Source organism: Oncorhynchus nerka, linkage group LG7, assembly GCF_034236695.1.
Source record: "Oncorhynchus nerka isolate Pitt River linkage group LG7, Oner_Uvic_2.0, whole genome shotgun sequence".
In the NCBI taxonomy this organism is placed as follows: Eukaryota; Metazoa; Chordata; class Actinopteri; order Salmoniformes; family Salmonidae; genus Oncorhynchus; species Oncorhynchus nerka.
The window spans coordinates 36,259,386-36,402,393 of NC_088402.1; the positions used below are offsets into that span (position 1 = coordinate 36,259,386).

Here is a 143,008-nt window from a genome sequence, read left to right on the forward strand (position 1 = left end):
CATACTCTTTGAAATGTTCAAACACATCCCCCAGTTCAACAAGGTCCCTACACATCAATCATCATGACAACTTCAAAGTAACAGATGAAATACATACAAGAATTAACACTCACTCTAAGGCGTGAGAACAGACGACAGGATGTCCTGACAGGATGCCCATATATGGGCACTTCCTAGAGCACGTGATAACTTCCCGCCAGCATGTCCTGACAGGATACCCATATATGGGCATACACACGTGACCCATGACATAGGGTCATAAATCACACGTTTGACATGTGCCGTCTACTGTATTCTCTCTGGTACCCTACCACAAGCTTTCCACAATAACTTGGGTCAATTTTGGCCCATTCCTCCTGACACCTGTGGTAACTCTGACAGTAATAAACTCCTGTATACTCAGCCTGGACATCACTGATGGTCAGAGTGAAGTCAACACCATTTCCTCTCCCACTTCCACTGAACCTGGTGGAAACTCCTGTAAACCTGTCTGATGTGTAATAGATCAGGAGTTTAGGAGCTTCTCCAGACGTCTGATGGTACCAGGCCAGGTGATACTGTGAGCCAGAGTACTGAGTAACTTTACTACTGGTGCTACAGTCAATAGAGACAGTTTGACCAGGCTGGACTGATTGAGCTGCAGACTGAGTCAGTACATACTGGCCCCAAGACCCTGCAGAGAGATAAAAGGAAAATATCACATATAGGAAGGTAAAATATTTGGAAGATTATATTCGTAATTCCACATTTACAGTGGGGAGAAAAAGTATTTTGTCAGCCACCAATTGGGCAAGTTCTCCCACTTAAAAGATGAGAGAGGCCTGTAATTTTCATCATAGGTACACTTCAACTATGACAGACAAAATGATGGAAAAAATCCAGAAAATCACATTGTAGGATTTTTAATGAATTTATTTGCAAATTATGGTGAAAAATAAGTATTTGGTCACCTACAAACAAGCAAGATTTCTGGCTCTCACAGACCTGTAACTTCTTCTTTAAGAGGCTCCTCTGTCCTCCACTCGTTACCTGTATTAATGGCACCTGTTTGAATTTGTTATCAGTATAAAAGACACCTGTCCACAACCTCAAACAGTCACACTCCAAACTCCACTATGGCCAAGACCAAAGAGCTGTCAAAGGACACCAGAAACAAAATTGTAGACTTGCACCAGGCTGGGAAGACTGAATCTGCAATAGGTAAGCAGCTTGGTTTGAAGAAATCAACTGTGGGAGCAATTATTAGGAAATGGAAGACATACAAGACCATTGATAATCTCCCTCGATCTGGGGCTCCACGCAAGTTCTCACACCCGTGGGGTCAAAATGATCACAAGAACGGTGAGCAAAACTCCCAGAACCACACGGGGGGACCTAGTGAATGACCTGCATAGAGCTGGGACCAAAGTAACAAAGCCTACCATCAGTAACACACTACGCCGCCAGGGACTCAAATCCTGCAGTGCCAAACGTGTCCCCCTACTTAAGCCAGTACATGTCCAGGCCCGTCTGAAGTTTGTTAGAGAGCATTTGGATGATCCAGAAGAAGATTGGGAGAATGTCATATGGTCAGATGAAACCAAAATATAACTTTTTGGTAAAAACTCAACTCGTCGTGTTTGGAGGACAAAGAATGCTGAGTTGCATCCAAAGAACACCATACCTACTGTGAAGCATGGGGGTGGAAACATCATGCTTTGGGGCTGTTTTTCTGCAAAGGGACCAGGACGACTGATCCGTGTAAAGGAAAGAATGAATGGGGCCATGTGTCGTGAGATTTTGAGTGAAAACCTCCTTCCATCAGCAAGGGCATTGAAGATGAAACGTGGCTTGGTCTTTCAGTATGACAATGATCCCAAACTCACCGCCCGGGCAATGAAGGAGTGGCTTCGTAAGAAGCATTTCAAGGTCCTGGAGTGGCCTAGCCAGTCTCCAGATCTCAACCCCATAGAAAATCTTTGGAGGGAGTTGAAAGTCTGTGTTGCCCAGCAACAGCCCCAAAACATCACTGCTCTAGAGGAGATCTGCATGGAGGAATAGGTCAAAATAACAGCAACAGTGTGTGAAAACCTTGTGAAGACTTACAGAAAACGTTTGACCTCTGTCATTGCCAACAAAGGGTATATAACAAAGTATTGAGATAAACTTTTGTTATTGACCAAATACTTATTTTCCACCATAATTTGCAAATAAATTCATAAAAAATTCTACAATGTGATTTTCTGGATTTTTTTCCCTCATTTTGTCTGTCATAGTTGAAGTGTACCTTTACAGGCCTCTCTCATGTTTTTAAGTGGGAGAACTTGCACAATTGGTGGCTGACTAAATACTTTTTTGCCCCACTGTACAACGCGATGCTTGCATTCTGAAATTTTTCAAAATGTCTCTCACCTTGTGCGTGACAGACAAGAGTCCAGATGAAGATGGTGATGAAAGTTATGGTTGCCTTGGGTTCTGTTTAAATGAATTACAGCTCTCACATGAAGTGTTCAACTCACAGGGCTATAAACACTCCCAGAGCACTGAAGCATGTGATGCCAATGCAAAGTGTCTTTCTATAGAAATGTTCCCCCTGGGCAAATCACTGCACTGTCATTAAGAAAAGTTCTGAAATCCTCCTCCATGTGTTGTCTGAAAGTTATTACACAAACATATTTATACTGACACATTCCTTCATTGCTGTATCAAGCTCTTTTCATGATTACTTGTTAAAATATGATTAGATATTATCAACATAGCGCACAGCAGTTTTCATACTGTTGAATGTTTAATGGTGAACAGGGAACGTGAATGTGTCCAATCTCCTGGAGTTCCAGAGTATACCAGTAGGCGGCATCAGTGACAAAATAAGATTCATTGATCAGTTCCATGTTGTGTTAATAACATTCCCCTATGTGTGTGTCTGGAGATTTTTGTACTGCGAGTCAATCAGACTGTCACTGTGGTGGACTTTCGGTGGAGGGACCAAACTGAGTGTAAGTAGTATTCAATTCTCGATCTTGACCTCTGTTATCAAAACACCAATTCAATTTCTTAACACTATTACAACTACCTTAAATAGAAAGTGTTGCATTCATTAACCTTAGAAGTAAATTGAGTTAAATTAAAATGCCTATTCAAGATGGTATATCAAACAAGGTGCTTATAAAGTGTGTATTAATTTCGAACAATGGTGGTATTGTTGAAATTTGAGAGTGGTTTGGATAAATGTAGGTTTACAAAGAGCGAGAGCCATGTCTCTATAGTTTCAAAGGTTTTTGTATGGCCGTTGCATGAGTTTGTATCACTGTGGTACACTTTTGTTGGAGGCACTAGACTGGATGTTGGAAGTAAGTTAATCTACATCTAATTTCTTATTTTCTTAAATCTTAGAAATATAGCAAATAGTCATACTATCTATCTATTTTTGCACTTTTATTTTATATTTGCTTTCTTTTGCAAAGTGCTGCTATCTTACTAATTCTGCTGTTCATAATAATATACTTTTGGTTACACCAGGGCTCACCAACCCTGTTCCTGTAGAGCTTCCCTCCTGTAGGTTTTCACTCCAACCCTGTTCTGTTGTGAACCTACAGAACAGTAGCTCTACAGGAACAGGGTTCGAGTGAAAACCTACAGGACAGTAGCTCTACAGGAACAGGTGTTGGAGTGAAAACCAACAAGACAGTAACTCTACAGGAACAGGGTTGGAGTGAAAACCTACAGGACAGTAGCTCTACAGGAACAGGGTTGGAGTGAAAACCTACTCTAGGAACAGGGTTGGAGTGAAAACCTACAGGACAGTAACTCTACAGGAACAGGGTTGGAGTGAAAACCTACAGGACAGTAACTCTACAGGAACAGGGTTGGAGTGAAAACCTACAGGACAGTAGCTCTACAGGAACAGGGTTGGAGTGAAAACCAACAGGACAGTAGCTCTACAGGAACAGGGTTGGAACAGTTGAAAACCAACAGGACAGTAGCTCTACAGGAACAGGGTTGGAGTGAAAACCTACAGGACAGTACTAGGAACAGGGTTGGAGTTCAACAGGAAGTTGGAACAGGGGAACAGGGTTGGAGTGAAAACCAACAGGACAGTAGTTCAACAGGAACAGGGTTGGAGTGAAAACCTACAGGACAGTAGCTCTACAGGAACAGGGTTGGAGTGAAAACCTACAGGACAGTAGCTCTACAGGAACAGGGTTGGAGTGAAAACCTACAGGACAGTAGCTCTACAGGAACAGGGTTGGAGTGAAAACCTACAGGACAGTAGCTCTACAGGAACAGGGTTGGAGTGAAAACCAACAGGACAGTAGCTCTACAGGAACAGGGTTGGAGTGAAAACCAACAGGACAGTAGCTCTACAGGAACAGGGTTGGAGTGAAAACGTACAGGACAGTAGCTCTACAGGAACAGGGTTGGAGTGAAAACCTACAGGACAGTAGCTCTACAGGAACAGGGTTGGAGTGAAAACCTAACAGGAAGTAAAACCTACACAGGAACAGGGTTGGAAAACGTGAAAACCTACAGGACAGTAAATCTAGCTCTAGGAACAGGGTTGGAGTGAAAACCAACAGGACAGTAACTCTACAGGAACAGGGTTGGAGTGAAAACCAACAGGACCAACAGGACAGTAGCTCTACAGGAACAGGGTTGGAGTGAAAACCTACAGGACAGTAGCTCAACAGGAACAGGGTTGGAGTGAAAACCAACAGGACAGTAACTCTACAGGAACAGGGTTGGAGTGAAAACCAACAGGACAGTAGCTCTACAGGAACAGGGTTGGAGTGAAAACCAACAGGACAGTAACTCTACAGGAACAGGGTTGGAGTGAAAACCTACAGGACAGTAGCTCTACAGGAACAGGGTTGGAGTGAAAACGTACAGGACAGTAGTTCAACAGGAACAGGGTTGGAGTGAAAACCTACAGGACAGTAGCTCTACAAGAACAGGGTTGGAGTGAAAACCTACAGGACAGTAGCTCTACAGGAACAGGGTTGGAGTGAAAACCTACAGGACAGTAGCTCTACAGGAACAGGGTTGGAGTGAAAACGTACAGGACAGTAGTTCAACAGGAACAGGGTTGGAGTGAAAACCAACAGGACAGTAGCTCTACAGGAACAGGGTTGGAGTGAAAACCTACAGGACAGTAAATCTACAGGAACAGGGTTGGAGTGAAAACGTACAGGACAGTAGCTCTACAGGAACAGGGTTGGAGTGAAAACCAACAGGACAGTAACTCTACAGGAACAGGGTTGGAGTGAAAACCTACAGGACAGTAACTCTACAGGAACAGGGTTGGAGTGAAAACCTACAGGACAGTAACTCTACAGGAACAGGGTTGGAGTGAAAACCAACAGGACAGTAACTCTACAGGAACAGGGTTGGAGTGAAAACCAACAGGACAGTAGCTCTACAGGAACAGGGTTGGAGTGAAAACCTACAGGACAGTAGCTCAACAGGAACAGGGTTGGAGTGAAAACCAACAGGACAGTAACTCTACAGGAACAGGGTTGGAGTGAAAACCAACAGGACAGTAGCTCTACAGGAACAGGGTTGGAGTGAAAACCAACAGGACAGTAACTCTACAGGAACAGGGTTGGAGTGAAAACCTACAGGACAGTAGCTCTACAGGAACAGGGTTGGAGTGAAAACGTACAGGACAGTAGTTCAACAGGAACAGGGTTGGAGTGAAAACGTACAGGACAGTAGTTCAACAGGAACAGGGTTGGAGTGAAAACCTACAGGACAGTAGCTCTACAGGAACAGGGTTGGAGTGAAAACCTACAGGACAGTAAATCTACAGGAACCGGGTTGGAGTGAAAACCTACAGGACAGTAACTCTACAGGAACAGGGTTGGAGTGAAAACCTACAGGACAGTAACTCTACAGGAACAGGGTTGGAGTGAAAACCTACAGGACAGTAGCTCTACAGGAACAGGGTTGGAGTGAAAACCAACAGGACAGTAGCTCTACAGGAACAGGGTTGGAGTGAAAACCAACAGGACAGTAACTCTACAGGAACAGGGTTGGAGTGAAAACCTACAGGACAGTAAATCTACAGGAACAGGGTTGGAGTGAAAACCAACAGGACAGTAACTCTACAGGAACAGGGTTGGAGTGAAAACCAACAGGACAGTAGCTCTACAGGAACAGGGTTGGAGTGAAAACCTACAGGACAGTAGCTCAACAGGAACAGGGTTGGAGTGAAAACCAACAGGACAGTAACTCTACAGGAACAGGGTTGGAGTGAAAACCAACAGGACAGTAGCTCTACAGGAACAGGGTTGGAGTGAAAACCAACAGGACAGTAAATCTACAGGAACAGGGTTGGAGTGAAAACCAACAGGACAGTAACTCTACAGGAACAGGGTTGGAGTGAAAACCAACAGGACAGTAACTCTAAAGGAACAGGGTTGGAGTGAAAACCTACAGGACAGTAGTTCAACAGGAACAGGGTTGGAGTGAAAACCAACAGGACAGTAGCTCTACAGGAACAGGGTTGGAGTGAAAACCTACAGGACAGTAGCTAAATCTACAGGAACAGGGTTGGAGTGGACAGTAGCTCTACGTAAGGACAGTAGCTCTACAGGAACAGGGTTGGAGTGAAAACCAGGACAGTAAATCTACAGGAACAGGGTTGGAGTGAAAACCAACAGGACAGTAACTCTACAGGAACAGGGTTGGAGTGAAAACCTACAGGACAGTAACTCTACAGGAACAGGGTTGGAGTGAAAACCTACAGGACAGTAGCTCTACAGGAACAGGGTTGGAGTGAAAACCAACAGGACAGTAACTCTACAGGAACAGGGTTGGAGTGAAAACCTACAGGACAGTAGCTCTACAGGAACAGGGTTGGAGTGAAAACCTACAGGACAGTAAATCTACAGGAACAGGGTTGGAGTGAAAACGTACAGGACAGTAGCTCTACAGGAACAGGGTTGGAGTGAAAACCAACAGGACAGTAAATCTACAGGAACAGGGTTGGAGTGAAAACCAACAGGACAGTAACTCTACAGGAACAGGGTTGGAGTGAAAACCTACAGGACAGTAACTCTGGGAACAGGGTTGGAGTGAAAACCTACAGGACAGTAGCTCTACAGGAACAGGGTTGGAGTGAAAACCAACAGGACAGTAACTCTACAGGAACAGGGTTGGAGTGAAAACCTACAGGACAGTAGCTCTACAGGAACAGGGTTGGAGTGAAAACCAACAGGACAGTAAATCTACAGGAACAGGGTTGGAGTGAAAACCTACAGGACAGTAGTTCAACAGGAACAGGGTTGGAGTGAAAACCAACAGGACAGTAACTCTACAGGAACAGGGTTGGAGTGAAAACCAACAGGACAGTAGCTCTACAGGAACAGGGTTGGAGTGAAAACCTACAGGACAGTAGCTCAACAGGAACAGGGTTGGAGTGAAAACCAACAGGACAGTAACTCTACAGGAACAGGGTTGGAGTGAAAACCAACAGGACAGTAGCTCTACAGGAACAGGGTTGGAGTGAAAACCAACAGGACAGTAAATCTACAGGAACAGGGTTGGAGTGAAAACCAACAGGACAGTAACTCTACAGGAACAGGGTTGGAGTGAAAACCAACAGGACAGTAACTCTAAAGGAACAGGGTTGGAGTGAAAACCTACAGGACAGTAGTTCAACAGGAACAGGGTTGGAGTGAAAACCAACAGGACAGTAGCTCTACAGGAACAGGGTTGGAGTGAAAACCTACAGGACAGTAAATCTACAGGAACAGGGTTGGAGTGAAAACGTACAGGACAGTAGCTCTACAGGAACAGGGTTGGAGTGAAAACCAACAGGACAGTAAATCTACAGGAACAGGGTTGGAGTGAAAACCAACAGGACAGTAACTCTACAGGAACAGGGTTGGAGTGAAAACCTACAGGACAGTAACTCTACAGGAACAGGGTTGGAGTGAAAACCTACAGGACAGTAGCTCTACAGGAACAGGGTTGGAGTGAAAACCAACAGGACAGTAACTCTACAGGAACAGGGTTGGAGTGAAAACCTACAGGACAGTAGCTCTACAGGAACAGGGTTGGAGTGAAAACCTACAGGACAGTAAATCTACAGGAACAGGGTTGGAGTGAAAACGTACAGGACAGTAGCTCTACAGGAACAGGGTTGGAGTGAAAACCAACAGGACAGTAAATCTACAGGAACAGGGTTGGAGTGAAAACCAACAGGACAGTAACTCTACAGGAACAGGGTTGGAGTGAAAACCTACAGGACAGTAACTCTACGGGAACAGGGTTGGAGTGAAAACCTACAGGACAGTAGCTCTACAGGAACAGGGTTGGAGTGAAAACCAACAGGACAGTAACTCTACAGGAACAGGGTTGGAGTGAAAACCTACAGGACAGTAGCTCTACAGGAACAGGGTTGGAGTGAAAACCAACAGGACAGTAAATCTACAGGAACAGGGTTGGAGTGAAAACCAACAGGACAGTAACTCTACAGGAACAGGGTTGGAGTGAAAACCAACAGGACAGTAGCTCTACAGGAACAGGGTTGGAGTGAAAACCAACAGGACAGTAAATCTACAGGAAGAGGGTTAGAGTGAAAACGTACAGGACAGTAGCTCTACAGGAATAGGGTTGGAGTGAAAACCTACAGGACAGTAGCTCTACAGGAACAGGGTTGGAGTGAAAACCAACAGGACAGTAAATCTACAGGAACAGGGTTGGAGTGAAAACCAACAGGACAGTAAATCTACACGAACAGGGTTAGAGTGAAAACGTACAGGACAGTAGCTCTACAGGAACAGGGTTGGAGTGAAAACGTACAGGACAGTAACTCTACAGGAACAGGGTTGGAGTGAAAACGTACAGGACAGTAACTCTACAGGAACAGGGTTGGAGTGAAAACGTACAGGACAGTAACTCTACAGGAACAGGGTTGGAGTGAAAACGTACAGGACAGAAGTTCAACAGGAACAGGGTTGGAGAGCCATGCTCTTCCACTATACTTGCTTGTTTTGTCACATAAACTGAAGTTAGGTGAACTATTAGAATTTTAGCAACCAGGAAATGAGTTATTTCTGCATAATCTTTAAATGTAATATTATATAGACATGGTTACAGTCAACTGGAATTGACTTCCTCAGCATTATTTTAAACAGATCATCATTTAGGAATAGGTCATATATTCTGTGGAATTTTCTTTAAAATAACAATAATAATGAATAATGAAATGCAGTTTGATTCCTAGGATTTTATCCCATTACAAAAAGGGAGAGGATGCTGAAATATTTTCATTTTAAACAGTAAAAGTTTTGAAGATAGTTGAATGGTTTTTCAGTCATCTCATACAGTTATAAGATGTTTCAGTAGCTACTCAAAGATAAGTGAAAGAGTGACAGAAAGACTGAGAAGCTGTGTGTTTGAGGGACAGAAACCTATTGAAAACAAAACATCTTAGTTAAAAGCTAAGATGTAAAACTGCTGCATCATTATTGTCATATCAGTCTGGTGATTGACTGACAGCTCCCCTCTCTCTAACTTCCCACCTGTCTGCTAGGTGACGTTCGTCCCCCCATGACAGTCCTGCCCCCCTCCAGTGTGGAGCTGCAGCAGGGGAAGGCCACTCTCATGTGCCTGGCAAACAAGGTCTTCCCCTCAGACTGGAAGCTGAGCTGGAAGGTGGATGGGAGCAGTAGCAGGGGAGGACGGTGGACTCTGACCTTCATGGTGTTTTAGGTCAGGTCGTGACAAGGGGGGTTTCTAGATAGAAATATACAATTTGGTGTATGTGTATGGTTCCCAATTGGAGGCAGCTGATAATCGTTGCCTCTAATTGGGGATCATACTTAGTGTGTTCCTTTTCCCACCTGCGATGTGGGATAGATATTGTTTTGTAGTAGTGCCTATGTGCTCTACGTACTTCACATCATTATATCTTTGTGTCACGATCGTCGTATTGAGTAGACCAAAGCGCAGCGTGGTGTGAATGCATGATTTTAATGAAAGACGAAAAAAAAACACAAAGTATACTAACTAACAAGACGACCGTGACTGCTACCAAACCACTGTGCTAACGTGCAACATAACATAGACAACAACCCACGAACCACAATACAAACAGGCTACCTAAATATGGTTCCCAATCAGAGACAACGACAAACACCTGCCACTGATTGAGAGCCATATCAGGCCAAAACACATAGAAATAGACAAACTAGACATACAACATAGAATGCCCACTCATATCACACCCTGACCAAACAAAACATAGAAACAAACAATGCAAATCATGGTCAGAGTGTGACACTGTTTTGATAAGTTTCACTATTAATAAAATGTGGAACTCTTCTCACGCTGCTTCATGATATTACTAATACTGAAGCCATGTGCTATAAACTCACTGGTCTTCATGATATTACTAATACTGAAGCCATGTGCTATAAACTCACCGGTCTTCATGATATTTCTAGTACTGAGGCCATTGGTTATAAAGCCACTAGTCTTCATGATATTTCTAATACTGAAGCCATGTGCTATAACCTCACTAGTCTTCATGATATTTCTAATAGTGAAGCCATTGGTTATAAAGCCACTAGTCTTCATGATATTTCTAATACTGAAGCCATGTGCTATAACCTCACTAGTCTTCATGATATTTCTAATACTGAAGCCATTGGTTATAAAGCCACTAGTCTTCATGATGTTTCTAATACTGAAGCCATGTGCTATAACCTCACTAGTCTTCATGATATTTCTAATACTGAAGCCATTGGTTATAAAGCCACTAGTATTCATGATATTTCCAATACTGAAGCCATGTGCTAAAAACTCACTGAAACTCTCTGGGGACAGCTGAACATCTGGCTATGGTGCTGCTCTATTCTGGGAGTGTGGCAGTTCCCTGCCCATGTAAATCTGAGTTTCAACCCCACCACAGCTCACAATCTCTCAGCCTCAATCTTCTGGGACTGGGGCAGCTGTGTGTTTGACCAGAGAACTGAACTGGCTGGGGAAGCAGATAATTACACTGGACTTTGCAAAATGTTCAAATAGGGGACTTCACTCAGGTCTTTATGGTTTTCTATATGTAAAATAAATGTATTTGTGACAGAAACAGTTGAAGTCGGAAGTTTACATACACTTAGGTTGGAATCATTAAAATTCGTTTTTCAACCACCCAACAAATTTCTTGTTGACAAACAAGTGCTGGTAAATCGGTTAAGACATCCTTTTTGCATGACACAAGAAATTTGTTCAACAATTGTTTACAGACAGATTATTTCCCTTACGTATAACTCACTGTATCACAATTCCAGTGGGTCAGAAGTTTACATACACTAAGTTGACTGTACCTTTAAACAGCTTGGAAAATTCCAGATAATGATGTCATGGCTTTAGAAGCTTCTGATAGGCTAATTGACATCATTTGAGTCAATTGGAGGTGTACCTGTGGATGTATTTCTAGGCCTACCTTCAAACTCAGTGCTTCTTTGCTTGACAACATGGGAAAATCAAAAGAAATCAGCCAAGACCTCAGAAAAAATGGTAGACCTCCACAAGTCTGGTTCATTCTTGGGAGCAATTTCCAAACGCCTGAAGGTACCACGTTCATCTGTACAAACAATATTACGCAAGTATAAACACCATGGGAACGCGCAGCTGTCACACCGCTCAGGAAGGAGATGCGTTCTGTCTCCTAGAGATTAACATACTTTGGTGCGAAACGTGCAAATCAAATCCAGAACAACAGCAAAGAACCTTGTGAAGATGCTGGAGGAAACACGTACAAAAGTATCTATATCCACAGTAAAACAAGTCCTATATCGACATAACCTGAAAGGCCGCTCAGCAAGGAAGAAGCCACTGCTCCTAAACCGCCATAAAAACCAAAACAGATCATCAAAATGGCTCATGTTTCAAAACTCTAAGCACATTTCCAACTGACTGAGTACAACAATCAAAATTACAAATCACTCTTTCAATTTGGATGCATATCTAATCGAATGATCTTTTTTGTCACCTTTATTTAACCAGGTAAGCTAGTTAAGAAAAAGTTCTCATTTACAACTGCGACCTGGCAAAGATAAAGCAAAGCAGTGCGACACAAACAACAACACGGGGTTAAACATGGAATAAACAAGCGTACAGTCAATAACACAATAGAACAAAAATTCAGTATTTTTACAGTGTGTGCAAATAGCGTAAGGAGGTAAGGCAATATGTAGGCCATAGTAGCAAAGTAATTACAATTTAGCAGATTAACACTGGAGTGATAGATGAGCAGACGATGAAGAGCAGATGATAATGTGCAAGTAGTGAAACTGGTGTGCAAAAGAGCAGAAAAGTAAATAAAAACAATATGGGGATGAGGAAGGTAGATTGGGTGGGGTTTTTACAGATGGACTATGTACAGCTGCAGCGATCAGTTTGCTGCTCAGATAGCTGATGTTTAAAGTTAATGAGGGAAATGTAAGTCTTCAGCTTCAGCGATTTTTGCAATTCGTTCCAGTCACTGGCAGCAGAGAACTGGAAGGATAGGCGGCCAAAGGAGGTGTTGGCTTTGGGGATGATCAGTGAGATATACAGTACCTGCTGGAGCGTGTGCTACGTGTGGGTGTTGTTATCGTGACTAGTGAGCTGAGATAAGGAGGAGCTTTACCTAGCATAGACCTATAGATGACCTGGAGCCAGTGGGTTTGGCGACGAATATGTAGCGAGGGTCAGCCGACTAGAGCATACAGGTAGCAGTGGTGGGTGGTATAAGGTGCTTTGGTAACAAAACGGGTGGCACTGTGATAGACTGCTTCCAGTTTGCTGAGTAGAGTATTGGAAGCTATTTTGTAGAAGATATCACCGAAGTTGAGGATCGGTAGGATAGTCAGTTTTACTAGGGTAAGTTTGGTGGCGTGAATGAAGGAGACTTTGTTGCGAAATAGAAAGCCGATTCTAGATTTGATTTTGGATTGGAGATGTTTGATGTGAGTCTGGAAGGAGAGTTTACAGTCTAGCCAGACACCTAGGTATTTGTAGTTGTCCATGTATTCTAGGAAAGAACCGTCCAGAGTAGTGATGCTAGTCGGCGGGTGCGGGCAGCAAATGGTTGAAAAGCATGCATTTGGTTTTACTAGCGTTTAAGAGCAGTTGGAGGCCATGGAATGAGTTTTGTATGGCATTGAAGCTCATTTGGAGGTTAGTTAACACAGTCTCCAAAGAAGGGCCATATGTACACAGAATAGTGTTGTCTGCGTAGAGGTGGATCAGGGAATCACCCACAGCAAGAGCGTCATCGTTGATATATACAGAGAAAAGAGTCGGCCCGAGAATTGAACCCTGTGGTACCCCCATAGAGACTGCCAGAGGTCCGGACAACAGGCCCTCCGATTTGACACACCGAAGTCTGTCTGCGAAGCAGTTGTAGACATTTTACATCAAATTTTGTTGGAAGGTATAACCAAACTGTATATGAATGTGGCTGTAAATACTACATCAATTTGCTCTCATTACGTTGTTTACCAGTTTATAATAGTAACCTCGGGGGGTTGTGGTATATGGCCAATATACCCCGGCTAAGGGCTGTATCCAGGCACTCCGAGTTGTGTTGTGCTTACGAACAGCCCTGAGCCGTGGTATATTGGCCATATACCACAACAATTTTGCACAATGTTGCATGGGGCAAAAAACATTTAAGGCATACAACATGACTCTGTAAAAGCGCCACTATTGTGAACCACCAATCTAACTTTGGGTTGGGGAAGTCCTGTGATTCGGGGGTAGAATGGGAACCGTTTGTCTTCTTCGGTCTCATCACTTGTTTTTCTATCCATGGGAACCTGTTTTGTACCTTATTAAAAAGATACAATCATTTGATCACCAACATATAATAAATGGTATACAACAACGTGCTACAGTTTTACAGTAGCCAACTGCTTTACAATACCCCTGTTTCTGATGATTTGTCCTACATACAGTATGTACTGTATAAGGATAATACAACTATAAGACTGACATACAGTGCCTTCAGAAAGTATTCATACCCCTTGAATTATGCCACATTGCCACATATTACAGCCTGAATTCAAAATGCATTAAAAATATTGTTTCCTCACCCATCTACACACAATACCCCATAATGACCAAGTGAAAACATGTTTTGAAAAACTTTTGCAAATGTATTGAAAACGAAAAATAGAAACAGCTCACACCCCTGAGTCAATACTTTGTAGAACCACCTTTGCAGTGATTACAGCTGTGAGTCTTTCTGGGTAAGTCTCTAAGAGCTTTCCACACTTGGATTGTGCACCATTTCCCCATTACTCTTTTGAAAATTCTTCGAGCTCTGTCAAATTGGTTGCAGATCATTGATAGATAAAAATGTTTAGGTTTTGCCATAGATTTTTTAAAGTCAAAACTGTAACTCGGCCACTCCGGAACATTTACTGCGTTCTTGGTAAGCAAGTCCAGTGTAGATTTGCTTCATTTTAGGTTATAGTCCTGCTGAAAGGTGAATTTGTTACCCAATGTCTGGTGGAAAGCAGACTGAACCAGGTTTTCCTATAGGATTTTGCCTGTGCTTGGCTCCATTCCCTTTTTTTTATCCTGAAAAACTCCCTAGTCCATAACGATTACAAGCATACCCATAACATGAAGCAGTTACCACTATGTTTGAAAATGTGGAGAGTGGTACTCAGTAATGTGTTGTATTAGATTTGCTTCGTATTCAGGACAAAGAATTAATTGCCACATTTCTTGCGGTATTATTTTTGTGCCTTGTGGCAAACAGGATGCATGTTTTGAAATATTTGTATTCCGTACAGGCTTCCTTCTTTTCACTCTGTCAATAAGATTAGTATTGTGGAGTAACTAAAATGTTGTTGATCCATCCTCCGATTTCTCCAATCACAGCCATTAAACTCTGTAACTGTTTTAAAGTCAACATTGGCCTCAAGGTGAAATTCCTTCCTCTCCGGCAACTGAGTTAGGAAGGATGCTTGTATCTTTGTAGCGACTGGGTGTATTGATCCACCATCCAATGTGTAATTAATAACTTTAATAACTACATGTTTTATCCTGAACTTATTTAGGATTGCCATAACAAAAGGGTTGAATACTTATTGAATCAAGACAATTCAGCTTTCACCTTTTATTAATTTGTAAAAATTTCTTCGAACATTATTTGACTTTGACATTACAGGAGTTTGTGTGTAGGCCAGTGACACAAAATCTTAATTTAATCTATTTTAAATTCAGGCTGGAAAAAAACTGTGGAAAAAGTCAACGGGTGTGAATACTTTCCGAAGGCGCTGTATTTCTGAACATGTGTAACAGTATTGTTCCGTCCCTCTCCTTGCCCCAACATGGGCTCGAACCAGGGACCCTCTGCACACAGACAACAGTCACCCTCAAAGCATCGTTACCCATCGCGCCACATAAGCATTGCAGAGCAAGGGGAACAACAACTTCAAGGCCTCAGAGCGAGTGAAGTCACTGATTGAAACGCTATTAGCGCGCACAACTGCTAACTAGCTAGCCATTTCACATCGGTTACACATGCTCACAACCTGCCATTGGATACAAATGATTTAAAACATGGTGCATGTTAGGTGATGGTCAAATCCTGTGTGGAAAATTATATTTACCCTCTACTATAATTTGAAAATTATATTTACCTCCTACTATAATTTGAAAATGATATTTACCCTCTACTATAATTTGAAAATGATATTTACCCTCTACTATAATTTTAAAATGATATTTACCCTCTACTATAATTTGAAAATGATATTTACCTCCTACTATAATTTGAAAATGATATTTACCCTCTACTATAATTTGAAAATTATATTTACCCTCTACTATAATTTGAAAATTATATTTACCCTCTACTATAATTTGAAAATTATATTTACCCTCTACTATAATTTGAAAATTATATTTACCCTCTACTATAATTTGAAAATTATATTTACACTCTACTATAATTTGAAAATGATATTTACCATCTACTATTCTTTCTATTCACCACTTCAAAAAGAAAAGCAAGTTAGATTTGATTTTGCTTGAATGACTCAACAGTGAAAGTTCTGTGAAACCCCAATGAATTCACAATCAAAAGTTCTGAACATAAGATAGAGGGCATTACATGTGTTTGGACTTTTGAGTTGTGTACTTATAAATATACTACTTACATCTGAAAATCTCCAAGTTCCCCAGAACCGTATAAAAAGGAAGTTACACTCTATATACTTATTAAATTGTTGGGAGCATATGCAGGATGTGTGATGCATATCTATGTATAGTGTTCTACTTTCTCTCTTTCTATTTATACAGTTAGTCAGCACCTCTACAATAAATGCTGGGTGTGCATCAGCTCATGATTTTTACCACCTGATCATAACCCCCCAAAAACTGTTTATAGTTTCATAAAATGTTTTAAACTACAGTATGTCAATCTCAAGCTTTATTTCTAATTTTGAACCTAAAGGCATGTTCCTTTGGGTACAGATAAAGTTGTTTGTCTGTTTACCAAATGTGTTATTACATCTGACATATGGCAAGTTCTACCTTCATTTGGTTGAGAATTTAAAAAAATGGCGGTGTTGGCAAGTAGGCTCACTTCTTGTTGCGGGTTAGACTGAAACTAAAATGGTTAAACCCACATTGGGCTTCAGAGTGGTGTAAGGTTTGAAATGCATGCTTTAATTGATCTATTTAGGCAGAAATGTTGTTGCATGGATCTAGTGTGTTTTTCCATTGTGCTCACTGCTCAAATACCTGATTTTGACATACATTGAGGCAACTTCACAAGTATGACGAAATATTCCAAAACACTATGGTAAGTTGAAGCTCCTCTGAACCAAAGCAGAAGTACATGCACTACAAGAGAAACTTACTCATGGTAACCAAATATATGTATTTATTCATGGGAAAGCTGACAGAAGCAATACAATTTAGGCTTTGACCAATGGAGGTCAAGCTTGAAGGGCGTTAGATCCCCGAAATAACAAATCTAGGCTAACCTATGGATACCTAGAAAGTACAGCCTATACAGTCAGCAAACCAAAATGTAGGTTTTGTTGAGGACAAAATAGCAGGGGCAATGGGACTCTTATTTGGCTGCTCTAAAATCAAAGTCAAGAACACCTAAAAAAAGCAATTTATTTTTGAGAGTACCCTGACTTGTTAAGTTTAGGGTGGGGGGTTTGATTATGGGTAGGCTGAGGGTTAGAATTAGGGGTTGGCATGCCATTCACATGCCTTTAGTCACACCAGCAGAGCACAGCTTCATACATCAGATATTTGTGACCTGCATCCTGCTTTCGCTCCTCGACGACGACTTGGGCTGCTCACGGATCCTCCGCGAGGCGAAGGCGTACAGGAAGGGGTCCAGGCAGCTGTTAAAAAACGTAAAACTCCGGACGACACGCGCTGCCGCGCTTCTGTGTCTCAGCAGCGCTGCTGATGCCTCTGGCCAGGAAGTCTGCAGCACAATGCCAGCGATGTCCACCACATTGACAATGTGCACAGGGATCCAGAGGATGAAGAAGGCGACCACCACACTGGTCACCAGCCGGGTCATCTTGGCACTGCTGAACAGCGCCGTCTGGTTCACCCGCCGGTGGAGGCGGCAGTAGGACGTGACCAGCACAGAGAACGGAATCACAAACCCTAAAAGGGTCTCCAAGATGAGGACAGCAACTCTTTCAGCATCGGAGCCCGTGTGTCGCTGGCACTTGAGCTCGCCATCGCGCACATCGCGAGTGGCAACTGCAGGGGCAGTCAGAGCACAGGCGAGACCCCACAGGGCCAGGAGCAGCACTACCTCCCCCTTGCGCCCCAGCCTGTTCCACATCTGCGGGTAGAGGACCTGGAGGTAGCGCTGGACACCGAGTAGAGTAACCGTTAGCACGTTAGCATACAGGCTGAGGTAGAGCATGAAGGTGGCTAACTTGCATGCAGCACGGCCCAGAGTCCAGCCTTGCCGGAGAGTATAGATCCACACGGGCACCGTGGCAAGGCACAGGATGTCGGAGGAAGCCAGGTTCAGCATGAGGCACAGGGTGAAGTTGGGGCGTCGGGACGTGCGGCGCAGGATGACCACCAGGACAGCTATGTTACCAGGGAGGCCCAGCGCACAGCACAGCCCCAGGACGGTGCTCGAAATCAGGCGGCCCGAATCCCGGGAGGTGGAGTCCAAGCTAGAGTTGCTGGAGGAGTCCATGTTCACCGTGGTCCGTGAAAAAATATGAGCTATCTGGAAGACAGTAGACTTTAGACATCTAATTCTTTAGTTTCTCGTTCTTCAAATCCTCACAAGTTTGTTATCTTTTCTTGAAATCTTGTCATAGAGTGATAATAAGGAAACTGATGTGGGTTAACTGCTTCTGGTCAGCTTCCTCATGACAAAGCTCTCTGTGTGTGTGTGTGTGTGTGTGTGTGTGTGTGTGTGTGTGTGTGTGTGTGTGAGAGAGAGAGAGAGAGAGTATGAATCAGAGAGAGAGATATTTGTGTTTGAGTTTAACATTTAGAAACTTCCAATTTTGTCATTAAGGCTACACTCAACCTGATTCTCATCAATAGACACATGACACTGAGAAGATAGTTTAAGTGTTAGGCAAAACATATAAAGTAGATTGTAGGTGTGTCTAGGGGGAAGCCACAAGTGCAAAAAGTTTTAATGATTTGAACTTTTGACAGACACAGTGGGGCAAAAAAGTATTTAGTCAGCCACCAATTGTGCAAGTTCTCCCACTTAAAAAGATGAGAGAGGCCTGTAATTTTCACCATAGTTACATTTCAACTATGACAAACAAAATGAGGGGAAAAAATCCAGAAAGTCACATTGTAGGATTTTTAATGAATTTATTTGCAAATGATGGTGGAAAATAAGTATTTGGTCAATAACAAAAGTTTATCTCAATACTTTGTTTTATACCCTTTGTTGGCAATGACAGAGGTCAAATGTTATCTGTAAGTCTTCACAAGGTTTTCACACACTGTTGCTGGTATTTTGGCCCATTCCTCCATGCAGATCTCCTCTAGAGCAGTGATGTTTTGGGGCTGTTGCTGGGCAACACAGACTTTCAACTCCCTCCAAAGATTTTCTATGGGGTTGAGATCTGGAGACTGGCTAGGCTACTCCAGGACCTTGAAATGCTTCTAACGAAGCCACTCCTTCATTGCCCGGGCGGTGTGTTTGGGATCATTGTCATGCTGAAAGACCCAGCCACGTTTAATCTTCAATGCCCTTGCTGATGGAAGGAGGTTTTCACTCAAAATCTCACGATACATGGCCCCATTCATTCTTTCCTTTACACGGATCAGTCGTCCTGGTCCCTTTGCAGAAAAACAGCCCCAAAGCATGATGTTTCCATCCCCATGCTTCACAGTAGGTATGGTGTTCTTTGGATGCAACTCAGCATTCTTTGTCCTCCAAACACGACGAGTTGAGTTTTTACCAAAAAGTTATATTTTGGTTTCATCTGACCATATGACATTCTCCCAATCTTCTTCTGGATCATCCAAATGCTCTCTAGCAAACTTCAGATGGGCCTGGACATGTACTGGCTTAAGCAGGGGGACACGTCTGGCACTGCAGGATTTGAGTCCCTGGCGGCGTAGTGTGTTACTGATGGTAGGCTTTGTTACTTTGGTCCCAGCTCTCTGCAGGTCATTCACTAGGTCCCCCCGTGTGGTTCTGGGATTTTTGCTCACCGTTCTTGTGATCATTTTGACCCCACGGGGTGAGATCTTGCGTGGAGCCCCAGATCGAGGGAGATTATCAGTGGTCTTGTATGTCTTCCATTTCCTAATAATTGCTCCAACAGTTGATTTCTTCAAACCAAGTTGCTTACCTACTGCAGATTCAGTATTCCCAGCCTGGTGCAGGTCTACAATTTTGTTTCTGGTGTCCTTTGACAGCTCTTTGGTCTTGGCTATAGTGGAGTTTGGAGTGTGACTGTTTGAGGTTGTGGACAGGTGTCTTTAATACTGATAACAAGTTCAAACAGGTGCCATTAATACAGGTAACGAGTGGAGGACAGAGGAACCTCTTAAAGAAGAAGTTACAGGTCTGTGAGAGCCAGAAATCTTGCTTGTTTGTAGGTGACCAAATACTTATTTTCCACCATAATTTGCAAATAAATTAATTAAAAATTCTACAATGTGATTTTCTGGATTTCTTTTCCTCATTTTGTCTGTCATAGTTGAAGTGTACCTATGATGAAAATTACAGGCCTCTCTCATATTTTTAAGTGGGAGAACTTGCACAATTGGTGGCTGACTAAATATTTTTTTGCCCCACTGTAAATGGATGTGTAATGCATTTAATCCATCTCTGGGTTGTTGGCTCTCTTTGGCTGTAATTGCATTAGTTTAATGCTTCCATTTAGTGACAAAATAAGGCTAGAAAAACTTCTAAAATTGAGGAAATGGTGTTTGACCCCAAGTCAGTCGGTGACCACGTGTCTATGGTTGTCCACAATGCCAACATAGCACAGGTTAGATCATATAAGTACCTGGGTGCTGAGCTGGAAGGTCAAAGTAAACAGGGTCTGCTGTTTACAACGCCTCTATTTCCTTCGTAGACTAAGGGAATTTGGAGTTGACCAGAAAAAATGCTCCTGTTCTTCCATGAGGTCACAGAGAGAATCCTGCGATACGGCATCACAGTCTGGTTTGCAAATGATCAAATTGCCCTGAAGGTCTTGGGTGTGAGGCAACATCACTCACTGAAGACTATTTTTGAATAGACAATTATCAGACAAGATCAGAAAATAATTTCAGATCCCTCCCATTGCCTTTTCTAGGGTCCCTCCTATCCTCAGACACTCTCTATAGGGTTCCTCCTACCCTCAGACATACTCTAATGGGTCCCTCCCCCACTCAGACAAAAACTATAGGGTCCCTCCTCCCCTCAGACAGACTCTATAAGGGCCCTCCTCACCTCAGACATACTCTATAGGGTCCCTCCTCCCCTCAGACAGACACTATAGGGTCCCACCTCCCCTGAGACAGACACTATAGGGTCCCTTCTCCCCTCAGACAGACACTATAGGGTCCCACCTCCCCTGAGACAGACACTATAGGGTCCCTCCTCCCCTCAGACAGACACTATAGGGTCCCACCTCCCCTGAGACAGACACTATAGGGTCCTTCCTCCCCTCAGACAGACACTATAGGGTCCTTCCTCCCCTCAGACAGACACTATAGGGTCCCTCCTCCCCTCAGACAGACTATAAGGGCCCTCCTCCCCTCAGACAGACACTATAGGGTCCCTCCTCCCCTCAGACAGACTCTATAAGGGCCCTCCTCACCTCAGACAGGCACTAAATGGTCCCTCCTCCCCTCAGACAGACACTATAGGGTACCTCCTCCCCTCAAACAGACTCTATAAGGGCCCTCCTCACCTCAGACAGACTCTATAGGGTCCCTCCTCCCCTCAGACAGACACTATAGGGTCCCTCCTCCCCTCAGACAGGCACTATAGGGTCCCTCCTCCCCTCAGACAGACACAATAGGGTCCTTCCTCCCCTCAGACAGACACAATAGGGTCCTTCCTCCCCTCAGACAGACACAATAGGGTCCTTCCTCCCCTCAGACAGACACTATAGGGTCCTCCCTCCCCTCTGGCTGGTCCCTCCTCCCCTCAGACAGGCACTAAATGGTCCCTCCTCCCCTCAGACAGACACTATAGGGTACCTCCTCTCCTCAGACAGACTCTATAGGGGCCCTCCTCACCTCAGACAGACACTATAGGGTCCCTCCTCCCCTCAAACAGACATTATAGGGTCCCTCCTCCCCTCAGACAGGCACTATAGGGTCCCTCCTCCCCTCAGACAGACACAATAGGGTCCTTCCTCCCCTCAGACAGACACAATAGGGTCCTTCCTCCCCTCAGACAGACACTATAGGGTCCCACCTCCCCTGAGACAGACACTATAGGGTCCTTCCTCCCCTCAGACAGACACTATAGGGTCCCTCCTCCCCTCAGACAGACACTATAGGGTCCTCCCTCCCCTCTGGCTGGTCCCTCCTCCCCTCAGACAGACACTAAATGGTCCCTCCTCCCCTCAGACAGACACTATAGGGTACCTCCTCTCCTCAGACAGACTCTATAGGGGCCCTCCTCACCTCAGACAGACACTATAGGGTCCCTCCTCCCCTCAAACAGACATTATAGGGTCCCTCCTCCCCTCAAACAGACACTATAGGGTCCCTCTTCCCCTCAGACAGATAATTTAGGGTCCTTCCTCCCCTCAGACAGACGCATTAGGGTCCCTCCTCCCCTCAGAATATCGCTATAGTGTCCCTCCTCCCCTCAGACAGACACTATAGGGACCCTCCTCCCCTCAGATAGACACTATAGGGGCCCTCCTCCCATCAGACACAGACAAATGCTATAGGGTTCCTCCTCCCCTCAGGCAGACGCTATAGGGTCCCTCCTCCCCTCAGTCAGGTCCCTCCTATAGGGTTTGTGTTTGGTATGTACTTTACTCTACCTGCTCAACACAAATCCAAAAAGGACCTTTGACACACACATGACTGTAAGTCGCTTAACATAGAAGTGTCTGCTAAATGACATATATTATTATGTATATATATAAATATATATAGAGTTGAAGTCGGAGGTTTACACACTTAGGTTGGAGTTAATAAACTTTACTTTTCAACCACTCTACACATTTCTTGTTTACAAACTATAGTTGTTATAGTCAGTTAAGACAACTACTTTGTGCATGACGCAAGTATTTTTTTCCAACAACTGTTCACAGACAGATTATTTCACTTATAATTCACTGTATCACAATTCCAGTGGGTGATATGTTTTCAAACACTTAGTTGACTGTGCCTTTAAACAGCTTGGACAATTCCAGAAAATGATGTCATGGCATTAGAAGCTTCTGAAAGGCAGTGTTGGAGGTGTACCTGTGGATGTATTTCAAGGCCTACCTTCAAACTCGGTGCTTCTTTTCTTGACATCATGGGAAAATCAAAAGAAATCAGCCAAGACCTCAGTCAAAAAATGGTAGACCTCCACAAGTCTGGTTCATCCTTGGGAGCAATTTCCAAACCCCTGAAGGTACCACGTTCATCTGTACAAACAATAGTACGCAAGTATATACACCATGGGACCACGCATCTATCATATCGCTCAGGAAGGAGACACGTTCTGTCTCCAAGAGATGAACGTACTTTGGTGCGAAAAGTGCAAATCAATCCCAGAACAACAGTAAAGGACCTTGCGAAGACGCTGGAGGAAACAGGTAAAAAAGTATCTATATCCACAGTAAAACAAGTCCTATAATCGACATAACCTGAAAGGCCACTCAGCAAGGAACAAGCCACTGCTTCAAAACCGCCATTAAAAAGCCAGAGTACGGTTTGCAACTACACATGGGGACAAAGATCATACTTTTTGGAGAAATGTCCAATGGTCTGATGAAACACAAACAGAATTGTTTGGCCCTAATAACCATTGTTATGTTTGGAGGAAAAAGGGTGAGAGCTTGCAAGCCAAAGAACACCAACAGCAACATCCCAAGACATCAGTCAGGAAGTAAAAGCTTGGTCGCAAATGGGTCTTCCAAATGGAAAATGACCCCAAGCATACTTCCAAAGTTGTGGCAAAATGGCTTAAGTACAACAAAGTCAAGGTATTGGAGTGACCATCACAAAGTCCTGACCTCATTCCTATAGAACATTTGTGGGCAGAACTGAAAAATGCGTGTGCGAGCAAGGAGGCCAACAAACCTGACTCATTTACACCAGCTCTGTCAGGAGGAATGGGCCAAAATTCACCCAATTTATTGTGGGAAGCTTGTGGAAGGCTACCCAAAACGTTTGAACCAAGTTAAACAATTAAAAGGCAATGCTAACAAATACTAACTGAGTGTATGTAAACTTCTGACACACTGGGAATGTGATTAAATAAATTAAAGCTGAAATAAATCACTCTACTATTATTTTCACATTTCACATTCTTAAAATAAAGTGGTGATCCTAACTGACCTAAAACAGGGAATTTTTACTAGGATTAAATGTCAGGAATTGTGGAAACTGAGTTTAAATGTATTTGGCTAAGGTGTAAGTAAACTTCCGACGTCAACTGTATGTGTCGTACTTCTTGATGTCACGTTCTGACCTTAGTTCTTTTATTATGTCTTTGGTTTAGTATGGTCAGGGCGTGAGTTGGGTGGGTTGTCTATGTTCCTTTTTCTATGTTTTGGGATTTCTGTGTTCGGCCTGGTATGGTTCTCAATCAGAGGCAGCTGTCAATCGTTGTCCCTGATTGAGAATCATACTTAGGTAGCCTGGTTTAACTTTTGACTTGTGGGTGTTTATTTTCTGTTCTGTGTTTTGTTGCACCGTTCAGGACTGTCTGTTTGTCGGGTTTTGTTTCTGTATTCATTCTTTATTAAATTACAATGAATACTTACCACGCTGCACCTTGGTCCTCTCTTTCTCACGACAACAACCGTTACACTTGAATGGAATCAATATGACTGTATTCACTCTTTCTGGGTTGGAGGGGTAAAGTTGTTGAGTCGGTGATGAATAGTTGGGTTTGGACAGGATCAACGTTCATGCATTTGTGTACTGAAATGGGTGATTTTCCCAAAAAATCTAAACCTTTCTGAATGTTGTTCAACATTTCCTGCAAAATCAAGCATTTCTTACAGCTCTGTTTCCTTAGTGGTCCCAGTATGTTCACACAAATTTAAAATTTTGCAGAATACATTGAGAGATATGTACAATAACATTGTCCATAGACAAGTCTAACCAATTTATTCATGGGAAAGCTGACAGAAGCAATACAATTTAGGCTTTGACCAATGGAGGTCAAGCTTGAAGGGCGTTAGATCCCCAAAATAACAAATCTAGGCTAACCTATGGATACCTAGAAAGTACAGCCTATACAGTCAGCAAACCAAAATGTAGGTTTTGTTGAGGACAAAATAGCAGGGGCAATGGGACTCTTATTTGGCTGCTCTAAAATCAAAAGTCAAGAACCCCTAAAAAAAAGCTATTTATTTTTGAGAGTACCATGACTTGTTAAGTTTAGGGTGAGGGGTTTGATTATGGGTAGGCTGAGGGTTAGAATTAGGGTGTGGCATTCCAGTCACATGCCTTTAGTCACACCAGCAGAGCAGAGCTTCATACATCAGATATTTGTGACCTGCATCCTGCTTTCGCTCCTAGACGACGACTTGGGCTGCTCACGGATCCTCCGCGAGGCGAAGGCGTACAGGAAGGGGTCCAGGCAGCTGTTAAAAAACGTAAAGCTCCGGACGACACGCGCTGCCGCGCTTCTGTCTCAGCAGCGCTGCCGATGCCTCTGGCCAGGAAGTCTGCAGCACAATGCCAGCGATGCCCACCACATTGACAATGTGCACAGGGATCCAGAGGATGAAGAAGGCGACCACCACACTGGTGACCAGCCGGGTCATCTTGGCACTGCTGAACAGCGCTGTCTGGTTCACCCGCCGGTGGAGGCGGCAGTAGGACGTGACCAGCACAGAGAACAGAATCACAAACCCTAAAAGGGTCTCCAAGACGAGGACAGCAACTCTTTCAGCATCGGAGCCCGTGTGTCGCTGGCACTTGAGCTCGCCATCGCGCACATCGCGAGTGGCAACTGCAGGGGCAGTCAGAGCACAGGCGAGCCCCCACAGGGCCAGGAGCAGCACCGCCTCCCCCTTGCGCCCCAGCCTGTTCCACATCTGCGGGTAGAGGACCTGGAGGTAGCGCTGGACACCGAGTAGAGTAGCCGTTAGCATACAGGCTGAGGTAGAGCAGGAAGGTGCCTAGCTTGCATGCAGCACGGCCCAGAGTCCAGCCGTGAAAGAATAAGAGATTTAAGAGCTATCTGGAAGAAGACAGACTTCAGACATCTAATTCTCTGTTTCTGAAAACCTCAAGTTTGTTATGTTCTTTTGACTTCTTGTCACAGAATGATTGGGGAAATTGTAGGTTAACAGCCTCTGGTCAGCTTCCGCTTAATGAGCTGTGGGTGTGTTGGCATAACTCTGAATTTGTCAAAGGCTACAGCCAACCTGATTCTCACAAATAGACACACTGAGAAGATGGATGCTTTGCCTATAGCTTGAAACTACCATATATGTGCCTAGGGGCCAGCCATGCAATTTTTGTATATTTTATCATTTTTCAGTGATTTTTACTTGTGTAAAAAGTTTAAATGATTTGAACTTTTGACAGAAATGGATGCGTAATGTAATCCATCTCCTTGTTGCAAGGGCTTGATAAAGATAACAGCTTTTTCTTAGCGTTCCGCTAATTTTTTGGCCATAGCTTCAATGTTGCCATCTAGTGGCAAGGACAGAAAAACGATATAAAAGATTACTGCACCTTTAATTTCCTCCCTGCCACAGATTCTAGCAGAAATCTACCATGACTTATGTTATCTTAATTTGGGAAACTATTGACAGTAACTGGACAGTTGTATAAAGCACATTTATTTGCAGATACACATATATACAGTACTTGCATTCTCTCGTTTCTTTTAACTCACATCGTAGTTCTTGTGTTTAAAAAAAAAAAGTATTCTATATTATTATCATCACTGCATTGTTGTCAAATAGCTCGCAAGGTTAGAATTAGACAGTACTGTTTTACACCTTTTGTATCCTGTGCATGTGGAAAATTAACTTCACTAGCAGTTCCAACATATCACCAACCAACATTCTCCCTTCATTGACCTTTCCTTCTATCCTCTTATTTTGTCTCTCCTTGATTTAATGATGAGTTTCACAGTCAAAATATCTTTTGTCAGTTAAAACCTCAATATTTTACCATAACCGTTCTCTGTCGCCATCTCAGTTGTAAATGAGAACTTGTTCTCAACTGGCCCACCTGGTTAAATAAATAGTAAAAAAGAAAAATAAACAGCATTCTTTCCAACCAGAATTCACAATCCTTATCAAGTCTCACTGTGTTTTTATGAATGCAACGGACAAGAATATACAATGTGGATGGGTGGGTCTGTCAATACTAGTCAATGTCAATTGAGACCAATCTATTCAGATGGTATGGAGTGCGCAAAAATTATTCTGGGCTAACAATGAGGGAAACAAAAGAGAAAATGACTCTTGCGGTTCAGCAGTTGTCAGTCAATCAATCATCGTCGTCCTCTTCCGAGGAGGAGCACATCATGCCTCCGCTATCGTTGCGGTAACAGCGGGCCAGGAGGTGGAGTTGCTCCAGGGACTCCTGGAAGTCGGTCAGCTCAGGCCCCTGGGAGAGGAAGCTGGGGGCGATGCGGCGGGGGTCCAGGGTGCTGGCACCGCGGTGCAGCTCCGACAGCCACGGGCCCAGGGCCGGAGAAGACTGCAGGGAGGTGAGCACGGGGAGGGAGGAGACCGCACAGGACCGCTCTGTGGAAGAGAGGATAGGAAGAGGGAGATAAGGTGAGAGGTATAGACCTGACAATAATGAGAGAGACTGTTGGATGCAAGCATAGTGAGGCATGAAAACAGAATAGACTTATTTAGGGATTGTGAGGCAGGGATCTGAAGTGAAGTGACAGGGAGTGAGCGAGGAAGGGTAGAATATCCATATACAATCACTTGTGTAGCCAGATGAAATGGCTTTTACTATTACCATTTATTAATACTGCACAATTTAAAAACACTTGCCCCCTAATCCCCCCCTTCCCAGATACAAAAAAAAATCATGCCTTCCGATATTATACTTCTTCAAAAATGATATATTCTACTGAGCCATTTACTTTATGTTCGTATTCTTATATTTTATTATTGTTGTTGCATTGCCAAGAAGGAACCTGCAAGCAAGCATTTCATTGGGTGGTGTACACCATGTGTATCCTGATCATACGACTAATAGAGAGAGACAAACAGACAAACTTTGAAAATAACTTGACAGTGAGAAAGAAAGCGCAGTTAGATAACTGGACCAGAAATGTCAGAGAAACATTAGGATTAGATTTACTCACTTTTGGGGGGAGGGGCTTGACTCTGCAGAAAGCCCTGAGGACCCAAGGATTGGCTGAATATCTGTGGGAAGGGCGGGGTCAGCTTACTGGGGCTGGATACAAGCTGGACCGAACTGCACAGGGAGAATGAGGAAATGGTCAATTGTGATTTTCATGATTTAAACAGCAGGATTGGTTTGGTGTGGTCTATCAAACTACTACAGTCGTGTGTGTGTGTTGAATCCGTCCATGTGTATGTGGCCATGTCTCGAAGCCTGCCTATGTGAGTGTGTGACACTGTCAGTGCATGAGTGTAAGTGTGTGTGTGTGTGTGTGTGAGAAAACGGGTGCTATTGTGTATGCAATAATGACTCACAAAGGCGTAGCGGGGTAGTGAGCATTGATGTAGGAGGCTAGCACCTCTTCCCCACAGTCAAGGCTATGCAGCTGGGTGGGCGGCTGCATCCCTGGTCTCAGCTGGCTGCAGATGGGACCGCAACGTTACAGCAATGCACATTAACACCAGAGCAACGTTTAAAATCGGCCAAATTGGCATCGAAAAATACAGATTTCCGATTGTTATGAAAACTTGAAATCGGCAATTCCGATTAATCGGTCGACCTCTAAACATAACAGCCATGTTTTGTCTAACCTGACCAGACTCTGCCCCTCTAAACCCTTGAGGGTCACTGATTGGCCGAAGCAGTGGCCATCGCCCAGCTCGGGGCAAGCCGATAGGGGTTTCCATGGCAACACATCCGCGCAGTCACCTAGGGCGTCGGGGAGAGAGCACCCCTGCATCATCGGAAAGGGGAGGGCTCCATACGCAGCCACCACCTGAGGAAAAACACATGTTCATTAAATCAAATCAAACTTTATTTGTCACATGCACCGAATACAACAAGTGTAGACCTTACCGTGAAATGCTTACTTACAAGCCCTTAACCAACAGTGCAGTTCAAGAAGAGTTAAGAAAATACTTACCAAATAGACTAAAGTAAAAAATATAAAAAATTGGGCGGGCCGTCATCAGGCACCAAACAGAAGAAAACAGACTGAAACAGGGAGGAACTACACAGACTTGGCCAACAAGAAATGTTTTCAAATGTTTTTTTGTTTGTTGTGTGCCCACTAATCAATATGACCCTGGTCTCACACACACTGTAAATCTGTTAAATGTATAGTAGGCTGTGGGGAAGACATGATTATCTTGTGCCCTGGACATTCCCTTCTAAATGTTATTTGAGGGTGATAACTGAAGCCAACCAGAGCTGCAGTCTAGCTTGAGCTGTTATTTTAGTCATACCTGTCTAAACCTTTCAGACCTTTCACAGGTTATTTATTTAACCAGGTTAGTCTCATTGGGAAGGAAAGAAAAATTGGACATAAGAGATAGCAGTAGGGTTAGCAATGTAAATAGCTTGATTTTAAACTCAGCGGTAATGGATACAAAGAAAGCACCCAGCTCTCACCTTTCTCCCGGACACTGCCAGTGCGTCTGCAAACTCCCACATGGGGGTGCTGTTGTGCCTCAGCCTGTAAGGGACAGTAAGGGAGTCCAGGGCCAGAGCCAGCACAGAGCTGGAGTGGTACCACATTGAAGGCTGGAGGAGACCGAAAAGACAGAGTGATTGGAATAGACAGAGAAACACACACACACATTCATTTCTGGGGTTGTAGGAAATCTTAGGGTTGGCTTGCTAAAAACAACTGTTAGCATCCTCTCAAGCAACGGTGGGGGAGAGCAATTTCAATCATTTACACTACAGCTCAATCTAGTCTATATATTTTCAGCGAAATAATTAATAAATGACTACCAAAATGTGGGAATAGACAGATGATAGATGGGAAAAGAGGGTGGCGTCTGTCTGACTCACGTCGTAGTTGAGGTGGGGGAAGGAGGGGGGTTGGGCGGGCCGTCTGCCCAGCCCGCCCTTCAGGGTCAAAGGGCAGAAGAACGAGCTGTTATTGGCCATGTGGACCATGCCTAAGGAGTAGTTCAACAGGTGGTAGAGCTCCTTCATCGGGGTCTGAGGAAAGCAACAGAAGAACAATGTCATAGGACTTAATTCACAATTACTATGAGATACGGACAAAACCAGATTAGTCATTAAATCAGTAGCAAATTGTGAAATAAAAACAAAATCACAGATCTCAGCTGAACTCTATGAAATACATTTCTATCTGCAATTTTACAGCGAATAAAACCCATGGCAAAGAACTACATGGCAAGAACACCTGGGTCATGCTCATTAGGCACCAAACGGAAGAAAACTGACAAACAGGGAGGAACTATCTGGACTTGGCCAATAAGAAATGCTAATTGTCCATTGAGTGCCCTAATGAACATGACACTGTTGAATAAAACAGTGCTTACTGATGAACTGCCTGAAAACACACTGCCAAAAACCTCCCTCTTGTCACTCACTGTGTCTGGGTGACTAACAGGTGCGAGCCCCCAGGTAAGGATGCCCCGTCCCCCATAGGAGTCCTGCAGCATCTCGGTGACCTTTGAACCCAGGCCAGAGAAGCCATCAGCCAGGTCACAGAGCACCTGGAACCCCTGGGAGGGAGGGAGGGAGGGAGAGGGATGGCAGAAGGAAGAACAGGAGAAAGAGAAAGAAGAGATGACAAACAGATTAACTCAGCCATTCGAGGAGTGGTTGTACAGAATGGGGCCTTTAGAATGAACAAACTATGTTTGGATGGATATATGGATATTTTTGATATTCGAGACATGTAGTTTTCCAGGAGCAGGGTTTGTGATAACCCCTATTGGAGTCACGGTAGAGGATCACCAGTCAGTTAGTTACCTGTAGGTAGTCACATTCCTCTATGAAGAAGTGTAGTCTGTCCTCTAGATCCTCCAGCACTGAGCCCTGAAGCAGAGCCTCCCCTGGCCAAACGTTTCCAGGCGGTGGGCCTCCCTGTAGAACACAATGCCAAAACAAAGTCATTTTCCTGAGAAATCAAAGATAGTTCTGCTGTAGCGTGTGGGAAACGCACTCCGTGCGAAATAATTGGGAGTCGACCTAGCCACATAATAGGACTGTAATGTACTGTAGTGTGTGACCGTAATCACTTTTCAGGTTCATATCTGTTCAACAACTCATCAACCAAACTTTGGAACTGGCAGGGACAGCTCAGGGCTTCATGCCCTCTTTTATCCCGCTTTTCAGTTTCCAGTTCAGGTTTTTGGTTGGTCAAGGGTCCATCATAGTTAACCTTGTCATCTTCAACTGGACTTTTATTAAAACAAACTATTTGGTTTAAAATATGTAAAGAATTTTAAAAAAGACAGTAAAATAAAGAGAGGGGTGGGGTTGGATATAGGATACGAACCCGGGGTAAGGATTTCATTTTTTGGGTTGGGAATGAGATACGGAGAACTGCATCTTTGGCTGTTACTATTTGACTGCATGTTCCTATGGTGATGCTCTCACCCGTCATGGTTGTACTCGTGGATGACAGAGATTGTGCGGGGGTGCAGGTGGATCCTCAAGAAGTCCGACCATACCCTCACACTGCCCTCCAGTCGATAGCCCTTCTGAGCGCGCTCCAAGCGGCTGTTCACCGTCTCCATGGCTAAAGTCCCTACTCGGGAAACACGGATCGATGAAAAGGAAGTGTGTGTGAGTGACCGAGAGCGGCTTGTTTCTCGGTCTGATCCTCTTTTAGCCCATTTCTGGTCATACAGGTTCACACACACACAATAGTTTGCTAACTTATAAATCATGTTAAATATTGATTAAATGTCATCTTGGAAAATATACTTTAAAACTTCTTATGGCTGGGGGCAGTATTGAGGCTGGGGGCAGTATTGAGTAGCTTGGATGAATAAGGTGCCCAGAGTAAACTGCTTGCTCCTCAGTCCCAGTTGCTAATATATGCATACTATTAGTAGTATTGGATAGAAAACACTCTGAAGTTTCTAAAACTGTTTGAATGATGTATGTGAGTAACAGAACTTATATGGCAGGCAAAAACCTGAGAAAAAAATCCTCCAGCAAGTGGTAAATCTGAGGTTGGTCGATTTTCAACTCAGCCCTTATCGAAGACACAGTGGGATATTGGTCATGTTGCACTTTCTAAGGCTTCCACTAGATGTCAACCGTCTTTAGAAACTTGTTTGAGGCTTCTACTGTGACGTGGGGCCGAATGAAAGGGGAATGAGTCAGATGTCTGCCAGCAGCCACAAGCTCAGTCACGCGCATTCACATGAGAGGTAGCGCCCGTTCCTTTGCTTTTCTGAAGACAAAATAATTCTCCGGTTGGAACATTATTGAAGTTTTATGTTAAAAACATGCTAAAGATTGATTCTATACATCGTTTAACATGTTTCTACGGACTGTAACGGAACTTTTTGACATTTTGTCTGCAACTAGTGAACACGCTTTGTGAATTTGGATTTGTTTACCAAACGCGCTAACAAAAGTAGCTATTTGGACATAAATGATCGACATTATCGAACAAATCAAACATTTATTGTGGAACTGGGATTCCTGGGAGTGCATTCTGATGAAGATCATCAAAGGTAAGTGAATATTTGTAATGTTATTTCTGACTTCTGTTGACTCCAACATGGCGGATATATGCATTTGTTATCTGAGCTCTGTACTCAGATTATTGCATGGTTTGCTTTTTCCGCAAAGCTTTTTTGAAATGTGACACAGCAGTTGCATTAAGGAGAAGTATATTTTTAATTCCATGCATAACTTGTATTTTCATCAACATTTATAATGAGTATTTCTGTAAATTGATGTGGCTCTCTGCAAAATCACCGGATGTTTTTGGAACTACTGAACATAACATGCCAATGTATACAGAGATTTCTTTATATAAATATGAACTTTATCGAACAAAACATACATGTATTGTGTAACATGAAGTCCTATGAGTGTCATCTGTTGAAGATCATCAAAGGTTAGTGATTAATTCTCTCTCCATTTCTGATTTTTGTGACTACACTCTTTGGCTGGAAAAATGGCTGTGTGTGTTTTTGTGACTTGGCTCTGACCTAACATAATCGTTTGTGGTGCTTTCGCTGTAAAGCCTATTTGAAATTGGACACTGTGGTGGGATTAACAACAAGATTATCTTTAAAATGGTATAAGATACTTGTATGTTTGAGGAATTTTAATGAGATTTCTGTTGTTTTGAATTTGGCGCCATGCACTTTCACTGGCTGTTGTCATATCGATCCTGTTAACGGGATTTCAGCCCTAAGAAGTTAAAAAGAAGACCTTACCTGAACAGTGAGGCACTGGAGTTGGGTCAAAATCAACCTCAGCCAATATCTCCCCCTTCTGGACATAAAAACAACTGTCATAACAAGACACTTGAATGAGAGCCTTTTCGAACACGAGTTATGCCTGGTCCAAGAACAACTCCAATTTCCTTGCCCTGGGCCCAAACCCTTTGGTGAATGAATAACTGCAAGTATTGGGCAGGTGTAAGTAATATGGTGACGGCCCTTTCAACAGGCTTCAGCGAGTTTCGGCAATTTGCTTACACCTATCTGGTTCCTTCAGACATGCAATCGGGCTAATGCCGGGTGTACACTACACAACTTTCAAAATCTTAACGTCGTTGAGCCTCTCACATTAAATTACCATATTTCCTGTATGTTTTTGTCTTGCCAACGTAGTGGTGCGCACACTCAACGATCTGGCACAGATGGGTTGTCACACACTACAAGATTCTTCACTTGGTCATGAAGATTCTCCATACCACCATACTGTCTTGCAAAAAAACAATGATGTGATTAGATTGTGTAGCTAGAACGAGCTGTGGCTCAAAGCAGCCTCAAACGTTTTCAGTTAGATATTCACGCTTGCCATACAGAGTTGACATTTCTAGACAACATGTTGAATTTAAAAACATTGCTTGTGAACTTCAGAGCTGTAACGATTTGGCACATTTGCTTTGGTTAAAGCAAAGTACAAAGGCATACTAGTAAGAGTCTACACATTCTGGGTGATGCAAAATAACGTTGCCATCTCACTGGCGAGCTCTCATTGGCTATTGCTGCTCACCGTTCTCAAAACTTGACGTTGCACATCTTACATTACAAGAGCAATCCAGATTTTGTGCTGATAACAATCAAACTTTTGAAAATATCACGACGTCTGGGACTGCTCACAGACGGGATTGGCAGCATCTCTGACACGCTCACGTTAAATGAGCGTCGGTGATGGCCGTGCACTCCAAATAGGCAACATGGGGATTTTGTCTCCGATCTCAAAAACTTGTATGGGACAGCCAAATCGGGGCCAAAAATCGAATAGTGTACACCCGGCTTAAAGGGTTAAAGGCTAGAAGTTGTTTTTGGACTATCCTATTTAAAAAGCCTTCATTCTTTGGGTTTAAAGGGAGAGAAGTAATATACTTGGTGTTTGTGTCATACTCACGTCTAGCTTGTCCAGGTCTAGGAGGAAGGAGTTCTTTGTTGGCAGGCTCTCTTTGTGTACCATTACATTTCCCTCCCTGCAAAGAGAAGTAATTTACGTCATACACATAAACAAGGTTTGGGGGAAACACACAGACTGACAAATGCACCCACACACACTTACCATGTGATAGCAGTGGGATCCTTCCCAGTCTCATAGAGGCTCCCCTCCTGTCTCAGTGTCTGAAGGCTACCTATATAATGGCAATGGACACAGAGGATGGTGATTCAGTGTTTAAATATAGCCAACCTGGTTGTTCAATCTATATCTACCCCTGTAGCCACAGTAGCTATCCTTACTCCAATGACATGCATTGTCCATTTGTCACCGTCAAACCTAAAGATGTACACTGTAATTGTGGCAAACTCTGTAAAACCTTCAACATGTCATGTTTACTCAATCTGTGACCTCTAAGTGACATTCAGCAAAACATCTGTGTGAAATTTCAAGGAAGCGGTTAAGTGCTTCAGAACATTTCAGCAACGTGGTGCCCTTATGAATGACGCACTGCGGGTTACCACAGGTTGGTTACCTTTGAGGTCCATAGCGATCAGGCGGGGGGTGTAGGTAATATGACCCCCAAAGGTTTGCCCCTCTCTGAAGAGAACATCATTCTGGAGCTCGCCTGGGGGTGCATCTGGGTCATAGGTCAGCGAGGCATCCTGATGCAATACAAACAGAAGGACAGGGAGGGAGAGAGAAGAAAATGTATCTTAATAGTGGCATAAGATGCAGTCAAGATTTACATACATAGCAAATATTTTAAGGCAAATCATATGTTATGTATACTGTGTCAACTCATACAAAGACAAATGGTAATTCAATGTGTCACCTTCCATGCTGCAAATTGAGGTGCACTGAGCACCAATTGACAATGTTTATGAAGACAGACAAACAGACCACACTAAAACAAAAGGTCCCTACACCATAAATAAACCATCTCTGCCTACACCCTCACAGCAAAGACATAGTTAGCAGGCTAGCTATCTCTAACTTTAAAGCATGTATTTTTTCTGAGTTTCATAATTGACTCCTGTGTTTTTTCCTCGTTGTTACCTAGCTAGCTACAATACATGGATTATTTTATCTAGTTACTTTTGCCCTAGCGGTATAACGTTAGCTGGCTGTGCAATTTCTGTCGATGGTTGTTGCAGAAAATGTGGGCCACACCCTAGCCTCACTCCCCTTTGCTGCACCTCTTACCCTCTGTGCACCAAAACACCACTCTTCTCCGCATTGTTAGCCTGGCTATTTCAGTTTGAATGTACGATAACTAGGGTCATGCTAGCTAACTACAGTAACAGTAGCTAGTTATGTCAGAATAGTAGTGGCTAGCTAACCAACTAACTTAGCCACGTACTGCACCAGTTCTTAACTAAAATAGTAACTAGATAGCTAGCTTGCCCACTACAACTTTTACAACACATGCATATGTTATATGCAGAAACCGCTAACTTTAGCGCGTATCAACCTGTAAATTCCACCAATGTGTGCCAACGAAGTTTGAATAGTGCCCGAGTTGAAGAGTGACGATTTCTCTACACAGGCTACCCATCGTGACGTCTATAAATTAATACAAAAAATATCACAAATGCATAAATATGTTAATTTCAGAATATTCTTTTAGAATAAGAAATATGACTCTCCATCATGGCAGGAAAACATGACAACAGAGTTATGGATCACTCTAACTGTGTGTGCATCGTTCAGAGGGAGCCCACCCTCGATGGAGGCCTTGGCGTCTACTATTGGTTAATAAGAAATACACGAACGAATATGATTGGCTCTTTAAAACGTTTTTCAAAAAGTGGATAGGGTTCGGTTTCACTGCGCCGAGGAGGCACACGTGCAGCGCACAGCGCTCTGATAGGAGCGCGGTGAGAAAGCAGCCTCTTTATTGGCCTGTTGATGTTAGACAAAGACCCGGTAGAGTAGACTATCTAATGTTGGCCTACCTGCGATTTATGAAAATAAAATATTATGGGTAGCCTATATTTACGACGAGAGGATGCATCTTCACCGATTAAAATGAATAAAATCATTTCTAAAGAATACCAACATGATATATAGACAAACGTTTGTTTAACAAACCCTCTCTATCGCAATGTTATACCTGTGGTTTTGAGCTAGCCAGATTGTAGTCCAAAAACCCGAAAATAAATTACTTATGGTTGGTTCAGCCATACATATGGGAAAACAATCGGGTTTTGGGATAAACCATGGCGGAGTTAGTGCCTACAAAAACTATACTATTTTTCTCTTATGGCATTGTAGAAAACGTAATCGTGGACAGAGTTTTCACATGATACTGCCTTTGCAACTACACAAATGTCCCGCAGTGCTTTACCTTGACACACCTGTGAAACAACCCACCCCTACTTAAGTTTCACTTTACGACCGAGTTTGACAAACACTAGGACAAGTAAACTTATTTACACTATTAAAACATCATATTTGAATCTCATGGAACAGCAGGAGCCTAGACATCAGGTAAGTCAGTCTAACTACAATTAGGCTACAGGGTTCAAAGTTCCTTATGTCTTGGTGTTTTCACTATGGATTTGGTCCAATATCGTTAGACCAGATTCGCAAAGCCAATTTTTACCACAACATTCCTTCTCTGTAAGCTCTCTGTTTCTGCAGTGTATTACAAATTGATATAAAGTAGGCTAATATTTCTTTCTTTACCTTTACCAACTGTATATAAGAATGTTGATCATTGCCACTTTCCACAGGAAAAGTGAACTTTCTCCTTCCATTTAAAAGATTAAAGTTCAATGCTCACTGACGGCTCATTAGCTTATCAAATAGATTGATTTGTAGTCACACGGTAATACATAGTTTTATTGCTCTTGCCTTTCATGTGAATCAGTGGGACTTGACCTTATGAGAATGTTTTGTACCAACTAGTTTTATGGAAATGTTGAAACACAATGGTAAATAGTCACTTTGCAGAGAGACAGACGGGCCAATAATTGCACTCACAACACATAGCCCCTAGACATGAATATCATATAGACCGAGACAGGCAGAGAAACAGTGATGTCAGAGCACCTGACTTTAAACCCAGAGCCAGATGAATACCGAGCTGGAGGGCCTTCTACAACCAGTGGGTCTACTGCTGCAGGACCTCAAACACCTGGATCGAAACAACAGGGTCTAGAGCACAGGAGGATGGAAGAAGAAAAGGGGGAAGAGGATGAAAAGGAGGAGAAGGAGGCAACCAGCTCAGCTGCCTTTCAGCCTAGCACTTTGCCATGGCCGGGAGACCAAGAGATGGTGCGAGAGGGAGAGAAAGGAAGTGTACCGTCTGAGAGCGAGGGAACTGAAGGGGAGGAGAGGGAGATAGGGAGCCAAGAGCTTCTGGAGGGACAGGAGAGACAGCCAGAGAGTGAGCGAAAGGCAAAATGAAGAGAAAGCATGCCGGAGGGAGAGAGATGGACGGATGAGGAGGTGGAGGGAGGCCAAGATGAGGAAAGGGATGGTTCGCTTGAAGATGAGGAGGAAAGCCCAGTGAATTGGATGCCAGAAAAGGCTATGCAGGTCTTCACTCCAACAGTGATAGTGTGTCCATCTAGCAAATGGGAGGAGTTCCCACCCGAAAATAACTACTATGAGGAAATGGACACTGAGAAGAGTTCTTTCTTAGAGCCCCTGACACCTACAGTCCCACCAGTATACTACTACCCACAATGGACAGATGAGCGGGACAACTACACACGTATGTACCAGTGCCGGATCAAAACCATTTATGCCAATCAGTTCATGGATTGAAGTGCATTACTATGAAACAAATATTTGTCATTATGTTGACTTTTAAAAATAATAATAATAATCATTTATGGTACATTTATTTTTTTATCTGATCCGTTCCCCCTGAAGCTAGGACAGCAGATTCCCTGTTCCCTGCCCATCTTCTGAAAACATCTGAAACCCTACCTCATCAGAGTATTTAAAATAATCCCACAGCACACCCCCTTTTTTTCCTTTTAAGTCTTAATTAGTTTTTATTATAATACAACTTTTTTGTTTTTTAAAAAGCAATTTTCCCCATATTTGGCTGTAATTAATTGAACCCAGATTCCTCTGTTATTTAGATATGTGTTGCGGGGACGTTCTGAAACTTGGCCTGGGCATTGGTGCTGTAGCTGTTCTATTCCCTCTACTCGTGTGGGGTGGCTATGCCCTCTTTCCCTTTGATGCCCCGCCACTGGACAGCGCCCCTCTCAGGCTGGTGTACACACTACGCTGCTCCTTCTTTGCTGTCATACCCATCATTCTAGGTAAGACTGTGGACTATTAGGGTTGGGCTGCGATATGACGTTGTTGCCTATTAGCCATTTAATAGACTCATAATGTGTTTTACTTCTTGCTCTTGGCAATGCTAATGTTTTAATAAAGACAATTGAACTCTCATGTATGCATTGCTTTGCTGTTCCTCACTTTTTTTTGTCTTATTCATCCTCTGGGAGGGGAAACAATCGTCCTCTCCCCCTACCTCTATCCCCATCCCTCCTCTCCTCTCCCAGGTGTGCTGGTGCAGGGGGTGGCGCGGCTGCACTACGGCGCCGTAACGCCCCTCTACGAGGGCAAGGTGGGGGAGGAGAGCCGGGAGATGGCGGTGCACCGGCACTATGTGGTTGACTCGCTCTCCATCTTCCTGCTCTACTTCCTGCAACTGGCCATTATGGCCACCTACATCAGCCAGGACCTGCTCAAGATTGTGCCCCTGCTTACCATCGTCTTTTTCTTCGGCAGGCGTGTGAAATGTATGTTCACTACTCTGCCTCCTTGGTGACAGTGCATTCTACACTGTATGTTTATTTGTGTGTGTGATTATGTGCATTCACTCTGCAGGTAGCAGAGATGTAGCCGACGTGGCATCACTAGATAATCAGCTGTTTTGAGATTGGGCATACGTCTGCAGTGTAGTCAGCCTAAAACGTGGCCATTGTTCCCCTTTCTCAACAAGGGCCATGGCTTTTGTGGAGGGATAGGTAATACTGCTTTGTGGGTGCAGAATGGGTTGTGTGTTGCAGATGGGGCCTGGTGTGTTCGTGCAGATGGGTAGTAGCATTCCCTTATCGCTGATCCATACTTTCAGTCAACATTGTTATCCTTATATTTTCTGACCTTTTTTATATCATGTTTGTAAACACTTGATACGTTCTCGGTATATTATCTCCATGTTCTCTGACCCATAGAGTTATCTGGTATTCGTTTATTGTTCTGCGTCACCTTTTGGAGATTTGAATTAATCTCGGCAGACTGGAATTTTGATGTTTTCTGTTAGCAGGAAGTATCTTCAAATTACTATGTGTCTACCTTTAGTTTAGACTGGGGCAATATGACAGCGGTTACTAATATTCACTGAATATGGGCGAGTTCGTTTAACATTAACTTGCCCCATGTCTCTTCTTCTATAGGCTGAACTACTGGGTTCGTGTGACCCAATTGGCTGATCTTGTTGTGATCTCTCACCCTACAGGCTGATCTACTGGGTGTGTGTCCCTAGGCAGCAGTGTGAGTGGGTTGGGCTTCGGCCTCTCCTTCCTGCCCATACTGGGTGCCAACCTCTACTTTGTGTGCTCGTCACTCAGTGAAGGGGCTGTCTTTGATGTGGCCCCGCCCACCACCGCTGGTGGGGCTAAGGAGGAAGAGGAGTAGATATCCTGAAGCCTAGATGGACCCCCAGTCCCTAGACACTTGTGTAGATCTGAAAGATAAGGATAAATGACATGGGAATATGTCCACTTTGCTTTCTGATAGACCAGGGCCATGCTCAGTAGGCAAACATTGTGCAACCTTGCAGATAGAAATGTATTCCTTACTCTATATGTCAGAGATGCAAGTGTGTTCACAATATAACACACATTCCCCAATGTTTTGCCCTACTGAGGTTTGTTTGAAATGTTGTTGGTACCCATTCAGCTCTACACAACTGTCATGGTGTTGATTTGGAAGGAGTGAGGGGGGAAGAATCAATCAAGTTCATCAGCTTGGATTTCATCTGAAACATTGGATTGCATTTGCAGTGGTTAATGGTGAAATACAATGACTTGAGGCTAGCAACCCCATAGAAGTTGCTTGTGATTGCAGGATTGTGTGCCATACGCCCTATGGGACTCCCAATCACGGGGTCTTCAAGTTATTGAAATTTATGAAGACTTGAGTGAAACTTTGCTGAAGTATAAACGTAGTGCAGAGTTGACTTGTTTTTAAGAAATAAAAAAATGCGGTGTCAAACAGGCTGGAAGCCCGTAACAACGAGGGAGACAAGGAATAACAAAATACAATAAACAATAGTGTGAGTGGTTGCATGCATATATATGATAATGAGGGGTGTTGAATGGTGCCAAAGCAAACTAACAAAATGGCCACAAAAATGCTCCAACCAAAATCAGTGTCTGCATGGAGAGTCTCAATGAATAGGGAAGAGGTATTTATCCCACGCCCAGGTGTGTCCCATTTCGCTGACGACCCCCTCCCTCCTAATAAGGAAAACGGGAAAGAATACGGCAGACAGTGGGAGGGTTGTCACAGCGGCTATAATTGTTTCAACTGTGCAATGTTTACATTTCATTTCCAAATTTGTTACAGCATTTAATACTCCCAATGGATGGGAATGAAGTGTAATTTAATGCCTACACGCAATATGTGCCTTATGTCTGTACAGTACCATAAAAGCAATGAACAAATCAGTACATTGTTTGTAAAATGGCAGCCAGCTGATATAATTGTTGTATTCCTTTTGGACATTGTCGTTCAATATGGTTGGCACTGTCTTAATGGAATGATGTTTCTCATAAAGCACCTAGTATTCCCCAGTTGTGTCATGACATCATGAAGCCAAGGGATGAGATGGGGATTGACAGCCAGCTCAAAAGAAGACAAGATCACTTTTTCACTCAATTTGTCTATTTAATATATAAAATACGGTAAAACATACGCAAAAAGGATAAGGTTAAGGGACTTGGATACTTTGGTACAACAAACACTTTTGTAAAAGCGGTATAGAATTTTAATAACATCAGTGCATACATTGTATATGAAAATATACACAAAATGTATATCGTTCTCAAAAAACTAAAATAACCTTTACAACGAAAACCCAAAGCAGACTAACCGAGCACAATATATTAGCTATCATTTGTTTTTCTTATGCTACATTTATGAGGTTCTCTTACTCATTTGTGATGCATCGTGATTTCTTTTTTAATGTATGTAACATATTTGTTTTGTATAATCCCACGCATTTACATTTTCAAATTCGGTTAATTGCTCATTTCAGTTTCACCCCCCCCACATAAATAAATGTTCATATCTTAATCAATATTGCAGCATTTAACTGGTATTTTCCTTCATTGCATTTGCTATGTCACAATAACTGATCGTGCAATTCTAGCAAGTTTCAAGAAAGGAAGCCAGTTTCACATATCATGTATATAAGATCGATTAAATAAAAGGTTGAATATCCTACACAAAATACCAGAAAAATATAAGCTCCATAATAATAGAATATTAATAAAAGACAATGGAGCTGTCACCAGCACAAATAAACACTTGAAAAATAGTAAGATCTAGAAAACGTTTCACACAAGAAAAAAAAAAGGGGTGCAGGTTTTTCATTTAACATTATAGATTGTCTTCAGACTACATTGCTAGATTGGACAGAAAACCTTTTGTACATGAGTGGCCTGCAAGTGTCAGGGTGTTAAAACCAAATCAGTGTGGTGTCAAATGTCTCAAACCAGAGGGACCGCTCCCTCAGACGGAGGTGGGCGTGACTACACAAAAGTTCAGATAGAAATGTAGAGTGTAGAAGAAAAAAAAAACTTTGAATTGGGCATGGATGTCCGTTCTAGACATTACATTTCGATCTGCAACGTTGCTCCCCACAAGAAAGGTCACTGGTGCCAGCCATACGCACTGAACCCTGGGATACCCTGAGCAGGCAATGAAACTAAATCTGTGTTGCATAATGTACAGTAGATACATTTGTAGAAATCAACACCGCCTTCTTACATTGTGTCAAATAGGACCATTAGGACGTAGCTCACGGCGGAGGGTGAAACATATGAAAACACGATTTCATACGAATGATTCAAATGTGACTTCAAAAATCGGCAAATTACTTCAAATAAAGTAGCATTCGTTTTCGCTCAGCCTGACAGTGTATACTGTAGTCTACGAAGTCTGATCCTTTTAAGATAAAATACCATGATTCAATGCAATTGTACTAGTTTAATAGTACAATCCATTTTATTTCTATAATTTGTTATAGTGGTCTATCACTTGACTTTGATTATTGGGGATTGGGTTCAGAGCGTGAGGCCAAAGGGCATGTTGACGCCACAGCCAAGCAGGCCTCAAGAGTGAGACAGAAAGTGCACACCATCAACACGAGCATTATATAGGTTACTGGAACAAACTTCTCGGCTACTGCGGCAGGACTCCTGCATCGCAGCTCGAAACATATCACAATCACACTCATATGCAAACAGATCCACTGAGAATGAACACATTGCTTGTTTTAGGGATACCTAGCGAAGTCTATGCAAATATATTCATATGAACACACATCTGTATTGAAAAGCCTACTGCTTTGCTGCCAACTGAAGCTATAGAAATATAGAATATGTATTTTTCCATTCTGCTGAAACAGCGCTTTTGAAACATTGCAAAGAGCTGCAGAAAGCTAAGGGAACATCAAAACGCTTTTGTATAATAATTGTATACAAAGTCTTACTCTTAATTCCCCAAAACTACAGTTCAACAGTTCTAACCTTTATGAATGTGTCCAAAATGCCAAGACCAAATACTTCCTTAAAGAGAGAAACCAGAAGTCCAAAACAAACTTTAAATATGCATTGCATTGGGGTCTTCTACTAGTAGAACGAGCCTTTAGAAGTCCTGTGACACGTAATCTCAGCATCTAGCCTAAATTCTGGTGCAACAAAGATCGCAACAATTCCTTCAAAATCAGAAAGGAAACACAGGTGACGACACAAAGTACATCTGAGCATAGAGATATTGAGAGCAGAATCAAAGTCTGAGTGTTTTTTTTACTGTTTCGTGGAGGTGGTGAGTCATAATAACTGAACAATATTCTTCAGTGTCCCTGTACTGCGTCCGAGGCATTTGGCATTTAGGAAAAGAGGTTGATATCGGCACTCTGGCAAGATGCTCGATTTGGCCTTGGCTGACAGTGCCAGTTGACCACAGAGTGCCACCTGAGGCTTTGGCTGGGGTGTTGGAAATTGGTGGCAGCGGTGGGATCCATTCCTGTGTATCCCGGACCGACCGGACATCCTGTTTGCCCGTCTGGGGTCTCTTCGCTCAGTGCCACTGATGAAGCTGAGCCAGCAATCTTTGCAAGCAGCGCTCGTCAAAACAGTCATTCCCAAAGTGCATTTTGAAGGGGTGCTTTCGGAAGCAGACAGTGCTAATTATATCGAACAAAAGAACTGAAGAGTCAACGGGGCAGAAAGTCCCACGGTGAAAACTAGCACTTGTGTCAAGCAAACACAGCAAAAGCCTTCCGTCGTACTGTTAACGATACGGTCGTGCTCAAATTAAAATACGTGACGTTTCGACTAACATCTCTAGATTCACTTTTACGCCTGGTATAAACAGCAATGAGCAGTCAAAACATTTAGGAGAATATGTTATATTTTAAATCCATCCATTATATTCTTATCATCCTGATAGCGCAAGTGTCAATTCCCACAAAACACACAAACTCAATTTGAGCGGGACAGCATCGAGATTCTTTGAGCCCCATATTCAATGCGCTGCCCAATACAAAATCCAACAGCACACTATACCATCCTCCCCTCAGGTGGAGCACAAGCCCATACATTTCGGTCTCTGCTTTGAGTCCTGGGGAGCTGGGTAGGTGGAGGCAAATTCTTTGGATGGAGGCAGCGAAGTGGGGGTGGAAAATGGCGGGATGTGGTGGTGGGGGTGTTCTGTGTTTGTGGTGCTTCAGGGGTCGATGATGTTGGCGCCATGGCCTCTATGTGACCCACGCATCGAGTCTCATGCGTTTTATGTTGGCTCCTTCCTGCTCCGCCTCATTCTGGGCCCGCAGGAGCTCCACCGAGGGGCTGAATTCGGGGGGCAGGGAGCGGCCAGCGTTGCCCATGTTGCCCGCTGCACTTCCGCCGATGCCTCCTCCTCCGCCACCTGCCGCAGGGTCGTCGTGGTCATTGCCCTCGTAGGAGCTGCCGTTGCTGCTGAGGCTGTCGGCGGGGGAACGGCCGGTTGGGGGCTCCAGGCACAGCAGGGAACCAGGGTACTGTGGCGGAGGCGCGGCCGTCTGGACGCCCCCCCCGGATGAGGACGGAGGGGGGCACGGGGAGCGGCGGTCTCGGCCAGGCGAGATGGGCTCAGACTTGATGCTCATGTTGGAGTTGGTGTTGACAGTCAGCATGGTGCCCTGAGGTATGTGCCCCACCGGCCTGAGCGTCAGAGAGAGGGAGAGAAGTGCAGGAGAGGGGAGGGGAAAGATGGACAAAGATTAAGCACAGATGGAAATTAAGAGAAAGAAAACAGGATGGGTGAGTTTCACTTGACAATTACAATATATTGCAATACAAACAGTGACAGGTTTCTCATGTGACGTTTCGGAGGGAACCCCTAATCACAAGACAGAGCACCAACAAGGCATAGTAGTAGCAGCAACACCATTTGAATTGATGATCAAATCCATTCAAAGCAATTGACAAGTAAAAGTAACCCTCAAGCTCCCAAAATCCATACAAAAACAGGCCAACAGCATTAGAAAAGCATGAAATTGTCTGTGTATGAAGGGGTGATTTGACAAGAGATCATTGTGGCTCAGGAAAAACAATCCAGAAACGGGATTTTTCAAAAATCCCAGTTGGAGGATTCCCGGTTCCGGAATTTTCTGAAAAACCTGGGAACTTTGGTCAAGTGTAAATCACCACCACAGAATTGACATGCCGGGGCAGCCAAAAGCGCACAGACATGACATAGTACGGAGAAATACAGTACCGGCCCAACCACTCATCTCTACCCAAGAGGAGGTTGGACTGCGAGGCGCTGTGGGGAGAAAGAAACATTGGAGACACTTGCAAAAGAAAATGACAGAGTATGTAGCTATGCATGTGAAAGGTGTACATGAAGGGGGTATATTAGTATTCATCAATCTACCGATCCATTGATACAGCAATTGCGAACAAAAATAAATGGACATAATAATACATGAAATATGTGTATGTTAGGGATAGATAGATCATAAATAGATTGAAGTTGTGCCCAATCCCATTTCGTCCAATATAGAAGAAGCATAACAAATAAAAAAAGAGCTGTGACCACATTTTCAGGAGCGGAAAATCATATTTAATGGTTTTCATAAGTGGTCTCTGGACAGACCGTTGCCTGATTCAATGTTAGTGCAAGCCTTTGTGCCCCCCCTGTGGTTAATGCTAATATGTGTCACCATCTGGAAAAGACAACTCTCCCTTTATAATAAAAGACTTTGCTAGCGTTTGTAAATGTATTTGGCATTGTCCAAAATAAAATTGTTCTGAAAAAGGTGTCTGTGTTCTTAATAAGGAAGGAAAACATGGAATAGAGAACAGTCCCCATCCACTCGAAGGGACACCTCGGGCAAAGACATTCACCTCAGATTGGCCGCCAGACTGGAGATCTGGCTAGACAGGTCCCCGCTCTGTTTGTCCATGCCCCACATGCTGTGGACAAAAGGAGAGAACACACTCACTCAGTCACACAGGCTACTGAGGCTGAGTGTGTGTGTGCATGGTGGCCATTTTGACCTCTATTATGTGGGTCAATTGACCACTGGAGGATTTGGCTGGGCTGGGGGGGGTATTGGTGCCAGCAGTGGGATCCATTTTGACCATTGACCTTTGCTGTTTGGGACAAAACGGTGACTTTTCTCTTGCAGCTTTGGAGGTTCTAAGCAACTACTCTATCCTGTGTGCTGCCATCGTAAAGCTGAGTGTGGAGCCACAACGCAGCATAATACGACCGTCCTTATTTGTGCCCTGTGTGAGGAAAATACCTGGCATCTGACCTAAGATAATTAGTTATTTTATCAGTATATAAACTTTAAAACAAATCCCTAAAAAAAACCGATGGTGCTTCAAGAAGAAAAGGATCTGGGGTGGCATATGTCGGTGACACCAATTCACAGACCCCAGCTAAAGGATGTGAATTGCTTGCAGCTACAAATGACATGGGGACACTATGCTACATGACAGGAATGGCCAGTCGCATAGTGTTTTGATGGACAGCTCGAAAGTCATCAATTGGTTTATAGAGAATGGAGGAAGGCTTCATGGTTGCTTTCTGACGTGGCAATGCAAGGATGGACTTACACCAAGTTGCTAAGCGACGCCAGACTAAGTTGTTGCTGCTGCTGCTGCTGTTGCTGCTGGGACAAAGACGGTTGCTGTTGCCACGACACGTTGCCTTGCAGCAGGCCGCCTGGTGACGCCAGGGCGTGGAGAGCGGTGATGTCAGCGCTCGTCAGCTGGTATTCTGAGGGAGGCGAAAGACAGAGGGAAAATGGTTCAGCCACGTTCACTTCCTTTCATGTGTCATGTTGAAATTAATCAATCTATATAGGAACTCTGTACACACTAGTGCAGCTATGGTGCTTTTTGCAGTGGTTTGTTGTTACTCCGCCACTCTGAAACTACTGATTTTGGTGTCGGGGAGAAATGAAAACCAGAAGGACTGCAGAACTCGGAGGCCAGAGTTGTGCAATCCTGAACTAGTGTCTGTGCAATATATACACAATGCAAGCATGTCTATTGGACAAGAATATGAAACGCAACATACAACCATTTCAGAGGATCAGTCAATATAAATAAATTATTAGGCCCTTACTATATGGATTTTACATGACTGGGAATACAGATATGCATCACTTGGTCACAGATACCTTTTTAAAAAAGGTAGGGGCGTGGATCAGAAAACCAGTCAGTATTTGGTGTGACCACCATTTGCCTCATGCAGCGCGACACATCTCCTTTGCATAAAGTTGATCAGGCTGTAGATTGTGGCCTGTGGAACGTTGTCCCACTCTTTAATGGCTGTGCGAAGTTGCTGGACATTAGCGGAAACTGGAACACACTGTCGTACACTTTGATCCAGAGCATCCCAAACATGCTAAATGGGTGGCATGTCTGGTAAGTATGCAGGCCATGGAAGTACTGGGACATTTTCAGCTTCCAGGAATTGTGTATAGATCCTTCCGACATGGGCCTCAGGTTCTCGTCATGGTATCTCTGTACATTCAAATTGCCATCGATAAAATGATATTGTGTTCGTTGTCCAGAAGCCTGCCCGTACCATAACCCCACCATGAGGCACCCTGTTCACAACGATGACATCAGCAAACTGATCACCCACAAGACGCCATATGGCGTGGTATGCCTGTTGAACATTCTGCCAAATTCTCTAAAACAACTTGAGGCGGCTTATGGTAGAGAAATTAACATTGAATTATCTGGCAACAGCTGTGGTGAACATTCCTGCAGTCAGCATGCCAAATGCACATTCCTCAAAACTTGGCATTGTGCTGTGTGACAAAACTGCACATTTTAGAGTGGGCTTTTATTATCTCCAGCACAAGGTGCACCTGTGTAATGATCATGTTTAATCAGCTTCTTGATATGCCACACCTGTCAGGTGGATGGATTATCTTGGCAAAGGAGAAATGTTCACTAACAGGGATGTAAAAAAACATTTGAGAGAAATAAGCTTTTTGTGCGTATGAAACATTTCTGGGATCTTTTATTTCAGCTCATGAAACATGGGACTAACACTTTACATGTTGCGTTTATATTTTTGTTCAGTGTATAAGCATTTGTAGCAATCTGCTCATGCTTCAGGTAACCTGTGTTGTAAGCTGTCGGCATGGCGGAGAAGGGCAACCCCTGTGCCAGGAGGCTGGGCGTTGTCACGGAGACCACTGGCGTGGTGAGCGCCTGGGCCACTTGTGCGCCGGCCAAACGCTGGGCATTCTGGGAAGAAAGGAAATGAGGGAAAATGTTAGACCAAATAAACAAAATAATTTAAACCTTGGTGTTTGACAGAAATGAGCGACATGTTTAAAACCTGTGTATTCAATGAATGGAACTTCTGACATGATCGAATGTCAAATGTTGATATGGTTGGACTCATGACAAGCTAAGCCTTTCAAAATGTATCTCGTATTAGGTGGAGGTGTTGTCGGGAGACTTGACGTCATGCATCACACACACAATAGTGGTGGTGGCATTGCCAGGTGAACGCGAGCGAGCCTTAAAGGAATAGTTCACATTTTAAAATGAATAAGTTTACTTCAAAAAGTGAATTATCCCTTTAAAAATGCATGCCATTCATTGTTTGGGTAACCCCATGCAGTTTCCAGATGGACAGGGAACGTGCTGCAAGTTGGTGGTGGCAACAAACTGCCAAGTGAAATGACACCCATCATGCCGCCCAACAGTGTCAGCGTTGATGGAAGAAAATGGGCCGACAAAACGATGAAGATGATCCAAGCGAAGTGTGTGGCAAACGTCGCCCAAAGTTGCTAACATTCCCACTGATAGATGCTAGCGTAGCTTGAAGGAATCTTTATTTTTCACCTTAAATTACAGCAACTGATCATAGTTGCAAGACTATATGCAGTCATGCTTGGAGTCACACAACTACGACCCCTAAAACCACATGCAGTCCGGTGGCGACTATAAACTCATGACCATACCACCACATGCCATTGAGCCATAGCCAAAGAGACTATACTTTGGCCTTTAAAATGACACACTCATGAGCGTTGCATTGCACACTTGTGACCATGTGAATGTAGGGGGAAGGTCAACAGTCATCGACACATGCGAGTGACAGGAGAGAAAAAACAAACAAATTCACCTCGCTCACCATCTCCAGCTCATCATCTGTCTGCAAAGGGGCGGGAGCGGAAATAATTACGCCACTGACCTTTCTCTGAACCCAAAACACATGAATCTCTAGTCTCGACCGACCGTTGACTAAAGGTCATGCTGGACAGAAGACCGTGAACAGAGAGGAGAAGGTCCTGTTTGTCAACGATACTACACAGAGTGTACTAAACATTAGGAACACCTGCTCTTTCCATGACAGACTGACCAGGTGAAAGTTATGACCCCTTATCAATGTCACTTGTTAAATTCATTTCAAAATCAGTGTAGATGAAGGGGAGGAGACAGGTTAAAGAAGGATTTTTAAGCTTTAAAACAATTGAGACATGGACCGTGTAATGTGTGTCATTCAGGGGGTGAATGGGCAAGACAAAAGATTTAAGTGCCGGGATATGGTAGTGGGTGGCAGGCGCACCGGTTTGAGTGTGTCAAGAGCTGCAACGCTGCTGGGGATTTCACACTTAACAGTTTCCCGTGTGTATCAAGAATGGTCCACCACCCAAAGGACCTCCAGCCAACTTGACTCAACAGTGGGAATCATTGAAGTCAACATGGGCCAGCATCCCTGTGGAACGCTTTCAACACCTTGTAGAGTCCTTGCCCCGGTGAATTGAGGCTGTTCTGAGGGCAGAAGGTGGTGCAACTCAATATTAGGAAGGTGTCCCTAATGTTTTGTACAATCAGTGTATTTTACTGATATTATAGTGTATGATTTTTAAAAAACCAATTATAACCTTTGCTTACTCTAGATTGCACAGGTTGTGTTTCGGCAATCTGGTGGTTTTGGTGGAGGCACAAATCTAAAATAAAAATCTTTAACTAGAAAAAAAAAACTACAAAGTCCATACTAGATTTCACTCTTGCTACGAAACTGAGATGACCATGTGCATAATAAGTGTCAAAGAGTTTGTGGAAGGGGAATAGTCACAACCCGCATCAATTACTATTTTGATGCAATTAAAGTCAACAAAACACAGACATGTCCCACTTAGTCTGGTAAAGCCTGGTTGACCCCAGTTAGACCTGGTATGGCCTGGTTCTGATTGAACTTGGTTAGTGGTTCAGCTTGGTTGAGCTCACCATCTGCATCAGGCTCTTCCCACCCTGAGAGGTGATTACCCGGAGGTCTGGCTTGCGGCTGTTGACCATCTGTGGGCTCTGAGGCGGGGGCGGGGACTTGGCCGGAACTACTTTCCCCAGGCTGTTGCCATTGGAGACAGAGAGGAGGCCCGGGGAGGCCCTGGCACTGATGTATCCGTTAGCTGGAAGGGGAAAAGGAAGGAAGCGAGATAAATGACAAAATCCATGCAGGTAAATCAACACCTACCTAGGCACAGCAGGAATTGCTTAGTGTATTTAGAAGATGAAACCTCAGAGGCTAAAAGTCCTTTATTTCATCATCACTGATCTGAAAGGAGCTTATATGACATACAGCACAGAGCCATGTTTTAATCTATCCTTCAACTATCCATGGTCACAGAGGAAATTATATGAGGGAGGGAGGCTGCCTTCTTGGGACAGGTCTTTTTTTTGTGCAATGCGATAATCGGAACGATGCAGGATTTTAAAAGATTTTGTGCTGGAATACACCAAGAAAACGCCAGGGGGGGGGGGGGGCTTTACTTGGCACATCGCGCATTACTTGGCTCATGCGGCTGGGTGTTAAGAAGAGTGGTTTGGCGGGTCATGTTTCAGAGTACCCATGACTCAACCTTCGCCTCCCGAGTCTGTTGGGAGTTGCAGCGTTTAGACAAGATCGAAATTGGAGAGAGAAAAATGGGGTAAAACACAACAAACAAACAAATCTTCAGACAATAGGCATAAGGCAGACATTGCAATTGGAGGATGCATTTTCTGCATATTCTATAACGATAGAATGTTCTATAATGATATTCAATAGACTACATCGGTCAGAACAAACTTTGAGAAATTATGCCATTATACTTTTCGCTCCCACACCTAAAAAAATAGAAATAACACTACACCACTGGTTGGGGGACAACAGACACCATGGATGTGCTCCCAACTCGTAACTCAATGACAAACAATGTTTTGAATTTTAAAAAGTGCCCATAGTCAGCTTGCAATGCTCATGAGCTGTGAGAAAATGTGTACATTCCACGGCAGAAAGTACACAGAAAAACATGTCATCGTGCCACACAATGACACATGACAAGTTGTCTTTACACCATAATCTCAGCTATCCCTGGATTCCGTGCTTCAAGCCTTCTTAACACCAGGCCTCCCCTCTTGCCAAAAGCCTGGGGCTAGATTTGATTTCTCCCCAAGGGAGGGTTGACACCTGAACCTTCTGGGTCTCCCGCTCCGCCTGGCTCCCACATTGCTCTGGTGTCTATCCAGGCAAGTGCTAGGGACACCAGCTGACGTCAATGGAGACATTCCAAGATGATCCGGGGCAGTCTCAGTAATACTGGGACAGTAATGGCAGAGAAGATAGAGGAAGAGATGGAGAGGAACTACTAAGGACTGGACCCTGGATGGAGTATATTATTGCTCTTGGCAATGTGACAAGCATAAAATATGTTTTTCACATTCTTTTAGCAGGCCCTTTTCTTGAAAAAAAAGCAACATCCACATCTCTAATATGCTGATATTTATTGAGACATTTGGAAAAGTTCTGTCATTTGAGCGTCTCAATAAATCTCTGTGGGAGCAAATCATAGTGCAGACATTTTTCTGTCTAGCACCTAAGATATTAGATTAAATTAGCCCTTTTTCAATGAGTACATCAATTTCTTAACAAATTGACTGTCAATGAGCATAGTACTGTCAGTAGAAGTGGTATTGTAGAGTAGTCTGTCAGAAGGTTACTCACGGACTGGACTTGGGCATCCTCCATTTGAATTGTTCAGGTCGCCCCCGAGCATAGCACCTGTTGAAATGATAAACACTGGCTTAGCAAGAACAATATGAACACTCCTAGCGGAGAATTAATTAAAATGTTTTTCTATTACTTTCACACACATTATAAGTATTCAGATGTATATTGTTTGAAAATACAGGTAGTAGAATATTGGAATGTATTTGGAAATACTCAAATACAAATAAATATTCCCATGCATTTGAACCCAGGTCCTAGGAGTGTTTGAAATAATATATTTGGAAAAAAGTATTTGAAAATATTTTCAAATACTAGGCTATTTAGAAAATTGCAAAATACTTTCAAATGATTCCAATAGAAATAGATGATTTTGGCCACATTATTAGAAAATACTCAAATACATAGAAAGTAAATATTTAAATAATCAAATACACGCGTGTTTGATCCCAGGTCGTCTGGATTCATTGCTTCAGAACAACATGGATTTGAAAAAGGTTTCCAATTCATTGAATTGTAACAACTCATTGATTGGAACCAGGGTCTTGTTCATTTGGCAGCAAATGGACTGAAACAGGGAGGGACTACCAGGACATAAGAAACGCTCATTCATTTTCTGTTGCGAAACATTTTTTTACATTTTCCGTTGCATGCCCAAATGAACAGGACACTGGCTATGGCAGAGCACAGAGTTTGTGTGGAGAGGAAAGATGACCTCATTTTCCACAGATGCCACAGTAGAAGGCCGTCCCGCTCTTTCGCTCACCTGCACTGGCCGGTCGCTGTGGCAACCCAGGAGACACTGTGTTTCTCTGGAGCGCCGGTTGCTGGGGCGACAGGTGGTGGTTGTCAGACGGCGACGTCACGTAGGAGGTGGTCACCATGGCGTTGCCAGGGTTACTGAATTGCAATGTGTTCTGATTAGAAGCCTGGACGGTGACGGGCATGGAAAATGTGGGGGGTGGGACCGCAGACTGAAAGAAATTTGATAGTTAGCACTTCTCAACATTGGCTCAGTGGAAGACAATGGAAGAATAGCAGCATCAAACTGCTGTAGGTGAAGTGGAGCTTCCACCATATAGTTCAGTGTTTCGCAAACCTCTGAGTACCACCATTCATTGCACTTATTTGACCTCTCCCAGTGCCATCACCCATACTAAGGGATATTGGCTAGCTAAGGGCAAGGTGTTTTAGATTGGGGGAGATGGTGAGGAAAAGGGGAGATGCTTACACTGACACCGTAGCGCTTGAAGAGGATGTCTAGGTCTTCGGTGGTCTTGCGGTATTTGTCGTCGTTCAGGGGGCTCTGGTCTATGGAATCCTCTCCGTCTGGCTCGGGACTTTCGCAACCGTTGAAGCCTTTCTTTCGCAACGTCTGAAGACAGGATGGGAAAAAAAAGAGTGGTGGGAGATGAGAACTAAGGATGGGAGCTGAAGGTCCATCTGGCTGAATTGGAACAAGTACAGTCGAGCTGTATTGTTGAATTATGCGTCTGAGTGAGAACAATTTCAAGGTACATTTGTGCGATAGCCTGGTTCCAGATCGGTTGTGCTGTATAGCCAACTTTATATGATCAAATTCATTGCTAAATGACAACAGTAGTTGGGAATACAGTACAAAACGATCTGTGACAATGCTAAGCATCCGGTGCACTTCCTCAAAAATGGTGAGAGTTTCAGACCTCCGGACTTGGCAAGAAGACACACAGATCAGATCAGTTCTGAGACAACATTCCCATTCCCTGTCTACAAAGAAGCGACGACACTTTGGTTGCAATAAGGTTCATTGTTCTGTGCAGATTGAGCTTGGCTGGTGCAGTGGACCCAATCGAAGAGTCACAAAAAGTGCAAACCCTGCCCACTTGGCATTCCAGGCAATTCCAGTCTCAAGCTAAAGTGGTACGGTCAGAGGCTGACAGCCCTTTCTGTTTGCTTTACCTCAATGATGTCGGCGTTGGTCCGGCTCTCGTGGGGTTCGTTGTACTCGGTGTACTTGAGCAGCACCTTGTCCATGTCGGTGCTGGCGTACTGGAACAGTTTGTTGGAGTGGTTGAAGATGATGAGGGCAATCTCACAGTCACACAGCACACTCAGCTCGTACGCCTTCTTCATCAGGCCAAACTTTCTCTTGGTGAACGTCACCTGCATTGGGAGGGGATAGAGAATTAATCAATTTGATTTATTTATACAAGCACTTTTTTTCCCCATCAGCATTGTCACAAAGGGATTTACATAACATAATGGAGGGAGGTGAGAAGAGATCGCAGAGGTTGAGGAAAGTGAAAATGAGTTGTGGTGTCTGTAGAAAGTGTCAATTTAAGTCATTAACAAGTGCCGACACAGTGTTAAAAATCTGAGTAAACCGGCAGAGTGGGCTTCCTTTATCTGCAATGGAGTGAATTAGTGCCACTCTGGTTCTTCAGTGACATTTTCATTAGGGCACACTAGCAAAATGCTTCAAAACATTGTGCCACAAAAAAACGTCTCCTTCCATTTCAGTGTTTTCTTCAGTTTTGTGCCTAATGAACATGACCCACATGCAACTAACCCCATTCTCTTCAGCTTCCATCTCTTTACCCTTCTCTCTTTCCCAACTCTCCTTCCCCATGTTGCTCCGAGCCCTGAACATGCAAATGAGATGCTTTGATGAGAAAACTGATAAGGGACTTCAATATCCTTCCTTCAGAATTACCCCCCCGCCCCACGTAGATATAGAGAATCTTCCCACTTTCACGGACACGGAAGAGCAATAGAGGACAAGGAAGGGTGTAACATCTACTGGGGTTATGGTTTTGTAATATGCTATTACGAAATGCTACTGTAGTGATACGTAACCTTTGGTCAGCAAATATGGATTTGATTTCAATGTATCCTGTATGTTGTGTGTACATTTCTGAATGACCTGAGGCAATCACAGTTGTTATTGTAGTAGGAATAGTGAATGAGGTACATTGTCACCGAATAGTAATCATAAACCGACCATAGCATTGTACCTTAAGTGCAATGCTAATATGTTTTGTATGTACCCTCTGTGTATTGTGGGTATTTTCTGCATTTTGCAATGTACAACCAGGAAGATTATTTTTATATTTAACCAATCATGACTAATACATTTATCTAATCAAAAATAGCAACATCAGACAAATAGGGTGGTGAGTGAACAAGAAGCGGACAGAAACAGATTTCCCAAGACCGTAGCACAGACACACCCAGTCACAATCCCACTCCCACACTTTTACCCTTTCAAACATACACGTATGCAAACACTTACCTTTCTCAACACACACCTACCCCCACACACACATTCACCCTTTGAAAACACACACACGCACAGATCAGTAACTTCTGTCCCTGATAGGACTGTGTCCACTGGTCTGCAGCTGCTGTGGACATTCTGATTTATCTGGAGCAGCTGTCTGCAGGGCTGTGTGTGATCTGATTGACTCCATGTCGGTTTGAACTCTGTGCCTGCTCGGTCTGAAACACTATGCACTCTCAGAAAGGGCCACGGGTGCGTGAGAGCTCCATTCAAGTCAAATGCACACCCTCAAAAAAACTAAAAGATACACTCTGCACACACTATACTGTACAAACCCAGAAAACAGTAACATTACACTACAACACTGATACGATGGTCATTAAAGGGGCAGTGACACTAACACTAGTACATTAATACAGGGAAAGATATACATTTGCACCTGTTATTTTTAGGAGGATAAAAAGCTCAAACTGTAAACCATTAGCTGAAGACAAGGAAGAAAAGCTTACAGTTATGTTTGACCTTTTCTTTGGTACATTTATTTCAACAGGTGTATAGTTTGCACCAGTACAAACATTCAGTGAATCTGGCCCTTGGTGTCAAATGGACCTTGGAGGTCTAACACATACAGTTGAAGTCAGAAGTTTACATATACCTTAGCCAAATACATTTAAACTCAGTTTTTCACAATTCCTGACATTTATTCCTCGTAAAAATTCCCTGTCTTAGGTCATTTAGGATCACCACTTTATTTTAATAATGTGAAATGTCAGAATAATAGGAGAATGATTTATTTCAGCTTTTATTTCTTTCATCACATTCCCAGTGGATCAGAAGATTACATACTCCTAATTAGTATTTGGTAGCATTGCCTTTATAAATTGTTTAACTTGGGTCAAACGCTTTGGGTAGCCTTCAACAAGCCTCCCACAATAAGAATGTTGGCCCATTCCTCCTGACAGACCTGGTGTAACAGAGTCAGGTTTGTAGGCCTCCTTGGTCGCACACGCTTTTTCCAGTTCTGCCCACAAATTTTCCATTGGAATGAGGTCAGGGCTTTGTGATGGCCACGCCAATACCTTGACTTTGTGGTCCTTAAGCCATTTTGCCACAACTTTGGAAGCATGCTTGGGGTCATTGTTCATTTGGAAGACCAATTTGCAACCAAGCTTTAACTTCCTGACTGATATCTTGATGTTGCTTCAATATATCCACAAATTCCCCCCCCCATGATGCTATCCATTTTGTGAAGTGCACCAGTCCTTCTTGCAGCAAAGCATTCCCACAACATGATCCTGCCACCCCAGTGCTTCACAGTTGGGATGGTGTTCTTCGACTTGCAAGCCTCCCCCTTTTTCGCCAAACATAAAGGTCATTATGGCCAAACAGTTCCATTTTTGTTTCATCAGACCAGAGGACATTTCTCCAAAAAGTATGATCTTTGTCCCCATGTGCAGTTGCAAACCGTAGTCTGGCTTTTTTATGGCGGTTTTGGAGCAGTGGCTTCTTCCTTGATGAGCGGCCTTTAAGGTTATGTCGATATAGGACTCGTTTCACTGTGGATATCGATATTTGTGTACCGGTTTCCTCCAGCATCTTCACAAGGTCATTTGATGTTGTTCTGGGATTGAGTTGCACTTCTCGCACCAAAGTACGTTAATCTCTAGAAGACAGAACGCGTCTCCTTCCTGAGCGGTGTGACGGCTGCATGGTCCCATGGTGTTTGCGTAATATTGTTTGTACAGATGAACGTGGTACCTTCAGGCGTTTGGAAATTGCTCCCAAGGATGAACCAGACTTGTGGAGGTCTACATTTTTTTCTGAGGTCTTGGCTGATTTCTTTTGATTTTCCCATGATGTCACGCAAAGAGGCACTGAATCTGAAGGTAGGCCTTGAAATACATCCAGAGGTACACCTCCAATTGACTCAAATGATGTCAATTAGCCTATCAGAAGCTTCTAAAGCCATGAAATCATTTTCTGGAATTTTCCAAGCTGTTTAAAAAGGCACAGTGAACTTAGTGTATGTAAACTTCTGACCGACTGGAATTGTGATACAGTGAATTATAAGTGAAATAATCTGTCTAAACAATTGTTGGAAAAAATTACTTGTGTCATGCACAAAGTAGTTGTCCTAACCGACTTGCCAAAACTCTAGTTTGTTAACAAGACATTTGTGGAGTGGTTGAAAAACAAGTTTTAATGACTAAGTGTATGCACCTTCCGACTTCAACTGCACATCGGCCCGCCTGGATATGACTGGATTGGGAGGAAGGATGTCTCTTTCAATACTGAAAAAAGGCAAGGCCATACATCTTTCTCGCCCATCTTATAAGGAGTCCCCTTGAAGGCCCTTGAATAACACCATGGTCCTGGGCATTTCCTCCCAAATATGTTCTCACTCGCCTATAGTAGGCAACCCAGACTTGCCAAAAGCCCTGAGGGATGCCAACTTTAATCTTTGGCATACTCTAGGAATCAGGACCTTTTCAGACCTATTTCATCAGAAAACCACTACACTGAAATCCTTTCAAGAGCTCTGCAGTGAATTCGACGTGCCAAGATCCCATTTTTTTTAAATATCTTCAAATTAGACATGTAATTTCCTCATTTACCTCCAAGAGGAGGTTTAGAACTCAGTTGAACGAAGTTGAAACCCTTCTTGTCACAGCACAATCCATTAAAGGCAAAATATCTTGCATCTATAGACTCCTTTCTGAGAAAGGAAGCTCCTCCTTTACTCCTTTGAAAATAATCTGGGAAAAGGACCTTGGTCTGACTATTAGTGATGAGTTATGGGCGGAAGTTTGCGAAAAGGTATACTGCTCCTCTACCAGTGTAAAAATGAAAGAATCTAATTACAAATTTTTGTACAAATTTTATTATACTCCTTTGAGACTCCATAGAATGAAAACAGATATGTCTCCTAACTGTAAAAGATGTACCTCTGAATGTGGAACCTATATGCATGTATTTTGGAGCTGTAGGGAGATTGCCAGATTCTGGCAATCTGTACATACCGCTGCACAGAAAATACTAGAGGTACAGTTTGATATGACCCCATGTATCTATCTTCTTAATGCCCAGCAGGACTTTGTTCTTGATCCTGACAGAGAAAATTTGCTTATGACTATTACATACTTTGCTAAGAAATGTATTCTTCTATTGTGGGCCTCTAATACCCCCTCTACATTTAAAATGTGGATTGACCAGATTGTTGACTTCCTTCCTCTTGAAAAGCTCACTTATGACCTCCACAAGAGACAGCCCAAGTTTGATAGACTCTGGTCCCCACTATTCAACTATATTTCAAACTGGACAGAGTGAACGGGGTGACTAGGGAAATGTGCAGATACATTTTGTGTAAGGTACTGTAAAACCTAAAAACGAATTATTGGCCCATCGTCTCAGCGAATGCTTGAAATAGCTGATAAGAACCTTGATAGTGCTGCTGCAAGTGGTATGTTTTTTTGTTTGTGTGTGTGTTTTTATTTTAATTTAGTTTTTGAGTACGTATGTGTGTGTGTATGTATATGTGCGTATGTATGTATGTATGTATGTATGTATGTATGTATGTATGTATGTATATACAGGTACCAAGGAAAATATATAGATTAAGAAAAATAAATGCTTTTATTTGACTTTATCATTCATTTTAATTGTATTTTAATTTTTTCAAATGTATTATTATTTTTTGACTTTTTATTTTTTTAAAGCCTGGTCACATCTGTGAATGTGGAATGTGTTTTGTTGGTTGATTGAAAAACAAGAACTTAATAAAACTTTAAATTGAAAAAAAAAAAAAAAAAAAAAAGAACACCACCATGGTCCAGACTATGAAGACACGGCCACTCATCTGTCTCACCTGTCTGTTCCTCTCGTCGGTGATCCGTTGGATCTGAATCTTTTTCCTCCCCATGCTTCCTGGTGGTTGGTTGGGGTCAGTCAATCAGGGTCAAGGGTCAGAGGTGCCTCCTCTCAGACGAGGAGAGAGGGAGTGTAGCTCTTTCTAGAGTACGGGCAGACTCATAAACACCACGTGCAGTCGCACACACACACTCCTCTGCCCAGGTCTAGGGTGACAGGGCAGAGGGTCTGCCGTTGGTAGAGCTGGTTGAGAGTTGCCCTCAGTTCATTGTTCGCTCAGGTCAAAGGTCACCAGTTTCTCAACCGTTGCTGTGGTGAGGACGATGTCACTCCTTGAAGGGAGAGAGAGAGAGAGTTACGTCTACATTCCTCATGTACACACAGCCATTATAATGTGTTTTCATAGAAGAGACGGTTGTTGACTGTGACCAGAATGCAGCAGAATCGGTCTACGCTACACTGTGAGGGGAAAAAAGCTAACCAAGCTATTAATGTATTAATTGGATTTATTCAGCAAAGAAGATTTGCTCTGAATACTGCAACTTTACTGTGAACATATCCGTAAGTACTGTGGACAAAGTTATGCGAGGGAAAAACATGTTTTTGTTCATAACGTGTGGCTCAAGGACAATAGCCCAGGTAACACCGTCTGACCTGTCGGAGTACACACACCCCTTCACACCGAGCCAACAGCTATTATGTTTCTCCATCAGACAGCGTAAACACACACACACACACACACACACCCCCGCAGCTCAACGACAGAAAGGCTCCGACGTCACCCTGCTATTGTCATTCCTCCCTGGTCAGATGTGATCCCACACTGAGGAAAGGCATGCTAACCGCCGCTGGCGCTTCCAACCGATTAGCGAAAGCCCTCACCTATTCATAGAGGCTAGTCTATGACAACAACAGGGTGTCGTGCTTAGCGCTAGCTGCCCAGGAGGGGGAATTCCCATGCACAAGGACATCAGAGAGAGAGACGGAAGGATTACGACAGGCATCTAAAAATACCGGTGTTCACACAAGACACATTTCTCCCCTGTGTGTGTGTGTGTGTGTGGGGGGGGGGGGTTGTTTGTACTTCAAGGTGAGCGTGTTAGAGGAGAAGTATGTGGCTAGGGCTAGCATGTAGCATATTAGCGTTCTTTGGAGTCAACTCAAACCTTGTTCCTTGGGGCGTTAAGCAATACCACAGCGGTAGTGGACACATTCAGAGTTCCAGAACATTCTGAAGTGATTTCAGAGTTGGATACTGTACATGGGACTGAATGACTAATAGATATCAGAAGCGCCTTTATTCGCCTAGTGAATTTACACGTGCCCGGAATTAGCCATACCCTCGAACATCAGCCACTTCCTGACAAAGCCATTGGTCCTATTTTTTAACCATAGTCCACACAATATGCTGTCTAACTCAGCAGGGTTTCACTTCTGTTCAGCATACATTTTCATGAAGAGGCCACAAAAATGAATTATATCCTCATATTCCTCTCATAGGACTCTCCTGGAAATGAGACAATGGTGTAAGTAGTCCCACATCTCAAGAGGGCCTTATAAGCGCTTTGTAAAACTGTGTTCAATTAACAAGAACCTCTTGTTATTTAGCACTTGTTTGTACCAACCACACATTTTCAGAGTTTTGGCTTATATGAATTCATGAGTGGTTTTGATACAAACCCAGGCTATAGCCTACTGCCCTCCCTACGTTGGGATCAGAAGCATAAGGGAAAGCATCTCTATTCCAATCTCATTCCATGTATTGTACAGTATTGCAGCTTCACTAGATGCTAAGTGCATTGATTACAATTAATACTCAGCTGGAGGGAAATCCTGCATACACAAGGGGTCACCAGGATCAATGTGGAGGTAAATTGCACTATAACAAAATGACAAAAAGGAAAGCAGGTAAATTTGTGCAGACCATAGTAACCCCTGCCTCAGTCAGAACCCACCTGTGTCCTTTAGTACATATGTGTCTGTGCCGCCCACCTTCATATTCACAAGTTCACATGCTGGAGCAGCTGTTAGCACACTTTCTGTTCAGACTGAACCAGGTTTTCATCTAGGATTTTGCCTGTGCTTAGCTCTGTTTTGTTTTCTTGTTTTATCCTAAAAAATAACTCAGTAGTCCTTGCCGATGACAAGCATGCCCATAACATGATGCAGCCACCACCATGCTTGAATATATGAAGAGTGGTACTCAGACGTGTTTGCCCTAAACATAACGCTTTCTATTCAGGACATCAAGTTAATTTCGTTGCAGTTTTACTTTTGTGCCTTGTTGCAAACAGGATGCATGTTTTGGAATATTTTTCTTATTTTCAAGGTAATTTAGGTTAGTATTATGGAGTAACTTCAAAGTTGAAGCATCCTCAGTTTTTTCCAATCAGTGATTTAATGTCACCACTGGCCTCATGGTCCCTGTATTGACACACCATCCAAAGAGTAATTCAATAACTTCACCATGCTCAAAAAGGTTATTCAATGCCTGCTTTTTAAATGTTTTACCCATCTACCAATAGGTGCCCTTCTTTGCAAGGCATTGGAAAACCTCTCTGGCTTTGTGGTTGATTCGGTGTTTGCAATCTTCCTTTTAAAATAGGGAGCTAATTTGTTTTCAGCACTTTTATTTCCAAAACTTGGTTTCTCATTGCTCGCTCTTGTCCCTCTGTAGCAGACATACGGTAAGCAAAATATGTTTGGAAGATCAAATCGCATTTCGGCACCAAATGATCGTGATAATATCGTATTGTGAGGCCCCTGGCAATTCCCAGCCCTACATTAGCAGAGAGCCCACTCTGGAAATGTATTTGTTCCAAACAACGTCTTAAAAATTAACTAAATCAAAAATGGTAGTTTTGAGTTATGAATATTTATGTTGAATAAATGAATGTGAACATGTTTATTTCAGAATCAAGACGTACTCCATATTTCAGAGCACACTATAAAGGAGTATAATGACACCAATATGTTGTCTGAATCTTAGATCAGGGTCTTACAGGGACAATGTATAGGTCTAAAAAGGGCCTAAAATGGCCACTTTCATCTTGATAAATAAAAATGTGTGATACAAATGTAAAAAGCATGTCAAACATTCTTCCTCCTAATGAAGTCTCCATGTTAGAATTGCCAGAACCAATCTTGAGATACCTAAAAATATTTGAGCTTGGAATCGCACAATCCGGCTCGCAAATGATTGCCATTTCAAGAGTTCATGCAAAAGTTCCATGAGTAAGCAATACAGGTACATAGCCTTAAGTTGTAAATGCAAGGAAAAATACATTCATGTGAAAACAACAAATTAACGGTGAATTAAACATGACCTAATTCGCCCAAACCGCATATCAGAAATGACAAAGCCACCAAAGCTCTCCATTCCAATAGCACGACTGAAAACAAACGTAAATCGTATGTTTATATGATGACAAGTACCATTTAAGACCGTGTAAGAGCAGGGCTTTGCCTATGTAGACTGACATCACTGGCCATGACAGGAACTCCAAGACCACCCAAAGGTTAATTCCCTGTGATCATTTCCATTATCAAACAACATTATATATGCGTCAAGAGTGCTTAATCTGGATAGAACCCTATGGCACAATGAAACTGCATGCAAGTGACTGTCTATGTTTGTCAAGAAAATAGTACCGGTACATAAAAAGCTATCACCATATTCATGGTAATCCAGGACATTACGACTCGCTTTCTACCCCCTCCTGAAAATGAGATCAGTCCTTGATTCCAATGTCTTTTCACTCACTATTCCAGATTTGTAATATTTTCTTCCAGGAAAGAAATGAATGAATTTAGCCTCTTTGAACTTTCCCCTTTCTCTACAGAAAAATTGTAAACAGCAGCTGGAAAGGTCAGTGATTACATTGTGGATGTGCCAAACCACAAATCTACCATAGGAGAAAATCCAAATAATATTTTTTTATTTTAAAGAGTTATCTACAAAGGTTTGGAACCCAAATTCCCCCACACGGAAAAATTCTCTATCCAATTGTCCAAAATCAAGACCGTGCCAAATTGTAGCTGATTGAGAGAAAATAAATGATATGTCTGCGCTATAGGTAGGGTTGCACATTTGGGGAGTATTCAGAGGGGGAAACATTCCATGGGAATAAATGCAAATTAATACCATTTAAAATATAGATGTTTTTTTGCATTTGATACATTTACCATATCATATGGAGACAGAACTATAAACCTTTTACCTTATCATAAGTAGACATAATTGCAAAATATTCAAATATTCCTATATATATATATATATATATATATATATATATATATATATATATATATATATATTTTTTTTTAATGTAGTTACAAATTTAACATTAAATGAGTTCACTCTTCACATGGGATGATTTCACTGACCAACAAAAGGAAACATTGAATTATCCATCACATCTCCCCAAAACTTTATCAACATACATCTGTAAAATGATAGTTTCTAGACTAAAGCTTTAGTTGTCTTCTCTCAGGCTTCCATGTCTTCTCCCTGGACCTCCTCAATGTCCACCTCTTGAACATCAGACTCTGAAGCATCATCTTTACTGTCACTTTCCAACCTTGAGGATGGCTCATTGTCAGGTTCAAAAAGTCTAAAATTTGCCCGGATGGCCATCAATTTTTCAACGCTTGTATTGGTCAGCCTGTTGCGTACTTTGGTGTGTGTGTGTTCCCAAACAAGGACCAGTTGCGCTCTGAGGCGGCTGATGTTGGTGGGATTTGGAGGATGATGGAGGCAACAGGGGAAAGAGACTCTGATCCAAAAAGTCCCTTCCACCAGGTGGCTGATGAGATATGTTGGCAAGACTGCCATATTGCATCTCCATCCCAAAGCCCTTGCTTGGAAGTGTACATCGCCAGACTGCCAAGAACCTTGCCTTCATCCAAGCCAAGGTGGCGAGACACGGTAGTGATGACACCATAGGCCTTTCTCTGCACCAGACAGGATGCGCTTGCAAGCATACAGGGTACAACATGTACTCTGAGGCGTGTATGGGCTTCAGGCAGCTGTCTTCAAGCTTTTTGATGTATTTCAGAACTGCAGTTTCCTCTGCTTGGAACAACAGTGAAGTGGGCAGGGCAGTATAGATTTCTTCTCTTACATCTGCAAGCATAGTGAACATCAGACAGAATGGCAGTCTCCCTCAATCCGTGCAATGGCTATTGCTATAGGTTTCAGGAGTTTCAGCCTGCTTACCACTCTCTCCCAAAATACATCATCCAGGAGGATCCTCTTGATGGGGCTGTCCATATCGGCAGACTGATATGGCCATTTCTTGGATAGACTCCTTCCCCCCCAGGAGGCTGTCAAACATGATGACAACACCACCCCAACGGGTGTTGCTGGACAGCTTCGATGTGGTGCTCCATTTCTTCTCGCTTTGCTTGGTGAAGTAGATTGCAGCTATAACTTGATGACCCTTCACATACCTAAACATTTCCTTGGCTCTTGTAGAGTGTATCCATTGTTTTCAGTGCCACGACGTCCTTCAGGAGCAGATTCAATGCATGAGCAGCACAGCCAATGGGTGTGATGTGAGGGTAGGACTCCTCCACTTCAGCCCAAGCAGCCTTCATGTTCGCAGCATTGTCTGTCACCAGTGCAAAATACAGTCTGTGGTCCAAGGTCATTGATGACTGCCTTCAGCTCATCTGCAATGTAGAGACCGGTGTGTCTGTGCTCTTGTAGAATACTGGTTGAGGGGTGGAGATGATGTAGTTAATTATTCCTTGCCCACGAACATTCGACCACCCATCAGAGATGATTGCAATACAGTCTGATTTCTCTATAATTTGCTTGACCTTCACTTGAACTCTGTATCTAGCAAATTAGTAGATAAAGCGAATCTGGATGGTGGGGTGTATTCTGGGCGAAGAACATTCAGAAATCTCTTCCAATACACATTGCATGTGAGCATCAGAGGTGAACCAGTTGCATACACAGCTCGTGCAAGACATTAATCAGCATTTCTTTGACTACCTTCCTCCATTGAGTCAAAAAAACATCTGACCTCGAATAGAAGTTGAGGGACTTTTGTCAGGGGTTGCTTGTTGTGAGCGCTGAGGGAACTTTATGCACTTGGCCAGATTATTCTGCATCTTTGTTGCATTCTTCACATATGATTTGGCACAGTATTTCCAAAAGTACACAGCTTTTCCTTCTACATTAGCTGCAGTGAAATGTCTCCGCACATAAGATTTTGCCCATGGCATTTTCCTGTAAAGATTAGGGGGACAAAATGGTTAAATAAAAACCGAATACAATTCCATGTACAGCTAAATAGTTAAGCAGTTAGATTAGACAACTCCTTAGTAAGATACAGGTTTTAAAATGAAACATTTATGCAGACAGGTGAATTAACACTCCTCACTTAGGATCAAGCAAGCTAAAAACCCACATGGTAGCAAAAACTAACTAGCAGAAATGTTTACAAGTTAGAAATTATTTTAACACACTTTGCTGTAGGCTACTAATTACTAGTTAACAAAAAGTTGTCGTATGAAATATATTCACCCCACCCAGTATTGTCATCAAAACTTACCAGAAAGTATGTAGTCCTTGGCTCAGACAGTGTAGTAGTGTGGGCTCAATAGGATCTCATTACCGTGCAAGATCTTGAGAATCAGCTGTACATGTGATGGAAGAATGCACTGTGCATGCAGAGGGTTGGGGATAGTTTAACCAAAATATGCCACAAGACCTAGAATTGCCTTGTGTATTCCACCAAAAAGGTTCACCGTTATAAGCTAACTTTTTTGATGTAAGCTTATAGAGCTTATAATTTCCCAAAATTCCCAGGCTCAACTTCCCATGGAAAATTCCCAGAAATTTACAGGAAACTTTTCAACCCTACCTATAGGACTGCTTTAAAAAATAAATTAAAAAATAGGTCCACTAATACTGAACTAGTTAGTTCCAGTGTGAATATTTTTCTTCTTCTTCCCCCAACCACTTTTTGCAGCACCGTCAGCACCCAGACTCTCCCGCAGCATAGTCGGCACCCAGACTCTCCCGCACCACCCAGACTCTCCCGCAGCACCGTCAGCACCCAGACTCTCCCGCAGCACCGTCAGCACCCAGACTCTCCCGCAACACCCAGACTCTCCCGCAGCACCCAGACTCTCCCGCAGCACCCAGACTCTCCCGCAGCACCCAGACTCTCCCGCAGTGAACGGCAACCTAACAATTTCTTGACTTTGCTGACACATTTGATTAGCCATAGAATGAACTACAATAAGGATTGTGGCCAGCCCTGTTCTCCCCGTGCGGCACTCGGCATGGCTACCCCCTCTCATTACTGTAATTGACATGTCCATCCTCCCTCTTCCTCCCCCCGAAGGCGCTGATGGCTCAATTAGGAGCTGGCTGGAGGACTGATTAGATGCAAAGATAATGAGGCTGTCGCTTGACTCACACCGAGCCAGAGCAGAACCAGCTCACTCTGTCAGTGACATTATAGGAACCCCAAAGAGCTAAAGGAGAGACGTAGCTTTCAACTAAAGCCCAGACTCAGACACTTTGGACAGGCTCAGGCAGGCTGGTCTGAAATAGACTGCTCCGAGTTGCTGAGACCTTACAGAGACCGCCTCATTATCTGTCGAGGGCAGACCTTCCGTCACCTTGGTTCAATCGACCTGCCTGGATGTCTCCTTGAAACGTGAACTGGGTGCTTTCGCACCCTGTGAAAATGTCCTCTGATTAAAGAGAGAGTGCACAATCAAGCCAGGCTAGGCATCTGTCGGTTTTGGAGTGGTGTACAGTAATTAGTGGCAGTGACCTTTTAGCAGATTACACATTGGTCAATGAAATGTGGGCAAAGTCCTAGACTGAAGGCCAGGGCCATCATGCCTTGAAAAGGAGGAAGGCGGGGGTGGGGCTTATAATACTCATCGGTTATCTGACTCCAGCTAATGGAGGAGGGATTCCTCAATGTTTCACAACGGAGGATAGGTTGAGTAAATCTCAGTTCTGTCATTTTTTTCTTGAGTCTCGGTTCAGTGGTTTGCAAAGAATTTGCTGGGTTCCATGCAGAGAGCTGCACAGAGGTAGAGGCCTGATGGTTACTATTCTTAGATACAGTTAACCCCTTCTTGATCACTCAGACTTATCCCACCTAGGCCTGTTGGTTTTTCCCTCTGTAACCTCTCCTCATATTCATTTCATGATGGCCCTCTTGAAATCTCGGGCATTTTCCTTGTCACCTCCCGCTCCTTTGACCTTCTCTATTGATGGAGATGATCTCCTCATGCGGCAGAAATCCCACTCCAGGGCTACATGGAGTCTCTTAACAATGAATCACCATTTGAGTCCGGTCACATTGGCTTTACATTGCAAACTCTTGCTGAGGAAAGAGCGTTCACAGGTCCTGTCAAACTGACACGTTGCAGCCAGGTTTACTGCTACTAAGAGCAGTCAGGTCTAACACAAGCTGAAGATGGCAAACCGTGACAGGTGTGAGTTCCTGGTGTGTCAACGAGTGACCAGAAGAGTGCATGGTGAACAGTGTTACACAGGGATTTGTCTAACATTGAAATCCATGGGCGGGTCCAAACAGTGCACATTTTATAACTTTTTCGGGATGGAAAAACCATGAGTGTAAACGACTAAACCAGATATAAAGTAAGTAGAAAAGATAATGACCCTATATAATTTTTTTATAACAAACTAGCAAATCACCAAAATAAAAGCTACAGTCATGGAAAATGTTTAATGTATTTAACAGTGTGTTCCGTTATGTTTGAACAAAAGAACAATAAGCCATGGCAAAATGCATAGAAATGCAGCAAAATATTTTATACTGCAAAATGTCCTCTCAGCTCCATGGTAGAATATGTAGAATCACAGGAAGTGCTTTAAAAAATTTAAAAAACGGCAAAATGTGTAGAATCTACCTTCTTAACGATACAAGAACCAACAAAGTTGAGAGGTGTAGCATCTGTTGTTCCCAGCAGCTTTCCCCAAAATACTCATCTTCTTCCTGATGCATAAAGACAAATATCCTCAAAGCCCCTGTACCTCCAGTTCAACCAGACAAATTAAAGAAGAGGAACTGTTTTACTACTGTGGCCAACTTTAAAATGCAAACAAGCCAGGCCAGCCAGCCTTTATCTCAAATCAGTAGTGTAACTTGTGGGAGCTACTGTTCCTGCTCCTGTTGTATATGTGGTGAACAGAAATACAAATGTTTCCAGAGGAAATCAACATTTTGACCAACATGATTAAAATAAATTTGCCAAAAAAGTTAATTGATATATAGGTTGGTGGGGAGGTGTTTAACAGACGTAAAAACACAATGAACAAAAATATAAATGCAACCTTTTTGAAATTGTTGCAGAGTAGTTTATATAAGGTAAATTGGGCGATTGAAATAAATTCATTCAGCTCTCATCTATGGATTTTACATGCCTGGGAATAAAGATATACATTTTTTGGTCACAGATACTTAAGATTTTTTTTTTTTTTTCTAAGGTAGGGGCGTGGATCAGAAAACCTGTCAGTATCTGGTGTGACCACCATTTGCCTCATGCAGCGTGACATCTCCTTTGCATAGAGTTGATCAGGCTGTTGATTGTGGCATGTTGTCCCACTCCTCTTCAATGTCTGTGCGAAGTTGCTGGATATTAGCGGAAACTGGAACACTGCGTCATACTCGTTGATCCAGAGCATCCTAAACATGCTCAATGGGTAACATGTCTGGAGAGTATGCAGGCCATGAATGAACGGGAACATTTTCAGGTTCCAGGAATTGTCTACAGATCCTTGCGACATCGGGCCGTGCATTATCATGCTGAAACATGCGGTGAATAAATGGCACAATAATGGGCCTCAGGATCTCGTCACGATATCTTGGTGCATTCAAATTGCCATTGATAAATTGCATGTGTGTTAGTTGTCCATAGCTTATGGTTGCCCATACCATAACCCCACCATGGGGCACTCTTCACAACGTTGACGTCAGCAAACTGCTCGCCCACACAACACCATACGCGCTGCCTGCCATCTGCCCAGTACAGTTGAAACTGGGATTCATCCATGAAGAGCACACTTCTCCAGCATGCCAGTGGTGAGCCTTTGATCACTGAAGTCAGTTACAACACCGAACTGCAGTCAGGTCAAGACCCTGTTGAGGACGACGAGAACGCAGATGAGCTTCCCTGAGATGGTTTCTGACCGTTTGTGCAGAAATTCTTTGATTGTGCAAACCCACAGTTTCATCAGCTGTCCAGGTGGCTCATCTCAGACGATCCTGCAGGTGAAGAAGCCATATTTGGAGGTCATGGGCTGGCATGGTTACACGTGGTCTGCAGTTGTGAGGCCGGTTGAACGTACTGCCAATTTCTCTAAAACGACGTTGGAGGCGGCTTATGGTAGACAAATGAACATTAAATTCTCCGGCAAAAGCTCTGGTAGACATTCCTGCAGTCAGCATGCACACTCCCTCAAAACTTGAGACATCAGTGGCATTGTGCTGTGTGACAAAACTGCACATTTTAGAGTGGCCTTTAATTATCCCCAGTACAAGGTGCACCTTTGTAAACAGCATGATCATTAATCAGCTTCTTGATATGCCACATCTGTCAAGTGGATTGATTACCTTGGCAAAGGAGAAATGCTCACTAACAGGGATATAAACAAATTTCAGAGAAATAAGCTTCTTTTTTTCAGCTCATGAAACATGGGACCAACACTTTACATGTTGCGTTTATATTTTTGTTAAGTATACTTGACTAGTGAAATGGCCGTCTGTGACATTATGTTCTCTAATAGGCTTGGGTGGTATACCTTACATCAGGTTATTTGGAAATAGCCACGGATGGTTTTACAATAACATAACTACGACTTTTCATGTTTTTCTATACATTTTAATATTTGCAGCTACTTTTTAAGTAAGCATAAATCCCAGTCAACTTGTTCAATGCGTTAGGAGATAAAGCAGATTGCGTTCTTATTTTACATTATGAAGTTCACTTAGTTCCCCAAAACAGTTGAGCCAGTCAAGTGTTTGTTTGTAAATGGCACAACAGGAGAAACCGGAAGGTGATTCCAGCTGTGCATTGACAGGGGTTGCGTTTTATATTGAAAGTCAGTGATTTTTTGCGTCAATAGAGTGATAAGGGACGTGCAACTCTAATCTTTCCTACACAGAAAATACATTAATACAACACATTTGGCAGAAAATAGCTTGTTTTCATCAGATGACAGAAGTCCAACGCTATTTGGCTGGCAGCCACACAAGGGAGCTTACAATGAAAAATAAAGGTATTTTTTGCAAAAACGATGCATGGCCAACAAATTTCTAATGTTTAGGCCCATCATAGAAAGAATGTAGCCAGCTACATTTCCTAATGTTTTGCTTTAAGTTCATATTGAATTTCTACCAATAGATACCCATCCGTCAGAGTAGTGTCTGTGTCTATAAGTAAATACCTGCAGTCAACTTGTGCAATACGTTAGGAGATAAAGAACACTGCGTTCTTCATTTCACCCGGTCACAATTTTTCATTATCAAGCTTACCAGTAGTCCCCAGTCACGCAGTGTTCGTTTACAAGCACAGCGATGAGAGACCGGAGCCTTGTGAGTCACCCACTGTTGTGAAGCATGCGCCAGGTGATCTAATTACAGTATGGAATTCACAACTAAATGTTTGCCAGCTAGATATCTTAGAACTCCTAAGTTAATTGTATAAAATGTGCTAAATGCTCAGCAGTCTCGTCTGATCTCGACAGCTAAGCAGGGTCAGTTGGGTTTGAAAACCGCGCCCCTTGTGTGCAGTGATAGTATTACTGAATACCTTGGTATGCCAGTCTGGATACCACCCAAGCCTAGTTAAGAAGACCCCTAACTTAATTTGCTAAATGGCTGAATTAATAAGGTGACAACGCATCATATTGTGTTAGCTTTTTGTCGTGTTTTGTTCATTTGCACAATGTCTCTCGTTCACATTTGCTTGTAAATGTCCAAACTCACCAAAAATGACATTCGATAGTTCCTACCTGTTTAACTTCATGAGCTGGATTGCCAGTCTTTGCAATTTGTTTATTTTCCTTTGGGCTCGTTAGCATATTTAGCTAGCAAACAACATGGAAATTCTCTATTACTTGTGCAATTTTTGGGGGGTCATTCTGGTACACCCAATAGGCTTTTTTGCGGGTTATTTGGCACCCCTTTGTGTACTAAGCCGGTAATACCGTAAATACTGGGGTGAGAGAAGTACAGTAGGGGTGCCAGGGCATTCATATTTATTGTGCATCGCTGAGCAGCGCAGAACTGTTGTGAAGGAAATTGTCAAGTAAGTAGGTTTGTGTTTATACAGGACCTCCCACCCTCACCTACCGTCAACCAATCATGTCAATGCAGAGCTATACGGAGCCCTCAGAATTGTTACAAAATTTGAGAGGCGTGCAGCAAGGAGAGCCAATTGGCCACTGCAACGGAGGTTCCACAATTGTATCACACCATCCTTCCCGCGCCTATTCCCGCATATTTTTTGATCAAGCATAAATTGTCTCTTAGAATGGCTTGTGACGATGTTTTCAGAAGGTTGGAAGTTCATTGGTTTCTGATAACAGCTTGAATGTGTACTACATTGTTATATATATATATATATATATATATATATATATAAGTCTGGGTGATGTTTTGTGTAACAAACTGTGCCATACTGCAAGTAAGGCTTACAATCACTTGGGTTATACGAGTACATTTTCAAACATTGATAAAATGACTATCGGAGTCTAAATGATTGTGTCCTTCAGACTGGCCCCAAAGCACAAGGCTGTGTCTGGCCTACTTCTACCCGAGCAGCAGCATTAGAATCAGACTAAGAACCGGATCCCTTGGGACCCTCCACACAACATAGCTGCCAATTTCCAGGTCACATGACATTAAAATGATTAACGTTCCACTACCAATCTAATTCAAGGCCCGGAATCTAATATTAATGTCTGCTGATGCATCAAGAGGTTATGCATAAGCTAAAGGATAAGTACAGTATTTAGGTGGACTCACAGCTAGGGAATCCATATCCTCTGTTCTATGGCACTGCTCACTTGGCTACAGAGATGTGAGCAAATGGTCCACATGAGAAAATATCTGTTATATCTGAACAGTGGTCAAGGCCTTCAAAATATTTTGAAAGACCATAAGAAGCTTCATACAATAGGTTTCCCATTCAAATGTAATAGGATTTATTAAAGGTATGCTGTGTGAAGGTATGCAAACCTAAATATGTAGGCCCCCTATGTGCAATACAGCATGATCTCCAAACCCCAGCATCACAGATTAGTGATTTGTTGTTTGTTTTAATAATCACATGCAAAGCCAGTACATCAAGGTGCAATAATTACATGAGAGAGAGAGATTTGAGAGGTATAAATGATTTTAAAATGCAGAGAGAGATTTGAAGTATAGTGATTATAAAACGCAAATATAAAAAATAAAAAAAGGTTTGAAAGTTTTATCAGCGTGCTCTGACATCTGTGTTTTTGCCTTTGATAGCTAGCCTACCTGAGTATTTCGTCACTAACAGCTACATTGAAGATGAAAATCCAGGGGATATATATAGTCTACTGTGTGCAGCCTGAAGTGTAGCCTATTATTTTCAATTAAAAGTCATTGTCAAAAAAAATGGTAATAGCCAGCCAGACTACTGTAGGCACAGACTGACAGACAGGTCAAAGACGGACAGACATTCTGATGGCACTTTGAAGCCAACTGGGAACACCGGGGGGCGAGGTCAAATCATGACGTCAGTGATCTTCAGGTCGGAAAGTTAATGTTCTAGAAAGATGCCCGAGTTGTCAACTTGGAATTCCAAGTTGGAGCACTGTTCAAAACGATTTTCCCAGTCGGAGCTCGTTTTTCCCCGTTTTCATAAAAGCACTGAAGTCGGAGAACCCGAGTTCCAAGTTATTTTGAACGTGGCAAGAGACTGACAGTCAGACAACAAATCCGCTGTGACAGCTCGCGCTAGCTCTATTGTTTTTGTTGTGGCCCGGTTGTCAACATGCGCGCACCTCCACCGTTATAAACCGAGAGCTTGCACGGTTCACACCATAATGGAGGGTTCATATGTCGTCTAGCGAAGGTGCTCTTTTAGGCCATTTCACAATCTCTGGCGAAGCCGACCGACAGCCATTAGTCTACCTTGCTTGCCAGCCTCAACTCTTACGAAAAAATACAACCCAACCAAGTGCCATGACTGCGACTGAGGTCACCAATTATATTAATACATTTTTAAAAACAATTTAGGGGTGAATAATGTTGTCAATACAAATCAGCCTATTAGGCTACCCTCTTGTCTAGAACGGTTTGATTAAAACAATACAAGCACTCTTGTTCTTACGAGGGAAAAAAACGAAAACGCAGGAAGCAAATGTATAATTCCACTTACCCTGAAATATTACATCCACAATCGTGTGAAAAGCTAGAGGATTGGTTTAAAATATAGGTATAATGAAAATACGATGCGCTATAATCATGATCGACGTCTCAATTTAAATAAATCCACTCTCCCCTTCTCCGTAAAATGTAACTATTCCGTTCAGCCAAACGATACAATGTACCTAGTGCACAACCTACGTCATTGACACCGTTTATGAGTGACTTGTAAGAAGCCAATAGAAAGCTGACACTCCAGCATCAAAGCCAATCACAGTATAAATTACTGTAAATAGGAAGGGCATGAAGGAGACGGGATGACGGCCATGTTCTACAAGGGTTTTTGTATCCCTCCGCTTCGGTATTTACCTTTTGCATGATTTTGCATGTGGGTAAAATGTCACTGTGTGTATAGTCGAATGGCCTACCTCCTCGGGTTCATGTAGAAGACCCGTTAGCTGTTTTACAAATATCTGGTTTACAGTTAGGACATTAGTATACATACAGAATGTTGGTAGAATCTCAATTGTATACTCAACATGTCCTCTCTCCTTCTCAAAACCCATTGGATGAGAAAGCCAGAGGTCCCGCCCCTCTGACCTTCTCCTCCAATTAATTTTGAAAAGGAGGCAGGAGAGAGGACTCAAGGAGGATGCAATTGAGATCCTCCCCTAGTCTTTGAGTTGACAGCAAAAGAAAGTGGATATGTGGACACTGTAAGAAACAAAAAGCTCTGTGAAGTCTCCTCCATGATCAGAAGAGGGTGCCACTTCAACAGTATAGGCATGTGTAGGCCTATTATTTAGGCAGCAGGTAGTGTGTTCTAATTATCTTGATTAACCAATTGCTTTCACCTCCTAAATCGATTGTTATTGCACAGAACATAATTTCCAAAGACCTTGTGTAAAGGACGTCACAATGGTTGATTGCTTAGTGAGTAGCCTACCTTCCCCCTTATTGAACTCAGGACCTACAGTATGGGTGTGTTCAAGCGGGTCACTTTTGTCAAGTCATCACCACCTTTCAAAATGTGTTGCATTCTGGGGATAAAAATTGTCCGACTTGTGCGTACATGTCAACTACATGAACTTTACAACAACCATGTGATCAAAGGTCATGAAGATTCTCAGTTGCATAATCCTTGCGTCCTCTCTCTTTGCCTCCTTAAAACCCATTGGATGAGAAAGCCAGAGGTCCCGCCCCTCTGACCTTCTCCTCCAATGGGTTTTAAGAAGGAGGAGAGGAGCGAGGTCATGAGGAGTATGCAATTGGGAATCTCCCAACATTTCTGCAGTTGCTCTTCACAACCTTAATCCTGCAGTATTTCTCAGTCTCAAATGTGTTTTAGGCCTAACAACACCCATGCCAATATATCCTCCAAACACTGGCTTCTCGGGCATTATCACTTATATAGAGCCTCTCACAATGTAGGTGATAGCTGCAGTAAGTAAATAGGCATTTTAACATCATAGATTTCGCCGGTGGTAATTTGTGGAAAAGACACAGTCTGGAATGTGCTTTTAACCAATCAGCATTCAGGATTAGACCCACCGGTTATATAATGTCTGCATTAGGGTGTTTTTGTTTGACCCATGCAAACTGGCCAAAGACATGACTGAAACAGGAACTAATTTGCCTGGATGTATGTGTACCGTGGATATACATATAGCCTACAAATAAGTGTGATATTTGTGGCTCTCTCACTGTCAATTGATTGTAGGCTCCAATGTACACACATGATTTCAGGGATTGTGATTGTATGATATGAGTGTTGGAGATGTTTATTACGGCATCATAAAGAAAAAGTTTTACAAACATGGCAACTCTGCCATGTTGATTTGAGCCTTGCTGTTGAAAAAACACATTTGTGTCCGACTTTCAGCTGTCGCAGATGCACCTCCCCCGACTTAACTCATGGACTTTCATCTACTACAGTCTGTTCCTTTAAAAGTTCAATTCACACACTATGGAGACTGACCGTACCGAGCATAGCGCAGTGTTGCAATGTTGTTTTCCGTCACAAAAGGGGCGGCTCCTTGTAATAATCGACATACTTTTGTACAACCTGAAAATTGAGACGCGCAATACAGGTAACGTTGTTGCTTGGTTCCCTGATCTAATCTATTGGCTATTCATCAAAGTAACCTATTTTGCATTGATAAACAACCAAATATTATCTGTGACTTTTCAAACAGTAAACCAAACAGGAAGAATATACCAAAAAAGGTTTAAAAGTAATAACTGGTGATTCCAGGTTATTGTGAAATGGTAGAACCTTCTGTAGTCAACTAGCTATGTGCTTTTTTTCCTCCATGACCAAAACATGATGGTATTATATTTTTAGCTGATATAGGAATGATTATTTCACATGGAGATGTGGGAAGCTAAAAAGGCTAGCTAGTTTGCTATGTTTTTAGCCAGGTTAAAGCCAGCATCCAAATTAGGCTGCCAGCTAGCTAATACTAGCAAGAGAAGGCGAAATTAAATGAAAAACTTTGCTATTGCCCCCCAGTGAGCGTATCGTATTACCAAAAGGTGTTCCCTGCTCCAAAAATCCCACTTCACACACACATGCACATAGATCAACCGACTGACGTTTGTAGTAACCTTAAAGGCCAACAACCCTCACTTTTCAACCTAATTTTCAATATCTCCAGTGTCAACATATCTGAAAACGGCACATTTCTAAGTTCAGTAAAAAAATAAAAAAATTACGGTAAAAAAGTTATAGCCGACGACATCAAAAGTTAAAACATTTTAAAAACAGTGATTTTCAAACAATATGAGCTTCACAGTGACGTGTGGAGCAAGAAAATACCCTCCCTTGGGCTAGAAACGTGTTGCAGGTTTTGAAAATCACTGTTTTTTTTTTATCCTACCCTGTGATGCCACACAAGCTTTCTTCTTATATTTTTAACCACAGATCATAGAAACACTGTTTTCACATATGTAGACACCAGTGGTGGCTGGTGGGAATAGCTATAGGAGGATGGGCTCATTGTGATGGCTGGAATGGAATATATGGAATGGTGTCAAACATATGGAAACCACATTGACGCTGTTCCAGCCATTACAATGAGCCCGTCCTCCTATACCCCTCCCACCAGCCTCCTCTGGTAGACACTGGTTTGGTGCTGGAGATGATGAATATGGGGTTGAAAATTTGCGGAATTGCCCTTTAAGCATCAATCTCGTTCACGTTGTTTATTCATTCACATTACCATAATCACTCCGTTGTGTTGCACCGGATGTCATGCATTTCAATGGGGACGTCCATAACAGAATGGAAACGCAGCACCCCCTTGCAGTGGAAGACTCTGTTGTGAGACCGACACTGCATACTTTGACATTTTTCAAACTTTGCATCATCTTCAGTCCAGCCAGAGTCCATCGAAGAACAGGAAGTTAACAAACCACAGAAGAAGTTGAAAATGTATGGTTTTCAGTGATGTCATTATGTAAAAAATTACCCATTCCACACTTATGAAAAGTCATCTTCATTTTGGGAATGATCACAAAGTTTATCAAGAACTCAGATTGGAAGGTGTGGGCTTACTTGAGAAATCTTGTTGTAATAAATATTTTAGACAAATTCTTCATTCACAAAACCAACTTACACCGAGAGGAAAGTTTTTCTGGAACATGCTTATTCCTGACATTGTCTGGAAAAATGCATGGTTAAGAACTTACAAATACTGTATACCAAACAAAGTTAAGGAAGTGCACTTCAACATTTTACATAAGATATATCCATGTAATTCTATGATTTCCACATTTGTGGCTATTGATGATATCTGCGTTTTCTGTGAAAAAGAAGGTGAGAATCTGTCTCACTTGTTCTTTGAATGTAAATTTGTGTCCGAATTTTGGGAAAACCTTGCAAAGTACTTATTTACTATTATGAACACTGCCTATAATTTGAACATAAAATATATAATATGTTACTATTGTTAATTGTTTTATTCTTGTTGCCAAATACTTTATACACAAACAAAAATTCCAAAATTCTATACCAAAATTACTAGACATGTTTGATGTAGCAATGTAAGTTGATTTTTGTATTATGAATAAAATACATTTATTTAAAAAAAAAAATGTTTTTTTAATTAACTACCCATTTCTATAAGTGAGAAAAATGTCAATAGTAATGTTAACAATACACATTGCCTGTTAAGCTAATTATATTATATGACTGCTGTCTCCCGTTTAAGTTTATTGTGATGGTAATGACGTTTGTTTTTTATGCTAATTATTAGGTGGAGGTGACTAGCCAAAATGGTAACTTAAACCTAGCCAAGCTTTAGCTAGCTAGCCAGCCTGGTCTCATAGACTAGATATAACAGGGCACTCAATTACAATGATATGTTACATAAGATGGTTGGTTACTTAAGGCAAAAACACAAACAAATTTGCGAGTTCGAATCTCATCCTGAATTGTACAAATGGTAATTTGTAACATAGCATATGAAAAGGAGTCTCTCAGATTTACACACAGAATAATACAAAATGCTCTGAGACTAGGTTGAGCTAGGCTGCTCTCTGCTCTGCAGAGTACAAGCTAGCTTGACTTCCTATAAAGTTAGAGAAACAAGTTGAGGAAAAAGTAACTAAACAAAACATGTTTTATTATCAGCTGAAACAATATATTTATCCTGTCTTGAATGAAAAGGTCATATTTTGCAATCTCCCAAAATAAATAACATCTCTGATGAGAGACAGGGGCAATGGTCCAAAAACTTAAGACACGCCCCCTCTGTTAAGGCTTCTAGGAGCAGTGGGTGGAGGAGTCAGGCGCAGAGAGCAGGTTTAGTTCCGAACGTGGATCTTTATTCCAAAGACAGTGAAAACGGACATGCCAAACACAAGGGCGCATGAAATAACCAGTCCAAACAAACAGGACTAAACTGTCTGGAAAAATCGAATCCACAAATAATCCAACACCATGAACAGAAAACAAGCCCGCACAATAGCCGGTGGGCCTAGTGCCCTTAAATAGCCCACAAACAAAACTAAACTCAAAACAGGTGTAACCAATCAGACCAAACTAACAGAAACAAAAAAGGGAATCTATGGCAGCTATTAGGCCAGCGACGACGACCGCCAAGCGCCGCCCGAACAGGAAGAGGCACCATCTTCGGCGGGATTCGTGACACCCTCAGCCCTCAAATTAAGTGGACACTTCTGATGGCATATCATGACGTCTGACGAGTATACACTTGCAGGGCAAGGGGCGAGGGAGGAAGAAATTATTTTTAAATTAACCACCTTTCAAAAAAACAAAAAAAACACCTTTCACTGGAAATGTGTCACTCGTTCATCCCATGATGATTGTGTTTTCAGCCACCGGTAGCTTGTGGGTGCTTTATATGGTGCCCTACATTCAATTATAAGTGCATGTCTACTAATATTAAATATATCATTATTAATATATTTCTACTGTATGATAGCTAGCAAATTAATTAGCTAACTAACGTTAGCCTGCCTAGCTGGAAATTCTGAAGGGAAATGTTTTATTTCTACAATTTCCAAAAGATAACCAAACAATAACATATTTACTTTTTACGTAGTAGCAAAATATCTAACTTATTTGCATTTGTTTTTTACTTACACTTGTATGTTGACTTCTCCATTGATGTTGTTTTTAAGTTTTTGCAGACTTTTCGTAGCGGATGTACAATCATCGCAAATTGAATTATGGGGTGTTTCAGGCCCCGGAGTGAACATAATTGTACACTCGAAAAAGCCGACTGAAAACGAGGGCTGAGGGGCTTAAGTTGCAAACTTCCCTTGCTTGGTTAATTATTTGGACCACCCTCCAAGATGGCGACAGGGATTCCCCCAAGGGCATAAGGCATGGTTAAGTGGATGAGGGTGTCTTTTAAGTGTTTGGACTAGAGGTCAACCGATTATGATTTTTCAACGCCGATACCGATTATTGGAGGACTCCCCAAAAAAAAAGCCGATACCGATTAATCGGACAATTTTCTATTTATTTATTTGTAATAATGACCATTACAAATTACAACAATACTGAATGAACACTTATTTTAACTTAATACATAAATAAAAATCAATTTAGCATCAAATAAATAATGAAACATGTTCAATTTGGTTTAAATAATGCAAAAACATAGTGCTGGAGAAGTAAAAGTGCAATATGTGCCATGTAAAAAAGCTAACGTTTGAGTTCCTTGCTTAGAACATGAGAACATATGAAAGTTGGTGGTTCCTTTTAACATGAGACTTCAATATTCCAAGGTAAGAGGTTTTAGGTTGTAGTTAATATCGTATTTATAGGACTATTTCTCTCTATACCATTTGTATTTCATATACCTTTGACTATTGGATGTTCTTATAGGCACTAAGGTATTGCCAGTGTAACAGTATAGATTCCGTCCCTCTCCTCACCCCTACCTGGGCTCGAACCAGGAACACATCGACAACAGCCACACTCGAAGCAGCGTTACCCATCGCTTCACAAAAGCCGTGGCCCTTGCAGAGCAAGGGAAATAACTACTCCAAGTCTCAGAGCGAGTGATGTTTGAAACGCTATTAGCGCACACCCAGCTAACTAGCTAGCCATTTCACATTGGTTACACCAGCCATTAGGCTGATAGGCTTGAAGTCATAAACAGTGCTGTGCTTGCGAAGAGCTGCTGGCAAAACTCATGAAAGTGCTGTTTGAATGAATGCTTACGAGCCTGCTGCTGCTTACCATCGCTCAGTCAGACTGCTCTATCAAATCATAGACTTAATTATAACATAATAACACAGAGAAATACGACCCTTTGGTCATTAATAGGGTCGAATCCGTAAACTTTCATTTCGGAAGCAAAACGTTTATTATTTCAGTGAAATACGGAACCGTTCGGTATTTTATCTAACGGGTGGCATCCCTAAGTCTAAATATTCTTGTTACATTGCACAACCTTCAATGTTATGTCATAATTACGTAAAATTCTGGCAAATTGGTTCGCAATGAGCCAGGCTACCCAAAATGTTACATATACCCTGACTCTGCGTGCAATGTACGCAAGAGAAATGACACAATTTCACCTGGTTAATTTTGCCTGTTTACCTGGATTTCTTTTAGCTAAATATGCAGGTTTACAAATATATACTTCCGTGTAATGATTTTAAGAAAGGCATTGGTGTTCATGATTAGGTACAGTCGTCCAACGATTGTGCTTTTTTCGCAAATGCGCTTTTGTTAAATCATCCCCCAGCGTTGCATCGATTATGCAATGCAGGACACGCTAGATAAACTAGTAATATTATTAACCATGTGTAGTGATTATGATTGATTGATTGTTTTTTATAAGATAAGTTTAATGCTAGCTAGCAACTTACCATGGCTTCTACTGCATTCGCATAACAGGCAGGCTCCTCGTGGAGTACAATGAGAGGCAGGTGGTTAGAGCGTTGGACTTGTTAACTGTAAGGTTGCAAAATTGGGTCCCCGGAGTGGACAAGGTGAAAATCTGTCATTCTGCCTCTGAACAAGGCAGTTAACCCACCGTTCCTAGGCCGTCATTGAAAATAAGAATGTGTTCTTAACTGACTTGCCTGGTTAAATAAAGGTATAAAAAAAAAAATTACAAAAAAAAATCTGCAAAATCCGCGCTCGATTTTTCGATTGTTATGAAAACTTGAAATCGGCCCTAATTAATCGGCCACTCCGATTAATAGGTCGACCTCTAGTTTGGGCCGCAGTCAGGCTCTCCTCCAACTTGTGTTACAACAAAGATTATGGATATACTGACAAGATACATGTCTCTCCGCCCTAACAATTGTAGTCATTGTCCACAATGCGATACGGCAGGCTATCTAGCTCCCGCCTATGCTTTCATTGGATTTGTGGATGCATCTCATTATTGTAATCCTATTTTTAATATTCGATGACTGTTGTTGATGTCAACCGCATGTATTCAATGGAGAGAGATGCTATGCTACTAGCCTCAATCTATGAATATGCATAGCCATCTCGAGACAACGCCGATATAAAGTGTTTTTTCTCAAAGTTGTCTGGATGTCACGTGTCCTAATTATCAGTACACCTGTAACTACTTAGCAAAGCATTACTAATCTTCTATTCGATTAAATTAACTTTCATGTAGCAAATAAGCCATTCATTTTTTGTCATCCAAATTCTTCACTCATTGATCTCCATACAAACTCCTTGCTTGGTGGGCGACACAGCAGGGGGGGGGGGGGGAGCACCACCTGCTGGAGGGAGACAGATTTTCCACTGAATTGGGTCTCTCTCTTCCTCTCTGACATTACTGCATGCTCTAGAGAGATACAAGATTCAGAGTGTAGCACAATGTTGCACTGTCATTTTTCATCACAAAAGGGGGATCTCCTTGTTATACGCTCCAGCATTCAATGTACTTTTGTACTGGGTGAGCTTGACAGGTCGAAGTGTCAAGATCCGTAGCTGGGGAAAATGGCGTCCCTTGAGAGGGCAAGAACAAGATGCATGTCAGGAGAATTGCAATGTTATCATAAGTAGATGTATACTTGGAAAATGAGAATGAGAGGCAGAGGGGTTGAAGAGAGAGCGGGAGGAAGCGGTTGACCTTGAATCGGTTAAAAAAGGGAGATGGTTTGTTAAAGGAGAATGGTAAAAAGTGTAACCAGAATGAGCTGAAGACGGGAGGAGAAATGGAAGTGTGTGAGGGCGAACTATCAGAGGGGGCAGTTGTGGTGAAGTTCTCGGAGCCCAAGGCTTGCACCGATGGTCAGGATAAAGATGAGTCTGTGACAGTAGGAGTGACATTTTTTTCAAGTGGACCCTTGCCTTTTGGCTGATCCATAGGTGGTTTCAGGGTGGGTGAAAACAGAGATGGGTGCTGTGGAATCGGTGAGGGTAACCAGCAGTGGTCTTGTGATAGTTGTTTGTGTTTGCTGGTCAGAGGGAGCAGGCGCTCAGTGTTAAATGAATGGAGACGAGATGTGAATTGTTTTGCTCTCAAGAAAAGGGCACCATTGAAAGGAGTGATTACTGGGGTAGCGGTAAATGTGAAAGTTGACCAACTGAAGGGGAAGATTCCCAGGGTTTGTGATGCTCATCGTTTGCTACGAAGTAGACAGGGTGGCATCAGTGGTGAAACAGAAGATTCGTTGTCTGTTCTTTTGAGTTTTGATGTTGAGTATTTCCCCGACAAAGTGATGTTGGGATATATAAGTTATCCCGTACAAGCTTTTGTGCTGAATATATTACCTTGTTACAGGTGTCAAGCTTATGGGCATGTGGTAGCAGTGCGTAGGAGGGAGGTTCCTAGGTGTGAGAAGTCTGCAGAAGGGCATGAGACAAAGGAATGTGTAGCCTTGGGGAAAGAAGCAGTATGTGTTAATTGTAGGGATGCCCATGGGGCTGGGGATCAGAAATGTCCCATGTGAGAGAGGCAGGTTGAGGTTTACAGGGTTAGAGTAGTGCAGAAGTTGTCATATGCTGAGGCAGTGAAGAAAGTAGAGGAAGATGGGTGAGGGGGGCAGGATCCAGAGAGGAGTGGTGTGAGTAGTAAACTCAGCAAAAAAATAAATGTCCTCTCACTGTTAACTGCGTTCATTTTCAGCAAACTTAACGTGTAAATATTTGTATGAACAACAACTGAGAAAAACTGAACAAGTTCCACAGACATGTGACTAACAGAAATGGAATAATGTATTCCTGAACAATGGGGGGGTCAAAATCAAAAGTAACAGTCAGTATCTGGTGTGGCCACCAGCTGCATTAAGTACCGCAGTGCATCTCTTCATGGACTGCACCAGATTTGCTGGTTCTTGCTGTGAGATGTTACCCCACTCTTCCACCAAGGCACCTGCAAATTCCCAGACATTTCTGGGGGGAATGGCCCTAGACCTAGCCTTCACCCTCTGATCCAACAGGTCCCAGACGTGCTCAATGGGATTGAGATCTGGGCTCTTCGCTGGCCATGGCGGAACACTGACATTCCTGTCTTACAGAATGAGCAGTATGGCTGGTGGCATTGTCATGCTTGAGGGTCATGTCAGGATGAGCCTGCAGGAAGGGTACCACATGAGGGAGGAGGATGTCTTCCCTGTGAAACACAGCATTGAGATTGCCTGCAATGACAACAAGCTCAGTCCGATGATGCTGTGACACACCGCCCCAGACCATGACGGACCCTCCACCTCCAAATCAATCCCACTCCAGAGTACAGGCCGAGGTGTAAAGTTCATTCCTTCAACGATAAACGCGAATCTGACCATCACCCCTGGTGAGGCAAAACCGCGACTTGTCAGTGAAGAGCACTTTTTGCCAGTCCTGTCTGGTCCAGCGACGGTGGGTTTGTTCCCATAGGCGACGTTGTTGCTGGTGATGTTTGGTGAGGACCTGCCTTACATCAGGCCTACAAGCCCTCAGTCCAGCCTCTCACAGCCTATTGCAGACAGTCTGAGCACTGATGGAGGGATTGTGCGTTCCTGGTGTAACTCGGGCAGTTGTTGTTGCCATCCTGTACCTGTCCCACAGGTGTGATGTTCGGATGTACTGATCCTGTGCAGGTGTTGTTACACGTGGTCTGCCACTGCGAGGACGACCAACTGTTCCTCCTGTCTTCCTGTAGCTCTGTCTTAGGTGTCTCACAGTACAGACATTGCAATTTATTGCCCTGGCCACATATGCAGTCCTCATGCCTCCTTGCAGCATGCCTAAGGCACGTTCACGCAGATGAGCTGGGATCCTGCGCATCTTTCTTTGGGTGTTTTTCAGAGTCAGTAGAAAGGCCTCTTTAGTGTCCTAAGTTTTCATAACTGTGACTTTAATTGCCTACTGTCTGTAAGCTGTTAAGTGTCTTAACGACCGCTCCACAGGTGCATGTTCATTAATTGTTTATGGTTAATTGAACAAGCATGGGAAACAGTGTTTAAATCCTTTACAATGAAGATCTGTGAAGTTATTTGAATTTTTACAAATTATCTTTAAAAGACAGGGTCCTGAAAAAGGGACATTTCTTTTTTTGCTGATTTTAGATCTGTACCAGTACATAGGGATAGGCCAACAAGTGATATATGCCTCAGTAAGATTGGATTTTTAGCATTTATAGCAATGGTTCTCAGCTATACTGTAGGGATGGAAGGTAGGTTGCAGAAAATTGAGGTTGTGGTGGCAGCTGCAGAGAGGTATTTGGGTGTACAAGACTTGATGTCAGAAGAGTTACAGGGTGTGTTGAGTGGTGGTTTACATTCCTTTCAGGCTGTTGGTCTGAGGTAGGACTAGATGGATGTAATAGTGGAGTAGCGTGGTGAGTTTTTAGTAAGTGTAGGGTTAGATGGTAGGGTATTTTTTTATTTTTTTATTTAAGCAAAGTATAAAGGAGTTATACTTCAGCCTAGTAGGTGGAGGTAATGCAACATTTATTGGATGCCAACCGCCGTTAAACCAAAATTGTGGTAGCCTTGGGGATAGTGTTGTGGCTTGGTTCCTTGATCTTATCTATAGGCTATTCATCAAAGTAGCCTATTTTGCATTGATAACCAAATATAATCTTAGTGACTGTTCATACAGTAAACCAAACAACAACAATATACGCAAAAAGGTATTTTGTTTAAACGTAATAACTGGGGATTCCAAGCTATTGTGAAATGGTAGAATCTGCTGCAGCCAGCTAGCCATGTGCATTTGTCTCCGTGACCAAAATATGTTTTTCTATTTTTAGCTGATATGAGAATGAATACACAAGTAGCATATCAAACTGGGATCATGTTTTAGGTTAGCCTTACCACTCAAATTAGCCCCATGCCTCGGATACACGTGACCACCCTTCTGAAGCGTCTGTACCTGTCTGAAGAAGCCTGCGCAAGGGGCAACATGTCAGGCTTTTAGCCGTGGATTTCACAGATCCCCATCTGCGACACTTCCGTTGATGTCAAGAGAAGAAGCACCTTGAATGTCTGACTCCAAGACGCCACAAGAATTTCCATACTTCTAAATCAGACTACAGCTTAGGAAGGTCATAAATAATTCTGTAGAAGAAAACTATTTTTGTTGTATGATGGAAAAGTAGTGAATTCAGAGTGAAAATGGACCCATCCACACAAAAAAAACTACTGCACAATTTAGACCCCTTTGGGTCTGTAACTTTTATCGACCAAATTGTTTGTTGGTGTTTAACCAGGTTTTTAAGAACACGTGACAGTGTGTGTATTTTGAGGTTTTATGAAGCATTTGAAAATCAACTTCTGTCAGGATGGATGATCTTGGAAAGACAAATTGCCATCTTTACTAACTATAAATTGGTTTATGAGCGTAGCCTTTTGTTAATCATCAACAATAACCTAGTAAAACATGTCATGAAAATACAATGGAACCATGTGTAACGGCGTTCGTCTGTTGAATGAAGAGAGTCGGACCGAAATGCAGCGTGGTGGTTACTCATGATCTTTAATAAAGGAAACAGCGATACATGAAATAACTGTGAGAAACAAAACAACAAACGGAACGTGAAACTATACAGCCTATCTGGTGAATACACAAAGACAGGTACAATCACCCACGAAATACAACGCGAACTCAGGCTACCTAAATAAGGTTCCCAATCCGAGACAACGAGAAGCACCTGACTCTTAATTGAGAACCGCCTCAGGCAGCCAAGCCTAACAACACCCCTACTCAACCGCAATCCCAATAATACAAAACCCCAATACGAAATACAACACATAAACCCATGTCACACCCTGGCCTGACCAACTATATAACGAAAACACAAAACACATTGACCAAGGCGTGACACCATGTGAGTGAGGGGGAGAGGGAGAAAAAAAGTCTGGGGTGAGGGGAGAATATTTTAGTAGGTGTTTTATGTTTTATGTAAGAAGCTTGGGTAGGCTACAGGGGAAATACATTGCAAACAGATTGGTCCCCATCAGTCAACATGTAACCCCCAGTTTGGACAGAGGTCTTTACACATTTATAATAAACATGGACATTTGGTACACTTATTACAGGAAAATGATATCATGACTGTATTGGGTGACCAGAAAATTCAACTCCATAACTGAATTGATGAATCAATGGATTTAATAGTGATGATATCTTATCTTGTTTTAGTGTAATGGAGTTAAGGAATATTAGCTCAATTCCCAGATAATGCAGGGTGGGGTGGTGGATTGCCCTTCTTAAATGCTTTTATAAACTAATGTTTGTAACATGTAGAATGGATTATTTGTTTCAAATTCCCTGTAATATCTATTGGTTTTATGACTGGGAACATCATATCATCATGTAACATAATCTGTGATTTGATCTGTGAAAAAGCTAGAGAATAAATTACTCAATGTGTTGAAAAGCATCGACTGGCTCTTTACCTTTTACATTTCACATCAAGTCACCATTTGTTTCTACCAAACATACAGTTGCAGACATATATTGCAACCTTGAACTTCTGAAATAATTCCCTAGTTCTTCAAAAAGAAGTTAAAATTGAAATAACTATAATTGGTCTCCATGCTTGGTATTGGATTGTCAACATTGCAGAACCAATTTTGTTTCTGAAAAATTACATTTATAATGTTAATTAAGAACATTAAATCAAATGGCATGGCCCAAATTATTGGCACCCAATAGCTTCACCTGCAAACTACTCCAATTCTTCAATGTTTGAATGGTGCCTTCCACCAACTGCTGTTTTCAGGTCTCGACAGGTTTTTGACGGGATTCAGATCTGGACTCATCGCTGTTCACTCCAAAATAGTCCAGTGTTTATTCTTAAAACATTCCTGCCTTGTTCCCTCTTTCCCTCTCTCCTCTGAGGTGTGTGTGTGTGTGTGTGTGTGTGTGTGTGTGTGTGTGTGTGTGTGTGTGTGCGCGTGTGTGTCTGTGTGGTACAGCTGAGAGGTGTGTATGTGGGCGGAGAGCCCTTAGTGTGCAGTGACCCGCTGCTCCCGAGGGCCATCGCTTGCTGCCTGGCAACACGCCGTCACCATGGCGACAAAACCAACCAAAGCGGCCACCCGCACACCTGCTCAATCTCTAGCTAACATGGGGATGTGTGTGTGTGTGTGTGTGTGAGTGAGTGACATGCATATAGACAAATCAGACAGGCAGGCAGACAGAGGAAAAGAGAGCAATAGTAATGGGGGCTTAAAAATTACAGGGCTCAACGTCATTTTCGATAGTACTACTAACTACCAGTGGAAGCTGGTGGGAAGAGCTATAGGAGGACTGGCTCATTGTAATGGCTGGAATGGGATAAATGTAACGGTATCAAACACAAACATATGGAAATCACATGAATTTATTCCATCCCAGCCCGTCCTATAGCTCCTTCCACCAGCTTCACTGCTAACGACATAGATGACATGACAGAATATTGTAATACAGTAGTTAAGATACTATAGGATGTAGACTGTAGGTATTGGGATAATACTCCGATCCCTTTTTATCCGTCACATGCTTCGTAAACAACAGGTGTGGACTAACAGTGAAATGCTTACTTACGGGCCCTTCCCAACAATGCAGAGAGAGAGAAAATAGAGCAGTAAAGAAAAGTAAAACACGTAATAATAGATGCATAATAAGTCATGATAACTTGGCTATGTACAAAGGGTACTCGTACCGAGTCGATGTGCAGGGTTCACGAGGTAATTGAGGTAGATACTGTATGTACATGTAACTAGGAATAAAGTGACAGATAACACACAGTAGCAGCAGCGTATGTGATGAGACAAAGTTAGTGCAAAAAGGGTCAATGCAGATAGTCTGGGTAGCTATTTGGTTAACGATTTAACTAACTATGGCTTGGGGGTAGAAACTGTTCAGGGTCCTGTTGGTTCCGGACTTCGGTACCACTTGCCGTGCGGTAGCAGGGAGAACAGTCTAGGACTTGAGTGGCTGGAGTCTTTGACAATGTTTAGAGCCTTTCTCTGACACCGCCTGGAATAGAGGTCCTGGATGGAGCTCGGTCCCAGTGATGTACTGGGCCCTATGCACTGCTCGCTGTAGCGTCTTGTGGATGGATGCCAAGCAGTTGCCATACCATGGCGGTGATGCAGCCAGTCAAGATACTCTCAATGCTGCAACTTTTTGAGGATCTGAGGGCCCAATCTTTTCAGCCTCCTGGGGAGGAAGAGGTGTTGTGTCCTCTTCACGACTGTGTTGGTGTGTGTGGACCATGATCGATCCTTAGTGATTTGGACTGTACTAACGCACTGACAACTCTGTTATTAAAGCCCTGCTACACTTCTTTTTTTACCATGACATACAGTATATTGTCATTTTACTGTATTTGGCCTCGGCAGTCACAATTCATTTTTTAAGCCATTACCATTGAACATGCTGTACATATTTCAGATTATACCTTTACAGATCAACACATTGCAATTTCCCAACCAACAGATAAACAATGACTCTTGATTTTGAAAGAGAGAACAACTCAACTCTAAATATGTGTGGTGCAACTTAGGAGAGGGGGAAGCAAGGGGAAGTAGAATCCTATACGTTGTCAACTCCCAGCATCAGTTAAGTATGGGGATATGAAGTACACAAAAAACACCACATGATGGCAGCATCGTCTTTAGAATGGCGATTAGCTCTATTCTGTCGCCACTTTCCACAGGTAATAATTGCATACAATCGGGGCGTTTCACAATTGTTCCTTCATCAAATAGTCATTAGTGCAAGAAAATTAGAAGTGACAGTTGTAGTGGCCTACCAGTTGTGTAACAGTCACAGAGAAATTGACCTAATCTTTAACCAAATGTATTACACTTAATTTAGCCGACCTCATTTGAGATTCATTAAATACATATTGTAGTTTTTAAAGCGTACCTTTATAAATAATGACTATGAACCCCACTGTGTCATTTAGTTTTCATGATGAATGATATGACAGAGGGGTGCGACAACTCACAATGTTAAAAATCGTTTGTGTGTAGGGGGGACCCTTTACGCAAAACCAACAGGTGCATTATTACTTTTTTTAAACGTGTTATAAGCATGTATAAACCTTTATAATGCCCTTACAAAATCCTTGATAGAAAAACTATTTGAAGCTATATTCCTGGGTCATTCTTGAATTGAGGTGACATTTGGGCATGGCACTTTAGAAAAAAAATTATGTTTACATGTTTTATTCATTTAAATGTATTTGGGTACATCTTCCCATTCTAAATAAACTAATATGGTATCTTAATCAATTTAACATTAGTTAGAATGATATCAAAAGACTGATTAATGCTTATGAAGGCGCCACTTTTAAAGTCACTGAGCTCTTCTGTAAGGCCATTCTACAGCCAATGTTTGTCTATGGTGATTGCATGGCTGTTGTGCGCTCGATTTTATACACCAGAAAATGGTGTGGCAAGGGTGTCAAAAAGACAAAGTGTGGCTTCTTTGAATAATCTCAAATATAAAATATATTTTGATTTGTTCACCACATTTCGGTTACTACATGATTCCATATGTGTTATTTCATAGTTTTGATGTCTTCACTATTAGTCTACAATGTAGAAAATAATTAAAAACCCTGGAATGAGTAGATGTGTCCAAACTTTTGACTGGTACTGTATGTGAGACAGAGTAGGCTACAATGAGTGTAATGTTTTCTAAAAAGACTGGTACCCAGTCTAGGTCTCTTGGGGAGAATATAGGCTATAGGCCTAGTCCGTGTCTACGTTTTCAAATAGAATGAAGGGAATTTAGTAATTTTCACCATAAATCCATTCTCAAGGGGGCGGACGGTCAAAAAGTCTACCGTAGATATTTAAATTCCAATAACAGCCCTTTGGTTCCGATCAATTACATTTTTATTTTGGCGGGGGATTTCACAAGTCAAATGCATTGAACTAACATCAAACAGATCGAATTAAAGAAGCGTACGGAGAATCTTGGGACAGGGACAGAAAGTTAAACAATTGGTAATGTCAGGCTTACAGTGATACAAAGGCTTATAAGGGTTTCAACATGGGTAAGTTATTTGTGTTTTGAAACATTGACAGAAAAAAGTTAGTAGTCTATTAGCCTGGATACAAATAGGTAACTTATGAGGTTGTAAAATACCATTGACACACAAAAAAAATACTTGAAACGGAATTAATTATAAATGGACTATATTGAATAAACCAGCGTTAACTTATTGGGTTATTGTGTAGCCTAGGTATATTCTATGTTACGGACTCTGTTACAACTACAGATTTTTAACTTTTTTCCATCGCGTAATATCACGGGCTTGGAAACACCATGCAAGGCACTGTGCAACCTAATTCGAAATAAATGTGCTTATAAACACGAAAACATGCTGATTCTGTTCAATTAGGCAAACATAATGAATGCTTTATTAATGCTATTGTTATGATTTCAATGTAATGTATTCAAATTGCCGTAAAGTAAAATAAAAAATCATTTATTAGGCAATTTCATCATAATAATTAGGCATTCGAAATCTATAGTTATCATTAAAAATGTATAACCATTCAAGTTAGCGGATTCAAATCATAATGCCGACAACGGGCACCTGTTTACACCTCTCAATCATATCTCTTAGTGAGCGACGGCAATTCAAATCTCCTAGTACGGGACGCCATTTGGGCAGGAGAACAAAGCAACAGATTCTCAAATTTGTCCGAACGCTAGTTGAACGTGGCAAAGGTTGGGAACCTTTAACCTCAGTCAGGAGTGCTTTGTCCTTGCGCTCTAGTCTGAGTTTATTAGCTCGACCTTCCATCCACACCGTTCTTCCCCTGTTCAAACGGTTCTAATAAAGAAGGCCTCATGCTGGCAACTCAATCAGATGCCTTCAGACCGGTTTCTTTGACCTATATAGCATAGCCTGCCATATACCCTGTAATTCAGCCTTCCTATACTGCTATTCTTTAAATTGCTATGGGGATCTTGCCTTAATGCTGAACAGGAATTTCTTTCGTGTCCTTATTATCTGGATGGATAATTGTCTATGACATAATGGATAGAACAGAGCTACTCTGCAGGTGTGTGTGTGTGTGTGTGTGTGTGTGTGTGTGTGTGTGTGTGTGTGTGTGTGTGTGTGTGTGTGTGTGTGTGTGTGTGTGTGAGAGAGAGAAAAGTTCCCCCAACATACCCCCCCCCCCCCCAGTTTGTTAAATGTGTGTGAGAGAGAGAGAGAGAGAGAGAGGAGAGCAGAGTAGTCCTAGTTATTCAGTCAAGCTAGGATGCCCCCTAAATACTAACATGAGTTTTTATTTAACCTTTTATTTAACTAGGCAAGTCAGTTAAGAACAAATTCTTATTTACAATGATGGCCTACCCAGGCCAAACCTGGACGACGCTGGGCCAATTGTGCACCGCTCTATGGGAACCAGGGATTGTAGTGATGCCTCTTGCACTGAGATGCAGTGCCTTAGACCACGCCACCACTCAAGAGCAAGTGATAGTTGAGTCTCAATCAATGGAGAATTGTCCAGGTGTATACAATATCAATAGCTTCATTCCTTCCCATCACTATCTTGTGGAATTTCTCAAGAATAAGATGATGATGACAAGAAATAAACATGTAAAAAGTTTTTCAATCATGCTGGCTATGCCTCAGCAAATAGAAACTTCAGTTTGTTACATAAGCATTAATCAATCTTATACTATCATTCTAACCCATTTATTTGTTTAAGTTTACCTTGTAATGAAATGGCTGTATGCACACCACTGTGTCATTTAGTTTTCATTATGAATGATATGACAGGGGTGCAACAACTCACAATTGTAAAACTAACTCAAAACCAACAGGTGCATTATTACTTTTTTTTAAACTTGTAATAAGCATGTATACATCCTTATAATGCCCTTACAAAATCCTTGATAGAAAAACTGTTTGAAGCTATACACCTGGGTCATTCTTGAATTGAGGTGGCATTTCGGCATGGCACTTTTTTAGAAAAAACTACATTTTTATACATGTTTTATTTATTTAAATGTGTTTGGGTACATCTTTCCATTCTAAATCAACTACTATGGTAGCTTTAATACATTTAAATGTATATTTTTACCATTATAATAACATTGTGCCACCAGTAGGAGTACTAACACCAATGATGATAACACCAATGATACGATTTAGGTAAATGAGGAGGTTCTAAAACAGAGGCCACATATTCTCAAATCTAAGGTCATTACCCTGTTAGAAATAATTTACTGAAGTGATATGATTCATATTTTTGCTCACAATGTATTTTCCCTTCATTTAATTTGAGTAACATCATGTGACACTTTGGATTTAGACAAACCAAATTATCAACAGAATCTTCAAATTTATGACATACTAAAAGGGTGTTATTATCCAATACATGTAATACAGACACTTCCCCGATAACAGTTTGCCACTGGACGGAATGCTCAAGGTCCTTGTATATATTCATAATGAGGGATTTTCAAGGCGGTAACACCAATGACTTAAAACTGAGGGACACGTGTGTGTATATATATCAAAATGTTTAAACATATTTTAATAGCCTTCTTTGTTTTATAATTGATCTATACAATTTATTAAATAATTGAGTTTACTTTCTAGCATTCAAAATAATAAATATCTCTAAATCCCCAAAACACTATAACTCTACTGGGTAACTACTGGGAAAAAACCTATTTGTTCACCCTAAGTAGGCTACTTTAAACAATGCATAAACATAAAATGTTGCAGTATAAATAACTTGCATTATGTTTAATCGTTGATAAACAGTTCAATATAAAAAAAGAATACATGTACAATGCGTAACTATTTGTCATTTTAAAATGTTTTTCATGGTTGCAAAGGCGAGGGACACAAATGCTTCTGCAATTCAAGAACGACCCACTTTTAAACTAAAGCCCCCAGAATGAACCATAGATTTAAGCACTACTTTTAGTCAAGACAGCTAACCATTATAGTGCAACACACTATTCAATTCCAAAGGGGTTGGGTTAAATGTGGAAGATACATTTCAGTTGAAGGCATTCAGTTGTACAACTGACTAGGTATCCTCCTTTCCTTTCCCTTTCCAATGTGTGGTGCTGGCAGATCCACACCTAGGAGCTGTCCCTTCAGCACCATACATCACTGGACAGCAGATCCACACATAGGAGCTGTCCCTTCAGAACCATACATCACTGGACAGCAGATCCACACCTCTAGGAGTTGTCCCATCAGCACCACACATCACTGGACAGTAGATCCACACCTAGGAGCTGTACCCTCAACAACACACGTCCCTGGACAGCAGATCATCACCTAGGAGCTGTACCTTCAGCACCACACATCACTGGACAGCAGATTCACACCTAGGAGCTGTCCCTTTAGCTCAACACCCCTCCATAGGGGTGGCAAGTAGCCTAGTGGTTAGAGCATTGGACTAGTTACCAAAAGGTTGCAACATCAAATCCCAAAGCTGAAAATCTGTTGTTCTGCCACTGAACAAGGCAGTTAACCCACTGTTCCTAGGCTGTCATTGAAAATAAGAATTTGTTCTTAACTGACTTGCCTAGTTAAATAAAGGTCAAATATATTTTTTTAAATGAAGAGGCAGCAGCAGCAGGTTCACAGTATAGGCCCACATACAGTATCTCTCTCTTTCTTTCTATCTTTCTTTCACAAACACACACACACACACACAGAGAGATCAGCATTGTCTAATTTATTGATGTTATCATCAGTATAACATCAACTATTGGTCTGTTTCCTCTGAAATGTGTGTAAAAGACAAACCCACAGCCCAAACTATTTTTTTAAAGCCCTCTGCATGCTTAAGATATACAGCATATTTGGATATTGACTGCTATCCATGCAGAAGGCTTCTCCAGTATCTGTGCGTTAGAGATGTCGACAGTGATTATGACGTGTCTCTTCTCTGATGAGTATGACGAATCTCTTCTCTAACGCCCAGGAAGCTCCATTTCAAACTCACATTAGACAGCTCTGCAAGCATTATAAAGTCAAAATAAATTCATTAGTCACCAAATATGGAGTATCGCCAAGTAACTATCTTCATTTACTCACATTACAGCCGGTATGTACTTCCAAATCAATTCTAAATAAAGCTACAAAAAAACACACCTATTCGGTACCTCCAATGTGTTAAGGAATGTATTTTGACATTATAACGCTTGCAGATCTATCTAATGGGAGTTGGAATCGGAGCTTCCTGGGTGTTAGAGAAGACACACATCCTCATAGTCGACATATCTAAAGCAGAGATACTGGGGCAGCAGAAGGCTTAAGCATAATTGTAGAAAACCTTCCTGAAATGTCTCTCTCCTTCATTCTCCTTCTCCTTCAAATCACAGCCCCTAAATGTGAATATTGGCAAGACAGCTTTTTTTGTGTGTGTTCTTTTCCTTTCTTTTTTTACCCTAACTATCTCAGACTAGAGACAGGAGTGGGGGAGCGTAAGAGGATGCCAGCAAGTTTAATTATTTTTAGAACAGGGACCCACAAAATAACTGCATATAGATTATTTATATATATATATATATATATATATATATATATATATATATATATATACACATAGAGTACCAGTCAATAGTTTGAACACACCTACTCATTCAAGGGTTTTTCTTTATTTTTAATATTGCCTAAATTGTAAAATAGTCAAGACATCAAAACGATGAAATAACAAGTATGGAATCATGTAGCAAGCATAAAAGTGTTAATTAAATCAAAATATGTTTTATATTTAAGATTCTTCAAAGTAGCCACCCTTTGCCTTGATGACAGCTTTGCACACTCTTGGCATTCTCTCAAAACTTTTTTGCTTACTACATGATTCCATATGTGTTATTTCATAGTTCTGATGTCTTCACTATTATTCTACAATGTAGAAAATAGTACTAATAAAGAAAAACCCATGAATGAGTAGGTGTGTCCAAACTTCTGACTGGTACTGTGTATACCAGTCAAACTGGTATATATATATAACTGAAGAACTCAGTGACTTTCAACGTGGCACCGTCATAGGATGCCACCGTTCCAAGAAGTCGGTTCATCAAATTTCTGCCCTGCTAGAGCTGCCCCGGTTAACTGGAAGTGCTGTTATTGTGAAGTGGAAATGTCTAGGAGCAACAACGGCTCAGCCGGGAAGTGGTAGGCCACACAAGGGAAGTGATAGACCACACAAGCTCATAGGACAGGACCACCGAGTGCTGAAGCACTTAGCGTGTAAAAATCGTTTGTCCTCAGTTGCAACACTCACTACCGACACTCACTACTTCAGCACAAAAACTGTTCATTGGGAGCTTCACGAAATTGGTTTCCATGGCCAAGCTGCCGCACACAAGCCTAAAATCACTATGTGCAATGCCTAGCATCTGCTGGAGTGGTGTAAAGCTCGCTGTCATTGGACTCTAGTCGAAATGCATTCTCTGGAGTGATGAATCACGCTTCGCCATCTGGCAGTCAGATGGACGAATCTGGGTTTGGCGGATGCCGGGAGAGTGCCACCTGCCCGAATGCATAGTGTCAACTGTAAAGTTTGGTGGAGGAAGAATAATTGTCTGGGGCTGTTTTTCATGGTTCAGGCTAGGCCCCTTAGTTCCAGTGAAGGGAAGTTTTAATGCTACAGCATACAATGACATTCTAGACGATTCTGTGCTTCCAACTTTTGGAAATGTGTGTACTGTATATATAGCATCCTGCCTGGCCCTTTTCCTTATGAGAGTGGTTTTTACCCTCAAAATTAAATTAGATTTATAGAAATTCTGTTGATGAACTGCGAACATGGGCAACATCAATTCAGTGGCGATTTTAGCATGTAAATCTTGGTGGGGGAAAAATAAAAATTGGGGATACATGCCAGCAAAGCCACTACACTACACAACATAACACTAAACAATACATTAATTGCACTTTAACGGTGACAAATGGTGCACACAAACTGTTAGGGCTTACATAAAGCTGTCCCAACAGCAGAGTCCCAACATCAGTCCCAACACCTTAACACTGCTACACCTGGCTATCAGTGGCTATCAGCGGAACCTTGTCTGGCAGCGAAACAGTTCATTCAGCCTCATTTACTGCCTTTAACAAAAGCATAGCTGATATGTATTACTTGCTTAAACAAATGTGTTTTTTATTGACATTTGAGCTCTACAAACTATGGCATAAAGGGACGACAAGCGGATAAAAGGCAATCAATAATTTTGTTTGAGACATTAATGAGTGAGCTGGGACAGACGTAGTCAATACAGCTATTTGTTCAGCTCTTTTGAAATTCACAGACCAGAATTCAGAACATGGGCCATTCTTACAGTGTTCTCCCTGTACACTAAGTCAGAACCATAGAATAAATGAAGAGGGCATATAAGCAGACAATGAAAGCTCTTACAATATTCGATGATTACATTTCTCTAAAACAGGTTATAGGCTACATGTGCACCACCAAATCAGAACTGTAGACAACATTTAAAAGGGAAATACCCTAAGAATTTGGTGTATGAGGCACATGGGCTACTAACAGCTTACTACACAACATACACATAGTATTGCTTTCTTAGCTACAGTATACATATCTCCCTGGCAAGGATTAAAAATAATTTGCCAGTAGATTGTTGACTTGATTCATGATGATGACTCCTAGCTAAGATCAGTCCAATCAAAGCTACTGTTGATATAATGTGATTTGATGTCATTTAATCTATGGCCAATGACCTTGAGCCTTCTTGGATGGGCACTTCTAATGTAACTCTATGGCAGCACCCAAGGGGCTTGAATTTTCGAGCTCTATCCTTAGATTTGGTGGTGACATAGTGTCCCCATGAGTGACAGAACAATGAGCCGATCACTGCGCAACTAGAGAACATTACCAACCCCTACACTCCATATTTTCCGCTGGCTGCCCCACCACCACAGAAAGCACTGAGCTAGGCTGAAACACCTGCATTTTGGAGGCGCCTTACTCAAGAAAGCAAAAAAGAGTCCATGTTTGTATGCAGCTTTATTAATGCAATTATTATTATTTTTAACTAATAATTTACATTGTTTGTAAACTGATATGTGACACATGACAAAATATCATGCAAAACAGGCAAACATTTCTGGCTCAAAACAGGTGGGGCTCGGCCCTGAATGACGGGTGGCCAATGCATTACTGGCTTTAAAGGTCTTGAAAATCCATCTTAGAAATTGAATGACATCTTGTGTGAAATATTTAAAATCACTACATACGCCGAAAATATTATTGAAGATGCACAAATTAAACATCCAAACGCAACATGAGCGGTCTACACTCGCCCTCTGCTTCAAAATAATTAATGTCGCTCGTGCTTCTTATGATTCTATCCACGTTAGTTTTCTCAGTCGACTTTGTTAAAACTGTTCTCTATTTCATAGCGCATGCGTAGTAGTCTTTTGTTGTATACTTTTGCATGTATTTCTCACAGTGTACCGCTAAACGTACTGGTCTAGTCTGGTAGCGCGGATGATAAAAGAATAGTGTGACATTGCATGTGGTTTGCTGCTGTCTGCAAGGCTCTGAGATTGTGACATACGACCTGCCAAGTGTCTGCTTCTCACGCCGGTATCTTGGCAACGTGTGTCGCGCGCCTGCGTTTGTGTGTGTGTGTGTGTTTGTGTGTGTGTGTGTGTGTGTGTGTGTGTGTGTGTGTGTGTGTGTGTGTGTGTGTGACTGGAGGTTGGGGAGGAGGGAGGGGGTCGGGTCGGTTTGATAATGAACTTGAGTGATCTCATCACGATTCTGAAAGTCTCTTGTCAACTGCGATGGATCCGGGTTCCCATGCATTGCTGGGAGAAAAATGGGGCCATTGTGTATTATCCATAGCCCATTACCCGAACTTTTAAAAGGAGCCCCGTGGCCGAGAGCGGTTTAGGCTAAACATGAAACAGTGGCTGTATTTATAAGGTGGTTTCCAGGAAAACATCCCAAAATTGAGAAGACAAGGACATCTTTTTTAAAATTTATTCAAATCAACAATAAGGGGTGAGCCGGTAGCTACAATGACTGTTTGGTGGATTCGCCCCTTATTGAACAAATAGGCTATTCAAAGGGGTTTCTTAGCCCCAACCCCATGCGTGATTATCATGATAATCATGCAGCCAGCCCAGACTGCCTCCCACAAACTCACATTCTTGGAAGTCTGAACTTGGCTGACAGTTTAAACGCACTGTCCAACCCCTATGACCTAACGGACGCGCTCTAGTTTGCTATGCATGAATGGTTTCTGGTGGACCATTATGAAATATATTAATTCATACATAAAAATATATTTCCCTTTGTTATTCTCCATCAATAGTTGTATTTATTTATCTAAGCCTATATCTTAGTTATAATTCACATCGTTCACATGAATATACCCCAGTTGAATGTAGTTCTAAGCTATTTTGGTTACTTTTGGTCCAATATAGACCTCAGTAAGTAGTGCTATAAGCTATTACACGTTTGTTAGTTTGTGATGATTGATATGTATAGGCCAGGGACAAACGTGTGTATGTGTGTGTGTGTGTGTGTGTGTGTGTGTGTGTGTGTGAGAGAGAGAGAGAGAGAGAGAGAGAGAGAGAGAGAGAGAGAGAGAGAGGGGGGGGAGGGATGGAGTGGGAGGGGGTTGAAATGTTGCGACAGGTCCACATTGTCACTCCACGGATTTGTCTGGTTAATATCAGAGGGTGGGGACAACGATGTTACCGCATTGAGTCACAAAGGGGTGGGCCTTGGCAATGGTATATGATTTCTGACATGCGAGATCCAGACCATAACCAGTTTGGAAACGGTCGTATTGTCAGGTTGGAAGGCTAGGAAAACGGACAGCCCCAACTCTGCCTTTTACAAGGGGGAGGACAGGGCTGTCTGTGTGGGAAATATTGCTACTACGATAGCTGTGAAGAAACAGTGGGACCCGGTTGATTTAAAACCAATGGATGGTCCCAGGCGACGTCACCATCAACCGTCGCCACGAAGCTCGAGAATCTGCTGTTATTATTCTGTAGGTGCTCATTTCGTTTACATCGCTCTGCTCATGCAGACATGTCGGCAATTGTGAGAGGTGCGTGACAACCCCACTAGATCCACCCTTTTCTTCTGAGGGTAAGAGTCGAACGTTATGGAATGAAATAACAACATACAGGCCTATTTGTGACCGATGTTGCCAGCGCAATGGCTTTATGCATATGGTAACTGTTTGTTCTTCATTCTGTGTATGAGTAATGCATTATAGGTTCGGTGCCTGGCAAGAGGGATAGTCGCAGTCAATAGGGAACTATGTAATTGAAAGGGACACAACGATTTGTGGATGAAATCGATAGTTAAATAACACTTGTACATTTCTAATATTCACAAAACAGATTGTCTCTTCTCTCATGGGAAGGTAGAATGTGACCAACACAAGAAGTATCCCAACACATGTAAGCCTTTTGTAGCCTATTGTTATCATGGAGATGCAGAGAGTAGCCTATGTGAGCGAGTGCGCATGATTCATTAGGCTATGTTGAACGATGCTATTCAGGGTAAGTTTGCCTTGGGTACGGAGTTGGAAGGTCACGCTGGCTTTCCACTTGGACGTTTTGCTGGTGTGGTCTGCGAATGTATGGCGGGTATAGCCTACATAGGCTCACTTCATTTTGGGAGATGATGAGAAGTACTTATTTATACTCGCATGCTTTTCGTGTCTGATTTTTGCAGACTTATTTGAGGCTTTGTGGGAAAATCTATAAACGACCATTGCAGAACTCACAAAATGCCGTGATACCACGAGTTCCTCTCACCAATGCCTTCTTATTGTGTGGTCTATGCAGTGTTTGCGCCATATGGTGATCTAATGGCAAAACGAAAACAGATATTATAGGCCTTAGGCTATACCATGATTACACATTCCATATGACTCCCCCATATGGCGGAATAAGCTATCACTGTATAGGCCTGGACTACCAGATATAGGCCTACATTCAAACTTGCCTTGTCTGCCTAGGTATCAATTAAATCTAAGCCAACTTCTTCAACACACTATAGGCTATAATGTAACTATTTTTCTGAATTCTTGTTTAATGTATGGGCCTATGTCTTCGCGTGTGGCTATGGAGAATTGAGCAAGGCTACCCAGACAATCCAAAAATAATATTTGTATATGTTTGCTATGGACTTGTAACAGGTTAGTGCATAAAATGGTCAAGAGTAAAAAGCATGTAAAAAGCAAAGATGATTACATGATTACATGAAACCAGCTGGGCACCGACACAACACATTGGCTCGAGCAGCACGAGGATTATAGAGCAAAGCCCTTATGGGGCCTGTTACGTAAATCGTGTTTAACCTTTTTTGGGACGAAAAATTGTGATTTCAAACATCTAATGTGCACTTTCTGTTTTCTGAAACAGACGACCTTGTTATATGAATGGTTTACTTCCCAAACAGAACGTCAGCATTTTCTCATGGCTATTAGTCCAATTTTTGCTTGGCTTTCACAACCGGCATGTAATTGGAAATAAATTGCGCATTTGTCAATTGAAATGTCTGCTTGTGAGCTGTGAAGTGGTGCTCGGGCGATTATTTTCTCGCGTCACCCCCCCACTTCCTTGTGAAATGTATAATTACTAGGATTGTGGTATTTTGGGACTAACTCCCATAAATCTGATTTGAAAAGAGGTTGATTTAAAAACCTTTGGGATTGTGTATTGGGAGTAGGCCTAGTATTTTAACGTGACGTAGTTTTATGGCCTGAGCAAGACATAGGCCTATATAGTTTTAAAAAAATGTCCTATGATGTCTTATGTTTTTGTGTTATTGTATTGCGCTCTGAAATTTAATAAAATAAAACATGTAAATACAATTTAAAAGTCTATATAGTTTTGTCCTATATTGAAAGATGAAATGCATAACTGTTAATAATATTACCATCAACTATTATATGTCCGTTATTATTATTCGTTATTCGTTACCAGTTATTAGTTATTCTTACTATTAGGCTTGTTGTTGTTATTATTACTGTGTTATTCCGTTCTGCATAACGTTGTTTATGCTAAGCTGAAGATGATTTGATGTTGCCAATTTACATGTTGCTAACTAACATGGTAGCATTGTCGCCATGCCCTGTATTATGCCGTTACAATCAAGATATAAGGGTAGTTGGTTATTGATGAGGTTACACAACGCATGGACGACAGAGTCATGACTGCTGCTATTGTTTTATAGTGGCCTATTATGGTCACCAATGGGGGTGGGATAAGAAAGGTGTATTCGTGATTAGAAGCACTTGCCTGCAGGGTGCTTTAGGTGTAAAAGTACTTGTTTTGTTTTGGTTATTTGCGGGATTGTCATTGACCATGCTTTAGACTGTTTGAATTGAACCCGACACGTGACTCAGGTATTGTCACACACACACGCATCCGCACACACACGAACACACGGACTTGGCTCACGCAGAAGCATGGGCGTCTTACTGCAGTTGTGTTTATTCCGATGCCTTTCCGTTTCCAATGGACAGCGATAGTTATCAGCAGTCCTATAAAAAATATATTTTATGGCGTTATTTTATCGCTGCGTCTGAATTATGAGCTCGCTTATTGTTATGTTCCGTTTTCGCCAACTAACGTCTTATTCCTTCAATTTCAGCACTTCGTCCCACGATATATGAGGGAGTACCATGTTGCACAGGTAAACATATTTTCAGGACCGTTGATATAGGGTAGGCCTAGACCATCATGCCATAAAAAGCGATTTGAACAACCAGTCAATTTGTCCCATGCTAGCCTAAAATGAATTTGAATGAATCCTTAATTTGTACACCTTGGCCTCTTAAAATGACTGGAATAAGCTATAAAGACAGAGGATATAACAAATGCACCTCGGAGAATGTATAATTCGTTTGATTGGCCTACCTGTGTAGCAGCCATCACATGACTCATGGGCAATAGGGTGTGTAACTAGCGAAATCACAACTGTTTCTCTTTGGGGACACTTCAAATGGGGCTGTGCGCATCATTAGAAATCTACTTGTGACCATGGAACTGCATGCAACGTGTTCAGTGTGTGCTCTTCAGATACATTTTCATAGTGCAAACTGAGACATGATTTGTATGTCTCTATCCTTGCCTTTCTCTCTCTCTCTTCCTCTCTCACAACACACACATACACACACACACATACACACACACACACACACATATATATATATATATATATATAATATGTGTGTGTGTATGTTTCACTCAACTTGTATATCAAGGTATCACCATAATAAAAACCTTTTAAAAGTGTATTATTATACGTTTAATATGTAGACCTACGAATACCATAATTCAAACGGGAAAATAATTTAAAGTAAGATGTCATGGGGGTTTTGGCTTCCACGTTGATATTTGTTCTCATAGTCGATCACACAAAATAAAGAAAACCATCATCTTGAGCAGCAACACCAATCCGCCCTTTCAATTGTATGGATCACAGTCGAAAAACTTTCTTGACATCTTGACCGATATTCAAATGTGTAAACTTTCAAAATGCTCTTGTATTTCTAAAACCGAAGGTGCTCTGACATTTAAAAAACAGATTGAGTAATAGGCCTATATACTATTTCAAGAATCGCAGATGTTTGTATTGTTTAAAATGTCATAGGTTACAGAATTCGGTCGAAATAGTCAGCCTTCAATTAAATCATTTTTTTTTTTACTAAGGTGTGTGTTTAGAGTATAATAATCATCTATCAGATATGTTATGCAATCCATACTAATTTGACCCGATTAACACGAATACTCAAGAATATGGACGAAATATTCATTGCGTTATTACAGAAAATAACCCCTATAAACCTATACCCCTATAAACCTATACCCCTATAAACCTATACCCCTATAAACCTATACCCCTATAAACCTATACCCCTATAAACCTATACCCCTATAAACCTATACCCCTATAAACCTATACCCCTATAAACCTATACCCCTATAAACCTATACCCATATAAACCTATACCCCTATAAACCTATACCCCTATAAACCTATACCCCTATAAAAGTGCGTTTTTGTTGTGCGTCTTCCCTGTGAAATATGCCACTTCACCTGTTCTGCCAATGATGGTGTAGTGTTCATTTCTGTAAAGAAAATCCATTATATACAACCAATTTTAATATCGTAACAACAGGCTTCGAAATGAAGCTTTTCCGCAATCAATTTAATAGTGTAGGCATATGCAACATAAATACCTTATTTTATTTGAAAATCATTTCTCAGGATTTCGTTTAATTATTAACGTTTGAATTCATTCCCCAATTCCTCTTCATATTGGAATGATGTAACTAGATAGGGTCAAATATTCGATTGGATATTAATATAGATACACATATGGAAGCGTATGTAATTTAAATTAGGCACCGTTGCGGCCAATACACCGATTTTGCGTTACACATTCCAATGGAAAAACGTTCTTAACATCGTTCAATTGAATAAAGTTTGTATTGAATCCAACAGTGATACATTTTCAGACAGAAATCCCTGCGTCTCAGATGCATTATAATACAACGAAACAAAAATGATGTAATTATTCAACACTTATTATTATTTAATTAAATAAATATACTAATATAAATATGTGCAATTATGATCATTGAATTGGCTATAATATGCTAAATAATCATTATAACACATTTATTTCTATAAGGACCTTCACTTTGCCTAACTTATTGTGAAGAAAATATGTTTCTAGGTTTATGGTCTCAAAATGCCTGTCTCAACATCCCTATTTATCTGAATAGTGCTTCCAATAACCCTCTACATTAAGGAATAATCTAAAGGTTATCTATGAAATGCATTTCCGTCAATGTATTCTTAGCTTTTAGGTAGACTTTGTTTTACCAACCTCAGAATATATCATTAATCCTAAAGATTCAGATCAGGTAAGTGTGCTTAACAAATTATATTAGGCCTACAAGACACCATGCCCCCAAAAACAATGACATCAGAAACCCTGCAACAACCAAGAAATGATGCAAAGTCGGGTGGAATGATATTGAAACCAATTCCAGACATGAAACAGAGAAGAGATGTTCAAAATGTAAAAGTGACTAACATGAACACATCATGTGACAACCCTAAAATATGTCATTATGTTAACATACATAGTTATATAGATAGCATATTCATCAAGAGCTTTTTCTATTTGTTTATTGTTTGGGGTAAATGTCTTCTGAGAATACAGTGGAAATGAATCCCTAATCAATACATCATTACGTGAAAGGCTTCAAATTGCCGAGTGCTTGTGTGTTATACTGTGTGCTCCTCTGTTGGCTGCTGTCATCTTGATGAGATGTCCCACCTTGCTGCAGACACACTGATTGAATGGCAACGAGTTCTCTCTGGCTTCCTCCCTCTCTCTGGCTTCCTCCCTCTCTCTGGCTTCCTCCCTCTCTCTGGAGCCATCCCTCTCTCTCTCTCTGGCTTCCTCCCTCTCTCTGGCTTCCTCCCTCTCTCTGGCTTCCTCCCTCTCTCTGGCTTCCTCTCTCTCTCTGGCTTCCTCCCTCTCTCTGGCTTCCTCCCTCTCTCTGGCTTCCTCCCTCTCTCTGGAGCCATCCCTCTCTCTCTGGCTTCCTCCCTCTCTCTGGCTTCCTCCCTCTCTCTGGAGCCATCCCTCTCTCTCTCTGGCTTCCTCCCTCTCTCTGGCTTCCTCCCTCTCTCTGGCTTCCTCCCTCTCTCTGGAGCCATCCCCCTCTCTCTCTCTGGCTTCCTCCCTCTCTCTGGCATCCTCCCTCTCTCTGGCTTCCTCCCTCTCTCTGGCTTCCTCCCTCTCTCTGGAGCCATCCCTCTCTCTCTCTCACACACATTCTCTCACTCTTATGCTCATGAAGCACTCACCATTTCTTTGGCTGAAGAAGAACATGAAGCGATGTTCCTTGTTGAATCTGACGATGGCGAAGAGAGGAGCTCTGTACAGGGGTGTGTTCTCTGTTGATCGCCATTGATTTGAACAACAAAGAGGCACAAGCAAAAACACACCGACGCCATATTGTCCCGGCAGTTGGGAATAACAGCCTAACAAAGTGGCTGTAGGTTTCCATTGTAGTGATTAGCAACGGGCCGTACTGATAGGCCTATGCCAGTGCCATGATATTTACTAAGGATTTGCTATGTGATATCGGGTTTTGATTTTCTAAGGGAGTCATTGAACAAGCACACCTCGCGTTCTGACAGCGGATTGGATGTCAGGTTGGAAGTCAAGTGAAGTTTACTTAGGACCAGTAACTAGGAGTCTTATAATGTTCAATTGATCTCATCATTTCAAATGAGCTGTATTGATTTTGTTATAATACAGGCCTACTATAGTAGAGACTTCCAGGTCACATAACAAGAGTTAACTTGTTGTCCCCTTTGACAATAGTTGATTGAAATAGAATTCCCACACTTGGTAACGTGATTAGTCCCACTATTAACAACATGATTAGTCAATTAATAGACAAGTAATATGAAGAAATGCCGGTCCTGCATATATTGAGGCAGACTGGCCATCTGTAGACTACTGATTGTAAGGTTGTGAGGTACTGTATTTGCTAACATTGTTTAAGATGATAGAATTCTGTGATATTTGTTTTTTCTTTGCTATTGAAAGCTTTTCTCTTTCCGTTACAAAACCTACTGTGTGTTTGTCCACTCACTCTTCACATTCAATACTTTGCCATAATAAGAGTGCATCATTTGTTTGTACTTCGTCTACAGGTGTGTGTGTGTATCCCAGCCTAGCTGCCACTCCTCTTCCCTGAGTGGGTCCGGGATGGGCCCGAGGGGTTGGCTGTTATCTTTGGTTATCTAGCTGTATGAGTGGTGTACATTCTTCATAAAGCTAGATAACCGAAAGTAACAAGAATCCCATTACGCTCCCGCGAGGCCGGTCTCTTGCGCCAACCAAAAGAAACAAAATGGCCGACGGTCGCGAGGAAGTCATTCTGGCGTTTGTGCCCAGCCGACCAATCAGAAGCCTTAAAGGTACAGTATAATGTCAGACTCAATTGTCACTAAGGTTGGCTCACATGAGCATGTTTAGTACGTTTTGTGGTTATACGTGTATCAGAGTACCGTAAACTCACTCCACAGCAAGCTTGAAATGTTGCTGACGGAGCCATCCAAGAGGGATCTTTTGTACTGCTTAATTGGTTCGCATGTCGTCAAAGAGGGCGGTCGCGTGTGTTGCGAAGCAGAGAATCACTGGTTCAAGCCCAGTATGGGGCAGTCGGACAGTGGAGGAAGCTACTGTAAGCTGTTATAGCAACAGACTCACCCCCTTTAAACATTTATTTTTATTTTTATTGTTGTTGAAAAACATATGGCCCAAATAAGGGGACTGTGCATAGGATACATGTTCTGTTTTCTACATGGTGTGTTTAGGTGGATAGCTTTCACAACTAGTTTTGGGACGATTGTTTTAGGCTCATTGATATCCTTTGTCAGTGTGTATTCTTGTGGATTTAAGTTAATGAGGCTTCAAATTGGCAGAAGAGGCAAGCCATTAGGGTTTGATATACAGCATGAAACATAGTTAAGCAGTTCATGGTGCAACTTCATGAAAGGCGTAGCTGTACGAGTAACGGTGATAATTCGATTACCATCAGTATTGTCAGCACTGACAAATAAAGCAAGGAGAGCGAGACAGAGAGAAAGCGTGCGAGATACCTAGCTGTTTCTCTACTGCGGTGATAGAGTAAAAAAGACATCACTCCTGCACAAAGACCTCCCTCAGACTTTTCTCCTCCATCTACAAGCAAAAGAGGGTCCAAAGCTAGCGATTCAAGTTTTTTAAAAATACAAGCATTTTTGCCATACACCAATGACTCCTCTCAACCATGCACAGTACACACACACACACACACACACACACACACACACACACACACACACACACACACACACACACACACACACACACACACACACACACACACACACACACACACACTCACTCCTGCAGCACAATCATTTAGCCAGAGCTTGGCCTCCTGACAGACATTTCTTTCTTCTCTCTCTGATTCTGGCTCTCACTCTTTCTCCCTCGCTACTCTCTCTGTCTCCCCCTCTTTCTTTTTGCCTCCTCCTCTCTCTCTCTCTGTCTCCCCCTCTTTCTTTCTGACTCCCCCTCTTTCTTTCTGCCTCCTCCTCTCTCTCTCTCTCTGTCTCCCCCTCTTTCTTTCTGACTCCCCCTCTTTCTTTCTGCTTCTGCTCTCTCTCTCTGTCTCCCCCTCTCTCTCTGTCTCCCCCTCTTTCTCTCTGTCTCCCCCTCTCTCTCTGTCTCCCCCTCTTTCTCTCTGTCTCCCCCTCTTTCTTTCTGCCTCCCCTCTTTCTTTCTGCCTCCTCCTCTTTCTTTCTGCCTCCTCCTCTCTCTCTCTCTCTCTCTCTGTCTCCCCCTCTCTGTCTCTGTATGCCACCCTCACCGCTTAAAGAATTAGGAAGCAAGAAGTGGATCCAGTAGAACGGGTAGACATATACAGTACATGTATAGCTGGAGTTCTGCGAACATACGGACAAACTTCCATGCAAACACACACCCCAGTCTGTGGTATTCACACAGAAAGCATACCGTACACATATAATCCAAGCATCTTCATATCGACCTGCATCACTAATGTCAGAGTCTCCAGAACGGCTGCTTATTTTGCATATTGTACTTTTCAAGCTCGGGCCGAGGGCCCTTAGACGGCAGGTACCACCTCAAGTGGCAATTAGTGGCGCCATTCAGGTACCCATGCATCACCCCCCTCTCTAAAAACATACTCTACACTGCTCCTCTTTCCCTGTCTCTCACCTACCACACTCTTGTTCACAAAGAGGTGTCCATCTTACATGCTTTGACAAAAAATCAAGAACTTATCTCACGGTTTTGCTCTAAGGAGAGGCAGTGAGGCAGCGTTTCTCCTCCAGCCCTGTGTGTTTTCCTCCTGTACAAAGTGTACAGTGTTTGCTGATTTATTTGCTGTTCACTTGGGGGAAAAATGTGTCCGTCTATTTGTTCGGTGATTCTTTTGTTAGTTTTATTAGCTGATTAGTCGATTTAGGTTCATTCTATTTCCACTGGTCTGATAACTTTGTGTGGTGAGGCTAGTTCCATCTAGTTGTTTCTCTGGTGTTTGAAAGTGTTAGAATATATCTTTTTTAATTCTGGTCAAATCTGAGGATGATGTATTGTAAATTAGTCATTTTGTTGACTTCAATGCCATGCATTATAAGTGTGGCCAGCTTTAACGAAACTGAGGTGGCCCCAGCGAGTCAGAGGCCCCAAGCAAATGCGTATTGCTCAAGAGCCCAACCCACAACATCCCTCTGCTCTGCTTAGATAAACTGTATGCTGTGCTAATCAAGCTTCACAGTATTTGGTTTGCAGATAAAACACAACTGATTTGCAGTTGTTTGATTATTTCTAGTGCTAGCCGTAGCTGGACAGTGCTAAGTATTGTAGCATAAATTGTCCACATAGATGGGGGTATTGTGTAAATGATCTGTGGAAAAAGTGACTGTCACCTGGACCTGTTAGTACACTCAGTCTTTGCAATACTGGTAGCCGTCTCGCATCTCTGTTCCCTTTTTGTATACATTGGTGCCAATTGAAGATTGAATTTGTTAGCCGATTGAATTTCCCTATTCGTTAGACTTGATGTTTGGTGAGCTTTTTGAAATACTTGCCACTGTTCTGTACTGTAATCCCAATTGAACAGCTGTCGGTTAAAGATGGAGATTCTAACAAGGAAATAGCAATCAGCCACAGCGATTGTTTGTTGATTCGACAAAAGATCTGCGCCAGTCTTTTTGCTCTAGTATGGGCCACCGTACTTTTTCCTTCCACACTGCCGCCTGCAGTGAAAGAGGATTTTTATCCCACGTTTCTGATTTCTTTCTCACTCTCTCTCTCTGTCATTCATTTCATTTTATTCTCCTCGTTTTTTCCCAGCCTGGATTCTCAGATGGTTGATTCTGATTTGCATGTATTTGCATAATGAATGTAATTTGCATGCTCAGGGGCAGACCATACCATGAGGACGAGTATGTTGGCTGCTTGTGTGTGTGTGTGTGTGTGTGTGTGTGTGTGTGTGTGTGTGTGTGCGTAGATATTGCGTGTGTGGAATATAGCAAAAATAGTCAGGTCATCTTGTTGTTCATCCATAGTGTGTATATCAAATGTTTACATAGTTTTTTGTGCACATTTTGACATTTACATCTCCTCCAAATATTAATAGTTGAGTAATTCTTTAAGCATGCGCGATATGTGTCAGTGTATGGATGTTTGTGGGTGTGAGTGCATGTGCGTGAACCTGAGCAAGACATGCAGGCATGTCCCACTCATTGGCCAGTAGACCTGACAATCATCTCCCTTCCTCTATCCCTCCCATCCCCCTATCTTCCTGTCCTGGTAACCATTCTGTAATGCACTGACTAAATGAAAGAGATTCACTTCTCTATCCCAGCATCCTTCACTCCCTCCCTCCTCTCCCTCCCTCCCTAGTTTGCCCCCCTTCTCCTGCACAACGAGTCACAGCCCTGCTGCCACCATCTTAGATTAGTACAAGGACTGGCACAAAATGGCAGTAAGTAAAAATAACATGGGTAGTGTTATTTTAGTGTCCTATTCCTAACCCTGAGCCTTCCACCCATCGCGCTTTGGACCCCCCCCTCGCCTTCCCGCACCATTGGCTGCCTCGAGACAGTGTTAATTACTGGCAGTGTGTTAATTGCATAGATCGCACCGAGGGACATGGGAGGAGGGGATGTGATCTGAGTTAATCACGAAGCCATTTGATTTTTTTTTTTAAATGTCTTTTAAGCTGGCATTCTGAGGGGCAGCTGTGGTCTTCTTCATTCTCATGCAGTGATCGTTGTGCCCTTCTTTGCGATGAGGCTGCAAATGGCGTCGTTCAGCCATTTTGTGAATTCGAAACCGCTTGCGAAGAGGAATTTATTTTACCTGACTTATTTCGGCGACATTAATTCAATCAATTGAGGGTGTTTTAATTAGGAGTGCATATTAATGACTTAACACGGTGGGTCTATTTGCATATGGGGCATGCAAGCGTTCTATATTCATGGAGCATGTAGATGAGGATGGTTAAATCATGTGAAAGATAACCAGCTACACACACCTATACACATCATTTTATCAACACAAACCACAGTGTATACATGCATAGACACTAGAGACAAACACACACACAAATACACACACGGTATACAATACCCTCACACAGATTATTAACTCAAAAATCTTGAGCACATGCCTTAATACACTCACACAATTTTACAAATATACATACAACTATATTTTGTAAACAGAGTTATTGGACATTTGATTCACTGACAGTTGATGCAAGGACAGTTCTTATTTCAACTGAACTTCAATCAATGTGCTATTGACAAAAAATAGCTTTGGGGAAAAGCAGTCACACCCCTTTTACTAGCAAGTACTTCATGTTGTCAGGTGACAGAATTGGTTTAATCCCGAGAAAAACGACTATATGAGTTTAGAGGAAACCGGTCGAAGAGGGATGCACCAACGGACATACCAAGAAAATGAAGTCACACACACTGACAAGATGTTCTCCAACGTCTGGTAAGACAATTAACACTTCTAGTAGTGTTGATCACTCTGTCCAAGTTCATGGAAACTCAAGGGGCCAACTTGGGAGGAGAGAAGTGGAGCAGACAGAAAGAGAACTGAGGAGGAGGGAGCTTGGTAAGAGAGCAGAGTGAATGAGAGATGGGGGAGAGAGAGGGAAAGAGTGAAGGAAAGAGGAAGGATGGGGAGACCGATGAGGAGAGACAGTGAAGTCTCAATAGCGAGTGGCTTTCTTTGTGTTTCCGTGTGAGGTTTATTTTGGGAGACGGGGGTGGGGCGGTTCAGCCTTTCTCAGCGCAGCCAACAAGCAGAGCATTGTCCTTCGTTGGTGCGGCGGCACTTGTGGCATAACGCCATTATTTAGGCCAGTGGAGGGATAGGGGTCTGAAGACCAGCTTAACCAAAACGCCAATTAGACCCGGCTCGCCCTGATTAATGGAAGGGGAGGATTGGCAAACAATGCCGCCCATTGTCATGGTAACCCCCCTCCTCCGGACCCCCACCACCACCTTTGTTTGCCATAGGAGTGCTTAGAAGCCTTAGATTAACATGGTGCTCTTGTGGAGACAGTTCTTCACCCTCTCCTCGTCACATGAATCCCTAGTTTAGGAACTGGAGTTGAAGAACTGAAGTTGAGGAAAGAGTTTTCCCTTGCTGTCAAGTTGGCTTTCAAGTAGACTAGACACACATACATGCACACACACACACACACACACACACACACACACACACACACACACACACACACACACACACACGTCATATTATCCCTTCATAATGCAAAATATCAACATTCTGATTTGTTTGAAAGCAAACAAGATAGAATCAAAGAAATACAATTAAAGTTGGACTTGTAATAAGAATGATGTTTTTATTGTATTAATATGTTACAACATTAATGTTACATTATAAATCCTTTTTAAATATTTGGATGACGAAGTAAAGAGAATTAGGTCGTCCCCACTGAAACAGTATTCCCTCAAATGTTTTGTTGGCGTTTCAGCTTAGTGTTAATCACAGACGGTCTAATACTGGGGTCCACATTTCCATACGTCCTACTTTATTGTTTATTTAAAGTGTATGCACTGAATAATTAGCTCGCCGCATACTCCAATCGGGGGCATGCAAATGTTGGTTGCCATGGCGACCTCATCAGGGCCCCCCGCCAGCCGCAAACAGGACATAGACAAATAAAGCGTGGGAAAACACTAAGGGGCTTAGACAATGACAGTGGTGTGGCGATGGAGACTGAGACTGTGTTGGGAATGGATGAGGATGGGAGGGAGGTGGAGGGGGGAAGTAACTGGGTGTGTGTCTGTTGGGATGGGATGGGGTGGGGTGGTGCAGCTTGTGTCTGGACTGTAGTTACTAGACATGTGTGCCTCAATGGGGGGGGGGTAAAGGCATATTGCAGACCTGTCTAGCTAGGTCTGTGTGTGTGAGGATGGGTGTCCAGCTGAGGACAAGTGTATTAAGTCAAATATATCTCAACATAAATGGCAGCTGTACTATAAAGTATATGACATATTTAATGTTAAGACACATGCATAGAGATATATACCACTTCAGAAAATCCTATATGTTATAATACCATAGGGCTTCGGATGAGTAATGTATTTTAGTTTCTTTTGCAATCTCCAAATCCTCCTGGTGTTTGAGTCTCTTCACATGACCCATTTCTAAGGTTGGTAGAACTTTAGCCCTGCCCCCATTCTGATCCAATACCAATCCTCCCTTCTCTAGGCCCTTGACGAGTTGTCTTAGGAGACCTGAAAGGACTGGGTTCATGTAGGCCTACGTAAGTGATGTAATATGGACAGATGCCCCACCTAAACTAAGCTATACCAGATGGCTAGGTGGAGTTGGCACCATATTTGTTTTTATTAATTTCACCTTTATTTAACCAGGTAGGCTAGTTGAGAACAAGTTCTCATTTACAACTGCTGACTTGGTCCTAGATAAAGCAAAGCAGTGTGACACAAATATAGAGTTACACATGGGATAAACAAACATACAGTCAATAATACAATTTTTTAAAAGTCTATATACAATATGTGCAAATGAGGTAGGATACCTCAAAAGGCAATAAATAGGCCACGGTGGCGAAATAATTACAATATAGCAATTAAACACTGAAGTGATAGATGTGCAGAAGATGAGTGTGCAAGTATGCATTGCAATCCTTGTAGTGTAGATCCACTCACACACACAGGGGGTCCATGAAAGGGAGCAAATTCTTGACTCAAATTGAATCCCATTCTAACCAAAATCCCCCTCTGCTTCGCCCTACTACTGCAAGCTTGCCTGTTAGACCCATGAAAAGGAGCACTTTTTAACCTCTGCCCTTCTTCAATCCCCCTAGGTGACCCATCACATTGAAGTTATGTCACAGCCAGTCCACCACCTTCCAACGGCCACCCCACCTCACCAATGGTGATGTCTATTTCTGAACGTAGTGGTGCCCGCCTGACCTAAATGGAACCGGATTGGCACCTCTTCCATTTTTTTCTGCCCCAATATTTAAACCTGAAGCACTTTGTGGGCGTTGAACGATCTTCTTTTGGTTGGGGTGAACATGCCTGGACATGCCTGACAAACTGAACATGGGGTAATGTACTGTTGGGTCATGGATACGAGTGGATACTCAACCACAGCTGCCTCTGTGGGCCTAATCCCCAGACCGTCTTTGGATACACCAATCAGAGGAGAAGTTGAAATGGACTACTGTGCACTAGTGTGTCTCTATCCTCCTATAACTAACTGACTGGATACATGGACAGAAATGGAGGGTGTGAGATGTGTGTCTTCTGTGTTGTGATGGTACACTGTCTTCTCTGAGACGGCTCTACACACAGCTGTGTCTGTCACATCTGCAATACATTCGACACGGGTCAGCATGCTGATCTGATCTGATTCATGTGTGCTGTGCTTGTTTGTGTATGTGTGCTGGTTTGTCTAAGTACATACACTTTGAGTCACCCTCACTCAGCGCAAGTTCTGTTCTGGGATTGTAAGCAACACACACACACACACACACACACACACACACACACACACACACACACACACACACACACACACACACACACACACACACACACACACACACACACACATATCACAAATCACATATCACAAATCACAATACATTTATTTTAACCTCCTTATGGTTAACGGACATAGGATTTATCATGTGCTTATGCTACCTGGCAAAAATAACATTTGACACTGGAGGAGGTTGTATGGTTTAGTAGTAGAATCGCACTGCACCACTGATTTTATTATCAAGGGGAGGTTACAACTGGCAAATAAGTATTTTATTGGACAGCCCACATAGTATTCAGATGATGTATGTATAGATGTATTATGTGTTATATAGTTTACGTAATGGATATGAATACTAGTTTAGTGTGAAAATGTGTTTTATTTTGTGTATATTATTTCTATGCATCTTTTGAAACCTATGCAAATGAATCCACAACGTAGATATTTCATCATTTGCTAATGACGATCATTCAAATTCTCAGAGGGTTTCGATTTTTCCCCAGACAATCTGTTATATACTGTAGGGGGATGTGAGAGATTAGAAATTAACCCTGGTCCAGACAGTAAAATATGTTGGGCTTTTACAGCGTTTTTCTCAACTGATTTGGATTTTTCTATATTTTTTACAAGTGTATCAATATCAAAATATGAACATTGGAATGTTTTAATTTGCATGACCGTACGGGGACATCTATAGATCTTCAACGAATGGATTGACTAGAAAGTTGCATATACAGTTTTCCAAACACTTATTTGGGGATTTCATGTGAACATTTTTACTCTATGCAACTTTTATACTTGAACTTTTTTTGTAATAAATAATATGACGATCATTCGGAGCAAACTGCAATTCACATGTTGATTTATGTCATGCTTTTGAGGTTTAACTTCCACAATGTTGAAAATGTTTCATATTTTTTTTGCACCGTTTCAGACTTCATTTGAGAAATGATACAATGGCTGTATACTAAATATGTTTGATAGTGTGATGTACTTGTACGGTTTAACAACCATGTGTCCTCTACATGAACAACAAATGTGTACTATATGAGCAAAGTATGTAATAGCCTGTAAATATACTGTATGTTATCAAGACCACACTACATGTAGTTGGTTATGGGCAATTTGTTGTGAGGAATGTACAATCAAAAGAGTGTCAACTGTAAACAGTCAGTGTGAAGTGTAGGCAGAATTATGTAGCACGTAGAAAGCAAGAGTACAATAGATGGAATGTGTGCAATGTGTGTGGAGGCGTGCACTACGTGAATGCGATGTTTTAATGACAATGTTGGATTTTAAAGAGATGTTTGCATGAGTGCACTATGGCCCACAAGATCATAGACTACATTAGGCATGTTTGCAAGTGACCTGTGAATCCTGACTGTAGGGGACCGACTCATTCTTGTACCATGGACTGTGTACTGTGTAAGATTAAGTCAACACAAGAAGTGTTTGCGTTTAAAAAGGTCAAAACACAAATTTCTATCTGGAATTTCTATCTGTTCAGTCTGTTTTTCATTCGAATCAACTCGTAGCCCAGTGTAAGTTTCCATTGAGAATTCATAAATGTGGAGAGAAGAAAAGTAAAACGCCAAATGAGTATTGCCGCAGTAAAGAAAGTTACCTGGAGTGACAGTATTCCAACATCCAGGGCCTGGAGCGTATACCGTATGAAAGAAATAGTACTTTAGAGTCAAATAAAACAATTCCCTGAACATTTTATTATAATCAGGTTTCTACAGTAGAGTACACTTGTTTCTGCAGCAGGCCTACGGTTGCTGTCATATTGAGGGACAGTTTTTAGGGTCAACCAAGGAGCCATGTGTTCAGATTGGAACCATAAGCGCACAGACAAATGATCAATGTTTACACGGTTGCGCAATTTTAGAGTAACCACAGGCAGCATCTGGGCAATATTTGGGACACCGCGACATGGCCCGCCCATAAGGAAGCACGGGCCAGTGGAACAGCTGCTAAGTTATGATCAGAACTAAGAAAAGCAGTGCCATTTTACAGGCAGTTCTTTTGTGTTAGTAGTTGGCTACCAATTTAACGGCTTTATTTATTTGTTATATATTATGCAGCAATCCTGCCTTTGGTATGCATATACCACCACTTCCAAGTAACGATACTGACACTACAGCTTGTGCACCTGCCTTTGGAGCACAGAGTTGCTGGTTTGATCCTAGGCAGAGTCAACTACACTAATTGGCACATTGGTGTCCATTGTGGGATCCATTGACAGGCACACACAGCTAAGATGCAGAGGTACTTGCAAGTTGAAGAGCAGAGATGAGCTTCCCGGAGGAGGAAGTGGAAATAGTGTAGCAATACTATTGGATAATCACAATTGCATTTCCTTGAATCTGACCTTCTCATCCAATGGGGTTTGAGAAAAAGAAGATGAGTGAGGACACGGAGAATCAAGGAAATTAGACTCTCCCACTGTCCACTTCCAAAAAAACTTGACTCAATGCGGACTGCGATTAGTGTGCTCGCCTGAGAAGCACAGGGTTGCCGTTTTGATCCTAACCAGATCCAATCGTCCTCTGACTTTAAGACAATACATTACGAGTGCTTCAATAGTTCCCTCTATCACTAACACAATTATAGAAAGTGTTACAGTCATGTTGCCAAAAGCACTAACAATATTTTTGAAAGTGTGTAACTTTATGCACTTCTGTGTCTTCATGTTTTATGCTAAGACACACTATACCGCACAAAAGTAGAAATGCAACATGCAACACATTTTTTTTTTACTGAGTTACAGTTCATATGAGGAAATCCATCTATTTAAATAAATTAATCTGGTCCTAATCTATGGATTTCACATGACTGGGCAGGGTGGCAGCCATAGGTGGGCAGCCGTGCTTCTAGCCCCTATGCAAATCAAATGTATTTATATAGCCCTTCGTACATCAGCGGATATCTCAAAGTGCTGTACAGAAACCCAGCCTAGGGCCTCCCGGGTGGCGCAGTGGTTAAGGGTGCTGTACTGCAGCGCCAGCTGTGCCATCAGAGTCCCTGGGTTCGCGCCCAGGCTCTGTCGTAACCGGCCGTGACCGGGAGGTCCGTGGGGTGACGCACAATTGGCCTAGCATCGTCCGGGTTAGGGAGGGCTTGGTCGGTAGGGATGTCCTTGTCTCATCGCGCACCAGCGACTCCTGTGGCGGGCCGGGCGCAGTGCACGCTAACCAAGGTTGCCAGGTGCACGGTGTAGCCTCCGACACATTGGTGCGGCTGGCTTCCGAGTTGGATGCGCGCTGTGTTAAGAAGCAGTGTGGCTGGTTGGGTTGTGTATCAGAGGACGCATGACTTTCAACCTTCGCCTCTCCCGAGTCCGTACGGGATTTGTAGCGATGAGATAAGATAGTAGCCACTACAACAATTGGATAACATGAAATTAGGGAGAAAAAGGGGTAAAATTATTATTTATTTTTTAAAAACAGAAACCAGCCTAAAACCCCAAACAGCAAGCAATGCAGGTGTAGAAGCACGGTGGCTAGGAAAAAAACCCTAGAAAGGCCAAAACCTAGGAAGAAACCTAGAGAGGAACCAGGCTATGTGGGGTGGCCAGTCCTCTTCTGGCTGTGCCGGGTGGAGACTATAACAGAACATGGCCAAGATGTTCAAATGTTCATAAATGACCAGCATGGTCAAATAATAATAATCACAGGCAGAACAGTTGAAACTGGAGCAGCAGCACGGCCAGGTGGACTGGGGACAGCAAGGAGTCATCATGTCAGGTAGTCCTGAGGCATGGTCCTAGGGCTCAGGTCCTCCGTGAGAGAGAGAGAAAGAAAGAAAGAGAGAAAGAGAGAATTAGAGAGAGCATACTTAAATTCACACAGGACACTGGATAGGACAGGAGAAGTACTCCAGATATAACAAACTGGCCCTAGCCCCCCGACACATAAACTACTGCAGCATAAATACTGGAGGCTGAGACAGGAGGGGTCAGGAGACACTGTGGCCCCATCCGATGACACCCCCGGACAGGGCCAAACAGGAAAGATATAACCCCACCCACTTTGCCAAAGCACAACCCCCACACCACTAGAGGGATATCTTCAACCACCAACTTACCATCCTGAGACAAGGCCGAGTATAGCCCACAAAGATCTCCGCCACGGCACAACCCAAAGGGGGGTGCCAACCCAACTTTGCAGTATTTTGTTGTTTTTTGTTATTTCTTACATTGTTAGCCCAGATTTTCTTTTGTGTTATTACATACAGCCAGAAAGAACTTTTGGATATCAGACCACCGGTAACTCACCAGCATTACCAGCGTTACGACCAGGAATACGACTTTCCCGAATCGGATCCTTTGTTCGTACCCCCCAGGGCAATTGAACTGATTCCAGAGGCTGATCCAAAACACATCCGGAGGAGAAGAGGGATTCGGAGTGGACTTCTAGTCTGACTCAGGAGGTGCGCACACCACCCACTGCTTCCGAGTATATTACTCGCTAATGTTCAGTCTCTGGATAATAAAGTTGACGAGCTCAGGGCAAGGATTTCCTTCCAGAGAGACATCAGGTATGTTTCACTGAAACATGGCTCTCTCGGGATATACTGTCTGAGTCGATACAGCCAGTTGGGTTCTCTGTTCATCGCGCAGACAGGAATGAATATATCTCCAGGAAGAAGAAAGGCGGGGTGTTCGTTTCATGATTAACTACTCATGGTGTGATTGTGTTAACATACAGGAACTCAAGTCCTTTTGTTCACCTAGAATACCTCATAATCAAGTGCTGACCGTGTTGCCTCCCAAGAGAAGTATCTTTGTGTATAGTCACAGCCATGTATATTGCCCCTCAAGCCGATACCATGACGGCCCTCAAAGAACTTCACTGGACTTTATGCAAACTGGAAATCCCATATCCTGAGGATGCATTTATTGTAGCTGGGGATTTTAACAAAGCAAATTTGAGGAAAACGCTACCGAAGTTCGATCAACACATCGACTGTAGTACTAGCGCTGCTTAAACACTCGACCACTGCTACTCCAACTTCCAGAGGTGCGCACACCACCCACCTTTCCCCGCCCTCCCTTCAGGCAAATCTGATCACGACTCCATTTTGCTCCTCCCTTCCTGTAGGCAGAAACTCAAACAGGAAGTACCTGTGCTAAGGACTATTCAATGCTGGTCTGATCAAAGATTCAAGATAGTTTTGATCACGCGGACTGGGATATGTTCTGGGTAGCCTCCGAGAATAACATAGACGAATACACTGATACGGTGACTGAGTTTATCAGGAAGTGTGTAGGAGATGTTGTACCCACTGTGACCATTAAAACCTACCCTAACCAGAAACCATGGATAGATGGCAGGATTTGCGCAAAACAGAAAGCACAAACCACCGCATTTAACCATGGCAAGGTGACTGGGAATATGGCCGAATACAAACAGTGTAATTATTCCATCTGTAAGGCAATCAAACAGGCAAAATGTCAGTATAGAGACAAAGTGGAGTCGCAATTCAACAGCTCAGACATGAGACGTATGTGGCAGGGTCTTCAGACAATCACGGATTACAAAGGGAAAACCAGCCACGACACAGACGTCTTGCTCCTGGACAAGCTAAACACCTTCTTCGCTCGCTTTGAGGATAACACAGTGCCACCGACACGGCCCGCTACCAAGGACTGTGGGCTCTCCCTCTCTGTGGCAGATGTGAGTAAGACATTTAAGCGTGCTAACCCTCGCAAGGTTGCCGGCCCAGATGGCATCCATAGCTGCATCCTCAGAGCATGCGCAGACCAGCTGGTTGAAATGTTTGCGGACATATTCAATCTCTCCCTATCCCAGTCTGTTGTCCCCACATGCTTCAAAATAGCCACCATTGTTCATGTACCCAAGAAAGCAAAGGTATCTGAACTAAATGACTACCGCCCCTTAGAACTCACTTATGTCATCATGAAGTGCTTTGAGAGACTAGTCAAGGATCATATCACCTCTACCTTACGTGACACTCTAGACCCACTTCAATTTGCTTGCCGCCCCAATAGATCCACAGATGATACAATCGCCATTGCACTCCACACTGTCCTATCCCATCAGGACAAGAGGAATACCTACATATGTAAGAATGCTGTTCATTGACTATAGCTCAGAATTCAACACCATAGTACCCTCCAAGCTCATCATTAAGCTCGAGGCCCTGGGTCTGAATTCCACCCTGTGCAACTGGGTCCTGGACTTCCTGACGGACCTCCCCCAGGTGGTGAAGGTAGGAAACAATAACTCCACTTCACTGATCCTCAGCACTGGGGCCCCACCAGGGTGTGTGCTCAGCTCCCTCCTGTACTCCCTGTTCACCCATGACTGCGTGGCCACGCATTCCTCCCACTCAATCATCAAGTTTGCAGACAAAACAACAGTAGTGGGCCTACAAGGAGGAGGTGAGGGCCTGGGAGTGTGGTGCCAGGAAAATAACCTCTCTCTCAATGTCAACAAAGCAAAGGAGCTGATCGTGAACGTCAGGAAACAGCAGAGGGAGCACACCCCTATCCACATCGACGGAACCGTAGTGGAGAAGGTGGAAAGCTTCTCGTTGTACACATCACTGACAAACTTAAATGATCCACAACAGCACCTCTTCAACCTCAATAAATTTGGCTTGGCACCTAAAACCCTCACAAACTTTTACAGATGCACAATTGAGAGCATCCTGTCAGGCTGTATCACCACCTGGTACGACAGCTGCACCGCCCGCAACCGCAGGGCTCTCCAGAGGGTGGTGCGATCTGCCCAACGCATCACCAGGGGCAACCTACCTGCCCTCCAGGACACCTACAGCTCCCGATGTCACAGGAAGGCCAAAAAGATCAAGGACAACAACCACTCGAGCCACTTCCTGTACATTCCGCTATTATCCAGAAGGCGAGGTCAGTACAGGTGCATCAAAGCTGGGACCGAGAGACTGAAAAACATATTTTATCTCAAGACCATCAGACTGTTAAATAGCCATCACTAGCACATTAGAGGCTGCTGCTCTATTTACACCGTTTTGAAATCACTGGCCACTTTAATAATGGAACACTATTCACTTTAATAATGTTTACATATTTTGCATGACTCATCTCATATGTATATACTGTATTCTATTCTATTCTACTGTAGTCTCTGCTGCTTTGACATTGCTCGTCCAAATATTTATATATTCTTAATTCCATTCCTTTACTTAGATTATTGTGTATTGTTGCGACATTTTTAGATATTACTTGTTAGATATTACTGTACTGTTGGAGCTAGAAACACAAGCATTTCGCTACACCCACAACAACATCTGCTAAACACGTGTATGTGACCAATAAAATTAGATTTGATTAGACTTTTGATTTTGAGGGCATAAATCCACCCACTTGGGAGCCAGGCCCTGCCAATCAGATTGAGTTTTTCCCAACAAAAGGGCTTTATTACAGACAGAAATATTCCTCAGCTGTCCAGGTTGCTGGTCTCAGACGAAACTGCACATTTTAGAGTGGACTTTTATTGTCATGTTGTTTAAACAGCTTCTTGATATGCCACACCTGTCAGGTGAATGGATAATCTTGCAAAGGAGAAATACTAACAGGGATGTAAACAAACTTGTGCAAGAACTTTGACAGAAATAAGCTTTTTGTGCGTATGTAACATCTCTGGGATGTTTTATTTCAGCTCATGAAACATGGGACCAACACTTTACATGTTGCGTTTATATTTTCATTCAGTGTATATGGTGGACAGAATGAAAGTTAAACATTTACTATTTTTGAGGATTTATTCCATTCTCAACTGGACAATTTTTTGGGAGAAAACAAATAATAACATGACAGGTACGTCTGAAGTCAGTCTTGGGGACTTAGCCTTATCTCAAGACAGCAGAAAGTTATGCGAACCCTCTCATTTGAAAAGAGTAAAAAACAAAAGGACATGTCTGGGAGCCAAGTCGTGGGAATGCCGCCCAAGGGCCCGATTAGCATTCCAAAACGCACGTCTCTGTGGGTTGTCTACTACAGGAGTCCCCCAGGACTGAAGAAGGGGTGGGTCGAAAGATGGAGGGGGTGTAGAGAAGGGCAGACGGGAGATGGTGAGCAGACAGCTCCACAAAAGGAGGCCGAGTATGGGGGGGGGGGGGGGGGGGGCTTGAGGGTTGGCTAAGGAAAACATGGATCTCTAGGGGACCGAGACAGGGTTCAAGTTCAAGGGTACGTCCCAATCTGCATTTTATCGACCTGTGCCAAGTTCCCAAAGTCCTGTGGTGGGAAAGGTCCACATAGTTGGCCAAAACTTGACTGAGCCCAAAACCCTGTCAAGGGGTCCATAGTACCAAGGTTATTATAGTAAATAAAAAATGAAAATTAGAAAAACTATTTAGTTAATAAAATTATTAAGAAGAAATTTTGATAACTAAAACCATACTGAAACTATTATCTTTGACTGCAAAACTAACTAAACAAAAGAAAATACATCATAAATTATGAGCAGAGCATGAGCATGAACCATAGGTGTGAACAATGGCTCAGCAAACCCTGTATAGGATTATTTTGAGTACATTGCTCGAAAGGACAAAGGCACTATAGTGTCAGAAGATGGCAGCCTGTGTGGAACAGAGATAAAAAGGAAAAACCCAACCAACCTCAAAGTTCATCTGAACAGCACTCACAAAGAATTTTAGGATAAAGACAAGGTGAGACAGTTATGTTATTTTTGGAATTCAGTCAGGATTCGACTCCTAGTATTATATGAACACAAATAAGACGTGGCAAATTTGAAAAAATGCAGAAAATTTGCTTTAAAACTGCACATTTGTCTCTCTGCCAAGAGGAAGGGTGGAACAGTTTGGGGTCGCATTGGGTTGTGAGGTGGGAGTTTGTTACTATGCCGATAAATTACAATATCCATTGGGACCTTTGACAACTAGGAAATGTGTGTGACCTCCTGGACCATCTCAAGAGTTACTGGAGTGCCCATGCTATAGACCTACACATGGCTCCTAGCCTCCCATGCATGAGGCTACTTTCTGTCCCTATCCCTACAACTAAAACTGAAACCAAATGGATTTTTTTTTAAAGACGTGTTTTCATCAGACTGAAGCTAAATAAAAAAAATAGCAAATCAAGTCTGAAAACTAACTGAAACTAAACTAAATTTAAAAAATAAATCAACAAAGCTGTAATGAGATTGGTCCATACACATTGGATCTAAACAGACACATTTGTCTTTGTAAATCTGTAGGAATATCACAGTACCAATTTTCAGTTACTTGTAAAAGAGTGTTATTATTTTTTCTTTGATCTGGCTTGGGGCTTAGATGAATCATTGAAATAAATCGCATGTGGTGTGCTGATGTAATGAACCGTTATTTATTTGGTACTAGTAAAAAGAGATGAGGCAGACTCAGAAACACAATGCTTACTTCCTCTCCAGTCCATGACCCCTGCAGCGACAATGGTGGATTTGGGTGTGTGTGTGTGTGTGTGTGTGTGTGTGTGTGTGTGTGTGTGTGTGTGTGTGTGTGTGTGTGTGTGTGTGTGTGTGTGTGTGTGTGTGTGTGTGTGTGTGTGTGTGTGTGTGTGTGTGTGTGTGTGTGTGTGTGTGTGTGTGTGTGTGTGTGTGTGTGTGTGTGTGTGTGTGTGTGTGTGTGTGTGTGTGTGTGTGTGTGAGTTCCCCCAACATGCCCTTCTTAGACAGTTTGTTAAATCCACAAGTTATGTGACCCTTGACCCCCTTTTGATGACTGGCCTGTGTTCTGATAGGCCTCTGGGGATGTCCCAACAAAGACACCTGTGGTGCTCTCCTTTAGCCCTATTCAGTGCTTAGCACAGCAGATACACCCTCCTCGTCTTAAAGGTAAGTGCCATGGGCAAATAGGCGAGGAAAGAAACTCACAAGGGGTGTATTGATTGAAAGAGCACAAAAAAAGTAATTGCAGAAATATGGTGCAATCATGCCTTTCCAGCAACACTGTATTTGCAATGCACACTGCTTTTTCACATTAGGAAAATGTCCTATGTACATATATAATAGGAAGACAGATTTCCAAGTGAACTTTACAATTGGACAGAAAGGAACCTGAGGCCTGTATATTTAATGTAAATATTATTGTTATTTAACCCACTGTGTGTGCTTTTAAGAGGAAATGTCACACTGACTGGTAGGGCTGGAAATTGCCAGAGACTTCACAATACAATATTATCACGATGCTTAGCTGACTAGACGATATGGATTGTGATTCTCACGATTCTATATGTATTGGGGAAGGGGTAAGGGGGTTACCTAGTCAGTCCCATAACTGAATGCATTCAACCAAAATGTGTCTTCCACATTTAATCCAACCCCTCTGAATCAGAGAGGGGAATTGCAATTCAATACTGTGATTTTATTGCGATTCAGTGTTCCATGCTCACCATATGTCTGCTGCAGAGGGACAGGAGAGAGCCATGAGTTAACGAGTTTTGATCAGTCGTAGAAATAAAAATCGTCCCCTTAATTAAAAAGAAGACGAGGAACACTCTATGAAGACAAAATACAGGAGTTTTGGTGTAGGTACAGCCAACTTGCACAAAAATAACATTGTGATATTGTCAAAATGATATGATATGATATATCGTAAAAAATATTGATGTGTAACTGAATCGATCCCCCCCCCCCCCCCCATCAATACTGACTGGACAAGAAGTAGAGCTAAACCTTTACACTAATGTTTAGGAAATTACTAATCTCCAGTTTATTGCAATGTGACAGAAAGGGTCAAGGCCAAAGGAAGTGGTTCCTGACCTCTGGTCTAAGTGATCCTGAAGGCTGGTGATGAGGTTGACCTCTTGACCTCCCACGTGCCGGAGCAGACTCAGAGGTCAAGCAGGGGTTAGGGGTCAGAGTGGAGTCCCTCAGCGACAGTCAGAGAAAAGGAAGTTGGGGACATCCTAGCTATCAGTGGCACACAGCACACACTCACAGGCACGCGCACGCACGCACATACACACACGCACACACTCACATACTCACATACTACACACAGATATAGCAAGTCATTCATGGTGGTGGGTTTACGAAGTTGCCTAGGCAATGTTTGTGTGTGTGTGTGTGTGTGTGTTCACTCACTGTGTTGTAGTCAGACCTTGACAAAGCCTAAGGACCCTAACAATGACTTCCCTTGAAAGAAACGGAATGCATTATGCACTTGAAAGCACATTTGAGCATCCATCCATATCCAGCAACTGACTGAGAAAAGAGTATTGTCGGCTATCTTCTTCTGTCTACAAATCAGACACAATAACTTGCTTCCTTGTTTCCCACAAATTCAGTCTAGGGCTGTGGACATTTTCTTAAGTGAAGTATCACTTGAATAAACAAATAATAGTGGGTCTAAGGAGATGAGAAAACAACTTCACATTGATTGGGGGTTATACAACCATTCAAGACACAGACACATATGTAGTACCAGTCAACAGTTTGGACACACCTACTCACTCAAGGGTTTTTCTTTATTCGTACTATTTTCTACATTGTAGAATAATAGTGAAGACATCAACACGATGACAGCTTTGCACACTCTTGGCATTCTCTCAACCAGCTTCATAAGGTCACCAGCAATGCATTTCAATTAACAGGTGTGCCTTGTTAAAAGTTAATTTGCTGAATTTCATTCCTTCTTAATGTGTTTGAGCCAATCAGTTGTATTATGACACCTCAGATTGCAGCCCAAATAAATGCTTTGTAGAGTTCATGTAACAGACACATCTCAACATCAACAGTTCAGAGGAGACTGCATGAATCAGGCCTTCATTTTTTCTTTTTCTTTAACCCTTATTTTACCAGGTAAGTTGACTGAGAACACATTCTCATTTACAGCAACGACCTGGGGAATAGTTACAGGTGAGAGGAGGGGGGATGAAGGAGCCAATTGTAAGCTGGGGATGATTGCTGCAAAGAAACCACTGGCTACCACAATATTCTGCAGCGATACGCCATCCCATCTGGTTTGCGCTTGGGACCTTCATTTGTTTTTCAACTGGACAATGACCCAAAACACACCTCCAGGCTGTGTAAGAGCTATTTGACCAAGAAGGAGAGTGATGGAGTGCTGCATCAGATGACCTGGCCTCCACAATCACCCTACCTCAACCCAATTGAATTGGTTTGGGATGAGTTAGCCCGCAGAGTAAAGAAGAAGCAGCCAACTAGTGCTCAGCATATGTGAGAATTCCTTCAAGATGATTGGAAAAGCATTCCAGGTTAAGCTGGTTGAGAGAATGCCAAGAGTGTGCAAAACTGTCATCAAGGCAGCTTTTTAAAATTTGTTTTTGTTTACTACATGATTCCATATGTGTTATTTCATAGTTTTGATGTCTTTACTATTATTCTACAAGGTAGAAAATAGTAAAGATAAAGAAAAACCCTTGAATGAGTAAGTGTGCCAAAACTTTTGACTGGTACTGTACATAAAGACATGGCAAGAAATCAGCCATGAATGTGTCATTCATTTGAGTACTTAATTACACATATGAAAAGACTGGGTCAGACAGAGCAGATGAGGCCCTTCAGTCTGTCTGTGTCAGACTGTGGGAGTGTGTCTGACTGACTCTGTGTGTGTGTGTGTGTGTGTGTGTGTGTGTGTGTGTGTGTGTGTGTGTGTGTGTGTGTGTGTGTGTGTGTGTGTGTGTGTGTGTGTGTGTGTGTGTGTGTGTGTGTGTGTGTGTGTGTGTGTGTGTGTTTAGCGCTATCGATGAACGAATCTTGGATGAATCCGATTAACAAATTAAAATGTGTTGGAGTCTCTGAGTGGGCTGGGAATATAAATACTGTACATACTGTATCACAAACTAATAGAGAGGAGGGGGTAGCCTGGGAACAGACCAGGGTAGACAAGTCTAGGTCTCCTCTTTTCTCCAGGGTCCTGGGTGTGTAGTCTGCAGCCGGACAGAGGGGTGGGGTGAGAATCCAAGAGGCGGGACCTTCCAACATCAGCACATCTATTTGTTGTCTGTCAGGCATAAAGGGGAGGGTTCAGAGGGCAAATAATTTCACATGAACTGGGATCTTTCACATGCTAATGACTTCAGGGAATCCCAACCCGCCGGGAGTGTTGAGTGGAAGTATAGCAGTATAGGGTATGTGCATCATGGGGTATCGGTGCTAGCCTCATGTCACCAGCTCCCCAAAGTGGAACATTTGGTAGTTTACCTGAGGTTTATTCAATAGGGACACTAAGTTTGAACATCTTTTATAGAATTCTGATGAAGCAGACAATGGTCATATTACTTTATTCCACATGATAGAGAATATATGCTACATTGCTTGTTTTGTCACATAAACTGAAATTTAGCAAACATTTTAGAATTTTAGCAACCAGTCAATGGCGGAGTGATTTCTACACATTGCGCCTTTAAGCAGTTTGTTTTATGTGTTGAACTGAGGGCGTGTGGTATGTATGATCGTCTCTGACTAGACCTACTCTTTGTGAGGTTATGGCATTAATAATGGGATAGTGTTTATGAGACCAGCTCCAGACAGTGAGGGTCTTTTGTGACCACAAGTCGTGTGAGCCAGACAACTGTACAACCACTTGTGGGGAGTCTGGGATACGTGCACACACGTGCATTTGCGGCAAAAGCTCTCACTATGTAGCAATATGCTGATCACCTGATCAAAAGCTTCAAATTCAAAGAGCACTGAATTTGGAAAACTTTTTAATTCATTTCTTCAGCTTTGAATGAACCTCTCATTAAAGCTGCATATCATTATCAGGCACGAAAGGGGCATCAAATTAACATGCACTTTATTATTGTGCAGACAGCACACACACACACACACAGAAGGACATCATACACATTAGCAATGTAAATGATCACATTCAGTGTACTCATTCGAAGGGAGAGACAATCTTACTTATACATTTTCATGATCTATGATTTGTAATATTTGTCTTGCAAGATGGTGTTTAATTTAATTTAATGCAGGTTGCCGGCTAAAATTTCAAGCATGCATGCATGCAATTTCAAACATGTGACCTCATCCGGACTTCAGGGAAATGACTGCTGCCTTACACGTGCCATGCACAATATTCTTTAGTCTACACTTGCCTTTCTGACCCCAATGCTAAATTGGAGTTATTCCACATCCCGTTTGATTGTGATTTGGTCAAGTGTGAAACTCTCTATCTAGAAACAATGAATCCTTGATTGCAATACGGTTTTGGAAGCCTTGAACACTCAACTTAATTATCAACCAAAAATAACTTTATAAATACAAAAGATACACTTACCGTTAGCTGTTTTACCACAGATTAGCAAAGTTTTTTTTAGTGAAACACAGCTTCTAGCCAATGTTTATTTTGGTGTACAATTAGTGTACCTTTTGTATTTGTCAAATGATCTTGGGGGGCAATATGAAGGTAGAGTTTCTGAGGTTTCCAAAACCATATTGCATGCAATGATTATTAACGGTTAGACAGAGCGTCAGGACAGTTGTAGGCTACGCATTGGCCCCGCTATGGTCAATTGTTCAAATGAGAACCCAAGGGCTGTATGGCTTTGGGTTCTGGAAAGACAGTCTACTCCGGACAATATGATCCATGGAGAGGAGCCAACACGAGAATGGAAAGATAAAGCCATATTACATTTTGAATCTGGAAGGTAAAAACAAAAAGTACATTTTAATAGCAACACCCTAAAAATAATGATCTACAATGATCAACAGAACACAAGACAGAAAATATTCACTTAAATATCTTATCAAAATAGCTGATAAAATTGTATCTATGGGCAGAGCATCTATAAAATAGGTTTCCCGGATGGATTTACTAATGGCTGGCCTACAACACTGAATGCAATAAACATCTCTGTCAATGATGTATCCCCTGAACATCACAAGAAAACAAGGAGCTTCAGACTGGGAAGGCTACTGTTGGTTTTCGGGGAGTAGGCTGGCTTATGAATACATAGGCCTATAGGCCTACACATAACATCTGACAGGATATTTTCAATATCAGCGTTAATTTGTATAGCTACTCTAGCATCGCCCTCATGTGGGTGCTATCAAGCTAGCAGGCATGCTAGGTAGATAGTGCTAGGTGTCAACAACCAATCCAGTAGGGGCTGGAAGCTATAGTGAGCTTTGATTGGTCAATCGTGCTGCAATATTGCAGAGTATTTGCATTAAGTTCATCTTTCCCCAATTCACCATTCCATTCTTGTAGGTCGGCTAAGGAGTATTGGTGTCTCCGAGGGGTCTTTGGCCTGGTTTGCTAACAGTGTATAAAGTCAGAACATCTGCTGTCTCAGCCACTGCCTGTCATCAACCACGCTCTTCTCAATTTACATTAACAACATACAGTAGCTCAGGCAGTAGGATGCTCTCTCAGTCATTTAAATGCAGATGATACAGTCTTATACTCAGCTGGCCCCTTCCTGGATTTTGCATGAAACGCTCTACAACAAAGCTTTCTTAGTGTCCAGCAAGCTTTCTCTGCCCGTAACCTTGTTCTGAACACCTCCAAAACAAAGGTCAAGTAGTTCGGTAAGAACAATGCCTCTCTCCCCAACGGTGTAATTACTGCACAATATATACAGAAGTAATTGTACCTCTGAGGGTTAAGAGCTTGTGGTAGTCAACTCGTAAAAGTACTTGGGAGTACAGCTAGATGGTACACTGTCCTTCTCTTGACACATCTCCAAGCTGCAGGCTAAAGTTAAATCTAGACTTGGTTTCCTCGATCGTAATCGCTCCTCTTTCACCCCAGCTGCAAAACTAACCCTGGTTCAGATGACGATCCTACCAATGCTAGATTACGGAGATGTCATTTATAGATCGGCAGGTAAGGGTGCTCTCGAGTGGCTAGATGATATTTGCCATTCGGCCTTCAGATTTGCCACCAATGCTCCTTATTGGACACATCACTGCACTCTATACTCCTCTGTAAACTGGCCATCTCTGTATACCCAACACAAGACCCACTGGTTGATGTTTATTTATAAAACCCTTTTAGGCATCACTCCCCTCTATCAGAGATACCTACTGCAACCCTCATCCTCCACATACAACACCCATTTTGCCAGTCACATTCTGTTAAAGGTCCCTAAAGCACACAGATCTCTGGGTCGCTCCTCTTTTCAATTCGCTGGAGCTAGTGACTGGCATGAGCTGCAAAAAAACCATTAAAATGGGACAGTTTTATCTCCATCTCTACATTCAAAGACTCAATCATGGACACTCTTATTGACACTTTTGGCTGCTTCACCTGATTTATTGTTGTCTCTATCTTTTTTCCCTTTCTACTCTTGTCTGTGCCTAAACGTTTGCACTGTGTGTGCTGCTACCATGTTGTGCTGCTGCCATTTTGTGCCCTACCATGTTGTGCTGCTGCCATTTTGTGTTGTTACCATGCTGTGTTGTTGCCTTAGGTCTCTCTTTAAATAGTGTGGTAGTGTCTCTCTTGTCATGGTGTGTGTTTTGTGCAACGAGGTGGGGAAGTAGGCTGAAACACTTAAAATGAGTGCATAAAACAAGACAGACAAAAGCATGCATTTTGGTGAAAGCTAACTTTCCATAAACGATAGCCTTCTGATTTCAATAGGCGAATAGGTTAAGCCTAATAATGGTAGGTTAAACATTGTAATATTAAGAAAAAGAAGATGGAATGAAAAAAAATATCCCAATGGGTCAGTTTTACATTTGGGATAAAAGGCTAAATAAAATGCAGCGAAATTGGAAGCGAAATTGGAAGTCAATGGAAGTAGCCTAAATACTATAATTGGGTTACTCTCTATATATAGGCTATATGTTATCTCTTTTTGGGTGGATAATGCGCGAATTCATGCACATTGTCTCGTGCAGAATGGTTGAACAGTCTTTTCAAGTAGACTATGAATAGCCTACATTTTAGATTAAACGCGCTACTTACGTTCACGAGGGCAAAAAAATGTAAAATAAGTACCCCCAATACTTTCCCTCCCAGTTCCCTCTCACATCTTGCTCCATAAATGGGAGTAAATTGGCAATGATTCGAGTCGACAGATCATCAATAAACGTCTGCAGTGGGTGGCCATCTAAACTGCATGGCACAAACACACTGTCTAAAAAGACGGGCATTGACATAACCCAACTCCTTCTATCATTCCTGTTAGTGGCAAAATGCCCAATAAAAGTGTATTGCATAATGTTCAAAATGATGAATATTGTCATGCTGCGATGTTTTGACCTTTTCTTACAGATAGGTTACAACAATTATGTTACACGCCAATCTGTGCCATTTATAGCCTATAGGCATATAATGTGCCCAATATTTCCTGCATAAATAATCACATTGTTATATAGGCCTATCAATTTAATTAGATACAAATGTCAGTCGATTTGGTTATTAGACGATGAGTTGAAAACAATTTGAATGTGCTGCTTTCAAAAGCAATAGAGCAATCACGAAAAATGGATATGTAAATTGGACTATTCTTTAGTTTTTTTTTCTTGGAATTCACGCATTTTCATCGAGAGCATGTTGGCGAGATATTATCTAAATCTATTTATTCGTTAATCCATGTCCCATATAGGCCTACATACAGTGTAGGCCCTATATCCAAAAGGAAACACGAAAAATATGTTCCAATTATTTTAAAGTAGGGCTATTTCATCTAGATTTTGAGGGAGGGTAGCCTAACAGGATTCATCCTCTTATTACCAGCACAAGTCATATCCGGGCGGAGGAAGGAAGCCCTTATTGCCGAGGTCACGCTCTTGGTAGCGTCAAATGATCGTGTCCACCGTGACTCACGCTCAGCATGATGCAGCAGCCTATTCGTTCACTCTCTTTGCTGTTCCTCAAAGTCTGGATTTGAAGAAATACAAACGACTTCGATTGTCAAAAATTCAAACCTCTTCGATAATGCATATCTATGCAAAATATCGAAATAAAATAACATGTTTAGTTCAAGTTCCAATGAGCGAAAATTCCAATTTAAGAATCTATTTAGCCTATAGAACTTTAATCTGAAAATCCCCCTAATCCCTTGCTCGACCAGTCTATAGTGTTTTGCATTGTAAACTGTGGTTAATATTGGACATGAAACTATAGGGACTAAACTATATTTTACAGTCATATTTTTGGAGGATCTTTTGACAAAACCTCCCAATACAATTGAAAGCACAATTGCCACAGGATTTGATAATAATATTAGCTCCTACAGCCCCTAAATGTAGCCTAAAAACGTAATTGCTCTCATAATTAGCCCTACTTTTATTGCACTTAGGCTAATGTTTTTAGGATAGATATTATTTAAACGTATAGCCTACAGTCTCAAAACATATTTTTTTCTCAGATTAAAAGGCCCTACCACTTCAAATTAATTTTAGACCTATAGTTAAAGTAGACTATTGGTGTGAGAAGTTCTAAAATCGCCATTGCCTAGATTTATAGTCTATATAGGGATTCATACATCCCTCATTTTGTCTCCAGTGAACAGACACATCAGACCCAATAGACATAGTTTGTCCCTCTATTCCAGGGGCTCCCCCCCCCAAAAGGAACTCAGCCTGGCTTTAAATTTACTCTTGAAAGTTGTAATAGTAGAATGCACAATGTGCAATTTCGAAATTGGATAGTTTATCATCAGTTCCTGTTGTAATGTTAGTCATTCCATACCTTAGAGAACTATTTAAAACTTAAAACTCAAAACTTAAAATGTCCAGATCGGCTAGCCCATGTCAGCTAACATTTTTTTTTTAGCTCGTAGATATTGTTAGCTAGCAAATGTTTTGCCATATTAGCATCAATTTGACATCAGACAAAACACCTCAAACCAAGACATGGTATCAAGAACAAGATCAAACAAGCTGAAATGAGCCACTTGAGATTCACCACATGGAAGTTTCTTGTCATTATTGATGGCAATCTGGCCCTCACAACACACAGCCTTCTGCCCCTTTGAAGTGCGCCCATCGTTTTTGGGACGTTATCAGCCAACCCCTCTGTAGGCAACGTGGGGAAAAGGCACCTGATTCAATGGATGTTGCATGAACTGCCTTGATACATTTTTCGTAAGGGAAAGTGGAATTTCAAAGTGGAAATGACAAACTTCAGAAGCTTTTTCAAACCTCAAATACACTATAAGTTTGTTTTACATTTCCTGAAACAGGGTGATCCAATTAAGAGGAGGGGGGGTGTAGTCCTTTGACATCAAACTCCTATGGGTGTGTGGTAAAAGACGAATATTGTAAAAGCAACAGTTGGATATTAACCATTGTTCTGTATTGCCACATCTCAGTATTTCTCTCGTAGTCTACATCTTGGCCAAGTCACTTTACCATAGCACATCCTCCCCCTGTTTCTGGATCCACTTCCAATTCTTTTAGAAAATTGGCAAATTGTCAACACGTAAACTGACTCAGAGCTGTGGGCTCAACGCCAGGCAATTAGCTACAACTTCTCACCATGAACAGAGTCTATGATCTTGCCCGTGGCGCATGCCGTATAGCTGTCTCTAGAACTGTATCTTTACACAATAGCCACGGAACAAAAGTAGCAGACAGCGATGGAGCAAAAAGTAGACCCGTCATCTTCCTCGCCACTGCTCTGTTTCGGCTGTTGACCTTTCATTAACATTCAGGCTATGCCCTCCATTGCCTCCATTCTCCTCCCATTCTCTCTGTGTAGATGCAGGATCTTCATTTGATCACCCTATTGCAGGTCAACTTGCAGCGTATTATTTGAGGTTTAAAAAGGCTACTGAAGTGTGTAATTTCCACGTTGAAATTTTAAGACTTGGTTTTCCCTTAAGAAAAAAATATATCAACCCCTACAAAATATGTCCAATAATTCACATTCACATTTCCTGTCGCTGCAGGATTATTGTCCTGCTGCAGCAAACTGGCTCAAATTAAGATCCCACATCTGTTAATGAATCAAAAGTGAATTGTTTCAAAAGTGCCATCTGCAGGATGAACTTAGTTTGTGTGTGCGCGATTGCATGGCGACGTGCGCATGTGTGTGTGATTCGTCCAGAGCTGGAGAAGGATAGTGTTTGAGGTGTTACTGTCAATGTAGAAAGTGGTGTTGATATTGTATTTGTGCTAATTGGACTGCGAGGGAGGTCGGTGTGCACAGAGGTTGTTTGTAATTTGAGAAAGGATGCAACGAGAGTTGGGGTGAAGGGTTATGGGTAAAAGCATATCGGCGGGATTCCTAGCCAACTTGGCCCAACTAACATTATTTTTTCACTCACTTCATTGTTTTGTTTTTTCATGTTGTAGATGTCAGCCCTCCTATGACTCCAGTGCTGTTATTTGCTGTGCTGCAATTCGTTGCTCATTAACTAAAACATCCCCATATTTTTTTATTGGCTACTGACATTTTTATAAGTATACCTATAAAATATACTATGTAACATGCCATGAACTACCAGAAAATATGGCAGATTTTGTTCTTCCAATTGGCCCTAGGTTAAAACATGTTATGATAAGCATATTTTGCTTTTAAAACAAACATTTATTTTCCTCTTATAACGGATAACAAAATAGCTTGTAGCTAAATACAGTGCCACGTCTGAATTATTGGCACCCTAGGTAAATATGAACAAAAAAGGCTGTGAAAAAATGTAATTGTTGTTTATCGGCTTGATCTTACACTCAAAATATCCTATAAATCTAACCTTTAATTGAGTAAAAAAATAAAATAATCGGCATCAAGAAATAATACTTTTATTCAAAAACATGCATCCCTAGAAATTATAATTGATGTACTGTATAATCCGATAAAAATGTATCTTTTTAAAGTTCATCTGAGTCTTTGGGAACTCTTGAAGGAAAACTATGCACTATGTGACTATGCATGGATAATAACAGAGAGTAGCAGCAGAGTAGAAGAGGGTGGGGGGGGGGCAATGCAAATAGCCATTTGATGAGATGTTCAGGAGTCTTATGGCTTGGGGGTAGAAGCTGTTTAGAAGCCTCTTGGGCCGAGACTCGCCACCCAGGTACCACTTGCCGTGTGGTAGCAAAGGGAACAGTCTATGACTAGGGTGGCTGGAGTCTTTGACAATTTTTAGGGCCTTCCTCTGACACTGCCTGGTATAGAGGTCCTGGATAGCAGGCAGCTTAGCTCCAGTGATGTACTGGGCTGTGTGCATTACCCTCTGTAGTGCCTTGCGGTCGGAGGCCGAGCACTTACCATTGTTGACATAGTCCCAAATTGTTTTGCTTGTCAGCACTCAAGTTTTCAAGATATGCAACTTTCAAAATACAGAAACCATCCCCATATGATGCATTTTGCATCATATGATGCTGTTCTGGGGTGGAATCGTCCTCTAAGTGATCATCAATGACTTCCTGCTTCACTGGGGTATAAATATGAGGTGACACACAGGCTAAACTCCCTTAGCCATCCATCAACATGGGAAAGGTCAGAGAACACACAAATGAAATGAGACAAAAAGGTTGTTGACCTTCACAAATCAGGCAAAGGCTATAAAAAAAAAGCTACATGTCTGAAAATACCCATCTTCACTATTAGGGCAATAAGAAAGAAATGTAAACAAACTGGAGCGTTTAATGAAGCTGCCTGGAAAAGGAAGCAGGTGTACTTTGCCCCAACGCACAGTGAGAAGGATGGTTCAAGTGGTTCAATCTCCAAGGATCACAGTTGGAGAATTGCAGAAGTTGGTTACATCTCGGGGTCACCAAGTCTCAAAAAACTACAATTAGACGCCACCTCCACGCCAACAAGCTATTTGGAAGGGTTGTAATTGGAACTTTGATTGGAACCAGGTTGTATGGTCTGATGAGACTAAAATAGCTTTTTGGCAACAAACACCAGAGGTGGGTTTGGTGTAAAAAGAGTCATAGTCATGCAGAAAATAACCTAATCCCCACTGTGAAGCATGGTGGTGGATCTGGGATGTTGTGGAGCAGTTTCACTTCTAAGGGCCTTGGGAACCTTGGCATCATGGACTCCATCAAGTACCAGGAGTTTTTAGGCCAACCCATATTTGCCTCTGCCAAGAGGCTCAAACTGGGTCGTCGTTTGATCTTCCAGCAGGACAACGATCCAAAGCAAACCTCCAAATCCAGATGAAAATCCTTCACTCACCAGAGAATCAAGCTTTTGCAATGGCCATCCCAGTCCCCTGACCTAAACCCTATTGAAAATCTGTGGGCTGAGCTGAAGAGGAGAGTCCACAACCGAGGACCAAGGACTGATCTGGAGAGTTTCTGTATGGAGGAATGGTCTTAAATCCATTCCTATGTGTTCTCCCACCCCATCAAACATTCTAGGAGACGACTCAGAGCTGTTATCTTGATAAAGGGAGGGTGTGTTCTCCCACCCCATCAAACATTCTAGGAGACGACTCAGAGCTGTTATCTTGGCAAAGGGAGGGTGTGTTCTCCCACCCCATCAAACATTCTAGGGGACGACTCAGAGCTGGTATCTTGGCAAAGGGAGGGTGGACAAGTACTAAATGCAGGGGTGTCAATAATTGTTACATGCATGTTTTTGAATAAAATTATTTCTTGATGACGACACACAAAAACCCTATTTTAACTCGATTAAAAGTTAGATTAATATGATATTTTGAGTGTAGAATCAAGCTGATAAACAATAATGAGATTTTCTCTCAGCCTTTTTTGTTCATATTTACCTAGGGTGCAAATCATTTAGGAGGTCACAGTAGATGGTATGTTTTTCAATGGAAATGACAAGTACTGAATTATTAAATAGGAACCTTTTTTTTATTACACTTTTTGAAGTAGGCTACAAGGGAAAAGGAATGAAATATACTGCAAAATCGAATATTCTCCGAATAAACTTTCTTTCCATCTACCCATGGGGGTTGGGGGTGGCTGATCATCACAGAGTGAAAAGCACTTTGCACTTGGGACGGGGTCAGAGAGCAAATTTTTGACCAGTTTTCAATTACCGCTAGCTTCCCTTTGCTTAAAAGCCACACGTCCTTTGAAAAGACGGAGGAACTCCATAAAGTGTTCATAAGCACTGGCCTCTCTTCACCTCTTACAGACCCTATGACCTTGGGATCAAGGCCCACAATGCAACTCCATTCGGGGCTGTGTGGTTTACTTATATGGTGGAGACCCTGAAACTTTCTCCAAACAACCGTAAGAAAAATTGCATTCAGGGTTCACCTCATTGCTGTCACTGCACAAGTGCATATACACACAAACACACACACTCCACGCACACGCACACACTGTTCAAATTCTGATAACACTTTTTTTCATGTTGCTGACAGTGAAAAGATTAGCTGGGGCCAACCTTGGTCAGGATCTGAGAAATTTGCTTAAGATTCTGCTCGGAGCAGGGTTATTATCATAATCACAATTAGCAGCACTTTCTTGCATTTTATAATTAGAGCTTTACACCATAATTAACCGGTTTCTTAATTACTGTCCATTCATTAATGCAAAGAACACCTGGCTTGGCTCATGGGAAAGCCCTGGCACCCTGGTTCACGTGGAGACGGGGCCTAAAGCGGGATTCTGCTTATTATGTCCACTCTGTTCCGCCATCACACACAAACACCACTCTAGCTACCCCCCAGGCCCAGCTTAACGCAGTCTGTGTTGGGAAAAAGTACCCAATTTTCATACTTGAGTAAAATCAAAGATACCTCAGTAGAAAACGACTTAAGTAAAAGTGAAAGTCACCCAGTTAAATATTACTTTAGTAAAAGTCTAAAAGTATTTTACTTTAAATATACTTAAGTATAACAAGTACATGTAATTGCAAAAATATACTTCAGTTTCAAAAGTAAAATAATTTAAAACTGCTCATATTTAGCAAACAAGACGGCACAACTTTAACGTTTTTTTTTTCAAATTTACGGATAGCCAGGTGCCCACTCCAACACTCAGACATCATTTACTAACAAAGCACGTGTTTAGTGAGTGTGCCAGATCCGAGGCAGAAGGGATGACATGGGATGTTCTCTGGATAAGTCTGTGAATTGGACCATTTTCCTGTCCTGCTAAGCATTCAAAATATAACGAGTACTTTTGGGTGTCCGGGGAAATGTATGCAGTAGAAAGTACATTATTTTATTTAGGAATGTCGTGAAGTAAAAGGAAAAGTTGTAAAAAATAAGTAAGTACAGATACCCCCCCAAAATGACTTAAGTAGTACTTAAGTACCTTACACCACTGAATGCATGGCAACTGTGACTTCAGTCGTTTGATCCTTTTCATAACTGAAACTGTGTTAATTAAGCCAAAGATAAATACCATCTGGATGCCAGCAGTATCCCTTGCTGCACTGATATCACAGCTTACATAATGAATTCATAAAGATTAGCTCCCACACACACGGCCAAGACACACACACTTTCACAAACATAGGCACAACATCATTTTCACATGTAAAGAGGGGAATTTAAACTCTATACCCTCAATATCTCAAATTCAGATACCCTAAGAAAACAGGCTGTTTCCCCTCTTAAATGATCCCACAGTTAATAAACCCCAAACCGCTATCGAAAATAAATGCACTAGCGTTGAATCTATTTAAGAACATTTGCCCCGTCTTCCTTTGGCTATTTTAGCACACCCAACTATGAGTGTATAAACATGTCTCAATGATGCCATCTAGTGGTAGAGAAGGAGGCGAGAGCAAATGCCTATTCAACCTATCCACATCGCTCTGACCTAACTGACGTTTCTTCTCCAAGATAAATCTGGATTTACCTCCCTCCCCTACGATTTCCATAATGTGAACACATTCTGACCGTTCTGATTGGTATCAGAAACTGATGGGTTGGGCCAGAGCCAGCCTACATGATGAGTTATCAACTTTGATACTCTGATTTGTTAGAGATGATCTAGGATCAAATCAAATCAAATGTATATGTATAGCCCTTCGTACATCAGCTGATATCTCAAAGTGCTGTACAGAAACCCAGCCTAAAACCCCAAACAGCAAGCAATGCAGGTGTAGAAGCACAGTGGCAAGGAAAAACTCCCTAGAAAGGCCAAAACCTAGGAAGAAACCTAGAGAGGAACCAGGCTATGAGGGGTGGCCAGTCCTCTTCTGGCTGTGCCGGGTGGAGATTATAACAGAACATGGCCAAGATGTTCAAATGTTCATAAATGACAAGCATGGTCAAATAATAATAATCACAGTAGTTGTCGAGGGTGCAGCAAGTCAGCACCTCAGGAGTAAATGTCAGTTGGCTTTTCATAGCCGATCATTAAGAGTATCTCTACCACTCCTGCTGTCTCTAGAGAGTTGAAAACAGCATGTCTGGGACAGGTAGCACGTCCGGTGAACAGGTCAGGATTCCATAGCTGCAGGCAGAACAGTTGAAACTAGAGCAGCAGCACGGCCAGATGGACTGGGGACAGCAAGGAGTCCTCATGCCAGGTAGTCCTGAGGCATGGTCCTAGGGCTCAGGTCCTCCGAGAGAGAGAAAGAAAGAGAGAAAGAAAGAGAGAATTAGAGAGAGCATACTTAAATTCACACAGGTCACCGGATAAGACAGGAGAAGTACTCCAGATATAACATTTACATTTTACATTTAAGTCATTTAGCAGACGCTCTTATCCAGAGCGACTTACAAATTGGTGCGTTCACCTTAAGACATCCAGTGGAACAGCCACTTTACAATAGTGCATCTAAATCTTTTAAGGGGGGGGGGGGGGTGAGAAGGATTACTTTATCCTATCCTAGGTATTCCTGAAAGAGGTGGGGTTTCAGGTGTCTCCGGAAGGTGGTGATTGACTCCGCTGTCCTGGCGTCGTGAGGGAGTTTGTTCCACCATTGGGGGGCCAGAGCAGCGAACAGTTTTGACTGGGCTGCGCGGGAACTGTACTTCCTCAGTGGTAGGGAGGCGAGCAGGCCAGAGGTGGATGAACGCAGTGCCCTTGTTTGGGTGTAGGGCCTGATCAGAGCCTGATATAACAAACTGACCCTAGCCCCCCGACACATAAACTACTGCAACATAAATACTGGAGGCAGGAGGGGTCAGGAGACACTGTGGCCCCATCCGATGATACCCCCGGACAGGGCCAAACAGGAAGGATATAACCCCACCCACTTTGCCAAAGCACAGTCCCACACCACTAGAGGGATATCTTCAACCACCAACTTACCATCCTGAGACAAGGCCGAGTATAGCCCAAAAAGATCTCTGCCACGGCACAACCCAAGGGCGGGTGCCAACCCAGACAGGAAGATCACATCAGTGACTCAACCCACTCAAGTGACGCACCCCTCCTAGGGACGGCATGAAAGAGCACCAGTAAGCCAGTGACTCAGCCCCTGTAATAGGGTTAGAGGCAGAGAATCCCAGTGGAAAGAGGGGAATCTGTAGTTTTTTATATTTTCTGGGTCAAGGTTTGGCTTTTTCAAGAGAGGGTTTATTACTTTCACTTTAGGTGAGTTTGGTACACATCCGGTGGATAGAGAGACATTTATTATGTTCAACATAGGAGGGCCAAGCACAGGAAGCAGCTCTTTCAGTAGTTTAGTTGGAATAGGGTCCAGTGTGCAGCTTGAAGGTTTAGAGGCCATGATTATTTTCATCATTGTGTCAAGAGATATAGTACTAAAACACTTGAGTGTCTCTATTGATCCTAGGTCCTGGCAGAGTTGTGCAGACTCAGGACAACTGAGCTTTGAAGGAATACGCAGATTTAAAGAGGAGTCTGTAATTTGCTTTCTAATAATCATGATCTTTTCCTCAAAGAAGTTCATGAATTTATTACTGCTGAAGTGAAAGCCATCCTCACTTGGGGAATGCTGCTTTTTAGTTAGCTTTGAGATGGCAGATTCAGATTGAATGTGTGTGCAATCTATAGAGTAGCGGAATTCAATTCAAAGTGCGTCGACTATTCAACCCCCTCAAAGGAAGGAATGGTTGTACACTACAGATGTTGTAGAGCATGAACCTGCAGGAGCGTGTCACTGCTTTGATGTTTGCAGAGAACGACAGGGTGTTTTGCACTCTGGGAGGGCGACACTGTGGAGTTGTGATAGAGGTCTTTGAGTGGGCAGACCTTCGCCGGCAGGAAGAGCAGTTCCGTCTTGTTGAGGTTGAGCTTGAGGTGGTGGGCCCACATCCAAGTTGACATATCTGCCAGGCACGCAGAGATGCGCGTCGCCACCTTGGTGTGAGAAGGGGGGAAGGAGAAAAGTAGTTGATTGTCATCCTTATAGCAATGATAGGAGAGACCATGTGAGCATATGACGGAGACGAGTGGCTTGGTGTATAGAGAGAAGAGGAAAGGGCCTAGAACCGAGCCCTGGGGACACCGGTAGTGAGAGTATGTGGTGCAGACATAGATCCTCTCCACGTCACCTGGTAGGAGCGGCCTGCCAGGTAGGATGCAATCCTAGAGTGTGCAGAGCCTGAGACACCCCGTCCTGAGAGGGTGGAGAGGAGGATCTGATGGTTCACTCGAGTGTTGGTGTCTTGAGGAGGGGAGCAACTAAGGAATGAGACAACGTCTCCAGAGATGGTCTGGAGACGGCAGGAGGGCATGGGGTTGAGCAGGTAGGTTGTCGGGCGGCCAGACCTCACTAGTCGCAGGATGTCATCTGGAGAGAGAAGGGAGAAAGAGGTCAAGGCATAGTGTAGTTCTGTGTGAGTGAGACCAGTGGACTCTATATGCTAAGTGAATGAGTAATGGATTTCGTCAACCTTTTTTTCAAAGTGGTTGACAAAGTAATCCGCAGAGAGGGAGGAGAGAGGGAGTGGAGGATTAAGGAGGGAGGGGAAGGTAGAAAATAGTTTCCTGGGTAAGAGGCAGAAGTTTGTCATTTAGAGTGGTAGAAAGTGCTTTATCAGCAGATATAGAGATAGAGAAGGTAGAGAGGGAGTGAAAGGATGATAGGTCCTCCGGAAGTGTAGTTTTCCTTCATTTTCACTCAGCTGCCCGCAGCCCTGTTCTGTAAGCTTGCAATGAGTCACTCAGCCACGGAGCAGGATGGGAGGGCCGACCCGGCCGGGAGGAAAGGGGACAGTGCGAGTCATTGGATACGGAAAAGGAGGAGAGTAGTGTCGAAGAGGCAAAAGCACGAGACAGGAGAGAGAAGGATTTAGCAGAAGGGATGATAGGATAGAAGAGGAGAGAGTAGTGGGAGAGAGAGAGAGAAGATTACGAAGAGCAGTGAGCCAGCGTCAGGAAATTAGCTTATCAATGTGTCAAGCTCATTGAGGAACTCTCCAAGGGCACCTGGTCACCTGGTGGGCGATAGATGACAACAATGTTAAGCTTGAGTGGACAAGTGACAGGGACAGCATGGAATTCAAATGAAGAGATGGACAGGTGAGAGGGAGAAAATAGAAAATCTCCTCTTAGGAGAAATGTGTAAACCTGTGCCAACACCGCGACGACCAGATGCTCTCGGACTATGAGAGAAAACATAGTCAGATGAAGAAGGAGCAGCTGGAGTAGCAGTGTTCTCTGGAGTGATCCATGTCTCCTTCAGGGCCAAACAGTCAAGGGACTGAAGGGCAGTATAGACTGAGACCTGAAATTCCACATTGCTTGTGCACGTATGGTACACTAAATTAGAAGGGTTGCAGCCAGGGGGGGGGGGGGGTCTGTAAAGCCTACAGGGAGAGGTGCAAACAAGTATGGAACACACAAACATAGTTGACAAACCTACAAAAGAGCTAAATTAGAAAATCGGTTTAAAAAAAAATGACATATCACTTCTGGATATATCTGGAGTCTTCTAGCTATAGAATGAAGTACAATGAGATGGAGCCTGAGAAGCTGGTTATATAGACTCAGAAAAGAGACTAAACCACTCCCTTTCCAATACAGCCACTGATTACTAAAACAAGTCACAAATTGCCCTGCCCCTTGATCCTGTTTGATGTGT

General features: G+C 42.4%; 3 protein-coding genes and 2 pseudogenes across 5 annotated transcripts; 1 reads left to right on the plus strand and 4 right to left on the minus strand.

The window, feature by feature from the left end:
- Nucleotides 1-16,850: 16,850 nt before the first annotated feature.
- On the minus strand, nucleotides 16,851-18,382 carry LOC115132568 (leukotriene B4 receptor 1-like). Its single transcript, XM_029665316.2, has one exon. The coding sequence runs from the start codon at nucleotides 18,176-18,178 to the stop codon at nucleotides 17,249-17,251; it is 930 nt and encodes a 309-aa protein (XP_029521176.1). The 5' UTR covers nucleotides 18,179-18,382; the 3' UTR covers nucleotides 16,851-17,248.
- Nucleotides 18,383-24,728: 6,346 nt separating this feature from the next.
- LOC135572641 (leukotriene B4 receptor 2-like) lies at nucleotides 24,729-26,466 on the minus strand (annotated as a pseudogene).
- On the minus strand, nucleotides 26,417-36,055 carry LOC115131530 (protein misato homolog 1). The gene is given in 15 exon segments (XM_029663318.2): nucleotides 26,417-27,350; nucleotides 27,929-28,041; nucleotides 28,284-28,388; nucleotides 28,560-28,744; nucleotides 29,380-29,511; nucleotides 29,785-29,937; nucleotides 30,336-30,470; nucleotides 30,721-30,806; nucleotides 30,809-30,834; nucleotides 31,351-31,501; nucleotides 33,156-33,213; nucleotides 34,318-34,393; nucleotides 34,480-34,549; nucleotides 34,889-35,018; nucleotides 35,828-36,055. Coding segments are annotated over 15 exon segments (1,764 nt in total). The 5' UTR covers nucleotides 35,912-36,055; the 3' UTR covers nucleotides 26,417-27,090.
- Nucleotides 36,056-36,877: 822 nt separating this feature from the next.
- On the plus strand, nucleotides 36,878-43,327 carry LOC115131532 (transmembrane protein 79-like; annotated as a pseudogene).
- A 984-nt stretch (nucleotides 43,328-44,311) lies between these two features.
- LOC115131531 (myocyte-specific enhancer factor 2D homolog) lies at nucleotides 44,312-73,860 on the minus strand. 3 transcript variants are annotated; one of them, XM_029663321.2, is made up of 13 exons: nucleotides 73,676-73,860; nucleotides 59,259-59,592; nucleotides 54,073-54,276; nucleotides 53,366-53,509; nucleotides 52,901-53,108; nucleotides 52,132-52,188; nucleotides 50,376-50,557; nucleotides 49,267-49,296; nucleotides 48,251-48,377; nucleotides 46,725-46,887; nucleotides 46,008-46,076; nucleotides 45,376-45,423; nucleotides 44,312-44,819 (listed from the first exon to the last, which is right to left on the minus strand). In XM_029663321.2, exons 2-13 carry the CDS (start codon nucleotides 59,310-59,312, stop codon nucleotides 44,375-44,377), a joined length of 1,731 nt encoding a protein of 576 aa, XP_029519181.1. In that variant the 5' UTR covers nucleotides 59,313-59,592; nucleotides 73,676-73,860; the 3' UTR covers nucleotides 44,312-44,374. The 3 variants fall into 3 exon arrangements, with proteins under 3 accessions (XP_029519181.1, XP_029519184.1, XP_029519183.1); XM_029663324.2 differs by lacking the exon at nucleotides 45,376-45,423 and having other exon boundaries at nucleotides 73,676-73,859; XM_029663323.2 differs by lacking the exon at nucleotides 49,267-49,296 and having other exon boundaries at nucleotides 73,676-73,858.
- Between the last annotated feature and the right edge of the window lie 69,148 nt (nucleotides 73,861-143,008).

Bases quoted from the DNA above. Each gene is read 5' to 3' on its own strand.
- LOC115132568 (XM_029665316.2), bottom strand. From the start codon at position 18,178: ATGGACTCCTCCAGCAACTCTAGCTTGGACTCCACCTCCCGGGATTCG.
- LOC115131531 (XM_029663321.2), bottom strand. From the start codon at position 59,312: ATGGGGAGGAAAAAGATTCAGATCCAACGGATCACCGACGAGAGGAAC. The intron at 53,510-54,072 runs GTAAAGCAAACA...TCCTGTCTTCAG, and splicing joins CCAACGCCGACATCATTGAG to ACGTTGCGAAAGAAAGGCTT. The intron at 46,888-48,250 runs GTTACCTGAAGC...CGCCTCCCTCAG, and splicing joins GCCGACAGCTTACAACACAG to AATACCAGCTGACGAGCGCT.